Source organism: Ursus americanus, chromosome 17 (assembly GCF_024610735.1).
Source record: "Ursus americanus isolate L20-20 chromosome 17, mUrsAme1.1.p, whole genome shotgun sequence".
Taxonomy (NCBI): Eukaryota; Metazoa; Chordata; class Mammalia; order Carnivora; family Ursidae; genus Ursus; species Ursus americanus.
In genome coordinates, this window is record NC_142143.1 from 27,286,809 (window position 1) to 27,430,987 (window position 144,179).

A 144,179-nucleotide genomic window follows, 5' to 3' on the forward strand; every position below is an offset into this window, starting at 1 on the left:
GGATGTTTTTAAGAGGCACCCCTGAATTCCAATTTAGGGGTTCAGGGAGGGTTCCTTGGAGGAAATCACATCTGTGCTGAGACTGGAGGGATAAATAAGATGTGGATTCGAGCTTGGAGTATATGTAAAGGCATTAAGAGGAGGGGAACTCTGACGCATTCTGGAAACAGAGTAGTTCGTTCTGGAATGTGAAGGGATCATCGTGAGAGGAGGCTGGGGTGAGCAGGGATGTTAGTCATGGAAGGGCTCAGTGCCCAACCCACGGAGACTGTCTGATCTCTCAGGCTGTCTCTCAGCTGTTACTGGGCTCTTGTTCGCCTCCTCCTCAGCTTGGCTTTGGAACCAGGGCCTGCTGTAAGGCTCACTCCTGGGACTCCCGATCTGATGGGCATGTGCTTATGTTGCTAAACCCTCACCCTTGCATAATCTTTGAAGCTGAGTTCTTGGTCCTGAGAAAGAAAGGCTTATCTTACTAGTACCAAGGCAGGACATTCTTGGCCAGTTGGCTATGCCTAAATATCACCCCTACCCTCATCTGAGGGCTACCGGGCTATGGGGCAAGGAGGCTCTTACCAAGGGTCTCTTCTGGCCAGCATTTTGTAGTCCGGGGCCCTTTTAGCAGGCTCGGCAATCTGAGGCCAGGCTGACAGAGAGTCAACTCTCTTGCCACTGGGCCTCTCTGAATCTGAATGCCTTCTGGAAAACCTGAGCAGGCCAGACTCTATGACATGATAACCTAATTACCATTTCACTTTTCCTGGGAACTGAGAGATAAATGATATGCAGATCAATAAGCTAGGTGGACAACTGATTCATTTATTGACTCACAGATTGTTTATCTCTGAGTTGGGGCTATAGAAAGTACCATCCCGGGAGCCAGGTCTGCCAGAGGGCTGAGAGAAGTCTGACGCGCGCTCAGGGCGCACAGATAGGAAAGCAGACAGCCAGTTCTCAATCTTCGCCTCTCCTTTGTCGGACCAGTCAGATGTTACTTAACTCTGGGTAAGACAACCATATACTTCATTGTCCAATTCTGGACGTTTTGAAAGTGAAAGAGGCTGCTTGTAACTACTGTCCAGGGACAGCAGGCATAAACTGGGATGTTCCAGGCAAAGCCAGACGTAGGGTTGCCCTAACCACGAGCTCTCTCTGTTCATCTGACAACTGCTCGCTTGTCTCGGGGCTTTGGTGGAGAACCTGGGGCCAGGTCGTTTCTGGGTCTTGCTTTGGCATTACTTTTCATGTTCCCAAAAGCAATTTTCGAAACACTTCCCACTTTATGAAATCCTCATGTTTCTGAGAGGTCATTTTAGCCATTCTAATACAAAACAGTTGATTTCTATTCAAAGCAAAGAAATGGGGTGGTAAAAAGTGGAAAACCGAAGAGAAGATAATCCTGAAGAGAAAAACTGCAGCTGTAGCTTCTGCTTTTTTATAATCCTTTATTCATTAGAATGTGGAGGTGGAGACGTCATTTTCTTTAACATGGCGGCCCCTAAGTTTGTGTGTCCTACAGTATTAGTTTCGATGGTACCAGACTAGATGGGTAGGGGTGGTTATCTGAGTTATTGTTGTTTGTCCAGGGAAGTGACGAGGAAGAAAATATCTCACATACAACTAACAGACAAGAGACTCAAGAGGCACCTTCTTGATTTATGAACTGTTTTCTTATAAACATGTTTCTTGGCAAAATCGTAAGGAAAATGTCAGTGTGCTGTGAAGCCGACAGCACCTCAACAGCAGTCATTTTCTCCACCTCAAGTTAAGCAGGTTGTGGGAGAATTCGGTGACCAAGTGTTATTTTCATTTTTAATTTCTTCCTCCATTATAATGAATGATACTAAAAACTACGATTTTTGGCTCTTTCTCCTGAAGCGAAAGTTCTTGACCCGGAGAGATTTTGCCTCTCAGGGGATATGTGGCAACGTTTGGACATATTTTTGCTGGTCACACCTGGGGGTGGGGCGCTACTGGCATCTCATGGTTAGCAGCGGGGATGCCGTTAAACGTCCTACAAAACACGGGACAGCCTCCCTCCCCAAACAAATAAATGATTGGCCTCCAAATATCAATAGTGTCAAAGACGAGGACCTGCTCTGCAGCACCCTAATCAGCCATTCCTTTCTTCATGCCACAGTTATTTATTGAGCACCTACTGTGTGCCAGTCGCTGCACTGCTGAGGATGTGATACTGAACCAAGTAGGAAAAATCCCTACTCTTGTCTAGTTTGCATTTTCATAGGAGAAATAGATCATAAATGACAGACACAGAAAGTTACAAATATGAAGTAGAAAAATAAAGCTGGGAAGAGGGTAAGCAATGTCAGTAGAGAGCAGTGAGATTGAACCCTTGCCGTGCTCATGGAGGCGGGTATATTTGTCACCATTATAGATGGGGAAACTGAGTCTAGAGAGGAGAAGTACTGTTCAAGAGGGCACTGCTCCTAAGAGATAGAGCTGGGATTGGACGTTGGATATGTCTGGTGCTTAAGGAGAAATTTCCACTTGTGCTGTGCTATCTATTATTACCAGAAACTAGGGTTGTCTTTACTGCATTTTGATGGAATTCCTCTTTCTCTAACTTGCTGATAACCACCTCCTGTCTGGCCCAAACCATTCATTGTTAGCATCTGTATTTCTGTTAGTTAGAACATTCCCTGATTACATCCTTTGCCCAGGCTCGTTATCCTCATTACTTAGACACTTTCAAAGCAAGCTGTCCACTGTTTAAGAAATAAAGTGAAAAAAGTCCCTTCCTTTATTCTGCATGCCACTGTACCATAGCCTCTCCCTCTCCTTTCATAGCCGAACTTCTTAAAAAGGTGCTTCATTCATGCTGCCTCTCTCTACGCTCCTCCAGTTTACTTGTAATAGGGCCTCTCTGCTCTCACTCCACACAAACTGGTTTTCAAGGTCCACCGAAGACTCCATAATCTCCATTTTTATAGACTTTTTCTCTTTGCCCTTTCTTACCTGACCTCCTCCCAACATTTGGTGCCCTTCCTTTTCCTGTGTCTGCCATACTTCTCTTGACTTCCATCTCTTAGATTCCCTTTTTGCTCTTTGACTATTCCTTCTAAGTAGCCTTCATGGGTTTCTCTTCTCTTCATGCCTTTATATACTGGTATCCTTCAGGATCTTGTCCTCAGTTTTATTTTCCTTTTAACCACAGCTTCTATGGTTTTGTCATGTAGACTAATCCCCAAGGTATATAACACACTCTGCAATATGCTGAGATGTGAATGTGATTGAAATGTGGTGAGAGTGTGATACACAAGAGTGTGGGCCATCTCCCGTCAGTGATCCTGGCCAGCCACCCAGAATCCACATTGCTGCACTCAGCTGAATGAGTTTTACAATATGGACTCCCCTCCCCCCAAACCTCTTGATGACTATATCAATGACTTATCGGTCTCCATCCTTTACTCTCACCGTGTTCATCTTCCCAAGGCAAACCTGACCAGGATCGTGTATCAGTCCATTTGGGCTACAATAACTTCTGGCTTATAAACAACAGAACTTTACTTCCCCCAGTCCTAGAGGCTGGGAAGTTCAAGATCAAAGCACCAAAATGATTGGTGAGGTCCTCTTCCTAGTTCATAGATGTCTGGTTGTATTCTTGCTGCGTCTGCACATGGTGGAAGAGGTGAGGGAGCTCTCTGGGGCACTAAGGACCTAATCCCCTCCTCAATTGCCCACCTCCAGATACCATCATAATGGAGATTAAGTTTCAACATATGAATCTGGAGACAGAAACATCCAGTCTGCAGCACCCCTTCATCTTCACAACATAATTCATCTCCAGGCATGTTTTTGAGATGCTACACAGCTATCTCATTTGTCTGGAGTGCCCTCCCTCCCCACTCTGACTTCACAGTGTTGACCTTGGGAAGTCCTACTCGTTCTGCAAGGCTCACCTTAAGTACCGCTTCCTAGCTTTCTGGGCAGAGTGCTGTCTTATATATGCCCCAACTCCCTCCACTTCCAATTAGATTGTGTATTCCTTTAGGGTCAGGAGAAGAAGACTCAACAGCAAAGTTCTTGTCCTCAAGCATGCTGTTCTACTTATTATCTACTAATATCTCATTGTAAAGTTTCCCTACTCTCTCCATTACAAATTATTGAATTTCTCTCGCTAATTTGCTGTGTGATCCTGTGTATTTCACTTAACTCCTCTGAGCTGTCATTTTATCAACTTAAATTCTGTCAAATAATGTTCCTATTATAACTCAAAGAAATGTATCAAATTCTCTGAGCTCTCCAGGGGAAAAGATGTCATAAACCAAAGATGAAATAAATTGTCATTCATTAAAATAATATTTTTGTTATCAAACATTGTATTCAAACCTCAACAAGGTGAAACTGGTTCCAAAGAAAAATAACCCCTCCTTATATATCATTAAAGCTTGACACCACTTATAATATGACAAAGTTTAATCATGTAATTTTTTTTCTTATGCACGACATCATTTGTTCCCCCCCATTTCTCCTTGCATTTTTTGGAAAAATTTAAGATTCATCCTTGCTATTTTACAGAGTTCTCCTTCCTTCCCAATGAAAGGAAAGTTTCATATCAGAGTACAGTCGTAAGTCTTTGATCATGATCCAAACTTTTCTCATGCCATCAACTGCACTTACTGTCCCAACCTGCGGAGAAGTGAAGCGTTGAAGGAGGGATTAGAGGAAAAGAGATGTAAATATGAATACCAGGTACTTTTATTTACTTCATCCCTCCAAATTTTAGAATTAAAATCATCTTTGAAAAATCTCATCTTGGTGAGATGGGTAAATAAGAGTCAGTGAATAATTGTAAGAGAAAATAATGCAAGAGGAAGATTTCAATCGGGGTACATTTCCCTCTCAACACTTTTGTGTCCCATTGACAATTCCATGGAATATCTCCATGCATGGAAAACCGATGTTTAGATGTTAAGGGTGGGGAGAATATGGAGAGAGAGAACTAGAATTCATTGATTACAATCCCTGTGCTATGTATTTATATAATTTATTTCACTTAAACTTTCCAATAACTGTGTAGTGTATCTACCTACTTTTGAGTTAAACAAAATGGAACTCACTAGACAGCAGTAAGTAGAGCCAAAATTAAAACCTAGGGTTTTTTAACTCAAACACCATATCACACTGATGCCCTGTTATGTAGAAAATAAATGCCCTGTCCTCAAGCAGTTTATAATCCATAAAAGAAACGTTTCTGTAAAAAGCAGAATTGATGGACCATATATGTGTCCTAGTTTAAGTATTGTAAAAATAACTCCATCTACATGATTTTGAAGTTTCAGCCTCCTTGCTAATAGAGCTCTTACTTTTGAGTTGTTTTTTCCTTGACAGTAATGCAGAAACATAGAGATACTATTTGCTGGAACTTTTTTTTTTTTTTTTCCAGCAGATGATGTAACGCATCACACAGATTTTGAAGTCCTCCAGATTTAATGCTTTCACTTGCTATGCAAATTTGGTAAGATATTTAATCTCAATCAGACTCAGTTTCCACTTTTTAATTTGGAAGGTGATACCTATTTTATAGAGTTGCTATAAATATCAAAGAGATGCTTGATTCATGCGTAGTTGTCAGAAATGATGGTTGTGATGATTTGTGGCAGCCAATATTGTTGGCTTGTGTTTTTTTCTCTTTTTATTGGAGAGAGAGAGAGAAAGAGAGAGAAGGAGCGCATGCACCATCATGGACAGGGGGAGGAGGAGAAAGAGGCAGAGAGAGAGGGAGAAGCAGGTTCGCCACTAAGCAGGGAGCCCAACACAGGGCTCAATCCGATCCCAGGACCCTGAGATCATGACCTGAGCCAAGGGCAGATGCTTAATGAACTGAGATACCCAGGCGCCCCTGGCTTGTGTTTTGACACATTTTGATGCCCTCTGGAGCTCTTTGGTGGTAGGTAGGGCCATGGCCCCAGACGGAGCCTCTGGACTCCCTGACCGACAGTGCTGGTCAGCTTGATACGTACATCCAAGTGCTAAGTATTGGGCATGCAGAGGGGAGGCACTAGGGTCAGGGAGATCCTGGAAAGAAGGAATTAAGGGTTTTACTAAAAGTACTTCTCAAAATGAAGTCAAGGAAATGGCAGGGATATACGGGGAGAAAGTGGGAAAGGTTGGGATGGGGGATGAACATTTGTTTCTCCCAAATTTCAAATCTCCAAGAAGACCCTTCTTGGACCACTGGTCATAAAATTTACCTCTTAGTAAGGAAATCTCTTTTGAAGGACTCACCTTACAAAACACAAAATCACAAAGCCATGGCACATGTTTTCATTCCTCTTATTTCATCCTTTAATGTAATACATTAAGAAAGAAGTTGTTTCCCATAAACCTGATTAACTCTGAAGAGAGTCATAATCCATCTAAACCAATCCAAATGAAGGTAAAAGGAATAATCAGGCTCCCATTATGCAAAATGGTGCTCAGTTAATTTATTGCACTGCACTGAATAATAAGCGGTTAGGCTCCACATTACTTTCTTCCTGTTAGATCAAATAGCTTATTGCTGCTGGAGCTTATTTCATATCGCATAAAATTTGGATATATTACAATGGAGTAGATATTAGTCCATTATAAGAGACAGCCCTAAGTACTTCATTTATAGGATCTCTCCATTTGGAAAATGGCAAGGGAGAAGAAGAAATGCAAACAAGGCAATGGACGGAGGGGGATTTATGTGCCTTGCCCACCAACCAGCTCCGCGGTGGGTGGGTGGCTCCTGGTTGCCACACAGGGCTGGGACCTTGGAGAAAAGCAGTGTTTCCAGTGGGAAGAAAATCCAAAGAGAGTTTATGTTCCTTTTCAGGGAAGTGTTGACATTTTAATTACTTTCTGTTTTCTTTGGAGCTGCATTTAAGAATTGGAAGCAAGTTAGAAAAAGAAGAATTGGCTTTATTAGAAATCAGATGAACTGACACGCAGCCATGAGCTGGAGAAAGTCCAGAGTCAGCTCCTGACAAACTCAAGTCTCCAGCAGGACCTCGAGAGCCAAAAAAACGCCCTGAGCCATTGGAAAACTAACCAGAAGAATTCCTCCTCGGGTCTTACCGTCTCTGAGAGCGGACCATGCCTCCGTGCAATCTCATCTTTTCTGACCACAGGGCCCCGGCTTCACTTTGGTGGTTTTTTTCCTCCAAGCTTCGGTCTGATAGGGATTTGTGACGATAAGTAGAACAAGGATGCAAAGCAAAAAGACAACGATCACGGAAAGCTGGGATGAGTTGGGGAAATCGGTGGGTGTAGAGGGACTTAGTTTTGAAGACAATCTGATACTTTGGGTGTTTCGTAAAAGAAAACTGCCTGAGCAAGGAAACGTGGGACCAGAGTCAACAGCTTAGGGAAATGTGATAGATTTGCACCCTCTCTCCTTGCACCTGGAGTTGCCTCGAACTGGATAAACATTTAGCAAACTCAGGGTACTACATGTGTTCCGGGATCGGCACATTTAAAAAGAGTAACTTGGTACAAGAGTGAAAAAAACCCCAAAACCAAACAACAAAAAACACAACTCCAACCAGCATGTTTGTGGTGCCCCAAAGGGGGGCGCTTGAGGACGGAAGCTTTCTTCGTGTCCCTTTCCCCGCCCCCTCCTCAACCTTCCTCTGCTCTAGGGACGGTGTGGAAACGCCACACCAATCGATTCAGTAATAAATGGATCACACCAAGTTCCTAAAAATGATCTAATATCTACTCTGTGCCAAGCTCTTTAAATACACTGTTCGAATTTTCAGAAACACCTATAAGGAGACACTATCTGTACTACAGATATTGTTATTTCTGTTCCACAACTGAAAACTGAAGCTTGAGTGGGTTTAGCAAATTCATAAGCTATACACACTTTTACTGTAAAACATTTCAAATATGGCACAAGAAGATCAAATGGCATAATGAACCTCTAGGCTTATTTTACTTCACCCACTCAGGGTCAGCCTTTTTTGTCAACGTCTATTGCACCCCATTATCTTGAAGCAAATCCCAGACATCACGTCCTCTCCTCTGTGTATCTTCCAGTATGTGTCTCTAAGAGGTAGGGATTCCTTAAAACAAAAGAACCTCAATACCTGTATCACTCACACCCTGAAAACATTCACAGGAATTCCCAACAGCAAGCAATACACGATGTTTGCTGATCCCCAACTCTCTTGCAATATAATTCTTTTGTAAGTTTGCTTGAATCCAGAGCCAAACACCATCCCTACGCTGTGATTGCTTGACGAATCTCACATGCCTCTTGAAGTCTGTAGGTTCCCTCTTCTCTATTTTCTTTCTTGGACTTCTTGGTTAAAGAAACGGGGTTGTTTTTCCTGAAGATTTTCTAACAGTCCGAATTTTCTCGATTCCATTCGCTGAGGTGATCTCAAATATATTTATCATCTTGCATTTTGCACTTCCTATAAATTTACAGTTAGAGCTAGAAACTTTATCAGATTCTGGTTCCATATTTTTAGCAAGACTAGGTCATAAGTAGTGGCATAATTTCCATAAGTGGGAATGTATGTGTGTGTGCATAACGTTATCAACTATTGAGGATTTTTTGCCTAGATTCAGTATTTAGTTAGCTATTGCAAAGTTGCAATATTCTAATTTTGCGGTTTAAAAGAACCAGAAGTTATTTTTTAGAGCAGTTTTAAATTTACGGCAAAACTGAGGGTAAAGGACACAGAGTTCCCAAATATCCCCACCCCTCCCCCTTGAGCCTCTTCCACTATCAACACCCAGCACGGTACCGCTGCACTGTTACGACGGACAAACCCACACTGACTTGTCCTTCTCACCCCAAGTCCATAGTTTATATCCTGGCTCACACTTGGTGTTGAAAGTTTAGTGGATTTCGACAAATACATACGGATGAATTCTTTTTCATTTACCAACCAGAATACTTCTCGAAGAAGAGACTTCCCCCTCATTACATAGTTGGTTATATGAAGTGACTTTCACATAAGAAACCCAGGATAAATGCTTTTTCTTTTCCTTTATCTACCAGTTTGCAGAATAATGAGTTGGTTCTCTCTGGTGTCCTCTGAAGTGAACATAAATTCTTGTATGTGTTTTTACTGTTAGTATCACTTAGAGCTCATGCATTTAAACATACTTGACGTGTTTCAGTGTTCTACTATATATGCAGGTTTACGTGTGTGTGTGTGTGTGTGTGGATACACATGCGTATGCTAATAGCTCAGGGGTGAAGTTCAAGGTCACCGATGTCTATAAATCTACCTTATTTTACTGCCTCGATTTAAAAAAAGTAATTCTTAAAGTAGTTTAAAATTTTATCTTTAAACACTCTGTTCCATTGACTGACTCTTATAAAGAGTCCCCTGAGTCTCTGAGGGTGGTAGAAAACCTTGCTTTTTGCTAGAAAAACATAAGCAGCTATTTATAGAGACATAAAAGCAGGAAAGGAAGAAGGAAGGAGGGAGGAGAAAAAGAGGAAGAAAAGAAAAACACAGCAAACAAATGAGCATAAAAGATAAGCCAAGTAATTAATGGGCTATTGCGTAGTCTGGGAAAATGATTGTAGCGAATTTATTTATATAGTGGCATGTGATGTTATTGCGAAATAGTTAAGCAAGAGGCCTTGAGATTTGGGCTTCTTGGGTCTAATCTCCAGTTCGGACACCTCCTAGTTGGGTTGGCTTTGTGCCTCAGCTTTCTCATCAGTGCACCAGGGCCAAATCAGAGAGGCCTATAAGAATAAGATAAACGAGTACATACAGAGAGCTTCGATTGTTCCTAGTAAATGCTCAATAAATGCTACTTGATTTTGTCCTTGTTATGATGGTGATGCTGCTGCTGGTGATAATGATGATAATGTGTAAATATGTGGGTGGCAAAGTAGTGTCTCAGAAGAGAAGAACAAAACAGATTCGTGGAGTAACTACTAGGGGCAGGTACGGAACTAACACCGGTATTATATATAACTTACAATAATTACATAGAGTATATATGAGTTGTTATCAACCTTAATATATTTTTAAATCTATCATCATTATTTATTATTTATTCGAGCACAGTAACAGGCATGGGGAAGGAATACACTCTACCATATTTGTAAACTGGGCAATCCTGTTAGGTTTTGCTAACATTTGCCAAGAACTTTTACAAGACGGGGGCACCTGGGTAGCGCAGGTGTTAAGCGTCTGCCTTCGGCTCAGGGCGTGATCCCGGCGTTCCAGGATCGAGTTCCACATCGGGCACCTCAGCTAGGAGCCTGCTTCTTCCTCTCCCACTCCCCCTGCTTGTGTTCCCTCTCTCGCTGGCTGTCTCTCTGTCACATAAATAAAAAAAAAATCTTTAAAAAAAAAAAAACTTTTACAAGACAAACGAGGATATGGTGCTAGCAAGGAGCAGAACTTTACTATTCTTCAAGGAGAACTTAATGGGCAAATCCCAGGATATGTGTCCAGGCCCTGAAGTGAGCAATGAGGCTCTAGTGAATCCCACAATTCTGGTATTGCCCATGGCAAATCAATATCAATATTCACCGAAGTTTTGTCCCTACACAGGAAAAGGAAGAAAGAAAAGAAGAACAATTTTCGAATCACTCCTCCAACCACGGAAATGATTTTAATTACCAATTCATCTGTTGGCAGACTCTTCTGGCAAATGTACCTGCAACTTGGAAAGATAACAAATGAACTGATTCCTTACTCCAGAGTTGACACTGATAGTGCTTGCTGAATTTGCTCTCAGAAAAGAATCCTGGGCAACAATACATCTGGCACTCTGCTCGAGGAATTTGTCATGTCATTGACATGTTCAGCCTCCATTGTCCACACCACCCCGACAGCAGGTCCTTTATATTTCAAAGAAATTGCAGTCTGAATTAATATAATTAGAATGTAACTGCTATTCACTGCACAAACTCCTCATTTCCAGGAGTACAGATCTGATAGCGTGTCTGTGTGCAAAATCTTCCCAATGATGGCTGGAGAGGAGCGAGCCGATAATACAATGACAAAATAGACACCATTTCATCAGCCTTTGAAAACACCAAGTATGGAAATATAGGAGGAGAAGAAAGCTGTCCTATCTTTGGCCTGTCTAAATAGAAATATCCTTCAAGTTTACCAGCCTGTACAGATTATCGTAAAATATGTAGGACAGAGTGTCTGAAGTAAGAGAAAACATGAAATAGGAAAGATTGTGTATCTTTCAAAAGACAGCTATATGAAGTAGAGTGGATAATTCATGGACAGACTTGCAGAATGAAAAGGTGGTTGGATGACTTCATTTATTCTTTACTGTTTCACCGTAAAGAGTCGATGTCACTAAACAAGCAATTATCACCAAGTAAACAACTTCAGTGCTAGATTCTTGAATTTCATTGTTTGTTATTGTTATGTTACTACAAACACTTGATAATTCATATCGTGGAAGCCTACATCAGCATCTTTATTTTTTTGGAATTAAGATTGATTTATATTCTTTCAAATATGTTGGCATTCTTACCCTGAAGGACTCATTTTAGGGGAATAATGACCTGACATATCCACGTGTAGGCTGGTGCTCATGGTCTCTCCTCTGAAGAATATAAAGCATATCCTTGTGCATATTTCTGTTCCTCCAAAAGGTATACGTTGAACCCCTAACCCCCAATGTTATGGTATTTGAAGGCAGAGCCTTTGGGAGGTGATTAGTTTAGAGGAGATCGTGAGGTTGAGGTCTCATGATGGGATTAGTGTCCGCAAAAGAAGGAGATATACAGAGCATACTCTGTCTTTCTCTCCTCCATGTAAGGACGGAGCAAGAAGGCTGCCATCTGCAAGCCAGGAAGAGAGCTCTTACCAAGAACCGAATGAATCAGCTCCTTGCTCTTGGGCTTCCCAGCCTCTAGAACCGGGACAAATAAATTACTGTTGTCTAAGCCCCCCCCCGGCTGTGGTATTTTGTTATGGCAGACTGAGCTGACTCACAGTGCCTAGGAGCCTATTGGGTTAATGAGCACTGAGGAGGGATAATGTTTCCCATTTTCTTGCTTTTCTTAGAAGCACATATTGGTCTTCACCTGAACTTCTGTGTCAGAAATTGCAATAATAGAAATATGGAGAATGGGTAAAACAGTATAAAAATAGGGCCAAGGTGCATGAACAACAGATTTCCAGAGATGAGTACCAGTGCCCCTTTTAATTTTTAACCAAATACGTTTTATAAACCAAATACATTATGGTAATGAGCTGTGTAGCCTTTAGGTTTCCTTTATAAAGTCTGGATACACTTTTCCAATCAATATCTTGGAAAAATCAGGAGTAATTCCTTGCCTCCAGGTTCTCCTATGGAGTGTCTTCCTTGCTTCCCCCAACCTGAAGGGATTGCCTATTATTTTCCATCAGCTAGCAAATTTTCAGAATCAGGTGGGCTTCAGAATCACGTTTATGTGTGTGGTGAGGGGGTGGGAGTATGCTGATGCCTGGATCCCCCAAATCCACAGAATCAGAAATGCCAGCTGTGGTACCCAAATTGTGTAAGTTGAAAACCCCTCCAGTGCTTCTTGTCCATACCAAACTTGACACCCAGAGACCAGTGTTCTTTCTCGCTCATACAAATATTCAAGTTAAGTACTTAGGTGGGTCTTTCTATAGGTGATATGTGTGATTTCTTTTTGTTAAATGGATAATTTAATTATAAATGGAAATCCACTTAAGATATTTTGGGCCACTGGTTTATAGAGGGGCTTATCAGAACACCTGTCAGACCTTTCCCCCATTTGTGTGTGTTCCCTTTCCCCTCTGCCAGAGTCCCTCATGTTTACTTTCTCAGTCTCTCTGTCTTGTTTGGGTTAGAAAAAAAAAATGGCATTTCACAGTGTTAGGCAATTTCTTTCCAAACAAATACAATAGGAATTTATATTTTAATGTGAAAAGTCCTTTATTAGAGTAAATAAGTGTCCTTCCCTCCAATGCATTTGTCCTATTACTTTGGATGTTTAATAATAGGATTCTGTGTTACAAACACATGTTTAGACATCTAAGTACATGCACAGATGGAGAACATCAAGCTTGTAGGAACGGGTCATCCTCCAAACACAGATACCCAGTGGAGCTGGCCTCTGTTTTCTCTATGGATTATGAATGTCAGACTTAAGTGTGGGAGGTTTAGGGAATTCTTGTCCCAAGCCTCCTAGTTTCTACCAGGCGCTGGCTCTGACATTGTCATTTTGATTTTTCGTGGCCTTACAAGAATTCTCCAGAGGGTGGGTGGGAAGTGGATTGGGGAGGGGGGCTTCCTAACCCTTGTTTGACCAGTGAATTATGGGATAGACTTGTCATGTGGAAAACAGCTCGATGTAGCCAAAGGAGGTACTAGTGACTCCTAGGACCCAGCCTGCTCCATAACACCCCAGAGGACTTTATTCAGAGGTTTACAGAATAAACTAACTAGTGATTAGCTACATGAGTGAATACAGAACAACTATCGAAAACAAAATTTGTTTTTGATTGTGGAAGAAATCCATGGAAGACACTACATGGAGGGGGGTGGAAGAGGAATGTTGGGAAAACGAAAGAAAAAAGTTTGAGCTAGAGTGCTAATTTTAGAATCAGAGCTGTGGATTAGAAGCTACCCTTACTGTCCCATGCCCTTCACGGAGTCACATCATAACTCTGGGCCAGTCTTCTCATACATTCTATGGGACTAATTCTCATACATTCTGTGGGAATAATACCTCTCTCACGTGGTCGTCATAGGGATTTGCTAAAGCACATTCCCTAAAAGACTTAGTGAGCTTCTGGGAATAGAGGAGTTTTTAACCCAGTGCATATGAGCTAACAGCACTATCTCTGCCAGTAGCGTAGTGTGCTGGTTACTAGTACGTGCCTGCCAGGCAAGCAGACTTTGCGTCCCTTTCGATTTTAGGCAGAATTACTGATATTGGCATCCCTAGCACGATGGCTAACTAACATTTAAAAGAATTTGTTGAGATCTCTTCAATTAATACTATTATTATTGAAAAATAGATTTCAGTTATGTCTCTTTTCCTGACTTATGAACTGAAATTCCCTAATTCTTGCCTCAAGCTTACAAGCATTCTTCCTAGTTTATAAGAGTTATTAAAAAAAAGACCCTCAGAAAAAAATTAACGTTCATAAGAAAGTAAGGAGTCTTTTGCAACAATGTTTCATTTTATTATTTTCTCATTCCTGGAAAACCAATGAAGAATGGCAGTGTTATGTGTAAAACAGTAGTTAGCCTTTATGCGGATGACATTTTCCTAAAAGCCTAGAAGTACTTCACATTTTGCAGAAAGCACCCCGTTCCCAAGTTGGATCTGATTAAAATTCAAATCTATATTAACATCTCATTACTTTCTGAAAAAGTGAATGCCACACTTAATGGAAAATTCTCAATGTCTTCCAGCCCTGTTTCGTGGGTTCCTTAGCAAGGCCGTCTTAGGACCCAAGAGGGTTGGGTCACAGGGACATCCTTGTTAAAACAGTCACCTGGCGTGAATGCTGGCACTCAGTTTTCCTTCCTTTCTCCTCTCCCATCCCTACATTGTTTCAGCTGCCAGTCCCCTGATATTTTCTCCAAAGCAAGGGAAAGGGAAGGGCCAAAAGGACTTTGAAAGAATAACAGTTCTTTCTATGGATTTAAATAGAGAACTCAACACAAAACATCCTGTGTTTGCTTTTAACTGATGGCACTCCAACTGTAGTGATGGGTGAACTAAACCAGGACTTGCTTTTCAAATAGGCATTATTTTGGTCCCATACTATCCTATTGAAGGAAAGTTGTCAGACTATTTAAAATTACCACCTGGTCCCCTCCCCTACACACTCCGGGTCTCCTTATCTTGCTGTGCCCTCCCTCCCCCACCTTCTGTTGTACTTATCACCTTCTAGCTTGTGTTTATTACTTCTTTTGGTTTACTCCGACTCCCCTGGCCATCATGGAAGCCAAGACAGCAAGCGTCTTTGTCTATTTTGCTCACTGTTGGTTTCTCTGTTCGAAAACCAGTGCCTGGCACAAAGTAGGTACTCAATCAACCTTTACAGCGTGAATGAGTGGACTAGTTTTCACACGTGTCCTTTCCCTTATGATGATGGGGAAGAAAACTGGTAAAAATAGGATCCCAATGTCCTATAAATATGTTTATACCTATTAGTTATATTTGAGAGTATAGTTCTGTTTGGAGTTTACATATCTTAGTTGGCAAAGAAAACATATAAGGGTGGGATAAGGAAGAAATAGGTCCTTGCTACCCTGTACCCTTATACACTGCTTTATTTTTCTTCAAGCCTGACTCCCCTACCCTGCTGCCCTCCAACACGATATAGATTTCCTTGCTTATTGTCTACCTCCCCTCACTAGACATAAGCTTTCTAAGGGCAGGGACTTGTGTATCTTGCTCACTGTTATAGCCCCCTTTCTTAGAATAGCATCTGGCACAGAGTAAGCACTCAACACATATTTGTTGAATAAGTAAACGGTGAGATGAATGTGTTTGGTGTAGACTATTCATGCCTGGTCCTGATTCCTATGGATTCCACAGCACGATCAAACGTTAGGACCTCGGTGCGGCGGAGGTGGATGATGGGTAGGGAGATGAGAAAGGAAAAAAGATGACCAGGATGACACTAATGTTATGTTTTCCTTTCATAGTGAAAAGGAGGCCCCATTCATTTTATATATATGGTATAATATGAGCCTAGGGACTGTGGTTTGGATCCTGGACCATCTATCTATTTTCAGAACAAACAAAAATAATTTCTTGATTTCTTGATGTCATATTTTCCTTGCCTATAAAATTAAAACAATGTTACATCATCTGTGGAACAGTGGAGGATAGAAAGGGCTTGACACATAATAGCTGGTGAGTAAATGTTAGCTATCTTCTTCATCATCATCATCATCTTTATCATCTTCCTCCACATCCTGGGACTGACAGACTGTAGCTTGTGACCCAAATCCAGCCCACTGCCTGTTTTTGTAAACACAATTTTCCTGGGACACGGCCATGCGCACTCATTCTCTTATTGTCCATGGCTGCTCTCTCATTACAACAGAATTAAATAGTCAAGGAGACTATTTCCTGCAATGCCTAAAATTTTACCCTCTGTCCCTTTGCAGTAAAAGTTTGTGTACCTTGATCTAGAATATAGTGTATCAGTAGTAAGGCAGCCCATGGTCCATCGAAGTGTGGTCCATGGGCTGGTGTGATCCATGAACTGTTCCTGGCCCATGACACCGTAAGTACAGAAAGCAAGACTTCAGGGTCTAGAAATGTTTATAAAATTTTGATATGCTCTTGACATTCAGGTGTATGATTTTGGTTTATACAAAAGTGTTGGTTTAGGACAGGTGGAAAAAACAAAAACAAAAAACCTCGGGTCCTTCCCACTGGAAAAAAATGTGGTGTTTTGTAATGGGAGTTTGCTGTATTAGTAACTTAGTAAGATATACTTGGTGTGGTTTCAGATGAGAACATCTGGGGGCTCATCAGGTGGGAGTGACGAACAGGTCCTGAGATGGCAAGTGACCTGGGAAGGTTGATGGTGAGCCCATTAATAACGTCATGCAAACGGGTTTTATATGCAGATGGATGGGCTAGCCACAGTTCGCTTATCCGCTAATACAGTTGTAATGTGTTGCTTCATATCCGAGAGAAGGCGGCCACCTCAGGATATTGTGTATGTCTCATGTACATATATAAATGAATTCCTTAAGTGTATTTTAAGTTGGTAATTCATCTTCTCTGAATAGTAAGCCAACAACTTTCCTGGAAATCTAGCAAAACAACAGTTCTATGACCAGCCTTATGTTTTGTTGCATGTGCACTTAAAAAAAGCAGACTGACTCTTTCCTTTTCTGTTTTAGAATCAGTTCCAAACAGTAAGGCATGCCAGAAAAAACAGACAAACTCTCAGGAACAACAATGCCCATTATGCGTGGGGTAGGATCTGCCAGACTTTGATTACTGGCCAGACGTTAACCCCTTTGGTGTCTTATGGGGGAAATGCCAAGTCTGAACCCAGACACTTCCAGGATTTTGCAGTTACTCTTGGTGTGAGAACAGGCGATTTATAATGACTTGCGCAAAAAAAGGCCTGTCGTGAGGAGGAAGTGCAAGTTCAAGGCCACATTGCCTTGTTTCATGGATTCTGCCATGACTCATTCTGGCCAGTGGACATAGACTCGGTTACCTCTGTTTTTCCCTTTGCAGACCTGCTGGTTGTGGGTGAGAAACACACTGCTCTTGCTGACTGCCCCACCTGGGTCTGCAGCTGGCTGTCCCAAGGACAGGGTCAAGGTTGGCACTCACGGAGGCAAACCTGCAGGTTCCTTGGTTCCTTGAGGCTACCACCTAGAGTAAAGCTGCTAGAAAGAATTCCTGCAAACTCTTTTAGGATCAGTTTTTTTCCTCTCTGTATCTATCCTGTAGGTAGACAGACTGAATCCCATTTTGAGAGCTACGAGAAGCAGAGAGCAATGCAATTTATAGTGGGAGGGTAACAGCATGTATCGAGTACTGTATGTGTGTATGTGTGCTTGTACTTCATTTTTTCTTTCACTTTACTTCTTTTTTAAGATTTTATTTATTTATTTGAGAGAAAGAGAGAGAATGTGTGCCTGCACGTGTGCGTGTGAGTGAGGGAGAAGCAGAGGGAGAGGGAGAAGCAGACTCACTGCTGAGCAGGGAGCCCAATGCGGGGCTTGATTCCAGGACCCTGGGTCATGACCTGAGCTGAAGGCAAACACTTAACCTACTGAGCCACCCAGGTGCCCCTACTTGGTTCTCTTTAGTTGTATTGTTTCACCCTGAAGAGCATGGATGCCTAATTCTTTCACCAGAGATGGAAGAGAGATAAAGAAAGGAAGGGGGCATCGGATAAAGAAAGGAAGAGAACCCAACATGAGGATGGCTGTGGTCAAGGGAAAATCCTATCTGAACATTTGGGAATAAAGTCATCACCTATTCAGTCCCAGCAAGGGGAGCAATCCTGCTCAAAACTAAGGAGAACAATAACATAATAGCCAGGATGTTTCTGAACCTTGGGCTGTTCTGTTTGGAACAAATGAAAGACAGTCAACATAGGTGCAACCGACATTGTTGGTAACCACAACATCACAACTCTGGGGTTTCACTTTGAGAAACTGAGACTTATTTTTGAAATTTGGGAAGTTAAGACTTCAGGATGGGATGATCACCGGAATGTTCATTTGCACTAATTCTGAGTTTTGTGCGTATTTTAAAAAGAGATACTGGGCTTTCCTATATTCATTACCAAGTCCTCTCAGCCTCCAAATCTTCCTATAAAATGCCTCTGTCTCATCTTTAAATACATTCTGTGACTGAATATGATTATGGGATATTACACGCATCCTTGTCTATTCAAAAGATCATGAAAAAAAAATGCCCATCATTAAAGCCCCAAAGTAATTGGATTGGCATCAGGAACGGGGATGGGGCTGGCATGGGAGAGAGGATCTGACTCTGGGATTTCATGAAATCCAAAACAATAGGACAGCTGCTTTTCTATAAACAGATTATTATTATTATTTCTACCTAGACAGCTTGATAGCAGCCATTATCTTCTTTCTGGGTGTCTTATCAAGTTCCGGCTGCGTGCAGCACGAGTGATAAGGAAGGAGAAATGTCACCCGTGGGATTGCCAAAGATTATTTCCATGCACTGCTGTTCAGCAACAGCCAATCCCTTAGAACTGGAAAGTAGTCCTATTGTTCATGCTGGGCAGTTGCTATTCTGACTACACCAAAAGAACAGAAAGAGGATGTAGTTGCCATTGTGTGAAAGATGGAAATTTCATTACTCTCAGCTAAAGTTCAAGCAGTCTTGATTTTGAAAAGCAGAATCATCATGGAATATCTTTGAAGAGGGAGAAGACAAGGCAGGGAAAGAAGAATGAAACGAGCTCAGAGCTTTTCAGGACTATGAGGGAGTATACAAAGAGAGAGAGAGAGTGAGAAAGGTATAATACTTTCAATCACTGGAACTTAAAATGCCAGTATCTAAGCCTTGAACAAATTGAGTATCATTGCGTAACCATAACTTGTGATCCGTTGGTTTAATGTAAAGACTCCATTCTACATATCTCATCAGAAAATAGTTAATTTGCTGAATTTCTGTTAAATTGTCTCTGGTTCATATTAAGTTCTTGAATGAAATTAATCTGTTGATATTGAAAAGTACTCCTTTGTTTCTCAATAAAAAAATAAATGTTTTATTACAGGTATAGATGTGCTGGCTCTAAATATTTGAGGGAAAAATACAATCTTATTTTATTTTTATTCCAGTAGCTCAGCATCTCAACCTTTTCTCTTCCTAGAGAAAATCCTGTGTTAGGAAATAAAACAAAAGCAAAAACGGAAGCATATGATTAATTTGTATTTTATTCTTATAGAATTTCCTCCCAAAGTATCCAGAGCTCTTTAGTCTCCTTTAGACACAGTTTTAGAATCGTGCTGATATTATAATATAAGCTACTTGGAAGGGAGCCAAATAAAATTTTTCCAACATCTTAAATCACTATTCTGAAATTGGAATTTCAGATGAATAAAATAACTTTGCTCTTAAACCAACAACTTCCAAAATTAGATTTCAATCATGGAATCATAAAAATGAGAAATGGGAGGATGTTGGAAAGGAAAAGAGCAAAGAGAGGGCACAGAGAAAGAAAGGAGACATGGGAAAAGAGGAAGGGACTTTGATTTCCTTTTGGCGTGTGAGCTTCAGGGGGCAAGACCTGTTCCTGATGTTTCTATAACACCGTGAACAGAGTAAGTGTTAAGGAGGTATTTCTTAAATGAATTAGTGCAAGATGTATAGAAAACATGGTCTCGGTTTTAATATATCCAAAGGGATATTCTCTTAACTAAAGTTTTTTAAGTTTTTTCTGCTGTTAAGCATTTATTAAGAAGACCAGAGCTTCTCCAACTTTAATATGTATACGAATTATTTGGAGATCTTGTTAAAATCCTGATTCTAATTCAGTAGACCTGGGATAGGAATCTGAAATTCTGCATTTCTTCCCCTTCTTCTTCTTCTTCTTCTTCTTCTTCTTCTCCTCCTCCTCCTCCTCCTCCTCCTCCTCCTCCTCCTCCTCCTTCTTCTTCTTCTTCTTCTTCTTCTTCTTCTTCTTCTTCTTCTTCTTTTTAAAGATTTTATTTATTTATTTGACAGAGAGAGACAGCCAGCGAGAGAGGGAGCACAAGCAGGAGGAGTGGGAGAGGAAGAAGCAGGCTCCTAGCAGAGGAGCCTGATGCAGGGCTCGATCCCAGAACACCGAGGTCACGCCCTGAGCCGAAGGCAGACGCTTAATGACTGAGCCACCCAGGCGCCCCTGAAATTCTGCATTTCTACCAAGCTCCTATGGGATGTGGGTGCTACTGGCCCACAGAATATACTCTAAGTAGCAATGTGCTAAAGTTAAGACATGGGGGGCTGGCCTGACAGTCATGAGCTCTGAGTTCTCATCTCTGACATTAACCATCTGGTTTTTAAACCAAGTGATTTGTTTTCTTAGCTCCAGTTTCCCCATCTATATAATGAGTGGGTTGGATCTACATAATTCCTAGGGTTCCTACAGCCTTAATATTTGAAGAAAGAAGAAAGAAAGAAAGAAAGAAAGAAAGAAAGAAAGAAAGAAAGAAAGAAAGAAAGAAAGAAAGATGGAGGGAAAATTTAGAGAATGTTCAGTCTGTCTCTAGAAATCTTAGGGAGGCTGAATTACTCCTTTCCAAAGTTGCACAGGCAATTTGGCATAGCTGAATTGTGATTCAGTTGATTTCTGATTTCTAATAGAGTAATTTTCCACTATCATTTCTTTTATCATTATTAATTATTTTTGTGGGTTGCGTACAATTTGCCTGATGCGATGCTAAGTGTTGGGAATACAAAGATGAGTAAATTATCATATTTTATTATCAAATCTTTTGCCTGATTAACTGAGAGTTTTCCATGCTTCAAGGTGACAACCAACTAATCAATGTAAATGCCTAATTGTGTGTTAATATGCTAGTCCTTCCTTCTCAGTGATATAACATATTAATGATTACAATAGGATGTTGGCAAAGATGGCCCCATTTTCCAACTCTCTCCTATCCATTCCCTTTGCTATGTTACTTTCCAGTTTATCATATCAAAAGTTGAGATTTCATTCCTCCCCTTCTTGATTTTGGGCTGGCTTGGCACTTGTTTTGAATAATAGAATGCAGTGGAAGGAATAAAATGCCAGTTCTAAGTCCTGGCCACAAGAGCTCTTGTCCATTTTTGTTTCCTCTCTTAGACTACTGCTACTAGCATTAGACAAGCCTGGGACAGACTCCTGGAGGATGAAGGACCACAAGGAGTGATCAGCTGTCCCAGCTGAGGCCAATCTGGAACAGTCTACAGAAGCCCTCACACAGATATGTGTGAAAGCCCAATCAAGAGCAAAAGAGTTGCTTACCCAGTCCATTGCTGACCACAGATGCATGAGTTCAGCTGAAACCAGAAGAACTGCCAGTTTATGCCCAGTTTATGCCCATCCATAAACTTCTGAGCAATAATAAATGCTTATTAAAGCCAATTAGTTTTGAGGTGCTTTGTTATGTAGCATAGTTAAATGGGTACGATGGCTTTCTGAACATGAAGCTTTCATTTAGATGAATCGTTTTAGTTTGGGTTCTCCCTAGCATATAATAGGTGAGAAGTTATGGAGGTGGCATGGGCTTTACTAACTCTTCTATATTTTTCAGCTGCTTCTCACTTACAAAACGGGGAGCTTGTATTGTGTTTCATTTTACTGGTAACAGAAAGATGTGCTCAAGGATGGCAGGAAGCACTGCTTAGAGAGTGAAGCTGAAGGTAACATACATGCATTTTCCTGTTCCAAAGGAAGCATAAAACAGAGCCAAGATCTGAAATCACAGAAGAAAATGAACATTTGAGTCCTGGTTTTGCCATGTAGGTATGCTATCTTGAGCTTTGGTTTTCTTCTTGGTAATCAGGTATAACTATAACTGCCTGTCTTCCTTCAAAGGTTGTTGTGAGAATGGTCAAATGCAGTAATTACCAAAATGCTCTGTCAAAGATATTTGCAAATGACATATCTGATAAAGGGTTAGTATGTAAAATCTATAAAGAACTTATCAAACTCAATACCCAAAAACCAAATAATCTAGTTAAGAAATAGGCAGAGGACATGAATAGATGTTTCTCCACAGAAGACATCCAGATGGCTAACAGACACATGAGGAGATGCTCAACATCACTCATCATCAGGGAAATAGAAATCAAAACTACAATGAGCTATCACCTCACACCTGTCAGAATGGCTAAAATTAGCAACACAAGAAATAACAGGTGTTGACGAGGATGCAGAGGAAAGGGAACCCTCTTGCACTGTTGGTGGGAATGCAAACTGGTGCAGCCACTCTGGAAAACAGTATGGAGCTTCCTCAAAAAATTGAAAATAGAACTACCTTATGATCCAGCAATTGCACTACTAGGTATTTACCCAAACGACATAAAAATACTGATTTGAAAGGGCACATGCACCCTGATGTTTGTATAGCATTATCAACAATAGCCAAATTATGGAAAGAGTCCAGATGACTGATGACTGGATAAAGAAGTTGTGTTATTTATGTGTGTGTATGAGTGTGTGTGTGTTGGAATATTACTCAACCATCAACAAGAATGAAATCTTGCCATTTGCAATGACGTGGAAGGAACTAGAGTGTATTATGCTAAGTGAAATAGAGAAAGACAAATACCATATGATTTCACTCATATGTAGCATTTAAGAAACAAAATAGGGGAAAAAAGAAGAGAGAAGCAAACCATAAAACATAGAGAACTTGACTATAGAGAACCAACTAAGGGTTGCTGGAGGGGTTGTGGGGTGGGGGATGGGCTAAATGGGTGATGGGGATTAAGGAAGGCTTCTGATGTGGTGAGCACTGAGTGTTATATGTAAGTGATGAATCACTAAATTCTACTCCTGAAACTAATAATACATTATATGTTAAATAACTGGAATTTAAATAAAAACTTGAAACAAACAAACAAAAACAAACAAACAAAAACAACCAGTCTCGCTGTAGGACAAAATTACTTTCTTTTCCCTCCACAAAATTGTATTCCCATTTCTCATACCTTTCTTACCAAAATACATCTCTTAGTTGTCTTGCATACAGAGTTATTTCCCTTAGGATTTCCAGAAGTTTTAACTATCTTTATCAGAATTCTTAATGCTTAGAAACCTTAATTTCTAGTAAAAACTAAGTAGTAAGCAATTGTGAACAGTCTGTCATATCAGCATTTTTTAAATCTGCAAATTTATGAATAAATCTAAAAACTTTTAGAAATGTGTTTTTTTGTAGCACAATCGTAATGAAGCATAAAATACGTTCACTAACAGACCCAAATTTATCTTTAGTTTCTCTATAATAAGACACAGTACATAAACCCATATTTAATAATAAAAAAAAACGCTCTGTCAAATAGTAAGTAATATACAAATGTTACTTGTTCTAAACATTATACTCAATTTATTTTACTTCAATAATAGTATCAAGTAATTATTGAGAAGTTATTACTCCCTTTATAAGTATAATAACAGCTACCTTATGTACATTTTATGGTTTTCAAATTCCTTTTATTTAACTTATCACATTTTGATTCTCTAAGGATGCCTGGAAATACATATCTTTATTTTCTCATTTTGCAAATGGGAAAACTGCTGTTTTCTGAATGATGGTATTTTTAAAGCTGAGGTCTTGGACAGGTTTGCTCTAATAGGAACCCCACCATTTGGAAGGTTTTTTTTTTTTTTAAAGATTTATTTATTTGAGAAAGAAAGAATGAGGGAGTGTGTGTGAGTGTGGGGAGAGGTAAAAGGAGAGAAGGAGAGAGAGAGAATCTCAAGCAGACTCCACAATGGGTGTGGAGCCCATTGCAGGGCTTGATCTCACCACCCTGAGATCAGGACCTGGGCCGAAACCAAATTTGGACGCTTAACTGACTGAGCCACCTAGGTGCCCCTTGGAGGATTTTTTTTTTTTTTTTAAGAGTCAAACCTAGTGAATAAATCAGATCTTTGGTTTTTATTGCCCAGCAGAAGCCTCACCTAGCATTACAGTTTTTTCATAACAGCTATGGTCTATGAGGTGCCATTCTTTTATTCCCCAAGACATTTTTAAAATGACAAAAAGATAACGGTTCCTCTGAAATTGCATCCTGGCCTAGTATTTATATTCTTAAGTCATCAGATTTCTATTTGATGATGTTAATGGACTAAACATATAATTAAATTATTATCCTCACAGCTCAAGCCGTGAATTTTAATTTTTGATTATGGAGTTGTTTTGGCTGATAATGTGGGTACTGGGCTCAGGCAAGCTCTATTTGAAATATGTACAACGGCCTAAGGATAATACTATACTTATTTTGACCATATCTTATCATCATTCTACTCGTATTGTATTTTGATAGGATGACAGACAGTTGCTATTGCGACATTATAATAGCTGCCATTTGTAAGAGCTGACTGTGTCAGCACTCATTTGGTTCTCACGACAGCCCATTGGATGAGATCTGTTATTATTCCCATTTTATAGACAAGGGAACTAAAGCACAGACAGATTGAGTAAATTGCCTGAAGTCACACAGCTGATAACTGACAGGACTGGATTTTTAGCTTAGGCCATGGGAGCAGAAAATTCCTATACTATACACCTCTCTGTTTTTTGTACTGTAAGCTTCTCGTTAAGTCAGACACCAAGAAAAATGGTATGTGTTCACAAGCAGTATAAACTCCCCCGCAGAAATCTTCCAGCAATCAAACCCTAGTTGGATGTTTCCCTATGTGCTAGACATGCTGAAGATGTAAAAGAAGTGGAAGAAATGCTCCCTCCTAATAGACCCGGAGATTTAAGGGTGGAGATCTTTCTGGAGGGTGGGGAGGGTAGAGCTGGTGCTATAAGTTCAGAAAGTTGTAGTGGGGAGGCATGATAGTAGCCCATGAAATCACTTCATTTCAAGGCACTGCTGTCCAGATTTCACTGGCATCTGTTAGTTCTTGAAACATGGGCAGGCTCACTTCTAACCTCAGTTCTTCACATTGAGAAAGCACTAGGCTCTTCCAGAATTTCTTCTTGCAGTCCTTTTGTCCATATCTCATGGTTTTTACTTACTTCCATGTCAACCCGGACATAGATGTCAAACCCTTCAGAAGTCTCCATGGGAAAGGCAACCCATACCAGTTATGGATTGAATTGTGTACTGCAATAATGCGTAGGTTGAAATTCTAACCCCTGATACCTCAGAATATGATCTTATTTGGAGATAGAGTTGTTGCAAATGCAATTAAATTAAGATGAGGTCATACAGGGATGGAGTGGGCCCCTAACTTACAGGTGTCCTTATAAAAAGAGGAAATTTGAACATAAATACCGATTCAGAGAGAACACTTGCAAAGATGAAGCCAGAGATCAGGGTGATGCTTCTATATGCCAAGAAACACCAAAGATTACCAGCAAACCACCAGACATCTAACCTCCAGAACGTGATGATAAATGTCTATTTCTTGGCCACTTGGTTGGTGGTGTTTTGTTATGGCGGCCCTAGTAAATGAAGACACCACCAAACACTTCCTCAGTGGAGTAGACTTTACGGAATATATTTGGGGAAGGGGGAGGCACATCATAGGGAGAGGCCACATCACACAGTCGACAGCCTCCCCCCAGTTAAATTGCCCCACTCTGCCCCACTCTCTCTCCTTCTTATCTTCCCCATCCTTGTTTAATCTCTAAGCATCCAGTTTCAAATTTGTCATGCTATTTTTTTTTTTTTTTAGAGATTTTCCCTTCTTTTGAAGTTGAGGCTACAACCAACACCTAGGTCCTAGGGCTCAGCTGCTAGCCTAACCATCCATCAAAGTACACGTCAAACACAAACAGTTCATTCACTTAGAGAAATTCCTGTGCCAAATGTTACAGTAAGAACATTTTCTAGATGGCCTGGTTTCAAATCTTGACTCTGTTACTTACCAGCTGTGTGAACTTGAGCAAGTTACTCCATCTCTCTGAAATGAGGAAAATAATAATAATAATAATAATAGTAATGCCACCGCATAGTGCCTGCTTCAGGTTTGCTGCCTCCTACCCCAAAAGAGACTCTGAGGGAGATAGTTGTGTACAGAGGGTGCACTGGGCAAGGCTCTCAGGAATAACACTGTGAGGGAGTGAGAAGAGCAGAAGAGACAGAGAAGGTTGACTTGGGGTGCAGGTACAACTAGGTCCTCAGCCCTTCCCATGGAAGCTATGCCTTCAGAGCAGTCTCATATTAAGGCGAGAGGGCTGTGCCTTTGTCCAGTCTCACTTCCAACAACTAGTATTTGGAAGCAGGCTACACCCCTCAAGGGTTCATAACCTTTAGCAAGGCAGTTCCCTACGGTTGAAAGCAATTTTTTGAGAGCTACACAGCTCTGAGCAGTCAGTCACCAACACTGTCTTGATAGTTGGGGAATGCGTGCCTTGGCTGCCTGTCAAGTTTCCAGGCACCAGGAAAGTTTCCAGGTGACGCCTCACAGCATTTACTACAGGGTGATTGTGAGCATGAAACAAGTTACTATGTAAAATATGCTTGGAGCCCTAGCTGGTGTGCGATAAACTCTGCATACCTGAGAACCATCCTGTACTCAAGGTCCACATGAGCAAGTGGTAGCTTTATGTAGTTACATACAGTTTACAAAATAATTTCACGTGGATTTTGATTCTTACAGAGGCCCTGGAGGTGAGTGAAGTACTAGATATCTCATCTCAAATGCTTTCTGTGAGGAAACTGAGGCTCAGAGCAGTTCAATGACTTGCCCAATGCCTCTCAGGTGGTAGGGACCTTGTCCTCTCTGTTTCTAATTTCCTCTTCCTGGTTTGTAACCACAGCTAATTTTGGAAGCCACAGTACCACGTGCAGGCTCAGTCTCACCAACCCTAATCTAAAGACAGATGGTTTTAAGGATTTATAATGCCCTAGTCCAACACCAGGATTCAGCCTTCATGGTGTTGTGGCTGGCTCAGCCTTACCTTGAGCCATGCTGAAGTCACAAAGATGGCTGATGGGGATGTAAGCATTTCACCAGGGAAGGCTGAGCTCTTGTGAGGGCTGTAAGAGCCCTTGTGAGGTATCCTTTACCTTAATGGGTTCTCTGTGTTGTTGCATATGTCTGGCCTCCCATTTCAAAGACCTGATTTTGTGTTGTCTGAGAGTACAGAAGGCTTTCAGGGGAAGAGTACACTAAATAAATACAGAAAAGACTAGTGTTTAAGCTAGACTTCTATTTTTTAAAATTAACCAAAATATTTGAATCCCCAGAGCAATACAGTTTTTTTTTTTTTCCTACAGGCAAACTAATCAAACATTTGCTTGGTGAGCATAACATCAGGGCAAAGGGAGTTGGCTAGTCTTAAGAAATATACCTCAACTAAGATGCTGGGAGCCCCTTTTCTTTTGTAGAAGAGAGCCAGTCTAGCCCGTCTTAATGCTTTTGTCTGGAGACCAGAGTCCCCACAACCCTGGTTAGGGTTGTACATGCACTGCTGGTCTTCATCTCTGGGACCCTCATTTTATTGTGTTCCATGGTTGGCCAACTTGCCTTTTGAGACCATCACATTAATAACTCTAATGAGTTTACAGGGAAAGCCTACTCTAGCCAGATGGCCATTCTGACTCCTTAGAGAGCTTTTGCACATCTCAGTGCTGACTTCATAGCTTACCTCTCCGAGGGCAATGCTATGCTCTTTATTTAGAGAGGCAGCAGAGTAAGCAGAGTGTTTAGAGCTCATGCTCTGAAATTAGATTGCCCGGGCTTACATCAGCTTCCCTTTTGCTAACAGCGTGACCTGGGACTAGTTGTTTTCATTTGATATGACTCAGTTCCTTTAGCCACACAATGGAGGTGATAGTAGTACAGATTTCATAGGGTTGTTTAAAGACTTAATAAAGGAATTGGTTTAAAGCACTTGGAAGAGTGGCTGGAAAAAAGTAATGCCTAATGAATCTTAAATAATGATATATATCTTACAGACTATTGCTTACAAACTAATAACCAGAGAGAATATTTACTGAGTGCTACTATAATCCAGGCACTGTTATAAGACTTTTACCTGAATATCAGTTAAACCTTCTAAAACTCAGTAGGTTGGAACATATTTTCGGTCTACTTTATGGGCAAGGAAATGAAGACAGAGAGGCTAGGAACCATAGCCAAGAGGCAGAGCTGGTAATCTAGGGAATCAAGATTATCATCTCTATGTGTCACCTACATGTTCCAATCCTGTAAATGAACTTGAACACTGCCGTCTGTGCTGGGGTCCTTTCCTTGGTAACATTGTGCCTCAGACTTGGGTCCTACAGTGCTTTTTCCAATCCCAGAAAGACAAAAACTAGATCTTTCATGTCACAAGGAACCTGGAGCTCTATTACCTACTGATTCATGTCCCTGTTTCTCCAGCTTGCTTGTCCCCCCATCTAAACAGTACTGTGTCCCGAGTACCCCTTATCCCAGGCTACCCAAACTGCAAGGCTCTTCTGACTCTGTGTTGAAGTCCCCTGAGAGCAACTGCTGCATAAATCTTCACCTGTTCCCTGATACACTTCCTCAGAGTAACATATTCTACCAGCCCAACTATACTTCCTTCAAATATAGGCAATTAGGACCCCCCCTTGGGCCCCAGTGCCTGCCCTGCCACACTGCAAGTGGGGGACAATCACAGGTCTTGGGGTCCTTAGCATTGCCTGATGGGTAGCTCTTTACCAGAGAAAGTCCATACCAGTCTTAAAATACATTTATAAAAGGAGTAACTGGAATTGAATCCTTGTCTCCTGACTCTACATTCGTCATTGCAGGTGAGGTTGAAAGATGGTGGCTGGAGCTGGTTGTTTGGGTGTAGACTACATGGATGGGGTAGGGCCTGGAGTCTGAGATCCAAGGCTCTAACAAGATGCTTCTACCAATGTAGTAAAGGATCCTGGGAGCTAAAGGACTAAGCCAAGATCCTCTTAAACAGAGGAGGCCCAAACCGCAGTGGAAACTGCATGGTCCGAGAAGCAAGAGGTAAGGACTGAGACCGAATCATGTAGAGAGAACTCAGTGTTAGCTGAAGACAGTTCAGAGGGCAAGCAGGTCAAGAATGAGCAAGAAGAAGTTCCAGATGACTCTTTCAATTATCATTGCTTTTTGTAATTCGACATCTTTCAGATGTGTGTGCATGGGGTGGGGACATTAGTAAGACAGGCTCAGATCCTTTCTTTTACCACTCGCCACCTCATCATCTTAAGTCTTAAGAGCAAGTATAGTGCTTAATTATAGAAATGACTCTTCAAGAGTTTCCAACCTATTAAATATTGCTGAGTCCTATTGTTGGAGAGAGAAGGTAGATTTGCCTTTTTGTGACTGATGAAAGTATGTTATGAGGCTCTGATACTGTCAGGACTTTGATATCACTCTTGGGCGGCTTTAGGGATTGTGCACTGTATTGAGGCCTCAAGCTCTGCAATCGCCCTTCAAAAGCATTGGATTATCTCATGTCCATGTACTTTTGTCTACGCCATCCCTTCTACCAGTTGTACCCCTTCCCCTCTTTATGACACAGCTGAGAGATTCTCTGATTTTGTGCTTCCTTGTGTTGTGTGCATGCTTCTGTTGTAATAATACCTGATATTTATTGCACATGAACTATGCCTCACGCACAAACAGTTTATGAACCAAGGATTATTGTTATCTTCATATAACAGATAAAAACTGAGACTTTAGGGAAGTTCGTAATTCCCCCAAGGTAATCTGTCTCAACAAAATTCAAACCCAGATACCTGACTGCAGAACGCAAGTTTTAACCACTATGAAAGCCATCTTCAAGCCACACATGCCTTCATTCATCCGTCTTGCAAATATTCATTGAGGGCTTCCTATATACAAGGAACCTCTTGGCCCTGGGAATACAACAATGAGCAAAACAGGTAACACTTCTACCTTCAAGGAGTTTGCATTTCACTGGGGGAGGCTGACAGTAAACAGATGTGTACATGTGTAATGTAATTCCGGAAAGTTGTAAGTGCGATGAAAAAAAAAAACACAGGAGAAGAGAATAGAGGACACCAGGGAGTCGCCCTTTTAAGTGGTGGAGTGATGGAAGGCTGCTCTGTGGAGGAGATTATTGGCAAAAACCTGACTAAAAGGCATTATTTTCTGCACCACAAAAAATGTGATCTCTCTGTTAAAGGCAGGGCTTTGTTTATTTATGTCTCCCCAACATGCCTCCAGGTTTACAGTACCCAAAAGATGATTGTATGATGAAAAGAAGAATATGCTGATGAATGCCAAACAATGGGCTAGAAAGTTTTGTCTGAAGTAGCAAGTGATTTATGAGAGCATTTTCCTGGGGTTTAATTGGAGGAGAATACAGTGACCAAATGCTCCTCTTAACTCTTTGCATTTCAAGACCCAATAACTTCCTGGCCAAGAAATAAATGCTATCCCCTCTACCCAGTGTTTTCTGTGGTTTGTATTTTCATTGGCTAAAAATATTTCAACCCACAATCCACAGTAGGGAGACTTGGTCAGCTTACTTTCTTTTTTTTTTTTTTTTCCCCTTACGGAACTTTACAAACAGGAATGATTCTATCTGTCTACTGAATATTCCTGTAACTACCTCCAGCACCAAAGTTCTTGAAAGCTGAAATGATCAAAGAGGACTGAGTTCTGAAACTACACTTGTCAAGGTAGCACGTTTGATACTTAAGTCAGGTACACTTGAATGATTTCATCATCTAACACCAACTCCTAGAAAGAGTTTGCTTTTATTCATGAATGCCAAATAACAAGGAAACAGAATCCCTTGCTGTTTCTTGGTAATTGGGAGGGAAGGGAGGGTTTGGGTAGTCATTCAGTTTTTCATTCATATCTTTGTCTCCTCCTAGGTGTTAAGATACTATAAACCAATAACCAACTCTGTCCAAACCAATAAGAAAGCTAGAGGCTAACTCTGCAAATGGAGGCTGTTCCAGAAAAATAAATCAAATTTGGACAGACCTCATGAAATGACTCTAGGAGAAAAGTAAGAGAGTTACTTTCAATTTTCATTTAATTAACCTGTTTGGATTTCCCTACTAATGTATGAACTTCATGCTGCACCTCTGCAGAATCAAACAGGGTCACAAGGGAATTAGAGAGAGAGAGACTCCAAGGACCAAAGGCAGGGGCGAAGATAGGAATGGAGGTGTGACAGGCTAAGCACCTGGGCTGGTCAGATATGTTGGATTCCGATGTGACAGCATCCATGTCAGATATTGCCAACTTTAGTGAGCATGCTCTAAATATCCTGATCAGTCCTGGAGTACAATATCTTCCCTTTTTCTCATTCCAATGTCTCTGTTTTACTGCCCCACATGTTGAAGCACACCCAGCCGGATGCCAGACGGGCTCTGGCTCAGGCTCTAAAATTACCCAACATGCCATTGATTAAGACCATCACTCGGAGCTCATCCAGAAGTCTACCTCAGGGAGTTAGAAATAAGTATGTGATTCTCTTTATAGACTGACATGTAAATTATGAATTTGCCTTTTAATGAAAGACATTTTAATATTTTATTTCATAGTCTGGCAAGATATAGTACCTTCAGGATAAGAAGTGTCACTCCCCACTCCTGAAGCCATGACAGACATTGTTAATCAATCTCCGCACTCTCTCTCTTCCGTCCTGGTCTTAGCCGCAGAATAACCTACAAAACGGTGCTCCAGGCAGCAACTATCCCCTGGTCAGGGTAGGATTGCAATTGAAACCTCCTTTCATCTTTGTGCTACATGGCATTCTGCTATATATTTATACATAAGATCTTCACATGTTGTCCCATGATATACCTTAAAAAATAAAATAAAATTATATTTAAATATATATTTAAAATTAATAAAAACCTACATCTGCATGATTAAATAAGACAGCATAGTTATCGTTGCTTGGATGAACAGCATTAAAATGCACCACTTGGGGCGCCTGGGTGGCTCAGTGGTTAAGCGTCTGCCTTCCGCCCAGGGCGTGATCCCGGCATTCTGGAATGGAGCCCCACATCAAGGCTTCTTCGCTAGGAGCCTGCTTCTTCCCCTCCCACTGTTTCTGCTCGTGTTCCCTCTCTCGCTGGCTGTCTCTCTCTCTCTGTCAAATAAATAAATAAAATCTTAAAAAAAAAATAAAATGCACCACTTAATTTATACCAGAATATCAGGAAAACCTGTTTAATGTTGAGGTTTACCATTTTATAAGCTTCAGAAGTGTTGACTAACCAGCTTTGGAGTTTGGCGAGGGCAATGGATAGCTCTAAGATACAAAAGTGTTAAAAAAAGAAAAAGAGGGGCGCCTGGGTGGCACAGCGGTTAAGCGTCTGCCTTCAGCTCAGGGCGTGATCCCAGTGTTATGGGATCGAGCCCCACATCAGGCTCTTCCGCTATGAGCCTGCTTCTTCCTCTCCCACTCCCCCTGCTTGTGTTCCCTCTCTCGCTGGCTGTCTCTATCTCTGTCAAATAAATAAATAAAATCTTTAAAAAAAAAAAAAAAGAAAAAGAAAGAAAAGTATGAAGTGTGTGTGTGTGTGTTTGCATTTGGAAAATGTAGAGATAGGCCACTTCTCTCTCTCTCTCCCCAAAACACACACACACACACACACACACACACACACACACACACACACAATCCTATTTAGTATTTATGGCCATAAAATCTGTCTCGCATATGAGGAGAGTCTCATTCATCAACTTTATTTGTGTCAAATTGTTTTGAGGTTTCACTGAAAAAGTCAAAATGGGAAAGTCGAAAGTCTGTAGGAATCAAAGGCCTTTTGTGTGAATCTCGGTGTGCCATTGATATTTGCCTGTAGAAATGTGGGGAAATTCTTTACCATACCAAAGTCTTGGTTTCTTTTGGAAAATGGCTGGCATGGTAATAATATTTATCTTCCAGGTTTTTTTTTTTTTAATGAGGATTAAATAAGGTGAACTTCTCTGGCAATACTTTGAAGTTAATGTGTTCATAGGGGCTCTTTTTGATGAATGGTAGGTGGAAGACTTATTAAAACATAAAAAAACACATAATATCTTTTCCTGTACATCAGCATTATGACCATTTTTAATTTTGAATTAAAGTTTTAAAATACAGAGCTTTCTATGTAATGTATTATAGAAGCAGTATCGTTGAACGTAGGTAATGCTTTATAGTATTTCTATTTCCTGTTAATTTCCTGTTTTGATAACTTTATGTATGCATCAGTGTAGATTCACAGCAGCTTCTACTAGACCTTTACTCACAGGTGTGAGAAGCCCCGTGGTCACCATTGGTCTGCCCATGTGTGGGACAGTTACAGGCGACACTCATTGAATTTCAGGAAATTAAGCAGTGTCATGTCTTCATACTTGTCTCAAATTAAATTTGGATTTCAACTCAGTGCCTTTGTGGTTTAGCAATAGCCAAATAAACTGCCATCAGTTTATTTAAGGTTCAGTCTATGGTAGTGAGCCGAACTAACTAAATATTCAAGATCCTCCTACAGAAAAGAATGAGTCCTTTACTGCACTCTTTCTTGACTATTTTTTCCTTTAGAAGGTTTGTTAACACAACTAGGTTTCACTGTCTGTACTAATGAAAATAAGGCTTAGGTACAGCTTACCAAAGTGAATGAGATCAGCTGTGAACAGTGACATTCAGGTACAAAGATTTAGACTTGAGAAGGAGCTTTCTCAGCCCTTCAAAAGGATCCTTACCAAAATATTCTTTCCCTGAGAACCGAGCAGGACTGCTCTCTTAAATCCCCACCTGTGTCTTCATTTTTTTTTTCTTCTGATAGATCTATGTATCACTGATGCCAACATTTCTTTCTTGTGTTTTTTTGTGGTTTGCCTGTCAACACCCTGCCTGCCCTTCTTAACCACCGCTGGTTAATCTGACTGGCTTTAGACTGTGCTCCCCAGGAATGAGCCCTGAAGCTTCTTTGGCTTGCATTGTACAATGCCCCAGAATGTGGCCAGAGAATATTACAGCATCCACATGGATCATGCTCATACCAGAAGCAAAGGAAGCACTTCTAGTCTTTGCTTTCCTCTGAAGATTTCTCTTGGGAGGGAATCTTGGATGACTAGAAATAGCTGGTGAGAGAAGTCACTGATTGCAATCAGAATTGTATTCAAGGCTTAGTGTCACTAATTAGAGAGGACCACTGTCCATGGCTGATCTCAGCCTTGACATTCGCCTTCTGCTCTTCCAGTGCTGGCACTGGGCTCATTTCATTGCACGCTGCTCTGTGGACCTACATTCACAGAGAATGCCCAAGATAATATAAGCACTGTTACATTGTGCTTTTGGATTTGTGTTTTTCATCCTTAAGACTCAGGAGAAAATCAGAATGAGGAAAGTGGTGGAAATGTGCACTGCTTTCTTCCATCGCTACATTCAGCATCTTTCCTGCTCCTAAGGTCATGATTGGAATATAGAAAACATTATTTACCATGTTGATCAAAAATGGCATCTTCAAGTTCAACAGCTCCTCCTCACACTGACTGTGTGGATTTATATCTTTCTTAGTTAAAGAGGCGACTGATTTAGACCTGTATCTACTTATTTTTATTTTATTGTAGTAAGTGTTTACTATTTACTATATCTCTCTATCTATCTATATATAGATAGATAGATAGATAGATAGATAGATAGATAGACAGATAGATATAGATAAGTAACTTCATCCTGACACCAAAGCCATCAGCTAAGCATAGCAATAGCAATAGGAATTTGACAAAAGGATTTGTGTTTATGTGGAAAATCTGAGTACAAATAATGGAGAAGTAGAGTTCAACATTCTGAACAGCTGGTAAATTGCATATGTCGTCATATGTTACTCAAATAACTGGCATTGTTCTGAATCTTGAAAACAACACATACAGCCCCACAGGTCTGACTAATCCCAAGATGAGCCAAGCAGGCTTCTGCTCCAGGTTCTCTTTCCTGCTCTTCCCTTGACCTGCAGTATTTCCATTAGCTATTTTTCTACCTAAATCCTGTCTTTTTTTTTTTTCCTTAGGTTTCAGTTCACATGTTAATGTTAGTGGATGAGTTGCTTCTCAGCACCCTGCACACAATGACATCTTCCTATCATCCCTAACCATTCTCTTTGCTTCTTACTCTCTTTATTTTTCTTCTTGGCACAGATTGCCACCTGACATGTTATACATGTATTGGCTTATCGATTTGTTGTCTCTCCCTACTAGAGTACAACTCTTGTTCTTTGCTGAATTCTAGGAGTCTATTACAATGCCTGACCCATTATAGGCAATGAGTAATATTTGTTGAATGAATGAACAAATGCAGTCTGGAGGCATTATTTTACAACCTCACAAGACAAGACGTATCTATGGCACAGTTCTAGGTCTGCCATGTTCTTTTGAAAAAATTAGTAGTAGTCATAGCTACAATTTATTGAGGGCCTTCTATTTTCTGGTCATTTTAAAAAATATTATATCATTTTATCTTTATAGGAATTCTATGATAGGAACTTTGTCCCCATTTGAGAGATGAGTAAGATGTAGCTCAGAAAGGTCTAAAACCTGGTCAAGGCCACACAGCTAGTAGGAGGGGAAGCCATGACACCAAACCACATCCTGTGACTCCAAAGCCAAGGCATATGCCATTTCACCAGGCTAGCTCTCAGAATGAGAGCAAGCATGGCTAGATGTTGGATTAATTACTGAGCAAAGCTCAGCTAGATGAGCACTAGCTAAATGCTAGCTTAGCTACCTAGCTAATTAGTTAGCAAAGACTTGGCTTTGAATTCTAGCTCTGACCCTGAAAAGAATAAGACATCAAGTCAACTCTTCCTTTTTAAAATCAAATTTACTTAGGTATAACTAAGATACAATAAAATATACCCATTTTAAGTGTACAATTTTAATGACTTTTGACAAATGTATACGCTATGTAACTACCAGCACAATCAAAACATAAAATATAAAAGACAAAAATAGTTCCATGACCCCCCTAAATTCCAGTTGCATGTCTTCTTAGTCAAACCCTTGCATACCCTGCCCTGATGTAAGCCCCAGACAACTACTTACATGCTTTGCATCTCTACATATTGGTTTGTATTTTCTAGGACTTCAGATAAATAGAATCAGGCCATATGTATTTGTATTACTTTTCCTGCTCAGTATGCTGTTTTTAGATTCATCCATGTTGTTGTGTGTCCTAGGAGTTTATGCTTTTTTTATTGCTGAATGTATTCTATTATATGAAATTTATTTATCCATCCTCCTGTTGATGTGACAATTGATTGTTTCTGGTTTGGGCTGTTATGACTAAAGTTGCCGTGAACACTTATGTACAAGTCTTTGTGTAGACATCAGTCTTTATTTCTCTTGGGTAAACACTTAGGAATGGAACTACTAAGTTGCCCACATCAAGTCCATGCTGAACTTTATAAAAAATGGCCAAAATATTTTCAAAAGTAATTACACCAACTGAGATATTTCTTAGCGTTAGATTGCTCATTTGCAAAACAAAGGTGTTTGACTCGATCTCTAAATTCCTTCCCAATGTTTTTTGACTCTAGGAACCTACTGTGCAAGATTTCTGACCCTTGCCTGTCTTGAGGTACTAGGCTTTCTTATTCCCCCCTTTCTTTCATATATCTTAATTTCATACATTTATCTTGTTCCTGTAAGTGAAGATGATGATGATGATGATGATGATGGGAACAAACTATCATTTTTTGAGAAATTATATGTGTCAGGCACAATGGACAGTGTTTAACTAGAATTTTCTCATTTAATCCTCATAATAAGCATTTGCCATAGATAGTATTTTTATAATCACTTTTTGAGATGAAGAAACTGAAGCTCAGGGAACTTAAATAACTTCCCCCAAGTTAACGAAGCTCTTAAGTGGTAGAGCCGGAAAGTAAAATTGGGCCTGATCACTTCCAAATTACTAATTTCTTAGCTCTTGCTCTGATTTTCCGCTTCCTACTTCTCCATCTTTTATCCGACTGTATTCTGGACCTCCTTCACCTTCTCAGCGTTGTTTACCAGTTTTTTCTTGCACACTCTGGCATGACATCAGTGTTCAATGACCCAGCAACTTTCCAGAAGGCAACAAAAAAAAGCAATTTAGAGAGTGAGGCAGGCTTAAGATCATCTTACTTATGTCAGCTCCATTAAGTTTTCATTAACAGTCAGAATGGGACTTCTTGAATCAGCATAATGCCAGTAAGCATTGCTTTGAAGAAAGAAATGCTTAACTAATAAGGTGTCTTGTCTACATTTTATCTGAATCGAGAGAGCCCAGTCATTTCAAAGCATCTTAGAGGTCACTGCCAATTTTGTACCGGACAATTAGCATCTCCTTTCTCATCAAGTGGTGAAATTACCATGTTAGCTCTTTGCAGGAATCAGAACATATTATTGGCTCTTCATGCTTTTCTATGCAGTCATCATTAGGCATAACACAGACTCAGATATTGAGTATTATCATTTAGATTAGTAAAGTATCATGTGAATATCCTCAGCATTTCCCATTCAATTATTTTTCAGTATAGTCTTATGAGGCAAGAGCCAAGTCTGCAACAATATCATACCTCATGTGCCCATGTAACATCTATGCCATGTTATGTGGCTTGTGCGTAAACCATTTCTCACCTCCACATTATTTATAGTGCTAATCAAACAATACCATTTAAAAAATTATTGACCTTAAAGAATCCTGATGGGAGTTTTGAAATTGCTTTTCCTGAAATGACCTCTGTTCTACTCTACATCTAGACACTTGAGAAGTTAACTCAAATCCCAACGCCCCCATAAGCCTGTTCTGACTACTTTATTTTTACTCTTCTATTCTTTGAATTTCTACATCATTTATAGCCACCCCTGGACATTTTAATATTTAATTATGTGTTGTATATTATCACTTGTGTTTCACTCATAGAGAGACATTGTGGCATACAAGAAAAGAGTATGAAAACTGAATTCAAACAAATACTGGCTTTGCCTTTTAAAAATGATGTAACTGGGCAAGTTTTATATCTTCTGTAGGACTCAATTTCCTCATCTTAAAAAGGAGATAGTAGTGCTCACAAATTACGGTAATAATAGCTGTCTCATGAGGTCCTTGCAAACAATAAATGATATCATGTGTGAAAATGAGCAAGTGCTAAATGCTAAACAAATGGAAGTCCCTCATCTGTCTTCACCCTGCACAGATTTTACATTCCCTGAGGCCGAGTCACGTCTTATGCCTCTGAATATACTGCATCCACCAATCATTTAATAAAAACTTGTTTAGCACCTTACTATGTACTACTAAGCAATATACTCAGTACTGTGAGTAGAGTCAAGCAAATAAACCATCCCTTTCCTTGTGGACTTCTGGTCTAGCAAAGAATGTAGACAAACAGTAAATAAAAACATAATTACATGTTTTCACAAACATTTGGGACATCAAGGAGATCTCCATACTATTAATAATTAATACTATTAATAAAATTAAGGATTCAAAGCAATTCATTTCTAAACTCTTGCTAGAGAATAGAAAAAAAAATCATATCTATAATGATGCCTCCTCTTGCTCACCGACCTTCATATTTAGACTTCTTTTGCATTTGCCTCATAAATATTTTGGAATTGAATAAATAGAGGCATATTATAGACAAAATCTGGATTTTCTTCCCCCCCCCCATCATGTTACAATCACAATTGTTTCAATGTATGCTATGGTAAGAAATAGCACTTTTAAGTGTCAATGTTTCAGAGTTTTTACAGTTATTTCATCATTTTTGTGATCTGAAGCTGAGCACCTGATATTGTCAGGACTGTCTTTATAATCATTATCATTACTTGAGTGTCTACTGTGCATTAAGCACTGCATTAGGTACCTAGAATGATTTCGCATTGAAGAAACATAATTTAGATAGGGAATCGACATACACATTTAATTGAAAAGTAGGGAATAGCAGGGAGATCGGTAGGAGAAGGAAGGGAAGAATGAAGGGGGAGTAAACAGAAGGGGGAATGAACCACCAGAGACTAGGGACCGTGGGAAACAAACTGAGGGCTTCCGAGAGGAGGGGGTGGAGGGATGGCCTAGCCCGGTGATGGGTATTAAGGAGGGCATATATTGCATGGAGCACTGGGTGTTATACAACAACAATGAATCATGGAACACTACATCAAAAACTAATGATGTACTGTATGGTGACTAACATAACATAATAAAAAATTTTTAAAAAAAGAAAAGTTAAATTGTAATGTACAGCAGGCTATTTCTAGTGAGAGAAGCCTAAAAACAAGTAAATTACTAGATAGAATAAAAAATCTTTTCATGAAAGCATTGAAGATCTAACATGGAAGAGTAAGGAATTATTTAAGAGCTAGGATTTAGAGAGGTGAGCAAACCATCGCTTTGCCCTGAGGACATTTGCCAGTCTAGCTTAAATTAAGATAATCAAACACAGTTGTGGGTGTAAAGAGCTCAGTACAAAGGGAAAGGGAAGTGGAAATTCAGAGCTTGTCCAAATTTACTAAATCCATAGTAAAGACGGTAGGGTCTGGCCCTTCTCCTAGGGCACTAGATCTGGTCACCCCGCCACACAATGTTGGGCAGATGGGTCAGTAGAAGCCAAGCGAAGTCAGAGACCTAGAATACAGCTTAAGTTGAATATCAAAAGTGCTTTTTTCAAGGAGAAAGGAAATCTAAGGGTGAAGCAGTAGGATTGGACCGGGTGCTCAGACCAGAGAAAGCAGGTTCAGAATGGAGAGTGGGAGGCAGAACCTAGACTCTTAGAGTTTGGGGTTTGGGCAACTGAATCTTTTAAGGCCAATGAGCCAGGCTGAACACATAATATGAATCAATCATGAAGGAAAAGATTATTTAATGTGTAGAACTTGTATTGTAAGCAATATTCGATGAAAAATTAGAATTTCAGTCCCCACTTCATCCCCTTCCCTCACTTCAGCTGCACTAAAGTTAAATGTAAAATGTCCAACTATTACCACACACAAAAAAGAAAAAGGAAAAAGGAAAGAGAAAAACCTCAAAGAACATACGTTACCATATATTTCTGGAATAGGGAAGATTTTCTACATATAAAAGCGACAGTAAATATCAAGAACAAAAGCTTAAAAGAAGTAATCCTATCAAAAGGAAAAAAAATTCTTATGTTGACAGCAAAAAAAAAAATTGGGAATGTATTTATAGTAAATATATAACCAAGTTATATTAATTAATGTAGGTTAATATTTTAATATACAAAGTTAATATTTAATACACAAAGAACATACGAAATCTGAATTAAAATGTTAAGATTCCAATAGGCTTTAAACATGAAAAGATATTTATAAAAAATGAACATAACTAGATAATAAAGGGATGTGATAATATAATAATATTTACTGAACATTTGCTATATGCTAGACACTATGCTATGTACTGTGCACATATTATTTCACTCAGTCCCCACAATCCCATAAACTAGGCTATTAATAGCCCTAGTTTATAGATGAGTGAATAGGCAGAGAGAGCTCAGGTGGCCTTGGGTCTGAATTTTATGTCTTACTGCCTTTTTTATTCATGGAACTTAGCCTGATGTTATATCTCATTATCAAGGCAAGAGTCAATAAATATTTATTGTTTATGATAATATATAAGAACACTTTCAGACTCATTTCACTTATGCAGTATTATTACCTTTGGCAGACTCTAGCATATTAGAGATAATATGAACAAGTAAAAAGATATTTCAAATTACCAAATTAGAATCTAATTATAAAAATATCAAGCTTTCCTATGTCATTTATAGGATCTGATAAAAATATCCAACAAGATCTTAGGACCGAAATCTTAAACTTTAGGCAAAAATGTTAGGAAATGGTTTTAGAGAGTTAGAAACAAAAGAAAATTATTTTCTTATGTGTGTGTGAGTGTGCTGTTTTTTCTCTTCCTTTTTTCTTTTTTTTTTTTTTTGGTATACTTTCTTGCATTTTTTAAAGCCTTCCCCACTCCCTTTTTAAAAAATTACCTTTCTTTTTAGTTCCTAAAGACCAAGAGTTTGTTTTTCAATTAACTTTACAGAGTACTATACGCATTGCAAGGATTTGGTAAATGTATTTGACAGAAGATAATTTAAGAAGATTTTGTTTATTGAAGCTGGCAAAAAAAAAATAAGACTTGCAAACCAATTGATTCCAACATCTGTCATGTTTGGACAGAGTGTTTAAACCGCAGTTTGAATACAAATTGAGTTTTGGCTGGCGAACAGGTTCATATTTCAGAAATGGTTTACCTCAAGAACATTTTGAGGATAAATGTTTTTTACCTTTTCCAAACATTTATGCTAATTCAAGCATGGGTGAGTTTAAAAGCAGAGAGGAGAAAGCTCTTGGAAAGGGTGGGGGTGGCGACTGAAGAGACTGGTGAGAAAATTGTGCCACTATTATCCCCGCGTGAAGCCTTGCATATCTGTTTTCTTCTCTCCCTCCAACACTCTTATCAAATCAGCCAACTAGTCTTAGAAATCTTTTCTCCACAGTGTCTCCCACATTGTTCCTGGTTTTTCTCCATTTGCATTGCCAGCATCCTCATGTCGTCCTTGGCCCCCTTACTCCTTGACTAGTCTAATAAGTTAATATTTCATTTCCTTGTTTCTGGTCTCTCTTACCTTCAGTCTGTCTCAAGCCACCTGACACACTTTTGTAAAGGACTATCTTCTCCATATCACTCTCTTGCACAGAATTTTTTAAAAAATTCCAGTATAGTTGACATACAGTGTTATATAGCTTCAGGTGTACAATATAGTGATTCAACACTTGTATACATCACTCAGTGCTCAGCAAGATAAATGTACTCTTAATTCCCTTCACCTATTTCACCCGTGCCCTCCCACCTCCCCTCTGGTAACTATCAGTGTGTTCTCTATAGTTAAGAGTCTGTTTTTTGGGGGCACCTGGGTGGCTCAGTTGTTAAGTGTCTGCCTTCGGCTCAGGTCATGATCCCAGGGTCCTGGGATCAAGCTGCATGGGGCTCCCTGCTCAGTGGGGAGCCTGCTTCTCCCTCTCCCACTCCCCCTGCTTGTGTTTCCTCTCTCTCTGTCTCTCTCTGTCAAATAAATAAAATCTTAAAAAAAAAAAAAAAGAATCTGTTTTTTGGTTTGTCTCTTTTTCTCTTTGTTCATTTGTTTTGTTTCTTAAATTCCACATATGAGAGAAATCATATGGTATTTGTCTTTCTCTGACTGACTTATTTTACTTAGCATTATACTTTCTAGATCCACCCATGCGGTTGCAAATGGCAAGATTTAATTCTTTTTTTATGGCCAAATAATATTCCATTGTGTATATATGTCACATCTCCTTTATCCATTCATCTATCAATGAACACTTGGGCTGCTTCTATAATTTGGCTATGGAAAATAATGCTGCAATGAACATAGGGTGCATATATCTTTTTGAATTAGTGTTTTTGTATTCTTTGGGTAAATATCCAGCTGTGGAATTACTGGGTTATATGGTCTATTTTTAATTTTTTAAAGATTTATTTTATTTAATTTATTTGAGAGAGAGAGAGAATGAGAGAGAGAGAGCAGGGTGAGGGACAGAAGAAGGAGGAAACTCCCTGCTGAGCAGGGAGCCCTATGTGGGGCTCGATCCTAGGACTCCAGGATCATGACCTGAGCTGATGCTTAACCGACTGAGCCACCCAGGCACCCCTATTTTTAATTTTTTGAGGAACCTGCATACTGTTTTCAACAATGGTTGCACCAGCTTGCATTCTCAGCAACAGTGATGAAGTCTCCTTTTTCTCCACATCCTCATCAACACTGGTTTCTTGTATTTTTCATTTTAGCTATTCTGACAGGTGTGAAGTGATATCTCATTGTGATTTTGATTTCTATTTCCCTGATGATTAGTCATATTGAGCATCTTTTCATGTGTTTGTTGGCCATCTGGATATCTTCTTTGGATGAGTGTCTGTTCATGTCTTCTGTCCATTTTTTAATTGGATTACTTTTTTTTTTTTGAGTTGAATAAGCTCTTTCTGTATTTTGGATAGTAACCCTTTATCAAATCTGTCATTTGCAAATATCTTCTACCATTTAGTAGGTTGTCTTTTAGTTTTGTTGATTATTTCCTTCACTGTGCAGAAGTTTTTATTTTGATATAGTACCATTGAACCTCATTTTCAACTGGGGAAACAATTTAGAGATTTTGCTGGAGTCATTAGTAAATACAGGTAGAATAAATAGCAGCATATTCAATATTAGTACATGATAGGGATTAATCTTCTCATCAAGAGAACAGTGTGATGAAAATAACCTGGCTAGGGAATCTGGACACATTTTTTCTGGTCCTGACTTCTGAGAGATCTTAAGTGATTTGTGCTACATTTCTGGCCTTCAATTAATTTCCTCAACTCTAAAATGAGAGAGTTGGAAGAGATCAGCTATTTAACCATTTTAATAGCAACCAAACACTTTGTGTAAATAAAATCTTAGACATAAGGTCAGTGCTTGCAGGTGGTAAAAGTGGGGTTGAACTAAGGGAGAAGAGCAGGAGCCAACCCCTCAAACTCCCCCTCACCACCTCCCAGGGCTGCCTGAGGCACCTCCTGGGATGTCCCAGACTCAGCAGAGCATAGGGATAGTTGACTACCAGGATGCTTTGGATGATTTTTATGAAATCAATTGTTTACTGGGTCTTTCTCAGAATGGGTCCAAATGTAATCTTTATTATAAAAGCAATAGACTGACACCATTTGTTTTAATGATTAAATAAATGTAGTGACCCAGTCCATTGCTCAGAACTTACTATATTAAAGATTGAATCAATATGCCATAACAGTTCTCTCTCTCTATATATGGACCTTCTAGTCAGGTTCTATATAGTCATGGTTATCATAACTAGCAATGTGAAAACAACATGCATTTTTATATTAAAAACCTGTCATTTAATTTCCATCCAAAAGTTGTCATCAGCTTCATACAGGTCAATATTGAGTCCCCTAAATGAATAAGGTTAATCAAAGCTAAGCTTTTGTGAAATATCCTCAATTCTAAATCAGATTTCATTAACTGTATACTAGGCTCTGCTCTAATTTTTTTCTTCAAATAACCCTTTGGAGGAGGTGTTGTTATTGTCATGTTATATCTGTGGAACATGTAACTCATCTTTAAGGAACTTATCTGAAATCACATTGGCTATTAAGTGGCAAGGCCAATATGTGAGCCCAGTTTCATAATTCCACATTCAGTCCTCTTTTTACTAAGCTATAGAGCCAGTGAAAATTCAGACAGAATAATGCACAAGCTTTTCTTTATTGAGAATGTGTTCTTACTGTTCTGCTTGAGAATTCTAAGTAGTTCAGAGAAGCTCTTTGAATCATCTGATGACACACAGTTCATAAGTATTCAGGACATCATGGAATTTTCAAAGGCATGATGGGTAAATATTCATGTTTCAAATTATAGTGCAAACATCGTTTTCTGATTTTAATATTTATTGATTTTTTGGAGGTTCAATGAGTAGTACTCGTGATAATTCTTAAATCTTCAGAAAAAGCTTGCATTCTTAAATCACAAATTGTGTTATTATCCACATCTGTTCTCATTTTCTATAGGCTTAAAAATTCTCTATTTATTATGGGAGCTGAAAGAAATGGCTACTCACTGGAGTCTCTATTGAATTCTGGCTCATTTTCTCACTTAATTCTTTACTTGAGAATGAAATGCTTATCCAAAATAAATAAGGGACCTACAAAACTGCAGTGATTAACAGGCAATGAGTTTCAGATTCCATTTACTTATGGAAATCGAGTAAAATCCAACACTTTAGTAATGCTGTTGTGATGTCAGCTCCCCGATTAGGGCTGTTATAACTGCAGGAGTTACTACTTTAATATTGCATTAGCACATCATTAACTTGAACCATGCCAAAGCAGTATGAAAATGAGCAATTTTCATTTTTTAGAATAGACAATATGAACTTTTCCTGCTGCTTAAATTTGTTTTATGTGTGTATACTGCAGTAGGGGTGGTAATAGAGGATGTGTGGAATGAAGTTATATTTTAAATTAATAACCAGCTGCTTTTGCAAAGTCTGTGTATATTTAGAAATAAAATCTAAGGTATCTTTTTAAAATAAAAGAATAAAATGAATCCTTTTATATTGATTTTTTTCTCCTTTTTTAGCATACCCTCATTAGCTGCCTGAAAATCTTTTTTGGCACAAGGTGGGTTAGAAATAAGCAAGCAAACAAATAAATAAGCGAAACACTCCTACTTTATATATAATCTCCAAATTGTAATTACTTACTGAAGCCATATTAAAATATATTTTGGGGGCGCCTGGGTGGCGCAGTCGTTAAGCGTCCACCTTCAGCTCAGGGCGTGATCCCGGCGTTATGGGATTGAGCCCCACATCAGGCTCCTCCACTATGAGCCTGCTTCTTCCTCTCCCACTCCCCCTGCTTGTGTTCCCTCTCTCGCTGGCTGTCTCTATCTCTGTTAAATAAATAAATAAATAAACAAATAAATAAATAAATAAAATCTTTAAAAAAATAATAAAATAAAATATATTTTGAATAGATGAATGGCTATCATCTATTAGCTATGCGGCCAATTTTCCTTTTTAAAATCTGGTAGACATATTGTTTTATTTTTATTATCATTTCAAATTGCAGAATGTTTGCCAATTTCTCCAGCACTTTAACACTAATTGGTCTTATTTCTTCTTCATATAACCTTGTAATATGGTCAGAGCAAACATCTGTATCTTCATTGCATAGATGAGAATATTGGGCTTTGACCCTTTAACACTAAATGATTTTCCCTAGATCACACAAATCCATTTCCATTTTTTGCTATCTGTATGATGTTGGAAAAATTACTACTCTGTGCCTCAGGTTCAAGATCTGTAAAGTGGGTATAACAAGTAGATATATCTTGCAAGATTGTCATAAGAAATAAATGAGATAATCCATAAAAAAATCAGTACAGTGCCTGGAACATGGCAAGCATCTATAAATATTAATTGTTGCTATTTGTATTGCTTTTGAAAAAAAAACACCTAGTAATTGCATTACAGAAAAGTATTGAAAATGCTATAATACTAAATATGATGAACACTTGCATAATGTCAAATGTCAACGTATTTGCTTTAGACCTACTTATTTGCTTATATTCCTTCTTGTTCCCTTTGTTCATGGAATTCATTTTCTTTCTTGCCAATGTGTATTCTTCAGTCATTCTTTCATGAAGGCCCATGACTGGTCAAGTTGTTTATCTTTTGTGCATCTGAGAAGCTCTCTATTTTTGCTTGTATTCCTAAATGATGGTTTAGGTGGGGAGACTCTGGTTGCTGCCAGCGAGAAAACTGATGTCTTACCTGATTGTCATTCCTTAATTGGCCAACCATCTTCTCTCTCTGGTAGCTTTTAGGAATAGATAAAGGATTCTCTTTTTATCCATGCTGCTCTATAATTTCACTATTATGCCCTGATACAGGGACTTACCTATATTTATTGTTTGATATTAGGTAACCACTTTGAATTGGATACACATATATACTGAAGTTAATAGTACTCAAAATACTCTTTTCCACCATTTCCTCTATTATCTTCTTCTGGAACTATTAAGTGTGTGTTAGAACCTCTTATTCTATACTTCATGTCTCTTAACTTCTCAATAATATTTCTTCATCACTTCATTTTCTGGTGAAATATTTCACCTGCATTCTGGGTGATTTATCAGATATATTTTCATGTATTCTCTAGTCTAACTTTTATTTGTAGAATTTCTATTTGATTCCTTTAAAAAACTGCCTATCCTTTCTTTTAAATTATTTCTTACCTTATTTTGTACTCCTATCTTTATCTCCTTATTTTTTTTATTTTTTAATAAAGATAGATTTATTTATTTATTTATTTATTGAGAGAGAGAGAGAGCACATGAGTGTGCGTGTGAGCTGGGGGAGGGGCAGAGGAAGAGGGAGAAATAGAACTTCAAGCAGACTTCCCATTGAGCATGGAGCCCGGATGAGGGGCTCAATCCCACAACCCTGAGATTATGACCTGAGCCAAAATTAAGAGTCTGACACTTAACCAACTGAGCCACCCAGGCAGCTATATCTCCTTGAACACTCTAGAAATTAAAGTCCAAGGACTCCTCTGTCAGGTCTTCTTTTACGGGTCCCTACTCCTTCAAAAAACAACTTATAAATTTTCAGAACCATGATGTTCACTGTTTTTAAACTATGTGATTATACAATTCAAATATGTAGCATTGTTTTATACCAAATTACTAAAAATCAGGACTGATCCTACATTAGAAAATAAATAGTCTGGAAAAGTAGCCTGAATGTCTTGACCAATTTTTGATAATAGTTTGCTGAAAATTATGAAGGGACAGAATAAAGAAGTTGGTTTTGCAAAGGGAAGTTACACACAGAAACTTATTTTCATTGAGGACCACCTTAATGTTTCAACATAATTATGACTGCTAGTACAAGGGATAGGTAAAAGGCAGCGGAAAAGAAAAAAGCCAGAATAACTACAGAAAATTTAATTAGCCTATTAAGTGCAGCTGTCTCCATGATCTCTTTAAGCTTGCAACATTTGCATTTTGATATAAAAGCACACTAAACAAATAAGCTAATAGTTCTGAGTTCTACTCTTGGCAGTATAAAAATATAACAGCTCTTGTTCTTAAAGAGAATAATGACATTTTCCTTAGCTGTGTCATTATTAAACAAATGGAATTAGCCATGTGCCACTATTTATTTTCATCGGGTTCCGATGGATACAGGTCATCACCATGACACCAAACAGCTGAGGGGTAAGGGAAAAGATGGAACTTGGCTATGTCAGAACCAAATTCCTGTCTCAGTTTGCTGGTCAGAAGCTCTAAGAGTTTGGGTTTTAAAGCTCTTTATTCCTTTGCTTCTTCTCCTGAAAAATGGGGATAATAGGGACTCCCCCACAGAGTTACAGTAAGGATTAAATGAGATAATACCTGGGAAGATGTTTGCCAGCTCTAAAACAGTGGATCGCCAACGTGAAAGCCCTGAATCAGCAGCCTGGGCATCACTTGGGGACTTGTTAGAAATGCAAATTCTTGACCTACTCCAGTTTCTGTCTCCAGTTCCCTCCTGAAGCCCTACTTCTTAGGACATCCTTATATCTATGTAATAAATTCCCTCTTTTCCACTCAAGGTAGGTTCAATGGTTTTCCGTGGGTTGCAATCAATCATTTCTTTGGTTGGGAGAAAATATCTGCAGGCAACTCAGCAACTCTCGCAGAAGATTGTTGCACTCATGACCAGTTTCTCTGGCTGCGCAGATCCTTTTGTATCCTGTCAACTTCATTTCCTTATCCTTTCCTGGGCAGTAAACCTAGTTGTTTGGATGCTTAATTAGATATTTGCTTATTCACGCCTCTCTCTCCTTCTCTATACACCTCCACCCTCCCCCACATCATCCATGAACAATGTGCAGGTCTTATTAATAGGTTGTTTTGTTGTTTTTTGGTGTTTTGTTTAGTTTTGTTTTACATTTTGTAAAGTTCCAGGTCCTGACAAACTTCCAGTCACCCTCCTCAATCACCCTTGCTATGGGCTGGTATTCATTGCTGTGAAGCAGTAAATTACCTTTTTAGTGACTCATGCATTTAAACCTAGTGTAAAATTCAATGCCAAATCCATATAGTGTAAACCTTAAACATTCAAGTTTTATCTGCTCTCCTATTCCAATGCATTCAACATCCGATTGGATACTCAGAATGATATGTTCTATATCTCATTTCATAACCTCTCAAAAATGGGTAAATGATGTTTAAAAACAGCGTTATAGAAACTTAACGTTGAAAGATATCCACATTTTTCCAAATGTAGGGTTCCTGCTACAACCTTCCTGCTTTACACACTTTCAGTGATGAAGAATTGGTGGCTTTATTAATGAGTGTTTCCTTCTCTTAAAATAAAACCTATCTCTTTGTCATATAGAGCTTCTGCTCCTTAGAGCACTTTAGAGCAAATATACTTCCTCTGCTCAATGATAGTTTCATCTCTAAATTTTCCTTTCCTGGGGTAAATGTCAAACTCCTTTACCTGTTTTTTTTGTTAAGTAGTTTTATGGAATTACAGTCATTTAATATCCTTCTAAACATGACCTTATTTCATACTGTCTTTCTTTAATGTGATCCTCTGAAACTAAATATAATAATTGGAATATGACCTAGATGTCTATTTCTATGGAAGTATATATGGATCCTGTTATTTTCTTAACACTGCTGTCATCTTGTTGGCTTCTAGGATCTTTTTCAGATGTCATATTGTCAAGTCAGCACTCCTGTATTAATATGGTTTAAGTAACAAACAAACAAACAACAAATAAAAAGACCCCCAAAGTAATTAAAAGGAGCAGGGCAGGCTGGAATGCTGGACTAAAACAAATGAGCTGTAATAAAAGATAAATGTTGAATGATATTTATAAAAGTGTAGAATGATGTAAATAGCAAAAGTGCCATACAGCCGTTAATCATTCATTCAAGTCCCTTGATAAGAGATACAGATATGTTCCTCACAATATGTATTCAGTGTAATTGAGGATACAGAACCATAAAAAGAAAAGTGCAGTGATGGGCATATTCATACAAGTATAAAGAAGTAACATCAAACTCATCCAGTGTGTACCAAGCTATACTTACTCATCTTTCATTTATTTCTTTTAAAATACACTTTAATGTGTCTTCCATGTCAACCACTCTACTGAAATTGTTCCTATTAAGTCTAACACTTGGTCTGACTGTGAAATTTGAGGGTTATTTTACAGTCCTTCTCTTATGGGTGGCATGTAATACTGTAAGTCATTTCTTCCTTTTTAAAATTCTCTATTTCTGTGGCTTCTGTGACCCACGACTCTTGACGTTTTCTCTGTATCTCTTGGACCATCTTTTCCTGTTTTTCTATGAAATTCAGATCTTCTTTCTAGATCTTAGAGCCTGGAGTGCCCACAATAACAACACTGTACTAATTAAAAGTCTTTGATTCCTCTGACCTGGGTCTGTGCCCCCAGTCTTCTCTCCTCCTCGGTCCCTCTTTCCTTCCCATCACAATCATCCTCCATATTACTTCCCGAATGATCCACATGAAATGCAGTCTGAACCTGCCAATTTCTGGTTGTATCTCTGCTTTAGTTTTTCATGCCTATATGATAAAGTCCTGTTCCTCTGCATGACTTAGTGTCTCCATGGCTTACTCTGCTTCTCTGGTATCACCTCTCACAATTTCCCGCTCTGCGTTGTACTGCTCAAAATTTTCTGCATACACCATACTATCTTTCATCTGTGTGTCTTTCTTACATTGCATCTCTGTCTGGAATAAAACCCTTCTCAGCTCAACAGCCTATTTCACTGGCCTTTATCCCTTCGCTCTCCATTGGATGAGTTTGATGTTACTTCTCTATACTTGTCTGAATAGACTCATCACTGAACTTTTCTTTTTATGGTTCTGTCTCCTCAATTACACTGAATACATATTGTGAGGAACATATCTGTATCTCTTATCAAGGGACTTGAATGAATGATTAACGGCTGTATGGCACTTTTGCTATTTACATCATTCTACACTTTTATAAGTATCATTCAACATTTATCTTTTATTACAGCTCGTTTGTTTTAGTCCAGCATCCCAGCCTGCCCTGCTCCTTTTAATTCTCCAGTTGACCATCAGTGCTATTCATTACCTTGCCATTCTTGGTGGTCCTGGCAGATTAGGTATGCAAGCCACCTTAGTCTCTACCCAAATCATTAACAGGAGATGTTGAATAGATCCTATGCTAGAATTTAGAGCTGCTGAATGGTATCCTAGCACCTCATGCCTCATTCTTCTTTTTTCTCACGAATTGCCAAAATAAGGTTATCTTCACCAAATAGCTCAGTTGCAGATGGAACTTAGATATCAGATTCCAGCTACTGTCTTAAAGCTCCTCCCTCACAAATGCTTTACCTGATGTCTTCATGAAAAGACAAAGTGAAGTAAGTCTCTAGTGTTACAGCACCACTCTCATTCTTTCCTTATTGAACATCCAGCAAAAAATTATTAGGAGAAGGGGTTAAGCGGTTAAACGCATTTTATTTTTTAATGAGGAATTTAAGAACATTGCCACTTCCCATTGGTTACACCAGAGTTCCTATATTAATAACTACAAAGCAAAATTTCTGTTTATCATTACTATAAGGAAAACTATGCCATGGTTTGTAGTGAGGAAAAATATAATCACATCATTTGTAACGAAGGATAGTCAGAAGAAAGGCAGGCAGGGAGAAGGAATTTCCCTGCTCCACCCACCTCCAGTCCTAAGAGGAAACCACTGTTAGAAGGATTTTACAACATCCTGGAAGGAGCCTTCCACCCTTTCCCATGTGAACAACTACCTGAGCGCATGGACAAAAACCTGATTGGGTGACAGGCACGGAGGTTTAATCAAATTGAAACAGCCACCAGCAATCTCATAAAAATGCCTGAAGTTAGAAACTCCAGTGGCAACCCTCTTAGGTCCTCTCCCTCTTTGGGAGCTTTATACTATCACCCAATAAACTTTGCTTTGCTGCCCACTGCTCTTCATCTGGTCTACCCCTTCATTCTTCGAAGCAACGTGACCAAGAACCATGGGCACTAAAGGAAAAGGAACACTGAAACATTTGGAATCTCACAAGACATCATTTTAATGTTGATTGTAGAAAACAAAATATTAATAATATTAATTGAGTTCTTTCGTGTGTCAGGTACTCTTCTGTTATATATACTAATTTATTCCTCAGAACAACTCTATCCAGGAGGCATTATTTATGTGTTCTACAGATAAGGTGCCGAATCAGTTAAATAAAGTGTAGGGTTATGCAGTTAGCAAATTGCAAGGCTAATCTGGCTTGATTCTAGAAAATTCTCAAGTATATACTGGTTGCCACAGATTCTAATCACCAATGTCCTATCTAACATTTAGTCATATCCTTCTTAGAAAGGATCATCTCCTTCAACACAATACACCCAGTAATCTTTGTGTGCATATCTGCTGGTGGGTGGGTAGAGTCCTGGCCTGGTCTTAGAGTAAACATGACGGAGAGTAAACCAGGGTGGAGAAGCAAAAAAAAACAAAAAAAAAACCCAAAAAAAACCAGTGCTCTCTGCCCATCTTCCTGGAATCTAATTTATTTCTGATAGGCCTACAAGGGAATTGGGGTTGGGAAAAGGCCCATCATTATTTTCTTTATTATAGTCATCATCATTATCTTCGTTGGGGTAGGAAATGTTCTATTCTTTTCCCAGTATTTCTCCCCTGGCCCACAAATGGGAATTTGGCCTTCTTGGGTATTAGGAAGATAGTATGCGTGTTCCCCTCCACCATCACCCACCCCTTGCCAGAGAGGAGTGACTCATTCCTGAAGGATGGGTGGGCCCAATGGAGTCCCATAAGACCTGCCATTCTTTAGCTTGAGATCTTGTCTGTTCTCCTAATCTTGTTGCCATGTCATAGGTGAATTAATTAGCCATGGCTTCTCCATCCTGCCCCTGGGTAGGTAACACTGTTTTAGGGTGAGAGGAATATAGACTTCCTTTTGTTCAGGATTCTAAGTTGAATTTATAAAGTCAAAGTCAAAGGTGGCCCTAGAACCCATTTGATTCTTCTTCCAACAATGACTATTGTGTACCTGCTCTGAGCCTTACACTAGTCTAGGTGCTGGGGATTCCCCAGGGAATAAAACTGCCCCCAGGGACCTTGCATTCTAGTCAGAGAGGGCAGACAAAAAAGTATATAATATGTCAGATAGTGATGAAGGATTGTAAGAAAAATAATTCAAATAAAGGGATAAAGGGGAATAGAGGGTGCACAGCATAGGTAAGGTGGAGCTAATTCATATGGAGTGGTCGAAGAAAGCCTCTCTGATCCTGTGACATTTGAGCAGAGAGTGAGGAAGTGAAGGCTGTGGTTCCCTGGGGAAATAGCTTCTATGCAGAGGGAAAAACAAGTTCAAAGACCTTGAGGTAGACTGAGGCTTGGCTTTTTTTGTTTGTTTGTTCTTGTTTTCTGTTTTTTGAGAGATACTGGGAAACCAGTGTGTCTGGAGCAGAGAGAGTGAAAGGGGAGAATGTAGGAGGTAAGTTCAGAGAGGCAGCTGGAAATGAGGTCATTTCAATCCTCAAAAGCCAACGTAAAGAATTTGAAGTTTACTTTGCAAGACATGGGAAATCAGAGGGTTTTGAGAAGGAGAATACCATGACCTAATTTGTGTATTAAAAAAGATGGTTCTGGGGCGCCTGCATGGCTCAGTTGGTTAAGGATCCAACCCTTAGTTTCGGCTCAGGTCAGGATCTCATGGGCCATGGGATGGAGTACCACATTGGATTCTCTCCCTCTGCCCCTCGCCCCACTTGCTCTCTCTCACTCTCTCTATGTCACGCTAAAATAAATAAATCTTAGAAAAAAAAAAAAGGATAGTTCTGAATTTAGTGTGGAACATAACACCAGGGGTTACTGGACATGGGGAGAGTGGTCAGAGGGTTATTGACCTAGTTCAGCTGAGAGATGGAGGTGGCTGGACCCAGGGAGGTAACAGTGTGCGTGTTGGTGTGTGTGTGTGTGTGTGTGTGTGTGTGTGTGTGTGTTGGGGGTGGGAGTGTGCAGGGGGGAGGGGTTTAGATTGATGTATTCTGGATGCATTTTCAAGTTAGAGGCAACATAATTTGCTGTTGGATTGAGTATAGGGCTTGATATTATCCACATGGTAATTTGATTTTTGGTAAGTTGTTCTTGTAAAATCTATTTTTATTTTGAAAATTTAAATATACACATAGAGAGCATAATAAAATGAACTCCTATGTACTTCTCACCCAGATTCTATACTTATCAATATTATGACACATCTGCTTTAATTATTTCCTTTTGAATCATTTTCATATTTGATGAATTATTTCAAAGCAATCTATGATATCTATATCATATCATGTCACCCATATATACTTCAAAATATATCTCTAAATATTTGGAACATATCATCAATGCTATCATCATACTCTAATAAAATTGATAAGAAAAATTCCTTGGTATCAGCTAAAGCATGATGATATTTAAATTTTCCTGAATTTTGTCTACTTAATTGAGATAAAGTTTACTTGGAGTGAAACACACCAAACTTAAGGATATAATACAATGACTTTTGAAAAATGATGTAAACCTGGAAAATCAATAACCTAATAAAAAATATAAAATACTTCCATGATTCTAGAAATTGTACACCCTTCTAGTCAAATCCTGTTTCTACAGGCAACCACTGTTCTGATTTCTAGCAACATAGATTAATTTTTACTGTTTGTGAATTTCATAGAAATGAAATCATATGATACATATATTTTCATGTTTGGCTTCTTTCTTCAATGTAATATTTTGAGTTTAATTTACATAGTTTATATACATCACTAGTTCACTCTATTTTTATTTCTGGGTATTATTCCATTTTATGAATACAAAATAGAAACCATTAAAAATCTTTCCATACTCAACATTATTTTCCATATTTCCCCAGTAACATATGTACCATACTTTGAGAATCATTGCTCAGCATCACCTCTCTTTGGACCACCTTAATGCTGGACAATATCCAGAAATGTTACACATGGAAATAGCCATCTGGTGATAGTCACCCTATTGGGTATTATGAAAAATACAGAGACAAGAGGAACATGTGTCAAGGCACTTGCCTACCATGAGGAAACAAAACATGTAAGTGATCACTTGTAAGTGATGACAAAAAGCAGAAGTAAAGATGGTATTTTGATGGTATTTTGTGCAAGCATAAAAGTGATGATTCTGGCTGTGGGTAGAGTATAGGGCAGGAAATCTGGGAGCAGATAGTGGGATGTGACCTAAACTTTGAAAGAAGGCTGAGCTGGTGTGCATGGGTGGCTCAGTTGGTTGAGGGTGGGACTGTTGATTTTGGCTCAGGTCATGATCTCAGGGTTGTGAGATTGAGTCCCCTGCTGGGCTCTGCGCTGGGTGTGGAGCCTGCTTAAGATTTTTTCTATCCCTCTCCCTCTGCCTCTCTCTCCCCTCCAGTGTGCACACACACACTCTCTCTCTCAAATAAATAAAGAAATAAGATCTTCAAAAGAAAGAAAGAAAGAAAGAAAGAAAGAAAGAAAGAAAGAAAGAAAGAAAGAAAGAAAGAAAGAAAGAAAGAGGGGGCTGTGCTATCTACAAGAGGTACATGAGGAATTCAGGCTGAAGGAAGCACTTCACAAATTCACAAAGGTATGACTGTGTCTGCTCTTTGTCCATCCAATCAATAGGGTGAGAACCCTTGAGGACTATCTTTGACTCCTCCTCCCTCTCGCTCCTGTGGTATTTGTCACCAAATCCTATTGATAACACTTTTATAGTCTCTTAAACATCTACCCTCTTCTGTTCTCATTGCTACTTCCTCAGCTGAAGCCCATGTTACCTCATTTTCTCTTTACCAAACAATTGCAACTGACTTCTCACTGGTTTGTCTGCTTCAGGTCAGTCTTCATTCTAACTGTTCCTAAACAATGCCACTAGAACTGTCTTTGCCAGACCCTAAACTGATTATGCTCTTTCCTGGCTTAGAGTATTGATTACAGACTGGAGTTTACATTCCTCCCCCCATTCCTCAAGGCCCTTCCACCTCTCCTCTCAAATACCCTCATGCTCTGAGTTTCCATGTGTTTTACCCATAATATACAATTTTGCTTCCTAAACATGCCTTACTTTTTTCCTGACTCTGCATCTCTGTTGAAATTACCAATCCCAGTCTTCAGGGTTCTTTCCCTTCTCTCTGCTTAATTGATCCTCTGAGGCCAAATTCAATGTTCCTTCCTTCTGGGAAGCTTTTCTCAACCCCCACACCTGTCAAAATTAATCACTCTTTAGACATTGCTTTTGCCACGTAGACCATGCTTTGTATCATAATGATTTATATTCACCCCCATTCCTCCACTGGACTGTAACTTCCTTGGAAAAAAAGGCCATGTTTTTGGTTACTGTTGGCCTAGCAGAGTGCCCTTTCCATTTCTGGCTCTCATTAATATTGTATAAAGTCATTTTCTTTTACTTATAAGGTACACTGTTTTCTAAAGCAAACTTTAATAAATTTTAAACTATCCTTGTCATGACATATAGTCTGACATAGCGCTGAAAGGCACTGAACATGGCTAATTATATGATGAGTTATAAAAATGAGATCCTAACATGCCCCAGCAGGTAACTAGTTTATCATTTGGGAGATTCATAGTCTTGACTTACTTGTAGACATGTGGAATTTTTTTTTCTCCTTTTTGCTACACCTATTCTGAAAATGGTTTCCTTTGTAACTTGAGGGAAGCATGCCATACTTAGGAATAAATTATCTGACTCCGGCAAAAATACAAGATTAGGTTAAAGATATTTTCAGCATGCAGAAATAGGACACATTGAGGTCTTGGGAACTGTAACATTAAATTGGGGTGGTGATATATTAAAAAGGCTAAAAAATAATGTCTTATGATTGAGTGCATATTAGTATCTGGTCCTATGAAGTGTTCAGCCTGGACTAAGATTCTCATTATAGCTTAACTGAAATAATGAGCTGAATGCTGAATTAGGAATAGGTGAGTAAATCATCATGTCCCCAGTTTTAGCCTGATTCATTCAGCTCCTAGGAGATTTTTTTTCTCTTTAACATTAAGAGAAAACAATAATTGAGCATTATGTATATGAGCGATGAGACTAATAATAAAATCATTAGCTATTTCAGTCATATGACTACGTATGACTACATGCTCTGAATGACTTTTTAAAAACATACTCTGTTGTAACTCGTGATGTGAAATGTATAAAATATTTAAATGAGCATTGAAACTGACGTCAGATTCAGGTTTGTGCCTTAGCAGATAAAAATTCTAAACCTTTTTTCCATATTCATGTTATTAAGAAATTCTTAAAAAATTTTCATGTACGTCTCCATCCTTCCTCCCCATTCCATCCCCCAGACTTCACCAGTGACATGCCACAGCAGACATGAAACAATATAGAAGGTATATTTAATTCCATGGAAGGAATATGTATACACATTCAGAGTATACATCTTCAGTCATTAAAAGTTACTTTGAACAAATACTTAAAAGCACAGAAGTATATCTGCACAGATGTTCTATTCAAAATTCAGAATTACTTTTTTTTCAGAAAAATTTGTTTTTTTTAAATAGTAACACAAAGAATAGTTTACTTTTTATAATACAAGTATAAATTGTGAGAGAAAGACAAATGCTCTATGATCTCACTTATACATGGAATCTAACCAACAAAAACAAAAACAAAAAAAATCAATAAGAACCCAAAACTCGCAGATACTGAGAACAGACTGGTGGTTGCCAAAGGCAGGAGGGTGGGAGGTGGGCAAAATGGGTGAAAGGGGTCAAAAGGTACAAACTTCCAGTTATAAAATAAAAAAGTCCTGGGGATGTAATGTACAGTACAGCATGGTGACTACAGTTAACAATATTGTATTGGCTTTTTGAAAGTTGCTAGGATAGTAGATCTTAAAAGTTCTCATCACAAGAAAAAAAGTTTGTAACTGTGTGGTGATGGACGTTAACTAGATTTATTGTGGCTTTCATTTCACAACATATACAAATATCAAATCATGCTGTACATCTGAAACTAATATAATGTTACATGTCCATATATCTCAATTAAAAAAAAGTGTAAGCAGTGGAAGTATTTCAGATAACACAACCAGGATATATTTATATGTAAAAAAGAATTACATGTAATCCATTACATGGACATTCTTTATTTATAAAGTGGTGCTCTTGGAAGTGTTTTTTATCCTAATTTTTCTGAATTTTCTCATATGCAAATGCAATTAAATTTTTCTTCCTTATTTACTCAGATTAGGACCAAAACATAGATGAAAACCTTGTATCAAAAATATCAAGAATAAACAGGGAGTTTTTGAAGAGGACTGTTCAATCTCTTTGGTTTCTGAAATGATAGTTATGTAAATTAAACTAATTTTTATGGAAAGAATATACGTTAATGTATAACATGGGAAGGGAAATTTTGCTTTAAAAGTTAAGTTACACTGTGCAAATGGGAAGCCAGGAGGTGTTATTTCTAGAAAAACCTATCAGCTAAAGACCACTTAAAGGGACTAGGAATTTTGTCCTGAAAAAATGAACTCTAAAGAGAGAAAGAAAAGCTTTGAATATTTAAAGGCTTCTTGGGAAAAGGACAAAGAGGGCCATTTTGGATTACTCACACTGGCTCCCCATTATCCTTGCTTACTTGGGGACGCACTGCAAATCCAAGAGAAACTAAGCCTTGGGGAGGACAAGGAAGTGACCAGGAAGGTGGTCACATAACATCAGGAGTTATGAATGATGGCTTAGGCCTCACTCCAGTGTTTCTGCAGAATTTTATTAACAGCAGTGATGGTAATAACAACAGCACGGTAATCACTTCATTCTTCTAAGTACTTTATAGACCATGTGTATTTTAAAATAAAGGTACCATGGCAATAAGGCTGCAGCCATTCTTAGATTATTTTTCTTAGCCATTCAAAAATATTTTACCTACAAACACAAATATATTTTTATATGAAAAGAAAGATACTGATGGAAGTGGAATGATCCACAGTCTTTGAAACAGAGGTATAATTTCAGAGAATATACTGAGACAGGTATTAATTGAGTCTCACAAATAAGTTGAGATTTTAATAGGCTTCCTCGTTGTTCAACTGAAATTAAAAATCTGAGCAGTTCTTTAAATCCTTTGTCATCTCTCCCTGTTCTGTCGTACTCCTCAGAACTGCTCTTTTGCTGAGCCATATACTCTTCCAAGTGAGGCTGATACATGAAGCTGAACACATTCTTGACTGAATTTTGTTTGACATAATGCAAGAAGAGTTACTAAAGAAATATATATATATATAATGAATATGCATTTAATAAATAATACTAATAAATAATAAATATATTTTAATGAAACTGGAAGTTACATAAATATATAAATAATCTTTCAGAGCAAAATACTCAACAACAGCAATGATAACGACATTATTTATAATACTGAGCTCACAGATTTTTCTAGAAACAGAAGTATATAGGATATCTTTTAGGGGAAGATCAAATTTATTGCCAATTGATTTCTCCAGAGAGTTACTTAGTTCTTAGTGTATCAAAAGAAAAGCTTGTAAAGCTTACATTATTTTTTTATAAGAGCTTTGTAGTTGCTCATGCCAAGGTTCTGTCCAATTTTGCAGGTATGTCCTTACTGGAGAGTGATTGCTAGTTGTATAAATGTATATTGATATGTTTATTAAAATTCATTTGCTTTTGATCTCTCTCTACCTCTATCTTTTTTTAAAGATTTTATTTATTTATTTTGACCGAGATAGAGACAGCCAACGAGAGAGGGAACACAAGCAGGGGGAGTGGGAGAGGAAGAAGCAGGCTTCCAGCGGAGGAGCCTGATGTGGGGCTCGATCCCAAAATGCCAGGATCACACCCTGAGCTAAAGGCAGACGTTTAACGACTGAGCCACCCGGGCGCCCCTCTACCTCTATCTTACTGTCCCTCTCCCTAGCCTACAAGCAAGCAGCAGATCCTTTTTCTTCCTTCCTTTCCTTCTTTTTTTTCTTCAATACTTTGCTATGGAATCACATTTTTGAGATCAATTATTTATTGATGTTTTACTATGGGTGAGTACTCTGCTGCATGGTTCAGGAGATTCAGTGACGAACAAGACGTGGTCAAAGAACACCTCATGGCAGGTTGGTTATGGAGGATGGTTATAGAAGGTGGGTTAAGAAGGATGGTTATAGAGGGATGGTTATGATATGTACACATGTATACACATGTACACACCTGACCTTAATACAATGTTTAAAATGCTGTAAGGAAAGTGCTGTAAGCATTAGATAAGGTAGCATTTATTTTTATAAGGGTGGTAAGAAAAGGCTTCATGAAGAAGGTTATATTTGAGCTCAGCCTTGAAGTTTGGATAATCTGTCAAAAGGAAATGATAGGGAGGAGAAACTGTTAGGTTTCTCCGTTAGGAGAAAATAGTGAGATTTTTTTTCTAGCTTTATAGTTTCAGTTTTCATCTTCAGCCATACAGTCCATTGCAAATAAATTTTTGCATGTGGTGTGATGTTTATTTTTTCCATATATTTATCTAGTCAGTTAGAACAACTTGCTGAATAGACTTTCCCATATACTTTAAATTATCTTGGCTCCCTTATCAAAAATCAACTCATCTTGTACACGCAGGTCTACCTCACAATCTCATGCTCTTCCACTGATCTATTGGTCAATCCTTACATAAATACCATTTTAATGTGTTGATTACTATTGTTTGGTAGGAAATCTTGAAATTAGGTAGTTTTCATCCTATAATTTTGCTTTTCATTTTTTAAATAGTTTTTTGACATTCTAAATCCTTTCTATTTTCATGTAACTTTTAGAGTCAGCCTATTAATTTCTACAAAACCATCACAATCTAGGCAAAGATTTCAGAGACTCCACAAAGCACTACCATTAAAAAATATGATAAGTTGGACTTTGTCTAGTGATAATTTCTGCTAATCATAAGGTGTGCTAAGAAAATACAAAGGTAAAATGCAGACTGAAGAAGATATTTGTAATACATACATCTGATAAAAGATTGGTATCTAGAATACATAAAGAGCCACTACAAATCAATAATAAAAGGACATAAACCCAATAAAAATTGGAAGAAAGAAAAACCTTGAAGGGTATTTCACAAAATAAGATCTACAAATTGGTAATAAGCATATGGAAGGTGGTAAACATCATTAGTCGTCAAGGAAATGCACATTAAGTCACACTGTTCTCAACAATTAGAGTGGCTGAAATTAAAAAGACTTACAACAGCAGATATGAGAGAATGTGGAGAAAATAGAACTCCCATACATTGATGGTAGGAGTGTAAAGTGACAAAACTGTTTGGAAACACTGTGTAATAATCTCTTATAAAGTAAGCATATACATACCATAGAACCCCCAAATTCTTTTCCTGAGTTTTTATACAAAAGAAATGAAAACATATTTCCACAGAGACTTGTATGTGAATATTCATAGCAACTTTATTCATAAAAGTCATAATAGTCCAAATGTTTATCAACAGGAAACTGAATAAACAAATTGTGATATATTCACATCATACTATTCTACTCAGCAGTAAAAAAGGAATGGACCATTGACACATGAAAAAACAGGGGCGAATTCTATAGACATTATATTTAGCTAAAGAAACTAGACCCAAAAAAGTATATTACATATGATTCTATTTATAGAGAAGTCAAGAAAAGGCAAAACTAACCTATGTTGATAGAAATCAGAACAGCATTTGCCTGTGGCTGGGGTTGGAGTTGACTGGAAAGGAGCACAAGGGAACTTTTTGGGTACTGGAAATATTCTGTATCTTGATTTGGGTGGTATGAGTTTCATGAGCGTATACATTTGTCAAAACTGATCAAACTGAATGAGTAAGCTCTTTTCATTTCAATGTATATAAGTTATATCTTAATAAAAATATATTCAATATAGTAATAAGACAAAGAAAGTTGGAGGAAAGCCAAATATGCAAGTGCTTTCATAGAGAGCTGGATGGAGAGTAGGGATTAGTAAGAGATATGGTTTGAGGGTCATCAATATTGGCTAAAGATTTTTCTTTACTTGTAATTGTGCTACCGAAGATGGTTTTTGAAGGAGGAAGTGAGATGACCAGCACTCTGTTTTAGGGGGATTCATCTAGCTCCGATAAGAGGAGTAAGGATTGTGGCATTGCTATGGACAAGATATAAACATCTGCTGGGGAGACTAGGCATTATGAGGGCAGCAAGAGGAACAAAAACAAGAAAAGAGGTAATAACTTTGAGAGGTTATCACAAAGAGAAAATTCACAAGATTTAATAAAAGAATTAATAGAGGGAAAGAGATCAGGGAGCAAAATCTTCAGGGCCCAGCACAGTGCCTGGCAAATAGCAGATGCTCTACACATATTTGTTGAAAAAAATGAAGAAATGAATGAAGGAAGTGATAGTCTGAGAAATTCAGGTGGAGTTTGGTACTGTGAATAGGAATAGGAAATAAGGAGAAGTTGGCTGGAGGAAATGAGTTCCTCTGATTTATGTTAGACATGTTTTAATAAAGGTGTTTGCTGGACATAGAGATGAAAATGCAGAGTATACAGTGGGAACCATTGCTTGAACATCTGGAAAGAGGTCATGGTTGGATAAAGAGATTTTAGGATGATTAATGTAGTGGAAATTGCTGAATTATATAAATAGAAGAGATCATCTAGGAACACCATGGAAAGAAGATAAGAGAGCTGAGAACAGAAGCTTGGCGAGGTGGGAGCAGGGCCAGGGCAGAATATTGGAGAAATAGAGGCAACAGAGCTGAAACTGTCAGGGAGGTAAGAGGAGGGCAATGTTAGGAAGTCTAAGGGAGACAACGGGCATCCAAGGGATTGATGGTCAGATCTCACAAACTGGTAAGAAAAGAAAGAACAGACAATTAACAAATATAAGAGACACAAATGACTAACAATTATATGAACAAATGTTTTACTTTATTATTAATTTAAAAAATGTAATAGAGAAATCATTTTCATTTCTCAGATTAGCAAAGATTTAGAAAAAAAATATATGGCATTGACTCAGTTGGGCTGGGTAGCACAACCTTGTAGGAATGAAGGGGCAAATGCACACTAGATTCCCCAGAGGGTGGACACTGGCTTTGTCTAGTGCAACAAAACGGCCAGGTGCTATAGCCTTTGTCTTGATGTCGAAGTCACTCTTCACTTCTCTTTTTCCGTTCCCCTTCCACACATTCTATTCTATCAGCATGTTTTATAGATTTTACCCCTGAAGACATTCTGAATCCATCCACCTGTCTAGATCTCCGCTGTTACTCCCTTGGTCCAAGCCATCAACCTCTGATCTTCTGTCCTGGCAATTATTCTTGCCTCAGATTCCTGCAATCCTCCTCTATACCATAACCAGAGAGAGTGAACATCTATTAACATAAATCATATGATGTCGACTTTTTCTGCTTAAAATTCTGCAATATCTTTTAATTGGGCTTAGAAGAAATCCCAGACTTCAAGGTTGATGTCATCCAGGCTTCTGCTTACTTCTCCAAACTTATACGTTTTTTTTTTCCCCCTGCTGATTGCTGGCCTGGTTATAACTTAAAAACAAGTGCTCTTAACCATCATTTTGGGGTAGAGGAAGCTAGTTTCCTCTGCTACCCGCAGGTCGGTTTTCACAGGTTTATGTTATGGCAAACTGTCCTTACCAGTTGTCACCAGATGGACCAACATCTTTTGTTTTGAATTCCGAAAGTTTTGCAATTTTTAATCAATTCCCTTGAGCTCATCCAGATGCCTACTTGAGAGATTTCCTTACCCAAATGACTCTGCTTTCAGAGAAGTCACTATTTTGTCAATTTTGAAATTTAGAACAAGCCCTAATTCTAGGTCTCTGCCTGGTGTTCGTGGAACACCTCAAGCTAAATTTATATTTTCATGACTTTGCTTCCTTTTCTGGACCCTGTCTCGTCTCCAAATTGTTAGTGGTTTTTGCTGTTCTCATTTGAGCGGCCACATGATTATGGGAACCTACAAGCTGGGAAAAGAACTAGTTATTAAGATGGGGCAAGTAGAGTTCCGAACAACTTATTAACTGCTGGGTGTGGCCTGCACAAACCTGGCAAGCTCAGACTCACAGCGCTTCTCCCTGAACTTACCCTGGGGAAGAGGCTTAGCTAGCAGTTCTCTAGAGAGCCCAGGATTTGGTGCCAGGTGTTTTCCTTGTAAAACAGCTGACCGACTTCACTTAGCGTACTCAGAGTCTTGGGTTGCCTCCCACAAGGAAAAACTGGTGACCCATTTCAGTCAGTACTGTAGAAAACTTTCCTTGAGACATAAAATGGTTTGGGGAGAACAAGGAAAGTACCTATTGATTGAGTTTTGGAGATTTTTTTTTCTTTTTTGTACGTGGTAAAATATGCATAACAAAATTTACCATTTAAATCATCTTAAAGTGTACAGTTCAGGGGCATTAAGTACATCCATGATGTTGTGTGACCAGCACCACTACCTAATTCCAGAATATTCTCATTCCCCTAAAAGAAACCCATACCCATGAGGAGTCACCCCTGATTTCTCCCCTTCTGCAGCCCCTGGAAACCACAAATCTGTTTTTGTCTCTATGGATTGGTCTATTCTAGATATTTCAAATAAAGGAAATCATACAATCTGTGGCCTTTTGTGTCTGTTTTTTTCACTTAGCATGTTTTCAAGCTTCATCTATGTTGTAGTGTATTTTAGTACTTCATTCTGTTTTGTGGCCGAATAATATCCTGTCGTATGGGTATAGCTCATTTGATATACCCATTCTTCTGTTGATGGACATTTGGGTTGTTTCCAGCTTTAGGCTATTGTGAGTGGTGCCGCTATGATATTTGTATTCAAGTATTTGTTTGAATATCTGTTATTTAACTCTTTTGGGTATACCTAGGAGTGGAACTCCTGGGTTATATGGTAATTCTATGTTTACTTTATTGAGGAACTGCCAAACTATCTTCCACAGTGGCTAAACCATTTTGCATTCCCATTAGTAATGTATGAGGATGAGTTTTGGAGAATTTTAGGAGTGTTTTGTAAAGGTGTCTGTGCTTATAAGTGAATCATTAAATGGCATTTGGGTGGTGGCAAAAAAAAAAAAAAGAAATCTGGATTCATATTTTTAAAATGAGATGAATTTATCTCTTTCTTCTTGTTTTAATTTCCCTCCCCTAGGGATGAGAATGGATTATGATGGCTAATCCTGAGTTGGGTCCCAGGAAGTTCTGAGAGCTACTTGTCGGGGCACCCACATGTAAGATTACACATGGAGTGTTTTGAAATCGTCACAGCTTAGCCATGCAGAAGTGCAACTTTACCTATACTGTTCCTGAGCTCAACTTAGCTCTGCTGTCCCCATTTCTGCTGATGTGAAAAGCCTCGTAATCTTGTGCCTGAAAAGCAGTATGGTCTCTTCTGGTTTAAATAGTGACAAGTAATTAAAACTTATTAATTCCACTCAGGATTTAAACTCATTAATTCAAAGGTCAGACTGCCTACTAGGGCTGCTCTGGGCCTGGATCTCCCCACTGTTTCCCTCCATCTCAGGAAGTTAGAAACAGCATGACACTGGGGGAGGTATGGTTGGTCCACACATCCTTTTTCAGTTTCCCACTACCTCCACTTGGTCTTTTGGCACAAACTTTGTCCTTGCTATATCTGTCTGAATTACACTGGCAAGGCCTTGGGAATGTACCAGAATTTTCTAATGATATCCACAGCCTTACCCATGCCCTGCGGTACAAAATGTGGACCCACTGAACATTCTTTTCTCAGACCCTAGACCTCCCCCCAACCCCCTGGATTACTCAGCATTTAATCACTCTCTTAGGTCTGCAGCCTGTGGGTCATGTGTTACAAATCCAGTGGATCTTATATTTGTTCGTCATACCATAGTATTTTTCATAAGGTGGGTTCCTTGTTCTGATGCAGTACTATGAAAGAAATCCATTTGGGTGGTTAGAACTTTCTAAGACCTCAAACAATGGTGCTGATTGAGGCCCTGTAGGTAAGTCAAACTCACACCTCAAAAGTGTTGTGAAGTCAAAATAAATCTTTGTTCCTTCCAGGATAGAAGGGGTGCAATGGAGGCAACTTACACCACTAATGGATTGTTGGTGTCCTTGAGGTATGTTCCTTTACAAGGGGATAATCATTAGTCAATGTTGCTGGCAGGTTGGATATTCAGCAGTAGTCTCGATGAGTAGAAACACATGACTGTGGGCCTGTGTATAATCTCTTTCCCTCCCACCATGTTCTACACTTCCAAACCCATTGTGCCAGCACGAGGATAGCTGATGACAGAGCTGATCAATGTCAGCAGGCCAAGTCATTCTATTGGTTTTTAGTGTTTCTTCCTTGGAAGATACTGTATGATGGTGGTAAGATGTAATTCAGGTACAAAGATCTGTCTTCAAGCCTGAAAGTCTATCCACATAGTTCAATTCTAGACCTTTGTCTCTGATCTTCTAACATTTTCTCTTCTATATCTCTGACTAACCAGCTAAACTACTTGTTGAGTCCATGCATATTTAATATTAGGACACTTCTTTTTCCACATAAAGAGGATCAGGTACATTGCCCAAAGATCTCCCCATTGGGAGAATTTCACCTAATAGACCTCATCTTCAAGACCATCACTGAATAGGGATGCATTGTGGCCAAAGCCCATTTTTGGCTCTGCCCATGTACTGACACACATTCAAGGTCATGAAATAGCCCCTCTGTGAACCAAACTTAACTTTCTTCCTTCTCCATCAACTTGTCACCAATAAGATCATGATGGGTGACATATGCTCACCTCCTTTTGCCTCACATTTGCACCTCTGGCCATGTTTGGCTTTGACCCCAATATTTCACTTTTGGCTTCCATTGATGACTTCTTGGTCTTGATGACCAGTTTGGTGTGTTGGGCAGAACCCGGCTTCTGTTGGGAACTTTTGGATTCATGGTCACTTTGTGCTTTGTAGTCATGAACTTAGTCTTTGCCAGGGCCAAGTAGCACATTTAAGCAGGTTTGGAAAGGTGTATAATTTTCTGCTGCTAATGATATTGCCTTGTTTCAGAACTCTAATGGTGATTCTTCTATTTTGGCTTACCTTAAACTTCACAATGTACCTTTTCTTACCTTTGATGCATCTACTAACTTGGGGTCTGCTGAGTCAAATGGCCCAAATGGCAAGAACACTTGTCCCACAGCCATTTCCTGCCATGGTCCTCACTCAGCTCTCGCAGCCTCTTATGTCACTTGGTTTAGGGGTCAGAGGAATATTCAGATATAGGCAGCCTCTAAAAGTGGGACATGAACTTAACTGTGGTGGGTCTGCTCAGCTGAGAGCAATTTCCAGTAAGCTGTCAGCTGGTAGCACCCTCAGCATCTCAGAGTAAAATCCCTTCTATCCCCAAAAGGGATTTTGGCAGCAGAGAACTGAGTCCACTATCATTCAGGTCAATGAGGCTAACAGCTAACTTATCGATAGCCACAATGGGAGTCAGAAACAGTGGGATAATACCACAAAAGTGCTGAAAAAATGTCTGTCAAACTATTCTATATCCTTCCATCAGGTTTCATGAATGAATGTGAAATAAAAACAGTTTTAGGCAAAAACAGAAAAAGAAAAAAAAAAGAGAATTTTCCCCCAGCAACTGAGACAATTAATTCTAAAGAATGTATTTCTGGCAAAAGGAAAATTGTCTGAGATGAATGCAAGAAGAAATGAAGAACAAAGAATATGATTAGTATGTGGGTAAATCCAAGTGAACATTGGCTATATAAAACACAAATACTAATGTCTTGTGGGTTTTATTTAAAAACCCCTAGAATTATTGCTAATATATGAATTATATATAACACTTAGAAATATAATTTTACACTTCTTAGAGAAGCCAAGAGTAACATGGGCATAAATTTAGGCAAAAATCATGCTTTAGACACATATAGTGCTTCCTCTTTAAGAAAACAAAATTAAAAACAAAAATAAAACCAAGAATACGCAAACAAAAACTACCAAATAACACGAAAATAAACATCTTTAAATATGGACCACTGCATAGAATTTCACATCCCAACATGTGGTTTTGTGGTAGTTATTTAATAACAGATGCTAAAAAAAATAAATAAGACACCATGGTTAAATTGCATTTTTTCTGTTTTTTTTTTTTTCCTTCCCTAAAGAGATAATTCTCAACCACTTGTCTAGTATATATTGATTGAAAACCATTTGGAAATTACTCCATCTGTCAATGAAATGCAAACACCTCTGGAGTGAAATCAAACAGCTGTTTAAATGCTCAGAGCTTCACTAACAAAGAAATCTTCTTCCTTAACACTGGCTCTGTTTACACTATTCCAAAGCAATGACTCATTCAGGGTAAAATCCAGTATTTCCAGGTTGTGTAAACACAACCATTATTTATAAGGAGATTATAAAAAGACCCAAGACAACTGCTTCCCAGTTGAAGAATTGCTGAGTAGTTGTAAGAATTAGACTTCTGTGTGTGTGTGTGTGTGTGTGTGTGTGTGTATTTGGTGAATTCAGAATTATTTGTACTTATGACCCACACTTGAAATTCACAATAGCTCTGGCTTCCTGTACTGCACAAAACTAAGTAACAAGCTTGGAATAAACAGAAGTTTTATAAGCAGCCATATAATTTATAATTCAAAAGAGCCCATTTATACTATACAGGAATTAACAAATAGTTTTCATTTAAATAAAGACACACCTTTGTCATTTTTTCTTAGTTACCTTCTCATCAACTAAGGAGGAAACTGAGTAGCATGTAGACTCTGGATTGTGATGGCTTGGGTTTGAATACCAGCTCCACCAGTGGCTGTCTACATGGACTTCAGCAAGGTACTTCTCCTTAAGCCTCAGTTTCCACACCTGTCAAATGGCAAAAATAATATATCTCACACAATAATTGTAATGACGAAGGAAAAATAATATATCTCACACAATAACTGTGAAGACTAAGATATTTTAAATGTAAAAAATGAATTTGTAGGAATTAAAAAAATGTAAGTGATTTGATCCAATGCTTGTCACACAGCACTTAATACAAGTTACCTATTATTTTAAATCATGAATCATGTTGCTGGGTTTAATATTGATGACCCTCAATTAGTTAATATTCAGGTCTTGTAGCTTTTGGCAATGGATGATTATTCACATAGATCTTCTAGAAATGAAAACTGCTGCCAGTCACTAAGTTTCATTCAGATAACAACTGGGTAATTCAATAGTCAATTATTTTTAATTACTCATGACTATACAGTTAATGTACACCTGCAGGAAGCCTGGGAGGCTAAGCTGTTTAAAACCAGCCACTTCACAGTAGCTAGGTGACACATATAAACTGGGTATGGAGAAGAGTTTAATAAAGGACTATTTAAAAAGTTGTGGGCAGAGTTTGGGGGGAAAAGTGATAACGAAGCACCTGGAGTTAATAAATATGGGAGAGCGGTCACCTCTTCTAAGCCTGAAGGGGCAGGGGGAGGGCGTGGCTTCCGGAACCTGGGTTGGATAGCGGTGAGGAAAGGACCTCTGGCAGTAGATGTAGCTAATGTGGTGATCTGGATAAATACCCCAACCTCACTTTCTGTCTTTTCAACCCCCTCCCAGTGCTTCCAATTGGCCAGACCTTATGTGAGAAGCCTGAGGTCAAGGGAGCCTGCTGATCGAGTACATGCAGGTCAGCCTTCTGGAGCACAGAACACTTAAGAGTGGATTTGGAAAAGCAAACAGAAAGCAGCCAGCATCACAGTTCCTGAGTCTTACCATAGCTGATGCGGGGCCTGTTAAAATCAGCTTCGAATATGTTGCAAGCCCACACTGTCTCTGTTCAACTCGATGGCACAGAGTTCTGGACCTGCTAGGCACATTTTCAGCGGTTGGAATGCACGCAAAGTGGCTCCACGAGGAAAATCCTGGCTTTACCGCCGGTCGTTTCTACGCAGAGACAGGGTAGACTTCCACCAGGCAAAAATACCGTTAAGCTCCGTAAACTTCAAACCACTAAGTTCCCAAATTGGAACAATGTGATCCAAAGCTAGGGATTTCCTGTTCAGGTCAGAGAAGCCAGACCATAGACCCACAGTGAGTAAATCAATAAGCAATTGATAACCACAGTTTGGGGGTCACACAGCTTACTTATGCCACCTCGCTTTTACGAAACACCTGCAGTCGTACAGTAACGGCTTTTTTCCCTAAAAGTGAAAATCCTCTTCGGATTTCTTTCAGTCAGTGAAAACTGGTACCAACGTAGGTCTGTCTTAAAAGCGCAGAGGCGTAAGGCAAACTTTCAGAAAGCGGGGGTGGGGGGAGGGTGGCGCGGGGAAACACCTTTCGCTTTGCGCTTTGCGACAGTTTCACTTCCCAAAGGTTTCCTAGGAACGCTCTGCTTTGGGAGGGCAGGGCTCGCACGTGCCATTTTACGACCTCCAGCCTCCAGGAGCCTTGAGATGCCCCACAACCCCAGCCCGTTGTATGAGACTCTGTGAGAACTGCCCAGCTAAGGTGCTCTCGGCTTCCTGTGACTCCCTCAGAAACTGTATGAGGTAATAATGTCTGTTGTTAACTCAGCAATGAACAAGTCCTATAACAAAGTACGTTTTGTGGAAGGCCAGGGACAGTCACTGAAATCTGACCGAGGGGTGGTCTTAAGCAGAGTGAACGTAAAACATAGGAGAAAGGAAGCAGAGGTGGCTCAGAAGAGTAGACTTAGCTGACATGGACGACTAGAGTAGGGCATAACTGAGTATACGTTCAGGTAAAATGCAGCTAGCTAGTCACCAACAGAGAGAGAGAAAGGAACTCATTTCCTGAGCATTTACTCGGTATATTATTTATCCTTTGCACAAATTCCGTGGTTCTCTGATGTGCATTGTTAGCTTTATTTTATACAGGAAGACACTCAGGATGAAAAGGAGAAATCTGTGCTCAAAATCACACAGATAGTAGATGATTACTACTAGAGTAGAGCTCAGATTAGAACTCAAACCAGTCTGATTCCAGGGTTCGTTCTTTCTGTGCCTCTGTGTGCTGGAGCAAAGAAAAGGAATATCGAACAAGGGAGGTCATATTGGGAAATGAAGTAAGATTAAAAAAAAAACTGTCAAGGGAAAATGCCTCAGTCTTCTGGAAGAGGGAAGAGGGGGTTAGAAATTGCCTGTGGTAAAATCAGAACAAAATGCAGCAAAACATATGGCTGATTAAAGGAGAAAGCTGGCCTTGGTAGAGAACAGAAGATATTTGGGGTATAATAGAGTTTAAAGTGAAGGAAGCCCCATATGTAGTCATCTCTTCAAGGCCAGATCTAAATATGCAGAATATGAGTGGCTCTACTCTTGCAGATGAATTCTCACCCACCCCTAAGGGATACACCAGGGAAAAGCACAACACCTATTAACATGTAAACAGATGAACACAGGAGAGACAACCCTCCCTGGATCAGAACAGAGAGAGAGGAGAGCAGGTCTTGGAAGGTCCTCTAGCAGTAGAGTGAAAAAAGATAAAGGAGCGTTCTGCTAAGGGTGTACCACTTGGTACCATCATTTTCTGAGTGTTTGGTAATATTGTCCCCCTGGTATAAAAGCCACACCGAGTAAAATTTTAGAGAGGAAATATTCTTGTTTTACAGGGACTGGCAAAAGAGGATGTTGTAGGAAATAGATTTGGGGATCTTAGGTTTGAGACTAAATGTTTAAGCTACGTGATGTCATGGGTAAAGTGGTTAAACAGGAGTCTTAGAGCTAATTCTACCAGAATAGAGATGAAGTATTACATAGGAAGGGTCATGAGTTCACATTTGGTCCAAAGGCTGATCTGTTTCAGACCCCAGTAGAAGTGGAATATCAGCCCTATCCCACCAGAGTGGCATATCAGCTTCTCTTACTTCAGAGAAGCAGAAAGCATAGGAAGATAAAACAGAACACACTTCTTAGAGAGATAGAATACACACTCTCACAAAACGCAGCCATTCTTGCTGTAATTTGTAAGGTTAGGCACTCAGCAATTTTGCTTAACAAATTGTTTGGCATTGGTGATTCTACCTTAACCTGAGAAAGCAGAGTCTGAGATTCATCTTTTATGAAGGTAGTTTACTTAAAGATGTCATCTCAGGGGCCAGGGGCATGACTGAAGACTGGGAAAAGTGAAATGGGGAAGAGAGATTGCTAGAATAAGGATGCATCTTTGAGCTGGTCATAACTGTGGGCAACTGAGGCTTGGTCCCAATGAGGCACTCTTGGGGTCCTGTAGAATACATGTCTGAATTGTCAGTAGGAGGGGCAGAAAAGCAGGCATTAAGCCACTGTCTTCAACTCTGCATTGATCTAAGGATTATCATGTAGTATGCCAATCTTCCAGGTTTGTGTATGCGTTGGTACCAATCAGGTTTCCATAGACATCTGATGTCAGGTGTCAGGGAAGTCTTAGGGCAGAAAATAAGAGAACTGGGTATAGCTGAGGCAGGGTGCTGACAGGTTTTACCTGCCCAAAGTTAACTGTGGCAGCCATGGAGAGAGTAAAATATTTGAGGTGCAGTTCAAAAAGCACTTGATACAAATAGCATCTTAAAATATTGCTTAAACAAAGATGAAAAATTTAAAAAACAATACAGAAGCTTTAGGCCAAGAAAACACCATCCTGCTTGTATAGGACAGGAATGCAGGCAGGCAAAGTACCAAGCAGATTATGAAAAGAGACATATTTTAATGGAAGCATTTTTAAAATTATTGTCAGAGTTGTACTAAATCTTCTTCAGGGATGAAAGTGAAATTCTAAAAAAAGCAAATCTTTCATTGTGCACCTTCTGTTTGCCGGTTACCTTACATACATAGTACTCAAATTTCCCACAAGCACATGAAGGGGGTATTATCATCTCCATTTTTAAAGAAGAGAAAATTGAGGCCAAATGAGCTGAGTTGCTGAAGTTCTCATAATCAGAAACAGGCAGGGCCAGGATTTCAATCCAGACATGTCTGGCTTTGAAGTTCTGTTCTTTCCCCCACGCTTAGGACTTTGTCAGAGGCATTCATCTGGTCTTCCTGGAAATCATACCAAATCCACTGCACCTCACCTTCTTATGTAATAACCTGCAGAGTAGAGAGAGCCATCTGTTTCAAGAGCAACATATTTGAGTCCATAAGCAAATAGGTTGGCAGAAAACAGAAGGATTGTGACATTGCCATTTGGCATTCCTGACTTATTCTGCATTTATAAAATGGAACTACATGGTCCAACATGTTGATTTCACAAGCTTATCATTATCATTCATTCTGAAATAAGCATAGTCAAGGACCTCATGTACAAAATAAGAGATCCTTGTTTTGGAGGGTGATGTCAGGCAGGAGTTTTTGTTTAACTCCGGTCTCCTAAAGCACTAGCTTTCAGTGACTTTGTCAAATATACTTCAATACTGAGGCCAATGAAGGAGAAAAACAACTAAGGGAGAAAACTTGGGATTTATTTTAAGAACACAAGATCACAAGATTACTTGAAAGGTAATACAAAGCAGTGGTTCCAAAACAAGGCTGACCATCCAAATTCACCTAAAGAAGCCTAAATATATATAGATACCTGAACCCAATTTAGGCAGAGTATCTAGGAATAAGACTCAGGAATGTGTGTATTAAAAATATCCTGTGGTTATTCTGTTGATCACCCTCAGTTTATAGCCACTACTTAAAAGAGTTTGTAAGCTAATATATAAGGAGCCTACTTTTGTATTTTAAGTTGTATATGTAATCTTGAAGAACCAACTCATAATTTTTCTTTAGTATGAATCCTAAATGCTCAAAACAGTTCAGATATTCAGTAGACTTTCTTCTGGTCAATAGCCATTTAGAAGTCCCTTCACTGTTAATAAGTCAATGAGTAGAGACAAAGCAAAACAAATGTCAATCAGTTCATCTAATACCTGGCACATTGTACAATGGGACAGTTTTGGAAAATGGCAACAGAGTAAGCCAAAAGAAAGTATAGGGCAGAAATAATAAAGGGAAGAGCAGAAACATATAAAATAAGACATGAACATTTGATGCAGAGGACCAACAAAACAAAATTTTGATTCTTTGAAAAAACTAAAAACTGTAGCTAAAGTTTGAGTAAGAAAAGAGAGAAAGAAGAAACAGTGCTATAAATGAAAACCATGTAACCAAAGATGTAGCAAAAATAAGAAATGCAATAAAAATATGAACAACTCTATGTCAATAAGTTTAGAAACTTTTAATAGATATATAATGGAAAAATATAATTATTAAAGCTGACACATAAAGACAGGAATGCTCCTAAGAGATCAGTGAAATAGAAAAAGTAGTTAAAAATAATCTCACACACAAAAAGACTTAAAAACTCTAGGTTCAGACCATTAAAAAAAAAAAAAAGGATAATCCTTGATGTTTGCTTGTTTTGTTTTTTGTGTCCTTTATCTCTGTAAACATTTTATACGTACCTGTTTTATATTCTTTGCCTAATCTAGTATCAGTAGTCCTTAAAGGGGCAGGTGTCCATAATTATTTTTTATTGGGTACTTGGTGTCCTATGGTTTTGATTTTAGTAGGTGTGATGCCCATGCACCCAAATTAAGGTATCTTTCTCCATAGAGGATCTGCTTTTATTTCTATTTCTGCTTTTACAAATCACGAGGAAACACCACTGACTTGGGACCATTTCTGACTTAAGGTTTTATGTTCAGCATTAGAGTATCAGTGTCAGTTTTGACTTCACCACCCGTGTGCCGGGCTCCGGCTCAGTGTCCCACTTGTGGTGTTATAGGATCCATGCTTAGGGCAAGCTGCTTCATTTGCCTCCCAGCTGTTCCAGTCTGAGCTTCCCTCTAGTTCTGTCCTAGCTAATCTTTTTTGAAGCAAGTCACAAAGATCTCCCTTCACATTGAAAATCAATAATACCTGACATAATATGTCCTGGATAAAGTTTAGTTGTGAACAAAGGGAGCAGAGAAAAGGGTTTGGGGATGGAGAGGAGGCTCAAACCTAAGGTTAAATGTTATTTTTTAAGCCGAGTGGTGGGTACAGGAGACTTGCTTTATTTATTCAGTTTATTAGTGGTATTATTTAAGAATATGTATTTATTTTTGTATGTGTCATATATTTTATGAGAAGCTAAAAAAAAAAAAAAGACCCAAACAAATAGTGGTTTCACTAAAATCTCTCTGTGACATTTTGAGAGAACTGACACATCAGCAGCAAAATTGTGCACAAGTCTACACCAACTGAAAACAGTGCCCTTCAGCACAGACGTAAGTGCTGAGAGAACAGTACTGGCGCAACAGGAGACATGCCCAGATTGAGCTGGGTAGAAAGGAGGGAAATGGTAAATTGACATATGGTAGCCCTGTGGGTTTGTTCATGGAGTACTCCTCCATGACTCCTGCGGACTCCCATATGAATTGAGAGGAATTTGGGGTGAAGATCTCACAGATAGAGTGGAAATAGGTCAGAGAAAGACTGTGTATTGTGAATCTACAGTCTACTGCTGCCTTGGTTGGGTTCATGGGTTATGCAAATTGCATGTAAATAATAGCCCCGATTCCCCTCTGGTCTTGAGAGCAACCTTAAAATCTTTGCTTTCCTGTAGTGTCGACTCCAGTTGTCTTTTCTCTTGTGTTTCAATTTCAGATACTTCTCTTTGGTTGCCCAGTACTATACCATGGAGAAGCAATTTACAAAATGGAGCCATGGTACTTAGAAACATTAATTCCACTCTTGTGGGGAACAATTTATTTCCAGGGTGTGGTTTTTTTCACCATAGGATCAGACCCATTGAGATAGCAGCATAGCAAAGATATCTGTAAATTCTTATCTATGGGTCAGGATATTAAAATGCCATGTAATTGCAGCTCCTGTTTAGAAATATTAATAAGTATTGCATTGAAAACCAACCTAGTAGTAAATGAGAAAACAGCAAGCCAGGAGGGTTTGTATAATTTCACTCAATTCTGTGTTCTACCCAATTTACCAGACAAAAAAATAAATTATGTTTGAAAATCAGTCATGCAAGGTTTCTGGCCACTTTTCATAAAAATGGATTATCTGTCACAGTTCTCTGAAGCTTTAACCCCGTGTGACATAGTAACATTTTAGGACAGTGCTGTGAGGCATTAGCCAGTCAGGCATGATGTGAGGGGCCCCCAGGGCTGCCCACCTCAAAATATAAACTCTACCTACTGTCTTCCTGTTATCTCTGAAAATTGGATTCATTACCCACATATCTTCTGGAATTGAAAGCTTTTTTTGTCTTTGTTGTTTGCTTTTCAAAAATTCTGTTCTTTTTTTGTCATCAGTGAGGAATGTGGAGTTTAAAACCAGAAGGGAGTGTTTTCTGATTGAGTATCACTTGCTATTAACATGTGGTAGACAATTTAATTCTGAATGACTTTCCTACATGAAGGAGTAGTCATAGTAGCAGTGGTGGATGTTATTGTTGCTCGAGCTGAGACACAACCTGTGTAAAGTGAAACAGTGTTCAGTGTTCAGCTCAATACTTTTTACATGTGTATATACCCATGTAACCACCACGCAGGGGCTCCTTCCTGCCCCTGTCCAAGCTCTGTCTTCCCTCCCACAAGCACCAGCAAGGTAAATACTATTCTGACTCTTATCACCACAGTTTGTTTTTTTCTATTTTAGAACTTTTTATAAATAGAATCATTCAGTACGTACTCTTTGGTGTCTAGCTTTTTCAGCTTCACATTATGTTGATGAGATTTATTCATTCATGTTGTGTTTATCAGGGGCTTGTTCTTTTTCATTGTTTGTACTCTTCTATGGATATACCACAGTTTATTTGGTAGACATTTGGGTTGCTTCTGGTTTTTGATTATTATAAATAAAGCTGCTGTGAACACTTCTGTACATGCAGCTTGGTGAACGTATGCACTTATTTCTCTTAGATATATACTAAGGAGTAGAATTGCTGCACCATAGGGTATCTATCTTTAGCTTTAATAGAAAATGCCTAAACTGTTTACTGGGAGGGTGGTTTCGATAGGAGGTGCACTGGCAATTCTCTGCCTCTGGATCCATTTTCTTTTGTTCTCTGTGCTCTGAATCATCCTAGTTCCCAGTTTCCTTATATTGTGGCTCCTGGTTGGAATCAGCTAATGGAGGGCCCAGCAGTTGATTGGAGATAGGGGAGTGGGAGAGAGAACTAGACAGCCCCTCTTCCGGGGCTCCAACTCTCACTGGTTCCATGGACACCATCTTTTTCCCTCTCCTCTTTAGGCTCAGCAGGTGATTATGGATACCTGTTGTTGCTAGTTCCTGGGCACTTCTTTTGGCCCTACTCACATCCCTGAAAAAGTAATTATTCTATAAAAATCTAAAACCTTTGAGTATGCTATCTTTTGTCATAGAGACTTTGACTGATACAGGAAGAAATAAAGGACATGATGAGAGAAATCAGAATGTGTTGGAACACATAGGGGTTTCGGCTCAGCATGAGAGAACTGGCACAGGAAAGAGATTGTACTGAAAGTAGGTGTTTAGAGCAATTCACTTCAACAAATATACTGGGTGTGGACTGGAACTCAGAGCGACATAAAGATAAGTTTCCTGTCCTCAAGTAGTTTTGTTGACAAGTAGACCTTGACTTTGATCCTGGCTGCACATGACTGTACTAAGCTTCATTTTTTTTTTTTTCATCTGTAATGTAGAAATAATGATTGTATCTGTTTTAGGTTGACCAGTAGTTCAACCACTACCACTCCTCTGAAGTAGTCAGATAGCGAAGGAAAATCAAGCTAACCACACACTAAAGATGAGGTAGAGGTTTTATGATTTCATTAAAGGAATTCATCTAGCAGTGATAGGGTTACCTAGGAGGACTTCTTGAACTACTCAGAATCGTGGAGGCAAAGTCCCATAATTTGTGACTTCAGGGATGTTACAACAATCAACTAAGGATGGTGAGGCTTGTTTCAGGGGTGGGAGTCTAGAAGAGTGGTTAAGACAAGGCAAAGGTTTGGGAGTCAGTTCTGAGTAGGAATCTAGATTTTATCTCTTATTGACTATATCCCCTTGATATAGAGATTAAAATGTCTTAGTTCTGTCCACTGTAAAATGGGGATAATCATTCTTATACCTTTTATGGTTACTGTTATTAATACATTCTTTCCCCCCACAAAAAAATATGTAAACATAGTTATGAACATAGTCACTCATACCCCAGCTAAATGCTGGTATAATCTGTCAAGAAATACAAGGTTACAAGACAAAGTGGGTGCTGTCGGTAACACTGCTGTGAGGGTAATACTGGGAGTGGGTATGTTGGGGGCAGGGAGTGAGATGCATGGGAAGATAAGACACCAAAGTTAAATACACATGAAGTCTGGGAACGCTGGTGCTGCGGATGCCATGTGTGTATTTTGAATTAGGTTCTGCTTTTGGGATAGAAAATTAGAATCTGCTATGCAAGGTGGAAGATCTGAGAGGCAGAATATTAAAGTATGTAACTATAGTGAATCAATCTGCAGGGATTTTTTTATTTTGTTTTTCTGTTTTTGAACAACAGTTATTTGAATAAATTCTCTTTTGCAAGTCCAGCACTCTGTTTTTTAATGTCCTTACGTCCATCCTAGAGACACAAGATCAAAGTCAACCAGTCTCCCAGTCTCTCTCTGTCTCTCTGTGTGTATATGTCTTTCTTACACACACACACACAGGATGACATATTCTCAGTAACCATATATTTCAAAGCAAGTCCTGACATTAATTAGCAAGAATAGAAGCAAGGACACATAAAGGAATTTTTGAGAAAACAAATTCCAGTTTGTTTGTGGGTATGCATGCCAAAGCACAAAAGTTTTCCAAGGCAGCTAAGGCTTTGGGCAAATTGTGATAACACTGAAGGATGAGGAAATAGTCAAGGAAGCAAACAGTGTGCTTCTGGCATCCTGCTGGTGATTCAGAAAATTCTGATTCAAAAACAAGAATTATTTTCAAAGGTCTTTTGACAGAGCCGACAGCTCCTCAGCTGTCAGCCATTCTCCAGAGACCCTAATGAGCTCTTCCTTGTCAGGTCTTTCTGTCTAAACAAGAAATTGCTAGTCTCTGTATCTGCCACCCCACAGCGAATGCACCTACCTTTGCTTATGCATAGTATAAATTATTATTTAATGCAAACACTTGTTCAGGTTGATCAGTAAGTTGTTTCTGTCAACCTACATCAATGTGGTCTTTAATGTGTCAGTGACTCAGCAGCCGAGTATGTGTGTAAACAGGTGGTCAGAAAGTGGTTTTCTATTGATAAACTAATAGGTATTCCTAAAGAAGTTACTGCAGTTACCTTTGGGACTCATTCCTGAGGCTATTGTAGATGGTCAGAATACTTAACCTTATTTTTCACTATAATAGCAAATCATAATAAGGAGCAATAAAGATGACATCCAAGAGAAAGAATTCTTCTTTAAATATACTTAATATGTCTCATTGTTCCTTCTCTACAATACTCAAGATCCTTGCCTAATTATACATAAAGTGACTGCCATTTCTGGTTTAGAATTCAGAAACCCCCTTGTAACTTGGCTTCTGTTAGTAGACAACACAGCACCATTTTCTAAAATTATCTTTTTTGCTGATTTTTTCATGTTCTTGAAAAAATTCTTCATGGGTTTCCCCTCTCTCCTCCATGTGAAAGAGTGTCCCCCCCCCTTTTTTTGTTTTAATATTCTTCCTCTATATACCATGGGGAGTCAAGAGCATTGAACTTAGAGTAGTCCAAACCTGGGTGTAAGTTCTGGCCAAATTCTTCTTGGTCCTCTTTTCCTACACCAATCACCTCTCTATTATCTGGCATGTAACTGATGTATTTGGAATTATCTCCTACTTTACTAGAGTGAAATTTCTTCTCTTTGATTAAAATCTCTCCAGACACCTCAGTTCTCTTAGTAATTTGCCTCATATGTTTGAGAAGGAGAGAAGCTATTCACTTTATAAAAAATAAATTAAAACAACTAAAATAACAATAAAAATCAAATGAACTATGTTCTTCAAAGCTTATTTCTATAATCAAAGCAATGGAAAGAAAAAAGAAGAAAGAAATAACAAAATGAATCAGTGTCTACATTTCATAACATCAAGACTGATTTCTGGTATGGCCAAGTAACCTATTACTAGGCTAACCTTTTTATAGATAATAATTATGATTCCAGACAAAATTTAAAAAAAGATACAGCAATGGTGAGTGAAGAAAATTCTGCCCATTCTGGGTAGAAGTTAACACTTGGCTGGATGGAATGGCATGTGTGAGTATCTTATTTTTACAGGTGGCACCACTCTTTCTGGCCTGAAAAATGAGAGGACAGAGATGAGAGAGCTCATAACTGTTGGGGAAGTGAAGAGGGAAGGAGAGGAGAGAGCGGAGATGAGAAGCTCCAAATTCTGTGTATAAATTTTGTCCAAGTCTTAGGCTGACTCCTGGACTATACGTTTGTGGATCAGACTTAAAGCAGTCCGACTGAGGATAAAATAATGCAACTTAAATTTTAGTTGCCACTCGAAAGAGATTTTTCAGCTTGAGAATAACAAAATTAATTGCTTGCTAAAATAAGAAGAATAGAAATTATTCTTGGATCGTTATGTTCAGTACACAATTAAAAATTACTTGACGTATATGGATTTGGGAAATTATGAGCTGGTCTTAAGAGAAAACATAACCAAGACCAACCCAAGGAATAATTAGTAGATTAAGGAGTTTAAAGCAACTAATGCAACTAAGTCCAATAAAATAAAGGAAAATATGTTCACAAGAAATGAAAATAGAAAACTCAGCATAGAAGTTGAAACTATGTCAAAGAATCATGTGTAAATTCTATGACTAAAAACTTCAGATCTGAAATTTAATACACTGGATAGGCTAACAGGAGAGAGAGATGACAGAGAAATAAATTAGTAAACTTTAATATATGTTATCTGATCTGAGGAACAATTTGAAAAAAAAAAGCATCTTGGGAACCTGTGGAACAACATAAAACGGTATAGCATATATGTAATTGAAGATATAGAAGGAGAAGGAAGAATTAGGCAGTAAACATGTCCTAAGAACTAATGGCTAAAATTTCACCAATTTGGTAGAAAACAAAAAAAATTCAGATGTAAGAAGTTCAGTGAATCCAAAAAGGGCAAATGCAAAGAAAACCACACCCATGCACATCATAGGCAATCTTCTAGAAAAATCCAAGTTGGGAAGAAAGTCCTGAAGGCAGCTAAAAAACACATTACATATAGTGGAACAGTGATCAAATTCTAAATGCTCAAAAAAACCCTACAAAATCCAGAAGACAGTATAATAATTTGCTTATAGCACTGTAAGAATGAAATTTCAACCCAAAATTTTATGCCCCCCTCCCCCCAATCCAAATATCCTTCAAGAAATAGAGCAAAGTAAAGACATTTGCAGATGAAAGAAAATGAAGAGAACCAATTACCAGCAAGACCTGTGCTACAAAACAAAACAAAACAAAACAAAACAAAACAAAACAAAACAAAAACAAACACTGAAAAATTCTTCAGAATTAGGGGATATGATAACAGATAGAAACTCAAGTCTTCAGGCAGGAATTAAGAGCATTAGAAAAAGGTGTGCATAAACAGACTATTCTTTTATTCTTAATTCCTTGAAAAACATATGACTGTTTAAAGGAAAAGGTATAATATTGTGCTGTATGAGGATGTAACAAACATAACAATTGTAATCTAAAGGATGGGAAAACAGTGACTGGGCCTATTTGGTTGAAAATGATTGTATTTTATGTGGAATAGCACAATATGTATTAAGTCTAAGGAGACTGTGAAAAGCTTGAGTTGTCTATTATAATTCAGAAGGACTCACCAAAATGTATTGCAAAGGAGCACAGCTAAAAAGCCAATAAATACACTCAAGTTTTGTTTTGTTTTGTTTTTCAAATTTGGGTTCCCAAATACTTGAAAATACTTGATGCAGTATGATTTAATTATGTTTTCCATTTCTGAAGGTATACATCACCTTAGAAAGAGATACGCACTTAAGGAAGGCTGAGAATGAGTTCTGTTTACTTTGATTTAAGACCAGAGTATTCCTGATGAAGACTTCTGTGGTAGGGTTAAGAGAATTTGTGGTCCAGGATTTTGGTTTTAACTACGAACACCCAAACCCTCTGCTCTTTCCCATAAAAATCTCTTTGATCCTTTTTCCCTTTCTCCATATTTAGTGTCTCCCATTCATGCCCATTCACACATTAGGAGCAAATCTGGAAGCTTGTGTGAAGGAAGTGTATCACTGGGAAAGTAAACAAATGGCCTGAGATTCTTGGAATAGCCATTTATTAATTTCTTTTCATAGAAATAGAAGAAAAATGTTGTAATCATTATTTCAAACTAAATATGAAAATCATTGTCACTGAGATCTCACCTGTAAGATATCTGCCTATCTCATTTAAGAATGATGAAAGGATGCAAAATATCCAGATTCCTTTTTTGTTTAGGATATTTTTTACGTATCTCTCTGTTTATATATCCATACTTATATACACCGATTAAGGAGAAATATGCCCATTTCTATTCAAAATAAAGCAAAAGAAGTTGTAATGTGATCTCACCATGGATGGAAGTCATAGCTGGATTTTACTGTAAGTGGTTGAAGGTTGTAAGCACATTTCCATCTGGGCTTATAATCTACCCAGAACACTCTTCCCCTCTTATGGAGTAAGAGAGGAAGAAAAGTCAGAAATGTCTTCCCCTCTTATGGAGTAGTTCCTTGGTGTTTCCTGTAGAGAATTAATTATAGTCTTGGCATAACTCTCTATCAGTTTCTCCCTGCTGCTTTTTTCCCTATCCATGAATGAGAAATTCCAGCTTTAGAGCTTAGAACAATTAACACAGCTGAAGTGCAAGTAATATCTAAATGCTGTTTGTGCATTATATTAATCAGGAAGTAGACACACATGAAACCTTCTTAACTGTTTTGTTTTGGGGATTTTCTAAACTGGTTTTAATTCTATCTGTATCCGGCAGCATTTCTCCTATGTCCCTCTCCGCATCGCATGCTTAAAAGAATCCAGGAATGACTTGGTCCAGGGAGAGGCATTTCAGGGCCATTACTCCTATGACTTGTTGACTCTGCCTGAAATTTCATCCTCGACATGAAGGATGCAGTAAAGTATAAGTTAAGATCTATAGGAGAATGATGATTAGAGTCATGGTACCTGGGGTGAAATTTCAGTTCCACCCTATTCCTAGCTGCTGTGACCTTGAGTAGTTTACTTCTTCAAGCCTTGGTTTTCTAATCTTTAAGATGGGTAATGATAGTATTCATGCCATGGGCCATTATAAGTATTAAATCAAATAAACCATTTAAAGTGCTCAACACGAATGCATGGCACACCATACGCAATCTATAAATGTTAGTTATTATCATCATATTTCTGTCTGTTTGACTTTTTCCATCTCAAGAAATTTCCTGTTGGTCTTTTTGCAGAGAAACCAGAGTCACTGTTTGCTCATCTCATCAAGCATCCATTAATAATGCAGATAGACAGGTTCATGTTTCATAGCCAGAGGCCCAAATTACCCATAGCCATCTTGTCCAAAAGAGAGGATAAAAGTCAGCAGGTTGAGTTTTTTTTCCAAACTTCAGCTTGTAGCCTAGAGCATCTAGGATCCTCAGCTGCCTCAGCTGAAACCCAAGGTTAGCTAATTTAAAAAAAAAAAAAAAAAAAAAAGCTGTTCTCCATTCAATGATGAAAGAATGTTAAAAATGTATTCTGAAGTGAGTTTTTGTGCTACTCTTGATTTATAAATGTATAAGAAGTAACAAAATGAAAATATTCATAGGTCTAATTCACATATTTCCTAATCTTCATGTAAGTATATACTATATGTACGAATATCTTGAAAACAAATCACTTATAAAAATGAGATCAATATAATAGGATTTCCAAAATATAATTAATTTGAAACATGTGTATTTGGCAGAACTTAATCAAAGTCCAGTTGAGCAGAAAGATGACCCACTGAATTATGAATTATTCTTTTGTGATGTTGGCTCCAAATCTTTTTTCCATTTTGATTCAAAGTCATCATTTCTCATCTTTCCTTCGCATCTTATCTTGATGTCCTTTCATTTATTCATCTTTCAGTAAAATTTCAGTCCCCACTCATCCCCTGCCCTCTGACCCAGTTCTCAGAAGAGACTTTTGGTTATCTATCCAATTCACAATTCCTTTTTCTGTGAAAACTGGCCTTCCATTTACCTAGGAAATTTACTCAGGAGTCATGCTTTTCATGTGTAAGCCTTTCCTCCTGGCCAACGCCAACTGAATCTTGGGTGGACACTTGATTTAAGCTGAACCTGTCAGACTATCCCAGAAATTTGGAACTGAGAAAAGAGACACTATAACTATATATGTAACTATAACTGACATGTTAAAAAGATTTAAACTCAAGAACATTGGGACACCCAAGAGAATAGAGCATCAGAGAAAGCCAGTTAGTGGAGGAGAAAAATAAAGGAGAAACAAAGGCAGAGAAAAGGTATAGCTTGAGTTCCTGGCAACTTTCTAGTACACAATTCCAGTCTGCTTGAAAATCAGCTGCATTTCTGCTCTGTGATACATTCATTTACTCATCTGGTAACTATTCACTATACATTTTTTGAATATCCAGCCAACCTTGTGCTAAACATTTTGCATACTCTCTCACTGAATTTTAATTACGGTCTAAACCATAATCAACCAACCAAATAGCAAAACAATGGTGAACATTTAATATACTCTGGCAATATCTCGGGAAAACTTAGAGACTTGACTTTGGCTATCATTGTAAATTTTTAAGTGAAATCCCAACCATATTATGACTACCCTTAGCTAGGTGAGCTAAAACAAAAGTTCCTTTTTTAAAAAAAAAAAGATTTTAAGTATTTATTTGACAGAGAGAGCCAGCGAGAGAGGGAACACAAGCAGGGGGAGTGGGAGAGGAAGAAGCAGGCTCCCAGCAGAGGAGCCTGACATGGGGCTTGATCCCAGGACTCCGGGACCACGCCCTGAGCCGAAGGCAGATGCTTAAGGACTGCGCCACCTAGGCTCCCCTCAAAAGTTCCTATTTATAAAATTCGGTACTGTCTTCTAAGACTGCAGTGGCTAGCAGATGATACTCTCTGGCCACTATTATGACCTATAATCATATAATCACTGGAGAGTTTTGATGTGGAAAAAATAGCACAAATATGATTTTTAGCTTTCACTTGTAAAATATCATTGACTAGGATATAAGGATAAGGGTACCTAATGCCTGATGGGAAAAAACCCAAAACCAAAACAAAACAAAACCTGACCTACTGTTTCCTAACTTTTTATGTCTATATGCTAAAATGGTGCATGTCCATAAAAATCAGTCTCCAGGGAAAACATATTTTCAGATTAACCCAAATGTAAGATGTGGAGAAATTATAATTTGTTCTATGAGTAGTCAACTTTACACGAGAAAAGAATTGTGGATATTTAGGTAATAGTTGTAAGTCATTTGTTAGGCTATTGCTATTCCCCTTCCCCTGAGGAAGCAAAATTGTTATATTAGTTCAAGGCCTTAAATTTGTATTTAATTTCTTGTATTACATATCAGCTAGCATCACATGGGTTGTTGTTAGAAGGAAGACATTAGTTGTTTCATCACCTGCATCCCCTGAGTCCAAGTTCTTACTACCCATTTAGTTTTTAATCCACTGCATGTCTGGCTTACATCATTACCTCCTATCAAAACTGTCTAAATCTTTTCCTTATTATTGGATTCCATCCCTCCCCCTTCCATCTCATTAGAATAAAATTCTAATTCCTTCCCACAACTTTAAGGCAATATATGATCTTGATCTAGCTTTAATCTCTAGTCTTAACTTTTTGCCACACTTCCCTTTAGCCCCTTATAGCTGCTCAAACTTGAGTTAGGGAAAATTGCTTGTATTAGTTTGTTAGAGCTACCGTAACAAGTACCACCGACTGAGAAGGTTAAACAACAGGGATTTATTTTCTCGTAGTTCTGAAAGCTAGAAGTCTGAGATCGAGGTGTTGGCAGGGTTTCTTCTGAGGCCTGTCTTCTTGGCTTGTAGATGGCTGTCTTCTCTCTGGCTTAAAATGGACTTCCCTCTGTGCGTGCCTGTGTTCTAATCTCCTCTTCTCATAAGGACACCAGCCATATTGAATTAGGGCCTGCCCCTATGACCACATTTCTCTAATTACTTTTAAAGACCTTATCTCTAAGTGCAGTCATATGCTGAGGTACTAGAGGATAAGATTTCAACATAGGAATTTTTAGGGGATACCATTCAGCCCATAATAATCATGACCTATTGATGAATATGCTCTGGGAAATTTGGACAGGTCTTGTTAGAGTCATAAGGTACTTGGGAAAGGTAACAGAAGAAGTACAAATTCAGTGACTTTAGAAGCTTTGGGTGTGACAGAATCTTGCCCACTTGTGCTCTTGGCTGCACAGACTTGAATGTGAAGCCTCGTGACCATTTTTTTTCCAGAAGTCTTCGAGGTGTCAATGTGAGAGGGCAGTGGAGTAGAGAAAAACAGAGATCAGTATACAAGATCAGCGGTCTGCTGAGGCAGCCCCATGTCTCTTCAGAAAGTTGGGACCAATTGAAGAGGTCTCAGGAGGAAACCATTGCTAATGTTCTAGTGAGAAAGCGAGTCTTGTGAAAAATGGCAGTGTAAGAAAATCCTTTCACTTCCATTTATCATAAACTATCCAATGAAATGACTATGCAAATAGCAAGCAACATGATGGATTAGGATAATATTATTAAGGAGTTTAAAAACTTCTTAAAGTGGTTCTTGCGAAATGTTTTTGAATAAATAAATGTCATATTGTCTAGCTCAGGCAAAGATCCACAGGATTTATTGTATTATTGAAAGAAAAGTAAAAGATGGAGAATTTAAAGTTCTGGAAGACTTAATGAGGCTGCCCCAAATACACTAATAGAAGCTCATTTTAAAATGAACTATTTCCTCATGTAGCATTAACAAAAACAGTGAATTTTGAAAATAACACAATGGCCAGATAATGGATTCTCCAGGGTGGCGATTAAAGTCTCTCCATTCAAAAAAGAGGAAACTACAAGTACATACTGCTTAAAGATGGAATCTAGCTTTGTTTACATTGTTTATGGGGAATTTTGAAAAGTTCATTAGGATTAATATTTTCTCTGAAAAAACAAGAAGCACCAGCAGATGAAAGTATTTCCTGTACTTTTAGAATGGCTGATTCATACTCAGCAAGGCTGTTGTTAGAAACTTTCTGATCTCTGTGTACGACTAAGTGTACTATGCTTGTGCCATGAAGTTTTCATTATTTCATGTGTTATGACCTTAGTCCTAGCTCAAGCCATGTTTGGATTAGGATATATATTTTTTCAGATTTTATTCATTTATTTTTTTATTTATTCATTCATTCATTTATTTATTTAGCATGTGAGTGGGGGGCGAGGGTTGCAGAGGAAGAGGGAGAGAGAGAATCTTAGGCAGACTCTGCCCTGAGCTCAGAGCCCAATGCAGGGCTCCATCCCAGGACCCTGAGATCATGATCTGAGCTGAAACCAAGAGTTGGGTGCTTAACTGACAGAGCCACCCAGGTACCCCAAGGACATATTTGATGGAAGATAGCCAAAAGAGTTAGATAGGGTTAGAGTCTTTCTTCTTAATTCTACCTTTTTTTCATTAGTTCGCTAGGAGTGTTCCTGTGGCACAGCTTCGTGGAGCACATATATGAGATTTTGAAGCTGGGACTACTACAGCGGAAATTTTAGAATTTTGCCTGAAAACAGTCAATAGCAGCCTCTGGCTTTCAAAGTCCTTTAAAGGGAAAGCTGAACAATTAGAATTTCTGAGCTGTGCACCAGTGATGTGTATATGGGTGGTGGGGAGGGGTGTCTTCACAGTGTGAATTCAAATTCTTCATTGATTAAAAGGTTGAGATACAAATATCATTTCTGAGCAAAAAAGAGCTTCTTAAAAATATTCATAATAATTAGGAATGTCCTGGGATTTGTTTGCAGAACAATTCAAAACTTAAGTCTTGTGTATGAATACCTGTGGGAATTTAATACATTTTTGGTGGCTTCCTGGATTTAAACGTAAGGGAATGATTTTAAAAATTCCTTTCTGACCTAATTTATGCTGAGCCATAACCACAGATAGGTTTTTATAATGTAGTTTTAGTAAGACATTTAAATCTGCTGTTGAGCCTTCCTGTCAATGTATTTGGTGGGCTGATGAGCTATGATGCAAGCAATTAAGGCAATTAAACTATTTTAGACACAATATTCTGAGAAATTATTTACTTACTCTGAAGGCAGCATGAGATCTATTTTTTTAAATGTTGGACTGACAGGAGCAAGTGTCATCAATAATGCTGCTTTTCAAGCAATATATGTCTTAGAATCAAAAAATAATTCTTCTGATTTTTTAATTTTAATAACAAGTTTATGCTTAATTTCACTCTCTGGGTTACTCATTACCATGCATCCTAGACAAGCAATTAAAACCTTGTCAGTAACACATCATCTAACCTGCACGCAGATGACCTTTGGCAAGTCATTCATGCTCTCTGCTACTAGGTGTCCTTATCTTTCTGATAAGGTTTAGATAAGGGCCTCAGTGGTTGCTATGCATCCAAAATAGACTTAGTTTCGGTTGGTAGCCCAAACATCTGTAGGCTTTCAAACCCCCTCTGGCTATTCTATTGTGCAGAAGAGGTTGAGAACCACCTAACTGGATTATGTTAGCCTTCTGGTTCTACTATTTTAAGATTCAACAGTGTTTCTCATGGAATGGTAGATCTTCAACTTTTACCATTGGAGATGACATTTGCAGAGTTTTGCCAAGGTGAGAGTTTGGAAGTGAGGACAGGAATTTTACACTGCTTTCTGTATAAGTCCCTAAAACTTGTGTCTGATGTTGATAGAGGGAAAGAAGCGGGGATGGGAGGAGCTGAATTGAGAGGATGCTATGGATTCTAGGATTTTTGGAAACCTGGGGTAAGAAAAATCATGAGAAAGTGGCAAGATCAGAGTTGAATGATAAACCTTACGCTTTTCAGATATGAGACTTACGTGGAGGAATCTGTAAATCCTGGGGTTTTCCTGAAAAAAAAAAAAGCTAATTAAAATATCTAAACAAATATATTGACATTTTTTTTGAGTTACGACAGAATACAAACCTATTAAAAAAAGAGGAAAAAATGTAGTGTAGTTAGAAGAGAAAGTACAAATCTCCCATCTCTACCAAACACAGCCTGCCCCTTTCCAGAAGTAGCCATTGCTTACACATTATTGTAAATTCTTCCAGATATTTCTTTTGGATAACAATCCTATAAAATATTCATGAAACTTATCCATTGATATGTTTTTTAAAATAAGATTAGCATCGTCATATTATAATGCCGTTCTGTGACTCACTGCCCATCTAATATATTCAAAGGTTGTATGATATCGTGATATATGCCAAACTATGTAAATGTAGTTTGTTCCTTTAATGACTATTTAGAACTTTTGTTGAAAGGATATGCCGTAACTTAAGTCAGTTCTCTCACAGTGGACATTTTAATGATTTCTAGTTCTTTACACCTGAGAAATATTCAGTAGTGAACATCTTTGTCTGACCATTTGGGCCACTATCCCCGAGGAGTAGATCCAGTGATGCAAAATTCATGGGACAAAAGGATTTAGAGTAGGTAAATTTCTAAAATTTTTGTCCTTCCAAACTGTGCTATCAATTAATAAGGCCATCCGAACTGTATGGCGTTTCTGTTTTGTCACAATCATACCAGACTGGGGAATGATCTGTGTTTTGGATCTTTACCATTTTTATAGGTGAATTGTTATTCTGTAGCTTTAATTTGCATTTCTTTAATCATCAGTACAATTTTTTTAAATGAGGAAATTTCCAAAGAGACTCCCACTCACCTACTGACAAAAAAATGACATAAGTTTCCCAGTTAGGTGGTAATGAAAGAAAACAACTAAAAGGATATATTGGAGGAATTTAGGCAGAATGCAGGCATTAATTTGCATTTTCTAATCAGAAATGCATTTATTTTTCTCTTTGTCCTCTGTGGCTCTCCAATTTGAATATTCAGCAGGAGAAGAAGGCTGACTGAATACTTAGATTTAACAACAATAGTTAAACATATTCCTTTCTTATGATTCTGTTCTATCTTTCTAAGGTGAAACATTTCAAACAAAGTAAATCTTAATTTTGAATTCAGATGGCTCACTGCTGAAATCATTATGAACACAGTAGAAATGGGAAACTTTTCAGAATATTTTACCTCTGTAGACAAATTGGCACTTTCAGAGAACATTAGCATGATGTGGGCCCCCATGCATCATTTCCATCTCTTCCCTTCCCCAGCCTTGTCAAAGCCAAGGTTAATGGATGCCCTAGATTGAGGATGGCCCTCAATATGAACTTCCTGGGCTGGCTGGCAGGCACCGTGTTTTCCAAAATGATCTGTCCTGGAACATTTGCTCTCTCACCAGGCTCCCCTTTTCCCTTCTTCCTGTCTTCTATGCCTCTCCCCAGTCTTCTAGCACACCCTCCCTTGCTGCAGGGAGCAACCTTCCTCAGCCAGCACAGTCACACTTTTGTCTCATGGGACACCCATCCCGGGGAGCCCCCCCACTCACCACAGCCTCACTCCCTTCTCCGTCCTAGCCACAGGGGCAGTGCTAGGAGGCTCTTCACTTTGTCCTACATTAGTTTATCAAAAATCTGGTCCCTTTAGTCAACCGTGAATGTCCAAGAGCATGCACTTGGATCAGGCCACTGCTCTCGGCGCCAAGCAGAGTGGCATGCATGATGAATTATGAAACCCGTTTCCGGACAAGTTTAGAATCTCTGGTTCTGCCAGGGCACTGGACCAATGAATGGGAACATGTGTGACAAATCAGAAAATCCTTCTTGGGAAATGCTTGGGAGGAGAAATCTGCAGTCTGCTACTGTGACAAACTGAAGACCCGATGAAGGCCCTTCAAGGGGTGACCTGAAAACAAGCCACTTCTCCCTTATGTTTTAAATTTAGGGATTGCTTAAGACTTAGCTAATACAGTCCAGGTTTGATTTTTAAAACGCCCACAACAAACTCCTTCTCTGTTTGGTTTTATACATTATCTCTGTGTGTGAGTTAAATATCTGCTACTGCCATGAAGTTTGATGAGAAGGATTAATGCTGTCATCTGTTCAGACAGCAAAAGCCATGCATCCTCTTACAAGTGTCTCTGTCTTTAAGGACTAGCTGTGTAGGACTCCCTGCCATGCTGCTGGGTTTCCATTCTGCCCATGCGAACACTCTGGGTTTAGATTTTATAGATACGTGACAAGTTCAGCCACCTCCAGATTTTCTCCCTCCCATTCTCTTTTCTTATTATCACAAGACTAAGAGCCCAGATTTGTTAAGCCAGGCATTTTTAGTGGAGATACATACTTGTACACATGAGCGATCCTTACATTTCTCAAGACTCATGAATTATTCAACTTGGTTTTTTTCTTCTGTGTACTAGGTACAGATTCTCCTTTTCTCCCTTCTACCAGAAAGGAGGAAAGAATCTTCTTTTCTTCTTCTTCCTTTTTATTATTTATTAAATATTATTAAAATATTACTCCTTTTTATTATTTTTTAAAAATGGAACAATTGTTAATATCACTTTTTTTTGAGAGATAGGGAAGGGGGCAAGGAGAGAGAGAGAGAGAGCATGAAGAGTCGGGGGGGCAGGGCACAGAGGGAAAGCAAGAGGGAGAATCTCAAGCTGACTCCACGCTGGGTGCAGAGCCCAATGTGGGGCTCGATCTTACAACCCTGAGATCACGACCAGAGCTGAAATTGAGAATTACGTGCTTAACCAACTGAGACACTCAGGCACCCCAACATCATTTTAAAATAGCATGACACATATATCTCACACTAAAGACGGCTTTGTCCTAATGTTTAGAGTCCATCTTCTCTATCTATCATTACCTGTGTTGCCTTGATAGTGAGATAAAAACACTAAATCCATTGATCATGTCTCTTTGGCCCTCTCTTGATGCACCATTCAGGGAGAGAATAATTTTACAGCATTTGGCTTCATTCATATTTACTATTTCAACTTAGTACATATTTGCTGGATTTAACTGGGAATTCTGTATTTTATTTGGTAACCCTAGCTGATACCCTATTCTATGCCTGTTACTATATTATAATACTTGTCTGTGCCCTCTAACGAACGGAAGGAAAAAAAAAATTGAACAGGGACCATTACAATAAAACCTGAGACAACTGTAAGCTTTCGAAGCAAAAGACTAGTGGCTCTGTTCCCTGTTGTAATCTCAGAGACCCTGGAACCCTGAGTGTTTCTTCAATGAACTAAAACATGATAACTTTTGAGGACACTCTTTCCTATGCATGTCTCTGCTTTACCTTGCATCAAGTCAAAAGTTTCTTTTTTTTGTAAAAGCCCAGATAGTAAATATTTAGGCTTTGTGGACCACATGGTCTGTGTTGCAGTTGTTCAACTTTCCCAGCGAGAGAGCAGCCAGAGATGATATGCAGCCAAATGAGTATAACTGTGTCACAGTAAAACTTCATTTACAAAAACAGGTGATTGGCTCGATTTGGTCTGGGGGTCCATGGTTGCTGACATTTGTTGCGTAGCCCCAAGTCCCCTCCCCACGTGTGAATGTGATGCTGATCTGCCTCTACTGCTTCTGGGCCAGTGGCAGCAGGGAGAGTAGAGCTGTGATGATGATCACAGACCTTGTCCCTCCACACCTCCCTACCCACCAACAGTCCCAGGAGAATATGCATATCTTTCTTTTAATCCACATACTTGTGAACAGTTTCAGGAAGCCTGAAGTGTTGTTGTTTAAGTATCAAAAATAACCAATTGCAAATAGTATCAGAAATGAGTATTTTTCAGTTTTTATTTTTGTTTTTGTTGATTTAAAAATTTAAACAGAGATGACAGGATGTATCTCTCTATGAGAGTACCTCATCTGGCCCCTCGCTTGCAGAAAGAACAGTCCCTCGGGGAATGGATCAAGGACTCTCACATGCTAATCTCTCTAGGGGTCAGATAGTGAGTTGCTCTTTTCTGAACATCACCCAGGGACCCTGGGATTCCAAGTAAAAGATATCTAGACACCAACAACTGGAGCCTCAAGAGATGTCTGGAATCAGAATCAGGTGAGGAATGAGTCTGTAGGTTCTGATTAGTATTTAAATCTAAGGGAAATCAAATGAAGTTTCTCTTTCAGTCGTTCAAACAGGCCGTGTGAGAGAGGTCATTGTCCAGCCTCAATCTTAAGAGTAATGGGAGAGGGATTCCCAGTGCTGGTGGAAGGAAAAGCTTGGATGTGCAGGAGTGCTGGTTGCTGGTGAGATCTGAAAGAGCCAGCCTCTTGTGTCTGCTATCAGAGATTCACTGGTGCAACCTGTCTGACCAGAAAGGGGAGTTTCTATGATTACAGTTGCTCAACTGTCTTGTGCAGATGTAAATAAAACACAAAGGCAGAGGCAGAAGGAAAAGAAAGAAAAGGTTTTTCTTAGTGGAAAGGATTTATTTGGTATCTCCAGCCACTCTGTTTTTTTTTCTTTTTTAAGCAATAATTTTTCACTGCTTTTACTTTAACTCTTAACCTGTTCAGGCATAGAGTGTTTTCTTGTTTTATAAATGTCTCTCTCCCTTCACCGTGGGACAGGATCTGATTTTCAAAATATCAACATAAATGCTATAAATATCTATATCTTTCTATCTGTCTATTTTCCTCCATTCTTTTATTCATGCCCTCTTCTCTCCATTAACCCCAGATATTCCTTCCCCAACGGCTCTTTGTCCTTAATGGTTTTTAGTTTAGCTCAGATACCACTTCCTCCACCACAGAGTCTTTCAGGACTTTGGAAACCGCCCCAGGCCTGTGCTTACTCTCTGCATATGTCTGTCACTGCATTAATGGAATTAGATGCTAATTATCTATTTGTGTGACTTCTTTTTGTTGATTCATCTTTGTCACCCTCCGCAAGCACCTTGCCTTCTACATGGTTAGCCCTCTGTAGAACGAATACAATTGGAAACTAAGGCCCATCGAGGTTAAATGTGACCAATGCTAGAGAGGTAGGAAGTGGCAGATGGAGGATTCTGGCCTGAATGCTTTCCAGTTCCCCAAACCACTGCCTCTTCAGATTAACCTACTTTAAAAGTTCAGGAATGCCTGGCCATCTGTGGCAGACAATTCAGTAAGAACAATATTCAGCCCTTTCTACTGAGTTTTTCATCTTTTTCCCTATTTTCACTTTCTCAGCCAAGGTAACCATCTGGTTCCTTAAAGAAACCCCCCAGGTGAAGGTGAGGGAACATATTCCCTGGGTGTTTCCTAGACGCTTCTGGCTTTTTGCATGGCCTCTCTCATGGGGAAGACTGTCTCCTTGTTGCTGCCCCAACTAGTCCATCTCCAAGGGCTAATCTGTCTCATTTGATCTCCCTATCCACAAACCCACCCAAACAGAGATGTTCTGTTCAGCCCTCTTTTTATCCTGTTACACAGCTCTGTTCATATAACAGTTTATTGCCGAACTTGTCTTGAGGGTTGACTGATATTAACATAGAGAGTCTCTTCCCACATCAAGAGAAGCCACATTAATAGTCTGTGTTTATTTGTGACTTGCTGGTTTTCCTAGCATTTTGGGGGAGAATAGAATCATGGTTCATTTTACACACACACACCCGTGGTGCTACTCATCCTCGAGGACAGCTTCATAGAGCTAGAGTTACTTGAGAAAGAAGCAGGCTGACAGGGGTAACGACAGCTACACTTTAGACCAGCACCATCCAATAGCATTTTCGGTAATGATGGAAATGTTCTTTATTTGTGGTGCCAATACAATAGTCACTAGCCCCTTGTGGCTATAGAGCCCTTGAAATGTGGTTAGTGTGACTGACGAGCTGCCATTTTTATGTTATTTAATGTATTAAAATTAATTTAAATTTTAATAGCCACACATGGTTAGTGGCTCCTACGTTGGACAAAGCAGATTTAGAACATCTGCTCTCATTATTTGAGTATAGGGGTTCATACCACTCTTCGCTATTTGATGTTTGACTGATAACAGGCAGAAGAAGTAAACTTAATTTTGTTTTATTAGAATATCTCTCCCTAAGTCTTTTATTTGAGAATAACCTTGTCAGTAATTCTTGGGTACCCAGAAATCGTGATTTGCTTTATGAGAGGGGACAATGACTTAGTTGATGAAAAAAGAACAGGAATTCCCAAGTATAATCTATATATTCCAAAATACTTTTCACAAACCTTCAAAAGTTGGATGTATGAGGGGAGAGAGTTTATATGAAACTCTTATGTGGAAGCTCATTAGAGGTTTAGAAGAAGATAGATCCAGGGACAGAGTCCTGCTTCCCAGTGCCAGCAGAGCATATGACCTTGGCAAAGTCACTTAACCTCTCCAAATTTCTGGTTCATCTGTACATTAGGAATGATAACAACACCTACTCATCGGGTTTCTGGGACTAAATGAGATAAGAGAAGCAAACACTTTGTAAGATACCATATAGATGATAGTTACTGTTGAGATTTTAATTAATATAATTTGTAATCCTTCCAAAGTAATTCAGTGTGAGCATCAACAGCAAGGGGCAGAAACCACTCTGTCTATACCTTTTAATGTAAAGTAATTCTGAAAAAGGAAGAAATTAAACTACTAAGCATGGTAGGGTTTGCTTTTGTATTAATTCGCAGAAATATATGTGTGTGTTGGTAGACTCTCCAGTTAGACAAAGCAATCTTGTTTTGAAAACTAAATCTTAACGTATAGGCCTTTCTTTATTGACTAAGGCTTTTCAGATTCAAGATTTCCTTCTGTTTTCATAATGAAATGATATCTCAGGAAAAAAACCCTGATAAGCTTTTCCTTTGTTTCTCATGATGCATTCAGTATCCTGTTCTATACTCTCCTGTCCTTTGGCCAAAGCTTCCAGGGCAAGTGGCATCTCCAACCTGGGGAAGTTGAAGATTTGACAAAATGGAGAAAATCACCACATTTAGTCAAGATGTCTTACCCATAGTAAGCATTATTGTTCTCACTTATGGGTGTAGCAGTAATTTCAGATGCTTAACTACTACTTTTTTTTTTCTGCCACTGTGTAAATGTGTCCTGACAGTCATGGCCAAAAGATAGCAAATTATTCCGAAGGGTGGGGGGGTATACACCATCTCCTTTTATTGTCTATACTTTGAGAATGTCTAAGTGAATTTTGGTTCTTTCATTCAAACTTTCATTCAATATTCAAAAGGATATTTTTAATAAAAAAGGATTTTTTTTATTATGGTCACCTACTAAATTTTTTTAAATTTAAATTTCCCACTTGTAGCTATTACATTTGATTTATATTTACCAGTTTCTAGGTTGAATTCTAAGTACTCCTTTGATTGACAAATAAATGTCAGAGTTTTCAAAACAATCCATTTTGGTTTATATACTTACATGCATATGAAACAATTGACATATGGCTTATTATGTTTACAAGCATTTAATAATGAAAGTGCCATTTTGTTCTAAGCAATGAATCAGAGAATGCCTTGGCAATCCAATTCCTGCCATTTTGAGATTATGTATTTCATACTCTAACATTTTAGCCAAGCCTGGAGTCTACATATTTTGTGAGTTTATTTATAAATATATTTTTAAAATATTATCTCATTCTATAAAATATACCACACATACTTGTTACTGAAAGCCTTTTTCCAAAGTTCTCTGAAACGTAACACCACGGGTGAATATTGTAACACAGGTTAATATCAGACGAAGCCATCTTTGTGTTACATGAATCATGAAGACAAGTTTTAAGTTTTTTTTTTTTTTTTTAAAGATTTTATTTATTTATTCGACAGAGATAGAGACAGCCAGTGAGAGAGGGAACACAAGCAGGGGGAGTGGGAGAGGAAGAAGCAGGCTCATAGCAGAAGAGCCTGATGTGGGGCTCGATCCCACAACGCCAGGATCACGCCCTGAGCCGAAGGCAGACACTTAACCGCTGTGCCACCCAGGCGCCCCAAGTTTTAAGTTTTAATCTCTAAGATGTGTGTCAGTTGATCTGAGTTCAAACATGCCTGTGAGATTCTGAGAGCACAAACTGAACATTATGTTTCCCTTTAACTTGAGAGGACATCTAGAAAAACTAAAAAAAAAAAAAAAAAAAAAAGCCTAAAAAAATAAAATTACCATGAGAGTACAGCTAAGCTGAATTCAAAGAAAAAAATAGTTGTTTTGATTATGTGTAGGCATTCCCACAATTATTCTTTGGAAGCAAATCTGATGTTTCAGACAGGCGGCAGCTGCTGCTCCTGGATTTGATGCTGTTACAGCTCATTGGGGGCCTTATAGGTGCTGGGCACTGTCTGTCCTAAGCACACCATCTTCAGACATCCTTTCATGGGGTGAGTTACAATCCCTAGTTGGTACACGAGGAGGTGGGAACTCAAAGAAGCTTGATTGAATCAGAAGATAAATCATCTTTAGTTTTAGCAGTCAGAGCCAAGGTTAGATTTTTTTCCCGAGTGACACATGGAGCCTGCAGAATAAAGCAACAGTGTCAGGCTACCATTTAAAGGGCACATGTGGGCACAGACTCTCTCACTTTCCGGCCTTGGCACATCTTCCCTCCATTCCATCTTTCCTTGTTAAAATGCTACTTGTTCTCCAAGTCTCAGTCCAAAATGCCGCCTCCATCCTGATCTTCCAGGACCTGCATCTCATTTTTCCTGTGGTCCTTAGTGTGTTGTTTATATTTCTGTCAGAACACTGGCAATAATACATTCAATAAAAGAACAGTTATTGATAGGGCCACTTCGTACCTGGTACAGTAGCTAATTGTGCTAAATCTAGCTTTCCTTGACTTATTCATCTTTCTGTCTCTCATAGCACCTAGCAGAGAGACTTCCTTATAGGTACTCAATAGAGATTTGAATATAATTCCATTCTGGCACTCGTTGAGCCACATCCAACCTCACCAACGATGTTCTTTTTAATAAAATAGATTGCAGACAGATGACACACTTAGGATACTGTCCTGTCTGTTGAAGAGTTGATAATGGGGATCTCCACAATTAGAGACTTAGTTATGCTCCAGTGGCTTTCACAAACTACTTTGGCATGCTGCCCATATTCATTGTGGAGGTTTTTCCTTTTTTTGAGAGTTTTCTTTCAATTCAAGGGAAAACCCTTATTAAATACTACTCTTTAACACCTGTAGTTTCGGTGAGAGAAAGCTTTTCGGAGTTTTTGTGTGCTGTAATGGCTGAAGATGAGAAGAATGGAGTTGGAACACTAGAAATAGAAGCAATTAGGACTGGGATGAATCAAAATTATATAAAAATATGGAATTTTGAAGGTTTCCTGGATCCTGCAAACTTGGCTATAACCCAGAATTTTATATATTTTATATATTATAATATGAAGTGATTTGCTTATCAGGAAGAGCAAGAGGGTCTTGACTCACTCTCTCTATATATATATGAAATAGTATATATACATATAGTATGAATATATATATAACATACATTCAGATTATATATATTTATTCAGACCAAAAATCGTAGTAAGGATCTTATGAAAGTCATCCTTGAAGATCAAACACCAACCACAGTCCATAGCAGGACATGTACCAATGATTAGAATTATATGTAAATGTCTGTGTTGAAGACATCAGTTATTAAAGTGAAATTTAAAATCCCATTATAAATGCAGGTACATAATGCTGCCGTTTATGTTGTCTGAGATTGATTTATTGTCAAGCATTGCAAGGTATGGCATTATGTTTTCTGAAATGTAGGCTGATATGGAATTACTCATGGCTGTTCTAATCAAGGTAAAACATCTCATTTAAAAGCAAAAGGTGAATAAGATTGGCAGTAGATATTGAAACTGTATTTCCAGCCTTAACATTATTAATACTTCTCAGCTAAGAATATTCTTCTCTATTGCTATTAATTTTTAGTTATCAAGCATAGGCTGTAAATAATAATAATCTCTTACATTTGAATGATCTTATAAATTCTTCAAAATGTTTTCATCTAGATTTTCTCAACCATATAAATATGTTAACATATATTTAGAGTGCTATTGGTGTTAAGAACCATATATGTTATCTCATTTATTCGTAAAACAACTCTTTCAGATAGTCCCTGTTATCACCATAGTAAAAATTAGAAAGCAAACACATACACTTTGAACTTGTTTAAGTTTGCCACGCTAATCCAGGGCAGAGATGAGATTCAAATTTAGACTTTTCTGCTTTCAAAGCCTTTGTAATTTTCCCTTGAAAACTGATAATAAGGAAGTCCAGTAACTTGCCTAGGATCATAATTCATGGCAGGTTAGAACCCAGAATTCCCATCTTTTACTTATTACTATATTTTTTATTACTCTATGCTTTATGCATATACATTAGAAAGCCAAGATTAATTTTTATTATTTAAAGATTTCCCTTTTCTTGTGAAGGTTAAATTTGGTTCTGATAGGAAATATGCTACCAAGGACTGCTTACCTAACTAGAAATTCCATAGGAAGCCTGAGGCAAGTATCTAATTAACCTGAGTGATGTAAAACTCTTTTTCTTGTAATCATGCTGTAGACAGTAAAAGTTATCTTAAGCATCATTTTACCAGCCAGGAAGTATTCCTCTGAAAATCTCTCCCACTTGAAATCCCCTGAGATTGCATAAAATGCAACCTTTGGACGCCAGTGGCACACGGATAATAGCTGTCAGGTGGGGTTAAATTGTCTCCGATTAAATTGTCACCTCCTTAAGAAACAGGGAGTGTGTCTTTTTGCATTAATTTCCTGTAACTCATATTGTGCAAACATGACAATATGCATATTTGTAGAAATTTGTTGGGAGAAAACTCTGGAAGCCAGCAGTCAAATGAAAGCCCATTCTCTGGACTGATAAATGGCAAAATTTCAAGGATACCAGTCCTGTTCAAGCAAGTTTTAAAGATAGCTATTTTATGACCAAGGAAGAGTTAAAAGTAGCTAATTACCTTTGGCATTTCTAGTTCCTTCTATATACAAACTCAGCTCCAGGAACATAGCCCCATACATTTGCTCTTTGGAATTGGGTAAAATCAGGGTAATGTCTATTGAGTCTACTGGGGTAATGGGAATTAAAGTTAGGTAGAAATATTTAGAAAATTTTGAATTCCAACTCTCAAGACTGAATACAGACTTTCTTATTGTAAAGGCCATGTGTTGCCCCTCCCTAGGGTCAATGAAATCAAAGATGGAAACAGGGGATGTTTCAAAAGTACAGACCTAGGTGGCATTTAGTGGATTTAAATGGTACTTTAGTGTTTGCATCTAGTCAGTGTGCCCCTGAAAATATCTCACACCCTGAAACTGGATGGGCCGGGCTTAGTAAACATTAGCAAAATAGCAGATGATTACAAAAAAATATCCAAATCCCCAACAATCTTATCAACAATCCTGGCCAAGAATTCTGGGAGGGCTTGGGCTCAGTGGTCTGCCTGGTTCTCGAGGAAGTATGTGAGTATCAGTCCTAGACACTGAGGGAATGACTTGTCCTACCTTCTTAAGGGCACCCAATAGACAGATATTCCTTTTATGCCATGGATGCCCTCCAGGGGTCATCTAGAGTTTAACCTAGGAAAGGTTACCCTTTTTGTGTCTGTTGCTTGTTTAGAGACTGGGGTGCCATTTATTTAAAGTTCTTAGTTTTATAATGGATTTCTATTGACATTACTTCCCCATTTTCCTATTATTTGAGATGATAGCTCAGAAAAAAGTTAAGCCCTAAGTGCAGTCTTGATGACTCAATGTTCCAAATATTAGGAATGTAATTTGAAAAAAAAACACGGGGGGTATGCAATTAAGCTCAAAGAAACTTGATTTTCTATCAAGATGAGATTGCCATGAGATAAGTGCAGAAATGCAAATATTGTCCTGATGAGTGAAAGGTTTTAATACAGGCATGGCCGGTTTGACCAAAGCCTTCATTCTAAAAACCTTCATAAAGGAAGTCTGTCTGTCATTATGTGAATTCCAAAACATCTGCTCCATGAAACAATGGAGTGGTGCCTGAGGTCTGTGCTGTACCAGGGCAAATTTTGTTTTGATTAAAATGAAAATAGCATAGGAATTGTAGAATTTAGAGAGGCTCAATGAGACAAGGCCTTGTTCCTGCAAGTATCTTGCTAACCTCCATAAAACAATTTGTTGGGAATGGGTGTAATGTGGCGGGCACTTCTAGGACTTAGTGTGTTTCTGAATAGTTTTTGAGCTATTGGCCAAGATTTAAACATCATATTCCCTTTTCAGAAATTGGGATATTAAGACATACATTCAAATATGATCCTAAATAGAATGAAATTTTTTTTTATTTTTAATTTTTTTGAAGATTTCATTTATTTATTTGGGAGAGAGGAGAGAGATAGCATGAGCCAGGGGGCACAGGGAGAGGGAGAAGCAGACTCCCCACTAAGCAGGGAGCCAGACGCAGGGCTCCCATCACAGGACCCTGGGATCATGACCTGAGCTGAAGGCAGATGCTTAACCGACTTAGTCACCCAAGCACCCCTAAACAGAACATTCTTAATTAAGTTTTAAATATATTCTGGAAGCAGGATTTTTTTTTTTTTAGAAGAAGGATTTAAATGTTTCTATAGTTTCTCCTTTTGAACAGATTCGTGCAAGTTATGCTTTTCTAAAAAAAGTATAATTGCTTATTCTTAAGATTTAGGAAAGAATGGACTTCTAAAAATCTTCTGTAAAAGCATTAGATAAAATTACAAAACAGTCTCATCAGCTAATCTAACACTTAGCAGCAAACAGCAAGGCTTTGATTAAATTTTTTTTTTTTTTTTTTGCTTTGTGTATGTGTGTGTGAGTGAATATCAATGATCTTAGTTTTTAAAAAATACCTTTTCTCTTCATAAAGCTTTTTTTAAAATGGTAAGAAACAACAAGTGCCCAATGGCTTTAGTGAGACTAACAGTGTATATAGTGAGACATTTGGCACAGAGGAGGTACATGCTTGGAAAAAAAAGGAAGGAATGGGTCCAGGGACGTGGCGGATGGTGCTGCACTTGTCATTAGGAAAGAAGCTTACGTGACATGCCACATACTTCATGTCAGGCTGGTTAGAGCCATTATTTTAAAATGGCGTCTGGTTCATTGGGAATCATTTTACTTCTATTCTTATTCTCAGATTAGGTTAATTTTTCTTTTAGTCTCCTCAAAGGGGAAACTATCCCATCTCTTTACCGACCTCCAGGGAAAGGCATGGAGGTTTGAGGCAAGAGTACTCTAAACAGCCAAATTATGTCGTAGGCACAGAGTCCATTATTCAATGGCAACTCTTCATCAAGCTTTCTCTGGAAATCAGTCCTTCCCACTGTACTGCCTGCTCAGTTGTTCAGTTCTGATTGAAAAGCATGTTTAGTAAGGAGATTTCCCTTTTAAAAACAGTGAGCAATGATCATTCATGCATGCAGAGCTTCCTATTTGAGGGCAATCACTTATGGCTCTCATGGATGGACTTTTTTCTTTAAAGCACAGTTTTGAGGTTTACTGTTTTCGGGAAACATATCAAAGTATGTGTTTGAAAGGCTAAATGTTAAGATTCCTGCTTGGTTTGCCACAACTGTTTTTCACCTTCTGCGAAATCACAGATGGGTGTTAATGTTTCAGTGAATGAGATGTTCCATTGTGTGAAATAATGAGCTTCTAGCTTTCATGCTACAACACAATTCCAGGGTCAAACCATTTTTTTTAATAATAATGACTATAGGCGTGATTACTGTAATAGTTATGGAATAGATGCCACCGTTAAACAAGTTATGTGTGTTCTTGAAGTCTGTTTTCCCATCTGTATAATGAAGATAATAACGCCCTCCTAAATATTGTTATGAGGATTAAATGAGAAAATGCATGGGATTACAGGTCCAAAGTAGGTGTTCAATAAACGGTAGTTATTCTTCTCAGTTATGCCTTTACATTGCATAGGATATTTGTTACTTCAAGAAAGGTACAGAAGTGATCAAGTGGGACTCCTTCCCCAGGAGTCAAGCCTTCGAAGAAATAAACAAAACCACTCGTGGAATGAGTCTCCATTAGGATGGTAATAAATACAGCTCTACTGTTCTTGGTGAAATAGCCTCAATGATTATCATGCTCTTATTTTTCTCTGTCAGAAGAAGTAAGATTATAGCCCTGGGTCAGTTTGACTTAAACCTAGTTTCTGGTCTTCTGAGCCCAATGCTAGCTACCTTTTAAAAATTAGAATTCTGAAAAGGAAGGGAACTTTTAATAAGCTATTTTCATGTACTATTTTAAGTCATAAAATTGTAACATTATTGAGTATTATGCAATTTAATTAATTTTTTCTTCCTTTTTTTTTTTGTACTTCTGCCTGAGGATAGTATTGAGAAAGGCATTATTTTAAAAATTGAAGAAATAAATAACCCAACACAAATAATTCATCTTTTCCTGGATTGTAATATTTAGAACAAAATTGAAAAGGTAGATTTTTAATGTTATAAGTGATTAGATTTCTCCTATTTTTTTTTCTCTATGCTTAATATATTGCATTAGTCTAATCCCTATCCTTTGAGGTTTTAAAGTGAAAACAATCTTTATTTCAGTAAATTTTTGAGACCTATGTTTTGTTGACCTACATGTAAAATACAGAAATTTCCAAAATGAATTGGCCAAAATATAAGATAGATTATTCGAGATGAAGGCTAATACTTCCTTGGAAGTCATCAACTATTGGGTTATTATAGCTATTGTTCACAATATACAAGGTTCAACCAGTCACACTTGCCAGAGTTCTATAGTTCATTACAGATAAGCATCTACAGTTAAATGTGCTTTTGAAACTTGTCAGGGAAATCTTAAAAGCATTGTCTCATTAATTTTCCTATTATTTCTCATTGTATCTGTGGTGGCAGATAAATATTGAAAGGCCTCAAAACAGTATATCCATTTAAAAAAAAGGACCCATTTATTAATCTCAGCATGGAGTGGAAATTCTCCAAGTTGATTATGTCTTGCTTCATGGTCCACATAAAGCAAGGATTTGAGCTTTGATTTAAAGCTTACACTGAACTTTCCAGCTCTGGCTATTCCTTCTAGAATAATACAGGGAAAAAAGCAAACCAAGAAATAAAGTCTTTACCTCTGTAAGGTTCTATATCCTTTTCTTATTTATATCCTCTATCAGTATCCCTCATGTTCTTTTCTCCATCAGCCCCATAATCTGTCTTTGTAACATTCCTGTTCCGAGGCTTTTAATCTTCCTATCTGTTTCTGACATCCCATTCAGGTTAACAGTTTCCTAAGTATTCCCCTAGCTATCATCTCCCTTCAGAGAAAAAACATTGACATCAATAGTAGGAGAAACGTCTTGTATGTGTCTAGTATTTTATGGTGTGAACTTCACATTCACTTTGCCTCAGTGTCATCTTCTACAAAATGAACCAGTGTTGGTTCTTCCGTGTTAACAGTCCTCATGTCCTAACCTTGAAGATGAGAGAAATTAGTGTCCGGACTTTTGTAACCCAAATGCCTGGATTTGAAGCCTGTTTCTAGTACCTACTGTTGCTGTGAACTTGCCCAGTTGCTCTATGTTTATTAGTCTCAGTTTCCTCATCTATGGTATGAGCCTAACAATAATTTCTCTTTCTGATTATTGTTATGAAAATTAAATGAAAAACACACACTCTAAGAATTAAGAATTGGCACATACCAAGTGCTCAATAAATATTAGCTCCTGTTACTAGCGACTTCCACTAGCCTTTAAGTTAAATTCATAAAATGCTTTCAGTTTCAATATTTCAATAAACCTTAGCAAGGATCCCAATACTAGGATGAATGCTGAGGCCCGGAAAGGTCAATTGACTTATTTAAGATCAACAATTGACGGTAGGTCCAGAACTGGAACCTGGGTGTCAGTCTCCTAACTCAGTGTTCTTTAAGCTACACACACATAATAATACATTTGCAACACTCTAAGTCTGTAATGGCTCACACCCAGATCTTGTGATCTTTATAAAATTTTCTAGGAGACTCTGTTGTTGATGTAGTCACCGTTGTTATTTTAAACTACACGGTTACTATGAATAGTCATGATCTGTTATCGGAATTACCTAATCTAGGAGCAATGTCCATTACAGTAAACTGGGTAAAGTCTAGAGTTAAAACATTTTTTTTTTTACTCTGTTACTCATAGTTTTTCTGAGGCTGTAGGTTGGGATAGGGAATGGATTGTTGCAGAGTTAACTTGAGGTTTGGCATTGCAAATGAAAGCCACTGCTTTCTCTGTGCAGAAATGTGCCACTCCTAGGATGTTCTGCAGCAATAGTATGGTCTGTGGGTGTGGGTCTAATTATATGGAAATGGAGAAAGTAGTCCTCTTTTGAAAGCACTAATACATTTCTGTTCAAATACATTAATCAATATTCCTATCTCAACTATTTATTTGGGGAGAACAAGTTCAAGTGTGGGGCTGACTTACTTAGCCTCTTTACTGAGAATGTGTGATTAATTTTGTGCCTACAAGGATAGAAGTGCAGGAAGCTTTTCCTTTTCTTTGTTATCCCTATAACATCTACCGACCTGTCCTTGGAAATTGCCCATGACAAAAATGTGCAGAAGAGAACAGCAGTGAGCAGACAGACAAGAGAGGAAACATACAGGAAGACAAACTGGGTGGGAAGTGCATTTTACAAAGTAGTAAATGGAGTGTTTTATTTATTTTATTTTAACAACAACAAAAAGGCATTACTTAGAAGAAATATGATTTGAGATGGGTCAGGCACTAACCAAGGCAGAGTCATCAACAAATCTTGTGAGCTTGTGTTCTTTTTACCAGACTTCTTTTTTTGTTTTCACCAGAAGAATGTACTAATTGGTTATTGAATTCATAATGTATGACAGGTACAGTTCTTAACACATCGACCTCATCATTTCATTTTCTTCTTACAACAATCCTAACAAACGTCTGCTGTAAGTATCTTGATTCCTGTTTTCCAGATAAGGTTTGGAAAATTAACAGTTTGCATAGAGCTGATATATTGAAGAGTCAGAGTTGGAGTCCATTTCTGCTGGGCTCTGAAACTTGTAATCTTAGCCACTGAACTTGTCAACATCTGTTGAGGATGATGTTCACGAAGGGTGTGATGGTTAATTTTATGTGTCAACTTGACTAGGACATGATACCCAGATATTTGGTCAAACATTCTTTCTCGATGTTGTCGTGAAGGTATTTTTCGACAAGATTAATATTTAAATCAGTGGACATTGAGTAAAGCAGATTATCCTCCATAATGAAGTGGGGTCCATCCAATCAATTGCTGGCCTTAACAGAACAAAAACTGGAATCCTGGAAGAAGCACTTCTGCCAGCAGATGGCTTCTGACGTGAGCTGTAGTATCCACCCTTCCCCGTGTCTCCAGCTTGCTGGCCTGCTCTGCAGGTTTGAGATTTGCCAGCCTCCAGATCATGAGAGCCAATTCCTTAAAATGCATCTCTCTTTTTATATATATACACATTCTATTGATTCTGCTTTTCTGGAGAAACTTGACTAATACAGGATGCTTCCTCTTCTTCATTCAGGTGAGTTGGCTGAGCGATGAGCCAGAGCATGTTTGCCTGGTGCAGCTCTATAGGTCACTTCCAGATGGGCATGAAGGGCCTCCATGAGCTTTCTCAAGGGTGCTGACATGGCAGTAAGAGCAGATGAAGCTCCTTTTCTCCAATGCATTGGCTATACTCTTTATTTCCTACCCTACCAGCATAAGATGGACCACATTATTTAGTATATAGTAGATACATTCCAATTTTTCTTGGGAATATATTCAGAAATTAGCCCACAGTTAGTACATATGTGATATATAGCTTTTTATATAAAATTAGCATCTCATGAAAGCCTGTTACATACCAGTACCATGACAGGTCCTTTCCATATCCAAAAAGATATGTTATTTTTTGTTCCTCATAAACAACTCTAAACATAAACAACATAAACACCAAACTTTTTCAGATGAGGAAACTAAGACTCAAGGATAATTAGTAACTTTCACTAGGTCAGTCAACCCAGATCTGTCTGACTTCCAACACCATCTTTCAAACAACTACAGTTAGTAGCCCTCTTTGGTACATTATGTACTCCTGAAAATAAGCACAGCAATCTAAAGTATGAGTGTCGAATAGAGACTAGTTTATTTTCAGAGACTAAACTAAATGTTATGATATTCTTAAGTAAATATCTGCTATTAGAATAGTCTTTTGTGATCTACCTCCAGTATGTTCTGCTATTCTTTAATTCTGTACTTTAACAGTGGAATGAACAGTGGCCTGATTTAGTACAGTAACTACTCAATGCTATTTTATCATCATACTTTTATCTATTTTAATCATATTGGATTTACAACATTTATAATTCATAATATTCTTTTCATTTATTCACTTTCATTCATTTAATAAAATAATAAAAACAGAATGTGATGGACTCACCTATTCAGGCAAAAATAAGCATTTCTAAACCTGCACTGTTGACAAGTGAACAAGTACCACCATTGGAGAATTCAAAATACTTATTTATCATTTGGTGTATATACTTGTGAAGGGATGTTAACGTATGGTGAATGCAAGTATGTTGGCATTTTTTTCAGAGAGAGAGTAACTTGTGAAACTTGTTATATTTTTCATAATATGTTTTTTATTTGTCCTGTTTCTCCATCACAAATTATCTTCAGACTTTTGGAATCTAGGTTGGCTAGCCCATGGTTCAATACAAAAGCCTACTAAGAAAAGCTAAAACCAGTTAATCAACACAAATAAAATGCAGAACATTTAGTAAGCACTCCTTTATACCTTCCAAATTATGAGCATATTTTTAAAACTCGTGTTCCACATGACATTTTGTGAGAAAGCTAATGGTAGCCTCACAAGCATTTACCAACTTAAATGGAGACCACCAGGTCTGGAAATGTATGACTTAACACAATATTATCTCTAATATTTAGCTTCAACTCTAGAAGGCAATATTATCTCTTTATCCTAGCAAATTAATATGCTTAACCAAACTAAATCTGGACAAAATTAGATGAGGTTTAGAGAAGTCAGACTGTGGTGGGCAGATAACTTTAGTACAAGTCTAAAATAGAATCAAGAACATTGGAGCTGTTCTACTTCTGAACACGGAGATATTTTGCCAAGACATGTGTCATCATCACTACAATGAGTGCATTAGAGACCAGGAAAAGTGTTGGAAAGTCCCACAGTGAGGTGGCTGCCAAGGAAGGTGCTTCTCTGTGACCCTTACTGAGGTAACCAGGGTACTATCAAGTTTAGCCCATAAATGATTCAAAGAAGTATGAACAGAAGGAATATTCCAGCTAGAAAAAAACAGAGTTTTTCCACTGTCGGTTTGTTTCCAATAAATCTTGAACTCTTTTTCCTTCCTACCCTCCTCTCCAAGGCTAAAATGTTCAGTTCAAAATAAAGAGCTCGATATGAGTACTTATGTTGATCCAATGACCTGATGATTATTTCAGCCTTGTTAATTAAGTGGATAAGGCTCAAAAACATGGAACCAAGTTAAGAATAATCATAACTGGGGCGCCTGGGTAGCGCAGTCGTTAAGTGTCTGCCTTCGGCTCAGGGTGTGATCCTGGCATTCCGGGATCGAGTCCCACATCAGGCTCCTCTGCTATGAGCCTGCTTCTTCCTCTCCCACTCCCCTGCTGTGTTCCCTCTCTCGCTGGCTGTCTCTCTGTCACATAAATAAATAAAATCTTTAAAAAAAAAAAGAATAATCATCACTTTATATCTACTACATTTTGAAAGCTCAGAGAAGCAACTGGATCAAAATGTTTAACTGGTTTATAATTTAAGTGGATTTTAATATTATAGACACTCTATGTAATTCTCTGCAAGTTTATCTGATGCAAACTAAGTAGATGAGAATTTTTGAAGGAAGAGAAGAGAGTGTTTAATTTGTACCAGAAGATTAAGTGTGTTGAGTTACTATTTGGCGTGTGGCACAAGCTGTAAAGCATTAGAGAGGAGCTAAGCCTGGCCCACGTTTAGTAGACTTTAGCAGGACTCAAACACGTATCTCTCTTCTGCTGAAAAATGAAAGACGTCTATTGGGGGAAAAAAAAAGACATATCCTCTTTGATATATCATCTAAAAGGACAACTAGTGCAATTGTAAGGCAACAGGATGTGGGTGTCTGATGCTGCGCATGTTGACATCAGCAGCTGCAGGGACATTTTCCTTGGGTTTCACACCAACGGCAGTTGAACCCGCTGCTGTGAGTAGCACCACACACAACATCAAGCAAGACTTTGTGGCTCAGCGTCTCTCATGGCCCTGCTGTCCACAGGGTCTTAGAGGGAAGTTGACATTGCTCAACAACCCTCTCCCTCTCTGTGACCTGACTTTGCCTCTGGCTGTTTTCACAGCTGTGTGCGTGCTCCAGTCTGCCCGCAGAGGACTATGGATTGCTGGGAAAGGCATGCTCCTCAGCCAGCCACCTGAAAGATAAGAGCAGCCATTTTTTCTTCTGTTCTTGTTCCTGCCTCCTTGGTAATGAGGGCAAAGTGTTGTTCCCTAAAATACACAGATGTAACTGGAGACCTATGTATGCCCCTTCCATTTTTTGGAGCCGCTCTCTCCCTCCCCGAGACCTCCCACAGACCAGTGTCTTATGTGACACACATCATGTTCTGCCTCTCATAATTATTGTTGGTGTGCACATCTTACACCTCCTGTTTGAAACAGGAAACATGACCTACTAATCTTTTTATTTTTCACAGCAGCTATAAGAGGACCTGAAAAGCAATATTTGTTAGATTGATTAAACGTCAGAAGCATTTGAATGAAAAACAATAGGTATATTAACCCTTTAACTATTTACTGAGTGTCTTCTAGGTTCTAACCATTATCCTAGTTCTAAGTAGATAATATAAGTTCTTGCTGTTGATTAAGTTGTGTGTGTGTGTGTGTGAGAGAGAGAGAGAGAACAGGATGTGGTAGGACTACAGAGCAGGGAGGAATGAATTCCATTTGGAGAAGTCAAGGCTTCCAGGAGAGGATGTGTTCATCTGGATCCTGAAGGATGGGTAGTATTCAGTAGGCAGAAAAAAAAAAAAGGGCATTTTGGGAAAAGTGACCATTCCTTGCAAAACCACACTCATTGCAGGTAATATTTTAATTAGGAAACTAAGAAAAGTTCAGAGTGACTGGAGCATTGAGAGAAATAGATGGAGAAGGAAGAAAGGAGGGTATATTCATTTTCTATTGCTGCATAACATGACCGCAAACTTAGTTGCTTCAAACAATACATCTGTTATTTCCAAGTTTCTGTGGGTTAACTGAGTCCTCTGCTCAGAGTCTCACCAGGCTGATGTTGTGGAGTTGGCTGGGGCTCTGTCTCACTTGAAGCTTCAGGGTTTCTTCCAAACTCACATAGTTGTTGGCAAAATTCAGTTCTTTAGGGTTGTATAGTTAGGAATGTTTTTGTGCTTGTTGTTGATTTGAGACCATTCTAAGCAATTAGAGATCACCTTCAGACCATTGCCACATGGCCCCTCCATAGGCCCTGTGACAGACAATATGTCAGTTTACTTCATCTTTGAGGCTAACAAAAGAGCATCTATCTGACACTTCACCTTCTCTTAAGACACTCACCTCATTAGATCAGGCCCGCTCAGGACATTCTCCCTTTTCATTAACTAAGGTCAAGTGATTAGTAGTCAGAGATATCTCATCATATTCACTGGCCCTGCGCACATTCGAGAGAAGGGTGTTGCAATAGGGCAAAATGCAGGGGGTTGGAATCCCACCAGCCATCTTATAATTCTTCCTACCACAGAGGAAGTAGAATGAAAAACTGAAGGAGGAGTCTAAAACTTGAATTTTCTCTATGCCCTGCCACTTATTATTTACCTTTTTTGGGTCCCTTCATTGATATAAATTATTTTACCTATAAAATGGAATAATAACCTTCACAGAGATGGTCTAAGTAGTAAATAGGATAAAATGTTACAGAAAACTCTACACGCTGCTCTGGGTTTCTAAGTTTGGTATAAAGGATCTTGAAAGTCATGTTGGGGAGCTCACACTCTATTCTTTAGGGCGGGGGGTAGAAGACTCATCAATGTCTCTCAGAAGGGAAAAAACATCATTAGATTTGCTTTTTTGTACTGGGCCCTGATGTTCAGTAATCTGGCCTCAGACCAACCACTTATTTATATTTTAGTGCTCCTAACAAATGCTGAGAATTTGGCAATCATTTGTGGAAGTTTTTTTATTATGGAAAATTTCAATCATATACAAAGTAAATAGAATAGTATAACATTTCCCTGTGTATTTATCATTAAGCTTTAAGAGCGTCGATATTCTGCCATGCTTGTTTCATTTATATCTCACCCCTCTTCCCGTCTCTTCCAGCTTTTGTATTATTTCTTTATATAGTTATTTTTAGGGTTAGATTTACATATGTTAAAATGCACTCATCTTAACTGTGTAATTTTGACTAAGTGATATACCAAGGTAACCCACACCCTTATCAAGATATGAAATGTTTTGTCACCTCAGAAAGTTCTCTCATGCCTCTTCCCAGTCAGCCCCTCTCACCTACCTCAGAGACAGCCACTGCTCCATTTTTTTACCCATGAGTTAGTTTTGCCAACTTCAGAACTCAGTACAAGTGGAATCACATAGCCTGTATGCTTTTGTGTCTGATTGGTTTTTGTTTTTGTTTCTTGTTTTTTTTCTTTTTTAAAAAAATATTTGAGAGAGAGAAGTGAGGGAGGGAGGGGCAGAGGCAGAGGGAGAGAATTTCAAGCAGACTCCCCACTGAGCACAGAGCCCAACTCGGGGCTCAGCCTCAGGACCCTGAGATCATGACCTGAGCCGAAATCTAGAATTAGACGCTGGGCCACCCAGGCGTCCCCATTTTTGTTTTGTTTTGTTTTTTGTTTTCTGAAACATAATGTTTGTGAGATGCATCCCTGTTGCTGAGTGTATTAGCACTTTGTTCCTTTGGCGTATTTCAGTAAAAAGAACATATCACATTTTTTTTTTCTTTTTTTCATATATCTGGGCTGTTCCCAATTTGGGGCTATTACAAATAAAGTGGCTATGTATATTCTTATGGTGTCCATCTGTATGTGGACATATATTTTCATTTTCCTTGGATAAATATATAGGAGTAGGATGGCTAAGTCAAAGGCAGGCACATACTTAAATTTATTAGAAACTGGCAAACTTTCTTCCAAAATGCTTACGGCATTTTTATACTCCCATCATCAGTGTTTGAGAATGATGGTTGTTCTCTACATCCTCTCCAGTGCTTGGTGTTGCCAACCCTAATTTCAGTCCTTTTGATGGGTGTATGCTAGTATCTCATTGTGGTTTCAATTTGTTATTTCCCTGATGACTAATGATATTGGGTCATCACGTTTAGATGAATAACATTGCTTAAGAACATGGGTTTTAGTGTCAGACTGACCCTGGTTCAAATCCTTGCTCTGCTTCTTGCCAGGCAAGATGCTTGACTTCTTCGCAAAAGGAATATGGTTCTAGTATCTTCGTCACGGAGTTGTTGTGAAGATTAACTGAGGAAGTACATAAAAAGCTCTTAGCAGAGTTCATGGCGCAATGAAGAGTAGTTTTACTATTCATGAAGAATTTTAATGTGATATACTCAGTGGTATACAAATTGTCAAGTAGGTGATTTATTGTTATTTATTTTAATAAAACATTTTTAAAAAACGGAGACTGTTTTAAACTTACAGAAAAGTTGCAAAAATAGTACAAAGAATTCCCAAATATCCTTCTTCTGGAGACTCTATTCAAGATTTGCCAGTTGTCCCAGTAACATTTTCTATAGCAAAAGGTCTGAATCACGCATGCTTTTAGTGATCATGTCTCTCTAGTCTGTTTGAATCTGAATTGTACCTCCGTCTTCCCATGACTTTCATGATATCTATATTTTAAAGAACAGATGCCAGTCATTTTGTAAAATACTATTCAATTTGGGTTTTTCTAATGTTTCCTTATGACTAGACCCAGGTTGTGTATTTTTGTTCGAAACATTACAGAAGCAATGAGTCTGTGTTCTTCATATTGTACCTATAGCTATGTTTAAATGGTGAAGTTAAAGGGTGGGGGAATCTCTGGTGCACACAAAGACCACAATCCCAAACTCTTCTTTCTTACCTCTACAAATGGCATAAGCAAGCGTCTCTCTGCCCTTGATGATTTCCTGCCACAGCATCCCTGAGTGTCCTGGACCACTCGGACTTGGCTGCACATCACAGGTTTTTCCTCCCATAATGAACAGACACGGATTCCACGGCTGCAGCTTCCTTTATATCCTTCCCCCTGGTTGCTCTGCAGAAGGACACAATGCCTGGGCCACCTACTTCTGTCTTTCTCTTCCCTACCTCTAGTTCCCTCTTTTTACTAATTTCAATATATGCCATTTAAAAGATTTTTAAAATTTGAGGAAAGCAGGCAAAATGAATTTTTTGGAGGTGAGAGTGAAGGAGGTATAACCTTTAAAAAAAAAAAGAATTCGCTCTTTCTTCTCAAATATATCTGGTTAAATTCACTAAGCATTAAGGTAGGGGGTAACATAATTCTCCCTGCCTCTACTCCCCAACAAGGTGTGAACATGTATCAGAAAAACCAGGAGTTTGGAAAAGGGCCTGGATAGTTTAAAAAATCTCCCACGTGATTCTGGTGTTCTCCTGTCCACACCTCCTATATTTCAGTGACACTCACTTGTTAGAATCAGAAGAGAAGAGGGTGAAGGATGGAGCTTAGAGCTGTCCAGAAACGTATGAAGTAGCTGACACCTGAGAGGGTTGAGGGCAAGTGGCTAACAAAATAGGAGCAAAGCCAGGAGTGAGAGACTCCTACGCTTTGAAAAGGATGGGGTGTGTCAACATTATGAAAAGCTTCAGAGAAGTGAAGTAAGATGAAGAATAAAAGACAATCAGTGCAACTGGAAGTTAAGAGGTCATTGGCAGTGCTTCTGTTTGTATGTATTGTTGGAGGTGGGAGGAGAGAATGGAAGCCACATTTTGTTGGGTCAGAGTAAATGGGAGGTAAGTAAATTCAGGTTTCTCCTTCAAGAAATGGTTTAAGAAGTGGAACAGAGAAGGAAACAAAAAGGCAGGGGATAGCTTGTATAACAGTGGGCAAGTTATTTCTCTGGGCCTCAGTTTTTTCCTCTATAAAATGGGGTAAGAATAGTACATATCTCATAAGATTTTGTGAGAATCCAATAGATTAACAGAGCTCATCCCAAAACAGTTTTGGGAACATGGGAACTACTCAGAAATGTTAGCTGGGAATTATATTATTGAAGGAGAAATTAACTCCTTTCTTCTTATCCCAGAGTCTAGGGATCATTACATTTGCCCATTTCCGTTGCTACTACCTGTTCTTCCATGTAGGTGCTTCTTCCAGATGCCAGACACATTATACACCTAATTCAACTTCCAGTTGCTCCTCAGCTCAGCAGTACCATGGCAAAATTCTTTAGCCTTTGAAAAGATCCACCCTCCCGACGCACACTTCAAGTAGCTATAAGACTAGGACAACAACAGTAACAATAACAACAAAACATGGGAACATACAAGAAATCTGAAGAGAAATGGTATTATTTTTCATTGACCTTCCTTTCAGAGTGAATAGGTAACAGCTGTCAGTGCTTCTAGCATCATCCTCTCCTTCCCTTTCCTCGCTTCTCTCCCCACTTGTTTCTGTGTCACAAGGTTCCCAGCTAACTATACATTTTTTTTCCCTTAAGTTTGGGAGCCTTGTTTCTTATTTAGCACTCCTTGCTGTCCTTGCCCTTTTAAAATACTGCCTCCATCATCTGCTGGCCCCTATATTTGATGTGGGATACTTGGGGAATAAGAGAAGAATAAGTAAATAACAGGTGTTCTAATGGAAGAAAACAGGGTGGCATCATGAAAGAAATATTGGCTTTTGTATCAGGAGGGCTTAAACCTCGGATACAACACTTACTGGGTAGTAATATTTGGTTCTCTGTGCTTTTGCTTGTTCATTATCAAATGGGACCAATGATCTAAAAATGTGACCATATCATGGAGGTTAGTGAAGAATAAATGAAATCACATGAAAGAGCCCCTGGTACTAAAAGATCTGCATAGGCACATCAAACACTTTCCCCTTCTGGGCTTTCAAAAAGGGCTAAATACATGTAATTTATATTGTGGGGAATAACTTGGATGCATCCAGCCCAAAGTGGCTCTTGGTTCATGAAGGAAAAAGAACATATTGGCTTTTTTTTTTTTTTCCCCTGACAGAAGTCATTGAAGAGGAATAAATCTATTTTGGATAATGGTGAATGGAACCTTGGAGACTGCTGTAACATCCTGTTGCAAAGCATGCGTTTATAGAAATGGAAATAGAGTGCGGGCACTAAAACCTAAATGAGACATAAAGGAAGTGTGTGCTCACCTGAGAATGTAGGGCCAGCGCAGGGGTGTTGAATCCTAACTTGTAGTTCCCTTGACTCATCTATTTTGTGAGTTGTATATCATGTATGGCTGGAGTGGGATTTTTATTCATTTTTCTTAGAAGGCCATAACACGGCCCAGTTAACTGTTTTATTTTGTGTCACCCTGAGTGTACAGAAGCTGTAATGTGTGTAATAAACAGTGGTTTTGCTGCACCTGTGTTGTTGTATCAACACCCTTGCTCGGATGCCTGCTGCCTGCTTGCTCAGAGGCAGGGCATCCAGCCCCCACTGGCAAACAGAGGGGAGGAGGAGCTTCCCTCTGCAGAGCTAAGAAGATAGACCTCGTACAGCTGCCCCAGTTGGTCTTCCTACCATGAGTGGAGTTTACCTGAAGAACTGCTTGTGTACTGTGCCTTTCTAATAATGGAATTTTCACAGTGGGGTAGGATTGAACTTGAAGGTTGACCTCTGTTCCCTCAGCCCTTTGCAGCCACTAATACTAAAAAGTCGTGGTCACATCTGTTCTGCACAAATACCTATGCCCGTTCATCAGGAAAGCTTTTTTCCCCCCTTTTAATACATTTGCTTATTCATTCAAGCCTTGTTAGTGTATAGAACGTGCATTACACAATGCACAGCACCCGCAATTCAGTCTGGTGCTATTAGATAGGTCAGATTCCCTCCAGCCAGAAAGGAGGGAGAAGAGCAGATCTTGGGAGAACTGTCTCGTAGACACAGCAGGTTCCCGGTTCGTCAGCCTGGCGCAGGAAGGGAGATGGGGAGTGCGTTCACAGGCAGATCTGCTCATCCTCCTGGCATGCAGCAGGACAGTGTTGTTAGTTTGTTTCCCCCTTTGTTCTTACAGCCCTTGTCAACCCACATGAGTCTCCATCGCCTCCTTTCCTAAAACCCATGTCAGGCAACTAATGTCACTCTCCTCCGTGCCTGCAGCACATGTCTTTCCTTGAGTGTCTCTATCTCGTGGTCCCACATCTGAAACGAGACCTCCCACCCCCATATCTGCATGCCGTGCTCAAGCCCGTCTGTTTCCTGTGCTTCAGGTTCTACCCTCCCATGTTTGTCCACAATCTGTGTGCCGCCAGTCCATCTAGACGTCATGTATTGTTCTAGCCTGCGTCTGAACTCATGTATTTCCTTACCCCGTGCCTGCGGTGCATGTATGCCTCAAGTGCCTCCACCTAGTGCATCTCGCTGGGGGGTTGTTCACCTATTAAAGGACATCTTGGTTCCTTCCAGGTTTTGCCTATTGTTAATAAATCTGCTTTATATATATGTTCTTAGTGGTTTTTCAGTGGATATATGTTTTCACTCCTGTTGGGTAAATATACTGGGCACAATTGCTGCACCATATGGTGACACTAGGCTTAGTTTCACGAGAGTCTGACAAGATGCCTTCTCAAGAGGTGGTACCATGTGTATTCTCATCAGCAGTGAATGAGATTTCCTATTGTCCCACATCCTTACCAGCTCGGTGTTACCAGTTTTTAGTAATTAGCCGCTCTAATAGATGAGTATCTCATAAGTATTTTGATTTGCTTTTCCTTAATATGCAGTGCGTATTGTTTTCCAGTAATTCCCCATGTTGAGCATTTTTCATGCTTTTGCCCATTTATATTTATTATTTGGTAAGATCTATTTGTATTGCCCTATTTAATTTAGGGTTTTGTTTCTTATTATGGGATTTTTTACTACTTCTTTGAATATATTGCATGCAAATCTTTCTATATATATGTATATAGTTTGAAAATATATTGTCCTGGGGCGCCTGGGTGGCTCAGTCGTTAAGCGTCTGCCTTTGGCTCAGGTCATGATCCCCACATCGGGCTCCCCGCTCAGCGGGAAGCCTGCTTCTTCCTCTCCCACTCCCCCTGCTTGTGTTCCCTCTCTTGCTGCCTCTCTGTCAAAGAAATAAATAAAATCTTTAAAAAAAAGAAAAAAAGAAAATATGTTGTCCTAGTCAGGGAGTTGTCTTTCCATTCTCATAGCATTGTCTTTCACAGAGTGGACATTCTAAATTTAATGAAGTCCGTGTTGTCAATTGTTTCCTTTGACAGATTGTACTTGTTATTGTATATGAAAATCAGTCATCAAAGTAACTTGTAAGTTTTCTCCTCTTTCATCGAAGTAACTTGTAAGTTTTCTCCTCTTTCATCGAAGTAACTTGTAAGTTTTCTCCTCTTTCCCATTATAATTTTTATAGTTTGCATTTCATATTGAAGGAAATCAATGATTTTGAGTGAATTTATGCCTAAGGTGTAACGTTTGTGTGTCTGTTCATTTATTTCCTTGTAGTTCTCCATTTGTACCCTTATCATTTGTTGATGATTACTGAGGACTAAAAGACTATGCTTTTTGTATCGATATGCCTTCATTTCTTTGACGAAGGTCAGGTTGTCTGTATTTGCATTAGTCTGTTCATGGACTCTCTATTCTGTTCCATTTATCTACGTGTCTATGTTTTAAAATATCATGCTCTCTTTGATTATTGTAGCTTTATAATAAATCCTGAAATTTGGAAGTGTGAGTTCATTGACTTGCTCTTCATCAGCACTGTCTAGACTACTCAGTGTTTAAAACAAATTTGCCAGTACCTACAAAATAGCTTGCTGAGATTTTTATTGGAATTTCACTGGATCTTTAAATCAATTTAAGAAGAATTGACATCTTAATAATATTGTGCCTTTGATCTAGAACAAGGACTATATCTCAGTTGATTTACTTTTATTACGTTCAAAAGCATTCTTGTTTTTTCTTTTTTAAAAAAATTATTCAATTTATTAAAGAAAGAAAAAAAAATTCACTCATTTTTCCCACCCACCACTCCTACCTCTTACAACTACCAGTCCTTCCCTATATCTATGTATTTTGTTTTGTTTTAATTCCACATATAACAGAGATTTTATGGTATTTGTCTTTTTCTGACTTATTTCACTTAGCATAATGCCTTCAAGGTCTATCCATGTTGTTACAGATGAAAAGATTTTATTCATTTTTATGGCTGAATAATATATATGTGTGTGTATATATATGTGTGTACATATATATGTGTGTATATGTATATATGTGTGTGTATTATATATTATTCAGCCATAAAAATGAATAAAATCTTGCCATATGTATGGTATGTGTGTATATGTGTGTGTGTGTGGGTGTGTGTGGCACACACCTCACAATTTCTTTATCCAGTCATCCATCAGTGGACATTTCCATATCTTGGCTATTGTAAGTGATGCTGCAATGAACATGGGGGTACATATATTTTTTTGAATTAGTGTTTTCATTTTCTTTGGATAAATACCCAGAAGTACAATTGCTGGATCATATGGTAGTTCTGTTTTTAATTTTTTGAGAAACCTCCATAGTGTTTTCCTTAGTGGCTACACCAATTTACATTCTTAACAACAGTGTATAAGGGTTCCTTTTCCTCCACATCCTCAGCAACTCTTGTTATTTCTTGTCTTTTTGATAATAGCCATTCTAACAGGTATGAGTTAATATCTCATTGTGGTTCTGACTTCCATTTCCCTGATGATTAAGAATGTTAAGCATTTTTCATGTGTTTGTTGGCCATTTAAAATATGTCTTCTTTAGAAAAATGTCTTTTTGGATCTTCTGCCCATTTTTTAATCAGAATGTTTCTTTGTTTTTGAGGAGTATGAATTCTTTTATCTCTTTTGGATATTAACCCCTGTCAGATATACAATTTGCATATTTTTCTTGCATCAGTAGATTGCCTTTTCATTTTGTTAATGGTTTCCTTTGCAGCTCAGAAGCTTTTTAGTTTGATGTATTACCACTTGTTTAGTTTTGCTTTTGGTTGCTTTTTAAAAAAATTTTTATTTTTATTTTTTTATTATATTCAGTTAGCCAGCATATAGTACATCATAAGTTGTTCCTTTTTTTTTTGGTATCAGATTCAGAAAATCATCACCAAGACCTGTGTCAAGGATATTACTGATTATGTTTTTTTTCTAGAAGTTTTATGGTTTCAGGTCTTATGTTCAAGTCTTTAATCCATTTTGAGTTAATTTTTGTGCATGGTGTAAGATGATGGTCCAGATTCCTTCTTTTACATATGGCTCTCTAATTTTCTAATTGAAGAGACTGTCCTTTCCCCATTGTATATTCTTGGTTCCTTTGTCATACCTTAATTAATCATATATGCAAGGGTTTATTTCTGGGCTGTGCATTCTGTTTCATTGATCCGTGTGTCTGGTTTTATGTTAATATCATACTGCTTTAAGTACTACAACTTTCAAATATAATTTGAAATGATGCTTCCAGCTTTGTTCTTCTTTCTCAAGTTTGCTTTAGGTATTCAGGATCTATTGTGGTTCTATGCAAATTGTAAGATTGTTTATTTCCATTAGAGTTTTTATAGGAATTACATTGAATCTGTAGATTGCTTTGGATCCTAGAGACATTTTCACATTTCACAGTATTAATTCTTCTAATCCGTAAGCATGGAATGTCTTTCCATTTATTTGTGTCTTTAGTTTCTCTCACTAATGTCTTATAGTTTTCAATATACTTTCACCTTTAGTGAATTTATTCCTAGGTATTTTATTCTTTGTGATGCAATTGTAAACAGGATTGTTTTCTTAATTTTTCTTTCCAATAGTTATTAATGTATAGAAACACAACAGGTTTTTGTATTGATTTTGTATCCTACAACTTTACTGAATTCATATATTAGTTCTAACAGTTTTTTTGGTGGAGTCTTTTGAATTTTCTCTATATACTCTCATGTCATCTGCTAATAGTAACCAGTTTTACTTTTTACTTTCCCATTTGGATGCCTTTTATTTCTTTTTCTTGCCTAGTTGCTCTGGCTAGGACTTCTGATACTATTTTGGATAGGTGAGAGTGGACATCCTTGTATTGTTTCTGATCCTAGAGGAAAGGCTTTCAACTTTTCAGCATTGAGTATGATGTTAGCTGTGGCATTGTCATATGTGGCCTTTATTATGTTGAAGTATGTTTCTATACCCACTTTTTGAGAGTTTTATCATAAATGGATGTTGAATTTTGTTAAATGCTTTTTTTCTGCATCTATTGAGATGATCACATGATTTTTTATTCTTCCTTTTGTTCATGTAGTGTATCACATTGACTGATTTATGGATGTTGAACCATCCTTGTTTCCCTAGAATAAATCCCACTTGATCATGGTGTAAGATACTTTTAATGTATTGTTGAATTCAGTTTGCTAACATTTTGTTGAGAATTTTTACATTCATGTTCATCAGAGATATTGGCCTGTAATTTTCATTTTTGTGGCACCTTGTTTTGTTTTGGTATCAAGATAATGCTAGCCTCGTAAAATGTGTTTTCAAAAATTCCCCTTTCTTCTATTTTTGGAAGAGTTTGAGAAGGATTGGTATTACTTTTTCTTTGGATATTTAGTAGGATTCATAAGTGAAGCTGTTTGACCCTAGACTTTTGTTTGTTGGAAGGTTTTTGATTACTGGTTCAATGTCATGACTAATAATTGTCCTGTTCAGATTTTCAATTTTATCATACTTCAGTCTTGGTATGTTGTGTTTTTAGGAATATATCCATTCTGGTTTGTCCAATTTGTAAGTATATAATTATTTCTAGTAGTCTTTTATGAGCTTTTGTATTAATCTGTTGTATTACAAAGATCCTTTGTTTCTATAATAAGAGACAAGGAAGGGTGTTACATAATGATAAAGGGGTCAGTCAAACAAAAGAATATAACATTTGTCAATATTTATGCACTCAATATAGAAGCATCTATTTTTTTTAGAAGATTTTATTTATTTGAGAGAGAGAGCGCAAGAGAGAGCACAAGTGGGGAAGGAGGGGCAGAAGGAGAGGGAGAAGCAGGCTCCCCTCTGAACAGGGAGCTCTACTCAGGGCTCATCCCAGGACCCTGAGATCATGACCTGAGCTGAGGGCAGATGCTTAACCGACTAAGCCACCCAGATGCCCTAACATAGAGGCATCTAAATATGTGAAGAAAATAGTTAACAGACCTAAAAGGGAGAAATAGTAGAGCATAAACAATGAACATTGGCTCAAGAGTTCAGTGTGGAAGTTTCAGTCTTCTTAATAGTTTTAAAATTGTCTTAAATTTGATAGCAAACTTCTTCTTGCTCAACAATAGCTACAATATTCATCCATACCTGTGGATGATTGCTGAGAATAATAAGTGGCATATTTCCCAGTATGAATGATCTAAAGTGGTTTCATATCTTCTCAAGTGAAAATTCTCTTTAGAATTTCTCCAAGACTAGCTCAGTCACTATATATATATACACACACACACATATATATACACACAACACACGCATGCGCATGTGTGTGTAAAGCTTCAAAAGTCATATAGAGAAGTAGATTTTTGGAACTTAGTATACATACGCGTGTGTGTGTAAAGTTCCAAAAGTCATATAGAGAAGTACATTTTTAGGACTCAGAACATGTTAGTGGTTAAGTTCTCAGTCAACTATTAGTACAAACCCATGATTTCTGTGGTACGGTAATCCCACTGAACTAATCATTGAAACCAACCACACATTTCAGTGTTTTTCTTTCCCATTCTCTGTGCTTACCTCTCCCCATCTAGTCCTTAGTGCTGCCTCCCTGACCCTCCTGGACTCCCAGTCCCAAACCAGCATTTATAAAGAGATTCTGTGCTAGAGTGATATTTGGGATGTTGCAAATCCAGTTATAGAGCTGGGTCTGGACCACCAACCTTCCTTCTTTAAGTTAGTAGCTTCCCTTATAGGGATAGCTCCAGAGAGCAGTGGGCAGCAGTTTCCCCGGGGGCTGTAAGCCTAATTCTAGACCCCATGGAGCACTATTGGTCCTGGTGACTCAGAGGCACTGACCTCCATGTGGTACATAAATAATTCTTCACTGTACGTTTATGAGTTTTTTTTTTTTAATATTTGTCTTTCATTGTTCTGTATGTGGAACAGAGAACATGCATCAAGATGCTCTTCAGTTTCTATGGGAAGGTGAATTCATCTCCTCTTTCATCTTGAGTACCAGGACACATCTGTCTTCAGGAGCATGTACCGGTACTGGAGAGGCATGACTGAGTTTTAATCTTGGATCTGGCTCTTCCTGGCTGTGTGACCTCAAGAATGATTTTAACCTCATTACTTCTTTTTCTCAATCAGTAACACTGGTCTACTCAGATTATTTTGAATTGCTAATGAAGTAAAATGTAAGCAAGTGCCTAAAATGGTGGTTGGCTTATAATTAGTCCCCTTTCTCTCCCCATCCTAGTTTCCGTTACTTCCTGGCCCTCCTCTTAATCCTGAGATGTGAGACAATGGGAAGAAGTTATTCACCACATCCAGATTTTTGAGAGATGATTCTGAGGCTGGCCACAATAGTAGTGAAACATTGTGAGATGTATGATTAGTTTCTGTGTTCTGATTAGTTTATTACCTTACCCTAAGACATCATGGTCGATACTAGGCTACCCACTAGGGAGTGATGGGATTCCAGTATGGACTCTAGCAGATATGAGGGTGGGGAATACAAAGCAATGAAGCCAATGGGAGGCTAGGTTTGTGCTACCAACCCTCCTCCCCAAGACAACAACTTCCTATCAAGTATAGTCACAAAGAGGAGTAAGCAGCAGTTTCCTTATGGGTTGCTGAGCTGGTGAAAGTGCTACCGGGTAGTGGATTGTAAAATTCCTGAGTTCTTATCTTGTCAAAGGAAGAATTCAGTCTGGAGACTTGATAGAGAGTTAAAACAGCAAAGGTTTTATTTAGCAAAGTGAAAATACACTCCAGAGAGGTAGGGGTGGGCTGACCTAAGAGTGGGCAGCAGCGCACTGAGTTCTGCATCAGGTTTTTTTTATGGGGGTCCATTTGATCTTTGTCCCATCTTGTCATTTTCACACCACCCACTGGTCACACCACCCCTGGTTTCCTCCCCTCCAACCTTTTGCACAGGTTCACGTCCTCCATCTTTCAGTGAGCGCCTAAAGGAAAACCATGGAGCCAGGGGCAAACTGCAATGCTAATGATATTATAATAATATTATAACAGCCTTGGGGTTACTAGTGGACTAGGTTGTCCTTAGGTACACACGCACTAAAGTTGAGAAAGTCCTTGCCTCTATCTTTTGCTTATCAGACTGTGCTAAACCACAAAAGGGGTCGGTCTAAGGGAGATCGGGTGGTCTCTGGGTGGATACTATTGTGGTTCCTGGCAATTTTCACATCTTCTATCCTCCTTTCTCCCCTCCTGCCCATGTCTACCTAACTGTGTACTCCAGCCCCATTCCAGCCTGGATTCGTGTAGTGTGCAGTTAGACTGACACCAAAACCAAAGGAGATTCAAGAATGTAATGGGAACAGGAACAGATTTTCTCTGCAGCTAAAGCCTTTCTACTATTCCTGTTTTCTAATGGAACTCTCACTCAGTGAATCATGGGATTCCTCTTTTCTACTTTCCAGCTTTGGTCTCCTTTATGGCTAAGATGAACTGTGTGACATAATTCTAACTAGTCCTATCTAAGAGCAGGGGAAGAGAATTTCCTCTGGCCACTCAAGTGGCTCCTCCCATATATAGGGAGTTGGGCAAAGCTAAGTCAATATTTAATAAGCAGAATGTATAGAATTAGGAGGCTGAAAATTTAGGTTGAAATCCAGGCTTTATTGTTTTCTCGTTGTAGAATCTTGGGCAAGTGTCTTAAACTCTCCAATCCTATAACACCCTATAATTCCTCCACCACAGCACTTAACACTCTGCATTCTAATTACATGACTACTTCATTTGATATCTCTGTAGACTGAAAATGTCTTGAGAGAACATGCTGTGTCTACAGCAAATAGCACAGTCCTGGAACATGATAGGCATGAAAGAAATAATTCAAACGAACAAATTAGATGAGATCAATTCCTTTGCCTTTTGTGTTATTTTTATTTCTGGTAGAGTAACTGACAACTGTGGTATGCTATTGAATGGCAATCTGCACTGCTCTTCATTAATAAGGATAGTATAAAGTTGACACAGAGGAATCTGACACATACACTAAGACTTCATTGAGATGGGAAAAAAAGATGATGGCAACATGCCTCACATTGTATAATCAGAAGTGGGAGGATCTAGGGAATTAATTGTGGGTCTGCAGAGATTCATCACCCTCTATAGAACCTCTTGTATTTATGAAAAATTCAGAAATATTTCCTTTGCAGACGATTAATTTTCATAATATAATCCAGGGCAAAATTCACTTTGTTTTAAACACTGAAACTATACTTTAAATACTGAAACCATTTCATTTATAGAGAGGTATGACTTCATCCTAGCCAAGTACAGCTACAATCCATGATATTTCTGGGAACTTGACATATCCAGCAAGGTGCTTCCTCCTCACTGGTTACTTTATGCAATCTCAGTCTCATAGCACAAAGAGCTAAAATCTTTTCATATTTTATAGTAGATTACAACTTAGAGTCTGATGCAATATATTGTATAAACTACCGAGAAAGATAGGTGCCATTTAACTTTGCAAACTAAAATTCAGATACAACTAGGTATCCTTATAAAAACGTGTAGGAGGGAATGATATCAAATCATATTTTCAGTTTCTCATCATGGTCTTAAAAACACATTTCTTAGAATGGATCAAGAGCAAATGTCATGAGAGCTAAAGGGGAAAGTTGGCATTTCTGATAGAGTTAGAACTATTTTCTAGTGAACCTAGAGGGACGTGGGGAGATGACCAAGAAGAATTGAGAGAGGGAGTGAGGAGGCCCTTTCTGCAAAGCTGACAGCTCCTTTGCCTGTGTGTTACAATTTAAATTATTTAATTTCCTTATTATTAGTATTATTATTTTTTATTTTTAGCAGGCTTTGTTCAGTGCCCTGAAACCTTATAATGACTCCCTATTCTTTTTCAACAAAAGGCACATTTCCTCACCTGGTTCTATTCTTTCCTCCCTCCTGGAGAAATTAATGGAGCAAACAACACTTTTGTCAAACAATATGCCAATTTTCAAAAGCACATACCATCCACCAAACCTTATGAATAACAAAGACTTTTGTTGAACAGTTTGCACTGTCATTCTCTTGCCTCCATGCTGCACAGAGCACTCTGATGTTGGCCATGACAACTGGATGCTGATGATCACCGTAGAATGTTATTCAGTGTATGCAAATTCGCCTTCCAGTATTCTTAGTAAAGCCCTTTGGGAAGGCGGTGCTGTGACAAAGCATATTTGAAAGAGGAGGGTCAACCATGGATATTACGGTGCACATATGGCCACACAAGTCTTGAATATATAATGCTTATCTTGAAAAATAAGTTGGCAGCTATATAAAACCTGTCATTAATATTTGACGCAGGGAGGTGCTGCTATCTGATCTGGAATGAGTGCGGAGTGATTCTGGGCACATTTTTGTTTTTCTTTTTCATGGCTATTGTCCTGTTGGTAACCACTGCAGAACTGACATTCAGGAGATGGGGCGGTGGAGACTCCGCAGTAGCAGCCAGGGGAAGCTTGGTCCATTCTTCACTGACTGCACAGCAAACCCTATTAAAGGCAGGGGAAGCCATTTGTTCATGAATATACATTTGATACATATAAATGCTTTGTGCCATGAATATTTATCTCTTTCATGGATTGCAGCTGTTGTGTATTGAAAACTATTAACAGGTTGGAAGCCATCCTTTAGAAACCTATGCCTGTTGTTTGTGTGCAAAACTATCCCTGGAAAGTTCTTTTTTTCCCTTCCCTCTTTTATGGAAAAGATAGAATACTCCAGGGGGTTTTATAATGAGGTTAGTCCCTTAGTAGATAGAGAAGAGAATTTGGTAAAAATGGAAGATGGCTTTCTTGTGGCATAACTATATATATTTATTTACTTAAAGTTTTTTTTGACTTAAATTGTTTAGGGATTTTACAGCCAAGGCAGTGTTCTGTCTACCAATTGGTATTCATGTTTTGATGCAAATTCCATTGTTAACAGAGGTGAAAATACCAGACACTTAATACTATACAATTGTGGGGGTGTGGAGTGTCATATGATTTCTATCACTAAAGAAGGAATTTTTAGGCCTGTAGATATTCTAATTCTTTAGGATAGAATGGATAGTTTTTCAAACTTCAGTCTTACGCTCTCTCATGTTTTCTCCAATCTGACCACTCTTAACTCTTCTTTGTTCTTCAAACAAACCATTCTCTCTCCAGCCTCATGGCATTTGCTAATTCCATTTCTACTGTCTGATATAATTTTCTCTCCAACAATTCTGACCTCTCTTCCAAGTTATCTTCTTAACTTCTTGCTCTTTAAGAATCTGCTCAAACCTTTTTGTCTTGTGAGGTGTTCTGCAATCTACCCCCATAATTAGGTACCACTCCTGTCCTTTGAACAGTTCTTAAACAGACTTTTAAACCAAGCAGTATGCCACATAAATGTATAGACAAATATATCACACATTAGGTATGAAGCTTTCTTAGTTATCTAGTACACTGCCCCGGTAACATTGTGTTGTATCCCAGGAATGAGGTCTGTGTCAATGTTTAATTTTGTGTTCAATGTTAACGTAACTACTTGGGAATATTCTTTCTTAACCAGTGGTTCAGATATCTACCTGTTCTGGACTTAGTTTCCATTATTCAGGCTAAAGATAGAGCCCTTTAGGAAAATTCATTTGTTCTAGGTTAACAAATTCCCTTACTACTTTGGGGCTCACAAATTAAATTAGGCCTAGGCTTACATCTTTCCTTAGCTATTTCTATTTAGCCTTGAAATTTCTTCACTCAGTTCCTCAGTCAAGGTTACAGCTCTTGTTTGGGCTTTATCCAAGATTGCTGTACTCTTTCTTTCTTTCTTTTTTTTTTAAGATTTTATTTATTTATTTGACAGAGACAGCCAGCGAGAGAGGGAACACAAGCAGGGGGAGTGGGAGAGGAAGAAGCAGGCTCCTAGCAGAGAAGCCTGATATGGGCTCCATCCCAGAACGCTGGGATCACGCCCTGAGCCGAAGGCAGACGCTTAATGACTACATCACCCAGGCGCCCCTGCTGTACTCTTTCTAACCATAGAGTTAGAGTTCACATTTGAATTAGGAATTTTAAGTGATGTTTGAGTAAAGTTCTTAATGCCAATCAGTTTTAATCAGTAAAATCAAAGGTATTATTCACTTATATTAAATATATTAAGAGCTGCAAACAAGATTTTTTAGACATTTGTATCTTTCTCTCTTTGTATCTATCTATATTTATAGATAGATATCTAGATAAAGATATGAACATAGGTGTATCATATATATCTTTGTCTAGACTACAGATCTTTATGTACATTTGCATGTTGTTTACATCTATCTGTATCATCACCATGATTATCACCATCATCATCATCATCATCATCATCTGTCTTAGTCCATTTAGGCTACTATAATAAAAATACCATACTGGGGGCGCCTGGGTGGCACAGCGGTTAAGTGTCTGCCTTCGGCTCAGGGCGTGATCCCGGCGATCTGGGATCGAGCCCCACATCAGGCTCCTCTGCTATGAGCCTGCTTCTTCCTCTCCCACTCCCCCTGCTTGTGTTCCCTCTCTCGCTCGCTGTCTCTATCTCTGTCGAATAGATTAAAAAAAAAAAATACCATACTGGGTGGCTTATGAACAACATTTATTTCTTATGGTTTTAGAGGCTGGGAAATCCAAGATTATGGTGCCAGCGGACTCAGTGTCTGATGAGGGTCTGATTTTTGGTTCATAGACAGCCACTTTTGCTGTGTTCTCACAGAGATCTCTCTGGGGTCTTTTTTTTATGGGCTCTAATCCCATTCATGTGGGTGGAGCCTTCATGAACTAATCACCTCCCAAAGGCTTCCACCTCCTAATATTGTCATCTTGGGCATTAGGTTAACATATGAATGGGGGGACAAACATTCAATCTATAACATCTTTTTCTCTCTATTCAGTTTGTGTATAAATAAATCTCTTTATATATTTGAATGACTTATGGCTATTGATATTAAGAAGAAATGAGGAAAGTCTAGGCAGCTCTTTACTCAGGGACCAATTATTAATTCTTTTTATTTTTCTAGCCTTTTCATTTTCATGTTTATATTTTAGCTATTTCACTGTTCATTAAAATGTCCTTTGGGGGAAAGAAGATGAACTGTTAGCATCAAGTGCAATGTGTAGTGCTCTAGGGATACTCATTAAGTGTGTTGACAATGCTGAAGATGATGGTACAACTCAAATCAGTTAATTGGTTCTGCACCTGTTAGTAATCTCAATGAAATTTTGCATTGGATATAGGTTAAAACAATTGGAGAATTTTCTGTGAAGAGAGACACTCCTCTTATGGATAGAAATACCCAGGTAGAGGGCTTCTATCTCTCAAGTTCTCTCAGCTTGAAATGGAATAATAGAGCAAGGCTGGACTAAGTGAAGGCAGGATAGACAGATGGGTCTGTGGTGACTGTTGGGTTATAAGTAGGCATTATCTGCTCAGACTTTCCCTATGTCCCGAAAGGCTAAACCTACAGTTTATTCTTTGGCTTAAGACATGCCTTCTCTTCTTCCCTGTTTGAGTATGCATAGGAAACTATAGAAACAGAGAGAAGAGTCTCTAACTCAGAGAAGGGAACATTTCAGCTAATTCTTTTTTTTTTTAATTTTATGGTTTTTTTCTCATTTTTTAAAATTCAAGTAGAATTAACATACAGTGTTATATTAGTTTCAGGTGTGCAATATAGTGATTCAACACTTCTATCCATTACTCAGTGCTCATCATGATAAGTGTACTCTTAATCCCTATAACCTTATTTCACCCATCCCCCCACCCGCCTCTCCTCAGTTTGTTCTCTGTGTTTGAGTCAGGTTTTTTGTCTCTTTTTTTCTTTGTTCACTTGTCTTGTTTCTTAAATTCCACATATGAGTGAAATAATATGGTATTTGTCTTTCTCTGATTTATTTCAGTTAGCATTATACCTTCTAGATCCATCCATATTGTTGCAAATAGAAAGATTTTATTCTCGGGGCGCCTGGGTGGCTCAGTCGTTAAGCGTCTGCCTTCAGCTCAGGGCGTGATCCCGGCGTTATGGGATCGAGCCCCACATCAGGCTCTTCTGCTGGGAGCCTGCTTCTTCCTCTCCCACTCTCCCTGCTTGTGTTCCCTCTCTCACTGGCTGTCTCTCTCTGTCAAATAAATAAATGAAATCTTTTTTTTTTAAAAAAAGAAAGATTTTATTCTCTTTTATAGCTGAGTAATATTCTATTGTGTGTTTCAGCTAATTCATGAAGGATGTATACAGATAAGCCAAATGGACTGAGGTGGTTGGGGAAAACTGAGTAAGGATGCTTTCTTCCTCTTGTTTTAGCCAAGATAGGATAAGTTCAAAGTCTTAAAAAGGTGGCATGAAATTATAAGGTGCCTAAAAAGAATCAAAGAAAGAAAAAAACTGAAAGACAAACTTCACCTGCCTTACAGTGTCCTCTGGGGCCCTCCGTGTACCTAGAGAAGCAGTATTTATTTTCATGTTCCAGATCTTTTCTCCTTTGTTTCTCAAAGATTTCTGATTTTTTTCCCCTGCATTTAATTGCAGTACACTGTTCTGGTATTTATTTGATGTTGATGGCAAATACAAGCATAAGTAGAAATGTAATCCCTGGGGTATAAGCATTTCCCTTGTAGAGTATTTTCTATTACATTACTGAATAAATCCAATATGGTCTGGGAATACAGGAAAACCTACCAATCTGTTTGTGAAGTAATACTACTACTAATAATGCCCATTTTGTTTAAAAGTTAAGTCTCATGAGATTCAAACCAATTTTTCAAATCTGAGATCAATTTCATGAAAAATATATGGGTGTGTTCTAAGATATTAAGAAGATATTTATTCAAGAGAATATTGTTTATTTTACATCACCCAGAGACTACATGTTAAAATATGTCCTACTTGTTTTAAATGTCTTTCCTACATGAAATAAGCCTCTTCCTGTTGAACATATGTCTTCCTGCCCTACCTACTTCCACTTCTTGTCACTACTCTCATTTTTTCCTTAGAATTTTATGTTCTAAAAACTTAAAGAAGCCTATGGTTTTAATTTCTGCAAGATTTTCAGAATACTAACTGCATCCCAAATTCTTACTTCTATTTCCTTTGCCTAAGAATAAAGAGTACACACACACACAAACACACACACACACACACACACACACACACACACACACACACACACCATAAACAAAAACTCCACAAGTTTCCATGGAAGGAAATAGCTAGTGGGAAAAGAAAGCAGATTGGGGTTTATGTTGGAACTTTAGCAGTTAATGTACAAAATTCTTCTCTTCCTTGCCCGAGTTTGGAACCATCTAAGAAGTGGGGGTCAGGATGGTCATCAAAATATCAACTTTATTTTAGGCAAAGGTCCATGAGAAGGCATCACTTACATATGTGGCAAATGGATTTACTCATTCTACAGCCCAGAATGGGACAGATTCATCATTGTGTTCACCAGGCAGAGGTAGAAAAATCAGTGTCTTTGATACAGAAATAATGGCAGGTAGGTGTGTGCTCCTGTAAATTTTATAGGAAAAAGAATCTCAGATTGCATCTTCCTTGAGGGAAAACTGGCTTCCAAAGAGAATCAGAGGAGGGAGCTGAGAAGAACATTCCTAGTTCCTTCTTTCACTTTACCAGTCACATAAAGAGGGGTAAGGAAGGCATGGGCAGGATAGACCTTTCTCTAGAGGTGTTTCCTCCATAGGGGAACCTTAAGCCAGGGAGTAGGAAGAGTTCTTAGCATTTAAGGACTTCTCTTAGACCCCCACTGTCTGAATTTAATTAGGCCACTTTGACTTTCTTTAGACCTTTGATAAGTTTCATGACCACTCTGAACTATACTTGGTTTGTTTTGCCTTTCACAACTATCCTTAAGATAGTTCTGAGGGCTTGGCTTTTGGGAAAGAGTACATTTTGGTTTTTTGTTTGTTTGTTTGTTTTTTGTTTTTTGTTTTTAAAGATTTATTTATCTACCTGACAGAGAGAGAGAGACAGCCAGCGAGAGAGGGAACACAAGCAGGGGGAGTGGGAGAGGAAGAAGCAGGCTCCTAGTGGAGGAGGCTGATGTGGGGCTTGATCCCAGAACGCTGGGATCATGCCCTGAGCTGAAGGCAGACACTTAATGACTGCGCCACCCAGGCGCCCCATGGAAAGAGTACATTTTGTTCCAAATTTGTTTTTAGCTAAACCAGAGTGGAGCCAGATCTGGGTGCTTTCAGACAGAGCCTCTATATTAGTCACAAAACTTAGAGGCAACAAAACTTATCAGCTCATCTGTTCCCTCCCCATGCCAAACCCAGGGAATATGGACCGCTTATTCTCTTGAATTAACACTGTTTATCAGAAGGGCAACTAAATCAAGCTTCCTCTGAAATAGATAGAGAGGGGCTCATTATGTGCCAGCATACATACTCTCAGGAGTACCTCCAGGGCACATGGGGAGGAATGTACTTGGACAAAAGAAATCTGTACTGAGATTTTTTTCCCATTGAGATAATTTAATTCCTTAATCAATTTCCTACCTAGCACTCAAATCACACCCAATTTCTTAATGCTCATTTTTATTTTGCTGAAATTATTCTCATCAGAATCATTTTCCATGTAAAATTTTCAATGAAAATTAAGTCTTTCTAATCAATTTTTTTATTTGTATCAACAATTACATCTACTAGATTGGAAGTTTTGTTTTATGGACATTATATCTACCAAGTCCATTTATTCTAAATCAAAGTTTGCAGATAAAAATATTATCAAAAAGTTTTGCTTCTGTCAGTTTTTAGTCAGTAACAAACTTAGCTATGTGCAGTTTTAATCTTATTTTGTATAATTATTTTTACCATTAATATTCATTATAAAATGGATAGAAGAAAACAGTTCATATTTATTTCTTAACCAGTTAATGAGAATACAGTAAGCAGTTAACCTCTGCTGTTCCAGGAGAGCTGTATTATGGAGGTTTGGACTACTATATTGCTAACCCAATTCTTCTGAATATTTTTTCATCACTTTGAGGGTTTTGGAATTTATAGAGATCCTGGTTTTCTGTAATGTCTTTATCCAGTCTTGATATCAGTGTAATACTGATAGAACAAGTTGAGGGCACCTGGGTGGCTCAGTCGGTTAAGCGGCCAACTCTCGATTTCTTCTCAGGTCATGATCTCAGGGTCCTTGGGTTGAGCCCCTCATGCGACTCTGCACTCAGTTTGGAGTCTGCTTGGGATTCTCTCTCCCTCTCATTCTTCCCCTTGCCCTGCTTGTGTGTGTCTCTCTAGCGCTCTAATATAAATATAAATCTTTAGAAAAAAAAATTAAAAAGAAAGAGGTGGGATGTTTCCTCTCCTTTTTTTTTTTTTTAGAAGAGTTTTTGGTGTTAATTCTTTAATGTTTGATTTAATTTACCTGTGAAGCCATCTAGACCTGAGCTTTTATTTGTGAGAAGTTGATTACTAATTTACTTTCTTTATTTGTTATATGTCTATTTATATTCTCTGTGTCTTTTTAAGTTGGTTTTACTTTTAAGTTGGGTGTTTCTGAGGTTTTGTCTATTTCTTCTAGATAATCTATTACCTTGTAATCCTATTTATTTCTGTAAGATTGGTAGGAATATCCCTTTTTTAATCCTCATCTAGTAGTAACTACAGAAATCAATGTTTAGCAGGTAGCTGTAATAATAAGCAAAAAGGAAAAGAAAAGTGCGTGATGAGAGATTATACTTAGGCCCTCATATAGTGAAGAGAGTCAAGAAAAAACTTTTCAGAGGTAGTGACATTTCAACTGTGCCTTAAAGGACTAGAGTTAATCATGCAAAATATGAACAGAGGGTTGGGGGGCATAACAGAGAAATAAGAGAGGTAGGAGGAACTTCCCAGGTAGAATGAGTGGGCCCTATGTGAACATCCTAAGGTAGTTAAAGAACTTGGCATGTTTTAGCAATGGAGAAAAGACCTGTATGACTGTTGAATAGCAAAGGAGGGGAAAAATGAAACACAATGAGACTAGAGAGGGATGTCTAGATGATACAGAATAATAGGCCATATGAAAGATGTAGGATTTTTGTCTCCAGTGCAGTGGGAAGTTATCATTGAGTTTTAAGCAGGGAAATGACGGAATATGATTGTGGTTTATAAAAATCATTCTAGCTGCATTCTAAAATAGTGAATTTGGATAGTCAAAATTAGAAGTGGAGGGGACTTTATTATTTAGTATTCCAACCAGGACAAGATGGTGGCTTAGACACCAAGGTGACTGTAGTATCCCAGAGAAGTGGACATATTTGTGATATATTTGTGTATAAAATAAACATAAACTGTCAGATGAAGTGTTTTTAAGGGTGACATACTGGGTCATGAAACAAAGAGAATTGAGAAGCATATTACAAAGAAGAGCAAGGATACAGTTATGTTTGAGATTACAATTGTATATATAGGTCTAGACTTAGAAGTCTACAAAAGACATACATTTGGGATCTGTTGATATTGAGACATTATTTTAAAATTATGAGAGTAGAACTGGTAAAGAAGTTAGCAAATAAAGAATGAGAAGAAAGAATCCCTAGGGTGGAGCTGTGGAGATTTCCAATAACTGGAGGTTAAGTATGTGGAACAAGCAGCAAAAAAAGGATCTTGAGAAGAAGGGAGTAAAGAAATGGGAGAAAAACTGTAAGAAGGTAGAATCCTAAATGCCAGGAGGAAAGATTTAAAGAGCAAGGATGATCAGTTGTGTTGAACTCTAAATGATCTGAGAATTACCTGAGAGCTCTAAATGATCTGAGAATTACCTATTACGTTTAGCCACAGATTTGTCATTGTGACCTTGGAAAGAGAAGTTTTAGTAGTGTTCTGAGAGAAGTCAGAATGGGAGATAGGAAGAAGACAACCTTTACAGTTATGTGGGTATGAAAGATTGGTAAGAGAGAGGATGATAATTGGAGGGAGTTATCAGGACATGGGACTTCCCCTCCTCCTTCTCCCTTCTTCACCCTCTTTCTCTTTCTCCACCCTTTCCTCTTCTTTCTTTAAGGTTACCAGAGTTGTAGCACCTTTGACTGCTAATAAGAAATATCTAGTAGGAAAAAGAGAAATGGTTTGAAGAGTCAAGCATAAGAGGTTATTACCAAAGAAAAGAAGTCCCTGAAAGAGTGAGAGGGGAATGGCATCCCCAACACAGGTGGAGAAATGAGTCTTATAAAGAGAAGGACACCGTCATGCAAACATGATAGTTTGTGAATTTGGTTGAGAGAAAATGAGAATCTGTATCTGAAGGCTACAACTTGTAAAGAATGTGGGTACAAGCTAATTGGGGAGATATGGATATATTGCTAAATGGTGCTGAAAGCACTGCTGAAATTGGTAATCATGAATTTTAAATGATAGTAACGATCTTAGTTATCTAAATTTTCTGCTAAAATCAGATACCTTAGCATAATGGTTTTTAACTGGAGGTTTTCTTCCAAATTACATGAAAACTCTTTCCTGACCCTTAACTCAGACCTAATGATTCAGAATTTCTGTGAGGCCTGCCATAAGTCTTTTAACAACTTTCACATGTTTTTTCTTTGTTTATAATTCACAGAATCACAGGAATCACATACAAGGATCTTCATGATTAAGGTTCTTTCTACCTATCCAGCTTCACCTCCCACTACTCCTTGTTTTGAACCCCATATGCCAATCATAAAAAGAATACCTGTTACGAGGGCCCCTGATTGCGTCATACTTTCTCATCATTTACCACTACTAACCTTGAATGGAGAACCAACAAGTACCACATCTTATCATAGAGGTTAATTCTACATTAGTAGTTACAAAGCACAGATCCATTCCTACATTCTTTTCTGTATCCCTCCTTGGCTAGGGGTCTGGCCTGCATTGTTTAGATGTCTTTGTGGAAGGCAGGAATTCAGAACATAACACTTGTGATAGAAGAGCCTTGAATATATTGGCAGTTCTGGTACAAGTACAAAACAGAATTAATGAATCTGTTCTATATATTCTGGAATGAGGGCACTAGTCAAACCAGGGCAGGAGAAGAAAATAAAGCCAAATAAAAGCCAAAAAGGGCCTGACATCTACGAAGGTACAAAGCACCAAGAGGCATGGTCTTTCAGAGATACAGAGAGGACAGAAGTTTTCAGAATGGGGAGAGACTAATCAAATAGGTCAAATGCTTCGAGACAGTTATGTCAGATAAGAACTGAGAATTATCCATTGTCTTTGGAAATACAAAAGTCCTTGGTGACCTGTGGAGGTGCAGTTCCATCAGAGACAGGGAAGAAAAGTCAGATCACAGCAGGGTGAGGAATAAATTGCTCATTAGGAAGTAGAGATGGTAAGTAGCAGGAAATTCTTCAAGGAGTTTGGCACTAAAAAAGTAGAGGTGGGGGAGTATGAGGTCACAGAGGCATTTTTTAAATTCAGGGTTGAAGAGACTTAACTCTATATACACAAAAATGTGTATCAATTTTAGGGAAAGGCCCAGGAGAGAGGAAAAGATGGAAAGAAAGAGGGTGAGGGAGAGGACGATAGGGGGAAGAGAGAGAGAGAGGAAGAAGAGGAAGAAGCAGTGGGGCAGGGAGGTGGGACAAGGAAGAGAAAGGGTAACTGGTGAAACAGGTCCTGAGGACCTTTACATTGGAATTCACAGGATAGAGAGCTTTAAATAGGAAAAGGAAATACTCTTTCACTGAGAAAGGAGGAGAATCTAAGGGGATTAGGCAGAAGAAATAAGCCCTAGGCAGGAAGGGACAAAGCTAAAAGGACTTGCTGTTTTATGGTCTTACCTTCTTGATCAAGTAGAACATAGTGTCCATAAGTAAGGATGAGGGAGGAGGCATCAAGTCTGGGTTTTGAGGAGAAGCAAACTTTTCTAGTACAGCCTCTGAGGGAAAAATGAAAGGGAACTGCTGGTAAAGACAAGGAAACATAGCCTGGTGATAGCTGAGGATGGAGACCACAAATCTGAAGTATCTCTGATTATGTGATTCTACTCCAGCAGCTCTCAGCATCAAGAATTCCACCTTTGTGTTATAGATATTTGTGTGACATTGTTCTTTTAATTTCAGTAATATATGGCCATATTATGTCATTAGATAGGGCCTTTTTCAGAACCATAATAAATGCCAATTTTAATTTCAGCAAGGACACTGCTAGAAGGATTTATTATGAACCCCACATTTAAATGATCATGAAATATGTCATCTAAGAAATCTTGCAAATCGCGCTGCCAAACAGATGGCACAGCTCTGCAATATAAGCAGCAATGCCCTCACCAGCTGTTGATTTTGTTTACAAAATTTAAATCACCGCTGGTGCTGATGAGAAGTGTGTCTAAAATAATCTCACAAGTTCCATGAATGATGAAATGTCCTAGCTTTAGGAGAGGTTGGGGTAAATAGGTCCATTGTGCATATTTGAGCTGCAGAGACTTTCAGAAAATAGAAACTCTAACACTGGTGTTTAGGTGTGCTTTAAAGTAGGGGGAAAAAGCTCCTTCTGTAACATATAGGAGTCAGTCTGACTGTATAAATGTCTCCATTTTGCCCTAAAGCCTGTCTTCACTTTAGCATCAATGATACTTTATTATCTCTGAATACTCTAGCTCTGTTTTCTTCTTTGGTTGTTTTTCTTCTACTATCGCTGAAATTTAGAGGATCTCCGAAGATATAACCTTGATCTTTTCTTTCTGTACTAATCTGTCTCTTGCCTTCCCCTCAACTATTGTTTTTGTATGCTGTCAACCAGAGTGAGGAGCCATCAAAAGTTGAGAATATAGATCTGAAGTTTAGGAGAAAGTTGGAGGCTATAAGGACACATGGAGTTAAGGACATTAATGTATAGGTAAGCTTTGCCCTTCTCTCTGTTTACTGACAGACTCCTGCACAACCATATTGATCCAGCTCTAATGATACTAGTAAAATGATAATAAGTGATTAATGAGTTTTTCTATATGTCAAACATTGTTTATCTTTTTATTTTTTATTTCATGTTAAAATGCATTATTTTCTGTTTTTTATATAGTTATATTAAGATATAATTGACATATAGCACTATATAAGCTTAAGGTGTACAGCATAATGATTTGACTTACATATATTATAAAAGGATACCACATTAAGTTTAATAATACCCATCATACCATATAGATACACAAAAGAAAGAAAACATTTTTAAAAAGGGATAAAGAAAGGGGGGATAATCAGAAGGGGAATGAAGCATGAGAGACTATGGACTCTGAGAAACAAAGTGAGGGCTTCAGAGGGGAAGGGGGGTGGGGGAATGGGATAGACCGGTGATGGGTAGTAAGGAGGGCACGTATTGCATGGTGCACTAGGTGTTATACGCAACTAATGAATCATCGAACTTTACATCAGAAACCAGGGATGTACTGTATGGCGACTAACATAATATAATAAAAAAACATTAAAATAAAAAAAAATAAAAAATTAAAAAAAAAGGGTTTTTTTCCCCCCTTATGATAATTCTTAGGTTCTACTCTCTTAACAACTTTCCAGTATACCATACAGGCAGTAATAACTACAGTTACCATGTTATATATGACATCTCTAGTACTTATTTATCTTGTAACTGGAAGTTTGTATCTTTTGACCATTTTCATTCAATTTCTCCTCCCTTCATTCCCAACTCAGTGTTCTGAGTTAAGTATATCGACTCCATTTTATCCAGCCCCAAACTCAGTGCCATCCTTGCCATTACTTGTATACATATATTTACCTTCCCTAATAGACTATAAACTCTTTTAAGAAGAGGGAAATTATATCATTTATGTTTTTATTCTCTACAGGGCTTCTTGGTGCTTTCTGCATTAAGTATGTAATAAATACATTTGTTGAATGACTAAATGAAAAAGAATGCACAAAACCAGAAAGAGAGAGAAAAACTATTAATTATATGCTTACAAATCTTTTAAAAAATGTAAATTGTGGGTTTTTTTTGAGGATAGCATTTGTTTGTTTGTTTCCCTCAAAGTGAAGCACATGGTAGATACTCAGTAAATATTTATTAGTTGGTTGGTGAAAGCCTGCCAGAGCACTGTTTTATCCTGGAGACGGGAAAGCTGAGGGATATAGCCTCTAACTCAGAGTCAGAATTCACTGAGTACATGTTTCATACTTCCCCACATTCTATGTGTCAGGACTTTGATTCTTCCGATGTGATTTTATTATAGGTGATTTGAAGAATGATTGCAGGGTACTACTCCATTGTGAAGTTCCATTTGTAGCTATAACCAACTACTTAGCTCCAATCTGTTTCTCTTCTGTTCTAGTCATTTATCACTCCGGCACCATCTTGGGTATTTTTTGCATCCACTGAAGACAACTTGTTATTTATATAAAAGATACTTTAAAATAGTGGATATTTTAAATAAAAACATATTCTATAATCAATCTGTGGAAATTATTTAATTTACCAAAGGGCTAGTTTCTATTTATGACTGGCAATATACTTACGTGAGAAATAATCACAAAAAGCCTACTTTGGTTAAAATTGAGAAATTAAGATATTCAACTAAATGATTCAGATTGACTTATTTTTGTTTGGCTGTTATAAAACCCTACAATGAAAGATGTAAGAAACCTAAGAATTATTTATCAAACTTGTTTACAGTAAATTTGTGAGGAGGTATCATTTACAACTGGGATACAATTTTTTATACTGTGCTGGTTAGTATGTAACAAATACATTCAAAATGAGTTCCAAAACCAAATTGATCTTTAATTTTTGCCAAAAATAATAGCAGGTTCTAATTATGAAAAGGAAAAGATCTTTACTTTGAGAGACTAGTAACTGACTTTTGACTACACAATTTCTACATTTTCTCCCAGTGAGGCCATATCATCACCCATGTTATGAATATATCATCATTTTACCTGGAGAAATGCCACAAACCCTCAGGCGAGGGAGCAGCCCTAGACTTTGGACTGAAGACAGCTTGTCTCCCATGATTCTGTGATTCTGGCTTTTCAGTTCTCTTCTCAACTTTTTGTTCTTCCTTTTCCAAATAGCAAGGATGAAAAGGTTTGTTGATATTGGATATCCAGGGAGGAAAGAAAGCTACAACATATCAGACCGTTCCCTGCAACCCTTTGGACAGGGTGAGAAATAATTGATATTTCCATAATAGAGTGCATGAAATGGATTGTAGTTGTTTCCTGATACTCCTACATATGACAATTAGTAGAGCAGTGATATATAGCTTCCTAAGGAGAAACTGCTTGCATTATTTTATATTTGTATCTTCTAGGAATTAAATAAATTCCTATGTAATAGGAAAGAACATGAAAATTGTTTTTCTGTGATCTTTAATGTTGATGTGTATATTTCAGTCCCCAAAGGAATCCAGAGATATTTGAAGACATAGAAGAAAAATCTACATCCACCAAAGAACAGGCCTTAGATCTAACATGATTCAATTCCATAATTCACATAAACCTCCAACAAGTTGGAACTAATTTCCATATATAAACAAAAAGATGAGCAACATTCGGAAAACATCGTTTGCCTTTGGGATTCATCAGCTTTCATTCTGAAAGGTTTTTTTTTTTTTTGGCATTGTTAGGTAGTAAAACTATAAGTACACAGCAGAGGCAAATAGATTAGCTACACAGGTTGAACAATATGGATAGAATGTCTGAAAATTTATTGATTATGAAAAAGCCAATATTCTAGAAACTAAGTTAGAGAATGTTTGGCTAGAAACACCTCCCTACCCAGAATCAATTACTCCCTATTAGTCTGCTTAGTACAGTTGTCTAACAAACCTATTGGAAAGCGATTAGACAACAAGCATGTAAAGATTTAACTAACTTAATTAGTAATCAGATTACTAAAAATCATGACTGCAAGGAAATGCCATTTTACATCCATTTAATTGAAACAAAACTTTGATAATACTAATTGTTGGAGAGATATAGGTCAGTGAAGCCTGATGTAGATCGAAGTGGTTGTACCATTTTATTCTCCTATATTTTTGGTAACCAGTTTGGAAAATAGTTTTGCATTGTCTTTTGAAAATGAACATTCACATATCCTGTGACCTATAAGTTCCTCCCCTGTATAAAAATTCAAGTGACATACTTGCTTACATGCACCAAGAGACACGTATAAGAATGTTTATAGAAGCACTGGGATAAGAACAAAAAGAAAGTAAAAAATCTGTGTAAAATGCAAATAACCATCAAGTGGAGAACAGATAAAAAGAATCGTTAAAACTATGACATTACACACTAGTGGAAATGAGCGAACCACAACAATGTACAGCATGGATGAATCATACCTAGTTTGGGGTAACAAGAAAACCTTAGACGTTACATATATAACATAATAGCCTTTTTTAAAAAAAAAGTGGAAAAACAGCTCAGCATAGAACACATTGCTTCAGCATATGTTATATATAATAAGACTATTACTGAAAAACAGGGGCATAAAATACAAAAAGCAGTATGATGGGTAACCTGGGTTTAAACTGTAGGCAGGAAGGCAGGATGGGACGAGTGCAGAGATAATGGGTAAACACTTGTCAGTGTTCTAGTTCTTGGCCTGGATGTTGGGTTCACAGATGCTTATCAGTTATTGAGTTGAATGAATAAATAACTAAAGTAGAAGAGGGTCATGCCTGGATCACTGTTGATCGTGTATCATGACCCATGAATTAATTCAAATCTCTTTACAACAAGTTCATTTAAAAGCCAAGCAAACAACAAAGGAAAAGAAAAACAAAACAAAACAAAACCCATTGTTGATTTTTACTGTTTATTTTTTAAATATTTTCTAGCTGAAGAAACAAAAGGTACAATGCATCTAATATATGTTTATGATACATGAAAATGATATTTGAATGGATATTTGTGTTTGGAGGATTTATAACCTAATGGCATTAAGCAGACACAGAGTATTTGGCACACAGCTAGGCACCTGACTTTTCTAAAGCCAGATTTTATTAGGATTTTGTTTGGGATGAGAAGATAGGAATGTCCCCTCTGAGAAATGACATTTCATGAACATAATATAGGGATCATTCTGTCAACAGGGATTGGTTCTGCCATGTGGTACTCTTAGGTTTGTATTTCTTAATGATGATTTTGTTTCTTATAACTTCACATCAGCTCCACTACAATTCTTTTCTTCTCTGTATATTTTTCTTTCAGCCTGTTAACAGAATTGCCACAGTCTGCGTGAAGGTGACATTATAATTATTACCGACATTAAGCAATTAAGATCCGTGGCTACCTGAACTCCATGAAACAAAAAACTGGTCAGTCATTCACTTATGTAATTTATGTCATCTTGATCTAGACAACTTAAACTTCTAAACTGAAGCTTAAAGCCATATTTCATAAGTATTTGTATCCTTCTTAAATAGAATTCAGATCTTCTAGTCTCCCATCTGGAATGGTGAGAAAGACCAGGGCAGTCAAAACTTACAGTTGGAACAAACCTCAAGTGAAGGGTCACGAAGATTAGGGTCTGGTCTGTGTGTGTATGTTTTTGCGGGTCAGGTGGGAGCAGCACTGTACAGATATAGATCAGAATATCTGTACACACTTTGCCCAAGTAACTATATTATTAGAAACAGAACAGCAGTTTTTTGTTTTCTTCAGGCTCTTATTACAAATTATAGGGTTTTAAAAAAAAATCTCTCTCTCTCTCTTTTTTTTTTTTTTCGTTAGTGTACTATATAAAAATAGTGGGACCCCAGGGTGGGGTTATTTCTTACCATTGTACTGCATATATTGCCATGTCAGCTCCGAAGTCAAGAGTAAATATTTGTTGAATGAATGACTTGGCCCCCATTAGGCAGTGAGGCTGCTTTAGCAATCAGTCTCCTTAAATGGCATTATTTACTTGCTGAAAACATGCTTTCTACGTTGGCTTAGAACTTTAATTTACATAGGCCCACTGCCCTTCTGCTGTGACACAGATCACTTTCTGAGTGCTCTGTAGCTTTTCTGAACTCCTTACATTGAGACACGTTAAAAAATGCATCCCTTTTAATTTAACAGCACTGCCTTCCCCTACCTTTCTGTCTAAATCGCAAATCTTTGATTCTTTACTATAGATCTAACATGCTCCAGCCTGGTGTGTGAGTTCATAACTCCTTAGCTTTAGATTATAAACAGGGTTGCAACTCAAGTGGAGTCTTGTCTGCCTGTTTACTAGACTGCTTTAGAGATTGTTCAGACCCACACAGCCAGAGGAAAGATGGAAACTTAATTTGTTTCAGGCTTCATTGCCTGGAGGCATGGCAGACTCTCTTTCCCATGAGCAGGGCTACTAAATGCTATCAACCTTGGTAAGCAGCAAACACTGCACAGGCTGTACAGAGATTTTCCAAGTACAGACTGTACTCACATGACAGAGTTACCTGTCAAATATTGAATGAGACCCACCTATTCAGGGAGTTGAGCAATTCTTTGCTTGCTCAATACTTTAATCTTCAACTCAGTTAAACAGAGGCCCTGGCATACATAACAAAACCCAGCAAACACTCCATGTGCCAACATGGTGGGGCTTTTGCCTGTTCTCCTTGGCCTCACCTTCACCAATCTCTACTGGAATAATGAGTTTTTTTAAAAGTTCTTTCTGTTTCCCTGGAAGCTGTTACTGTTGAGACTAAAAAACTATGATCAGAGTACATGCAATTGTTACACAAGACTGAAGCCAGTTGTTTGGAGAAATGAATCTTAGGCAAGAATTAAGTTTGAAATTTCAGTGTCAAGTGACTTAATGCAAAAGAATTACTATTTTGTTAACCATGTAGAAGGAAAGGTGGTAAGCATAGTGTATCTCAAACAATTTAGTTTAATTCGGTTCAGTAATGATTTATAAACACCGATCATCAAGGCTTGAAATGGACTATATGTTAGATACTGAATGTGATTCCTCTCCTTAAGAAGCCCAAAATTTGGAGGTTGACTGATTTGCACAGACCAATGATTGACACAGAGACCAGCTTGTAATAAGCATTTAATACCTCCTGTGCCATCATGTTATTACTGTACTGTGTTATTATTATTAACCTGACAAAGTATTATATTATTGATATGTGTCAAGTATTATAGAAAGGCCTGAATATTTTCATTATCCCTAAGAAAGGCCTATTTAAGAAACAATATGTGAGCTTATTCTTGAATAGTGATCTTGCCAGTAGAAAGCAGCAAAGAGTATTGAGACAGAGGGTATGGCATGTACAAAGCATCCAGGGCATAAAATAACTTACCCAGTTCAGTGGTAAGAAGTGTCCCAATCCTTCTTGGTAGGCTAGGACACATTTGGTAGGAGAATTGCCCATAGTAGTCATCCTAGGCCTTGTTGTCCTTGCCCAGGTCTAGTCCAGACCAGGATAGCATTGGCAGTGTAGCCAGAGGGAGGATTTGAAACACAGTAAGATAATGAAGCCAGAAATCAGTGCTTGTGGTGAAGTTTGAAGAACCAGCTGAAGCTGTGGGTGGGATAATGAGTAATGTAGTAAAAAGTCAGTAGGAATTGGAAGCAGGTCCAAATGCAGATCTAGAAATAGTTTGGGGAGGGGCAGATTTCATTTGTATCATGTTTATTGGCACACTATTGAAAATGGAAGAGAGATAAGAAGGAAAAGGACCAGTTAGAAAGCATTACAAAATCGAAGTGGATAGTAAGGACTTAAAATGAGGCAGTGATACTGAGGTCAATTGTGAGAAAATTCAGGAGACAAAATACGTCACACTTGATAAACAGTGGAACATGGCATTGAGAAGGTAGATATGGAAAATGCTACTACAGTGGTACGCAGGGACAGCACCTTACAGAGTGTAGATGTAGGTTGAACCTGTGACTAATACAC